The sequence below is a fragment of the Alternaria ethzedia genome (genome assembly GCF_023757985.1).
Source record: "Alternaria ethzedia strain BMP 0044 chromosome Unknown scaffold_47, whole genome shotgun sequence".
Taxonomy (NCBI): domain Eukaryota; kingdom Fungi; phylum Ascomycota; class Dothideomycetes; order Pleosporales; family Pleosporaceae; genus Alternaria; species Alternaria ethzedia.
The window spans coordinates 1-135,177 of NW_026056240.1; the positions used below are offsets into that span (position 1 = coordinate 1).

The following is a 135,177-nucleotide window of genomic DNA, read 5'->3' on the forward strand; positions in this document are numbered from 1 at the left end:
TAGCTAAGTAAAGTTTATAAACTTAAATAAAAAATACTTTATAATTAACTATATTTTACTTAGTATATTCTACTAAGTAAGATATAGTATATTATTCTTATTAATAATATAATAATAGTACTTATTTGCAAAGTATATAGTAGAGAGAAAGTTATATAATATTTATTTATTTTATTTCTAATATATATCTTTTTATACTAAATTAATTCTAAACTATTCTAGAAATAATTTACTTAGAAATAGTACCTAACTACTTACTAGAACTACTACTTTTAGAGAGAGTAGGTATACGCTTAGAAAGAAAGTCTAAGAAGAACTAGTAAGATTTATACTTATTCTCTTTATTCTAGAAGAAGATATAGTCTAAATTTATTAGAAATAATTCTAAATTATTCTAGAAATAATCTAAATAAAACTTACTATAAATAAAGTCTATATCTAGGCTATTAATATTACACGCTTAGTAGAGAAGGTTATCTTTAGCTTAATTATTATAATAGTCTCTAACTATATTAGTTATAGTAGTAAAGTTAAGCTATAAAAGTTAGAAATAATTTAGAAACGTTTAAGAAATAATTTATCTATTCTCTCTCTAAATTATTAATCTAGATAATATTTTAGAAAGAGTATTTCTAGTCTTTCTACTCTTTCTTTTTTTTCTTATTATTTAGTATAGTAGTAAAGTTCTTAAAATTATTATAGTCTAAATTATTTACTAATTAATTTAACTTATAGTCTAAATTACTTAATAAATAATCTAACTTAGACTTATTATTAAATTCTACCTAAGCTAAATTAGTAGAAGAGGTAGAAGAGTTAGTAAAGAGAATAGTAAGAGAGTTAGTAATAGTATTATAAATAGCTATAGTCTAAATATAGAAACCTAAGTTAAATTAATTAAAAATTAATTAAAAAGTAATTTAAATAAACTTACCTATCTTAGCTTAAATTAGAGTATTAGTAGAATTTCTAACTTATCTAGTAAACGCTATTCTTAGCTAGTAAGCTTAGTATAAGTAGTTTCTAAGTATAGCGTAACTAGTATACTTCTACTAAAAGAAATATTAGAAATAATTAAGAAATAATCTAGAAATAGTTTATACTTTATAAAAAATTCTACCTTAAATTTTAATATAGTAGTATAGCTAATCTATATAGATAATTAGCTTATTTTATATATTAGTAGTAAAAAGTAAGTACTTAAATAAGTATTAGTTAAGCTAGAGAAATTACTTATAAGTAGGCTAAATTTATTAAAATTATTTATAAATTAATTTAGAAATAGTTTATATATTTTCTTAGAAAATACTCTAGATTTAGTAAACTATTATAAGTAGCGTAGTTTAGTAAAGAAGTTTAGTAAAGTTATATTATTATTATTTAAGTAAAATTATTTTAGAAATAATTTATAATTAATTTACTAAAGCGCTACTTTAGTGTACGTATTAACTACGTATAGATGCCTTAGCATGCTATGTCTTAGCGCGCTCTTAGTTAGATAGCCTGCATCCTAGCAGACGCGTTAGCGCCACGACCTGACGTCATTGGTTGGAGCGAAGACACCTGCACGAGCTACCTTGGACACGAGCCTGCGCGTCTTTCACCCCCGGCACCACTCATCTCAACCCATCATGGTTCCTCCCTCGCTCATCTTTGAGACTCAAATGCAGGTCTTTAGCATTACAGCAGTAATGTCTTCGACGCTGGCTCGCTCAATCCCGCGTTGATCGCGTCCCAGTGCGGCTTCCACGATTATTAGGCGCGATGGCAGTGCTTGCTCATGCACCCCAGCTCTTGCCCATAGCGATGGCTGAGCTGGCAAGCATGAACGATGCAGAGGCTGTTGCAGCGAGCGTGGATGTCATCTGCAGCCCGGACTTGTTTGTTGACGCATCACGCCGAAACATCCCATCCATCCATCTCACCGCCGCCATCGATAACGCATCAGGATTGTTACAAGACTATCAGCCCGAACCATTCTTCTCCGCGGTATTGTTACTACTGCAACGGTCAACATGAAGGCCGCTCTCCTGCTTCGTGTGCTTTCGGCCACGTCGCTCCTCGTCAATGCGAACGCGAAATCGATCGATCACCAGCAGCCGCGGGAAGATTCGCTTGATGACTTCATCAAAGATCAACAGCAAATCTCGCTGCAGGGGATGCTGAACAACATCGTCGATGGCGTGGTGGTTGCTGGTCGGTCAGATCCAGATTGTACGTGCCTTGAGCCTACCATGATCAACAGACTGCTAACAATCCAGACTGGTTCACGTGGACTAGAACAGCTGCGTTGACTTTCAAAATTCTCATTGAACGCCTCACCCGGTACGACCTTGAACATTACCCCAATGTCTCGGATGACGTAACCGATTATTTGAAATCCCAAGCGAAGCTGCAGTCGGGAGATCTGGGGGAACCCAAGTTCTACGTCAACGGCACTGCTTTCGACGGTCCATGGAACCGACCTCAACAAGACGGTCCGGCGCTTCGTGCTACAGCTCTGACTCTCTACGCCAGATACCTGATCGGGCACGCAGGAGATTCTGTAATGGCCATTGACGTTCATGATCACGTTGTCGATAAGATCTGGCCGATCATCAGTAAAGATCTTGAACACATTATTCGGTGCTGGAATCAGACCAGTTTTGATATATGGGAAGAAACGAACGGCTCCTCCTTCTTCACTCTTTCCGCGTCCCATCGCGCTTTAGTCGAAGGTATGTCACTCGCAAAGGAAATATACCTACGCTGCGACGGCTGTGCCGTTACCGCTCCACAAATACTCTGTTTCATGAATAGCTTCTGGGACGTCGACTTCATGCACGCAAATTTGAACTCCAAAGATCAACGACGTGGTATAGACGCAAGCTCAATTCTATCCTCCATTCACACATACGATCCTAAGGCTGGATGCACAGACAGCAGTTTTCAGCCTTGCTCTCCCAGAGCTCTTGCCAACCACAAGGCAGTAATCGACTCCTTCCGTCAACTATACGCGATCAATCATGGCATTCCGCAAGGTCAAGCAGTTGCCGTTGGAAGATACCCCGAAGACGTTAGTCATGGAGGCAATCCCTGGTATACGACTACACTTGCGGCGGCAGAACAGCTCTATCTAGCAAGATTACAATGGCAGGATCGGAAGGAATTCACGATTGACGAAACTTCGCTACCTTTCTTTCGCGATCTGCTTCCAACGATCCTCCCCGGCACCTATCGCCAGTCTTCCGATCCAGCCTTTTTCGACTTAGTCCTATCTGCTGTACAAAAGTACGCCGATGGCTACATGGCCCTGATACAGAGATATACTCCCACGGATGGAGGGCTTTCAGAACAGTTCGACAGGAACAATGGTGTTCCTGTTTCTGCCTCCAACTTCACATGGTCACACGCTGCCTTTTACACGGCTGCAAACCGTCGCATCGGTATCAAAGGATTCCCCTGGAGCAGCTGGGGTGAGCCGTCAAACAACGCCTTCAAATTGTGGCAATGTCACAGTCATGCTCGTGTAACCTTCCATGTTGGCTCGTAAGCGACACACATGATGTTCGTTGTTGGCGATGTCCCAGAGCTCGGCAATGGAGTCACCTAACCGAGGATATGCTTCTTCGGGGAGCTTTTTTTTGGGTTGGCAGTTGGTATGGCAGCGTTGAGTTCATTCCGTTCTCCATTTCTAGCATGAGCCATTCCTAGTTGCTCAACTCACAATGCATTTTGTTTCCATCAAGATGTTGGTCTAAAGTCCTGTTCATTCTTTTGTCCTTTCAAATCAGCGCGACTGAGCAACTTGCCTCTCTACTGATACACGCACAGTCTCTGGTAAAGGTTCTGCGACACCCTACATCCTATCACATTCATGCTACACCCTTGAGCTGATCGGTTAACATGGCGATACCAGAACGCAGGAGCGTACCAGAGTATCTTGTCTGTACCTTGTGTCAGCCTCGTTCAAAAAGCTACTACGCGGCACAAACGTACCGTGACCTGCTAAACGCAGTCTTGCGGAACCCAAGCCTTGATCCATTCTCCGTACTCAAGGTCAAAGTGCTCGACAAAGTAACCAAATTTACCACCTGGCGAAGGGCCGCGCAATGGAACATACCGCGACACGGAATGAGCTGCAAACATTAGTGGTGCTGTACACACTCTAAATCGGATGTCGCGTCGTTGAGCCAGATACGGTCGCTCGGCTGCATCCTCGAATCGAAGCAAGGAAGCAACGGTTTCTTGACGGCCCATCGACAGTACATGCACGGCGTCAATGGCAATGTCAATCGCTCTGGCTCTTGGTCGCATTTGAGATAAATGCCAACCAGCTTGACGCGCCCAGTTGATTATAGCCGAGCTATTTGGATCCGAAGCTGAACTCTCGGGCCTAGCGGTCACGCAGCTAGATCCTGTCCTGCGCGCCTCCAAAAACCAGGTCAGAAACTCCGAAGCTGCCTCAAGAGGTCCTTGCTTGCGCGCAATGACTTCCAGATCTCCACATAGGACAATGAGTTTAGGGCCCAATCGCGACACCTTGGACGCGTCGCCGGCTGCTAGTATGCTATTGCGCTTCGCCGCAGTGCGCGCAATGATTGGTGTAGCTTCTTCTCGGATGACTTTGGAGATAAGGCGTACAGTGGTAGGATACCAAAGGTTAATGAGCTTGACTTTCGTGGTTTTCGTCTTAAGAAGTCCGCTCTCATTGTCCGTCTCGATGGTGATCTCGTTGTGCGTAAGACATGTCGGCAGGAACTCGTAAACCATGAGCCTGATGTCGGCGGGTAGATCAAGGAAGCGGAAGTCCATTGGTGTGGGCGGTAAAGAATGGCTCATGGCGGGTGTCGTTTTGGTAATTTGGGGGTGATGTCAGTTTCCAGCATTTGAAAAAAACTAGCTAGCGTGGATTTTACGGCTAGATGAAAGACAGTGAAAGTGAAAGACCCTGACGTGATGCATAGGCTCTTCAGGTTTGGCTTGGGACTGTTGTCGATATATCGACGACACTGGAATGACTCGTCTGTACGTGCCTCTGGCGCCATCACCGAGTCAGTGAACCCTGAGCTCAACCCCGCGACTTCCATCCGTCGCACCTCGACACAGCACAACATCACCCTCAAGCATGAGCGGGCCAGACGCATATGAACAGCACCGACAGCTTCGCACGTGATGATGGAGACCGCGATCAAGCCTGCAATGAATGCCGCCGACGGAAAGCGCGATGCGACAAGACGCTCCCGGAATGCGGGCCCTGCAAGAGAAACAGGAGACACTGTCTCTACGAACGGCACAGTAGAACCCCATTGACGCGCAAATATCTCACTCAAGTTGAAGAGCAACTTCGTCGATCACAAGCTCAACTCGCCCGCGCAGAACAACGCGTCCAAGTAGCCGAAGCGCGTGTGCGACAGCTCGAGACCGCCCAGGGCGACGACGCGCCATCTCCCCACGAAGATGCTGCCAACACGAGAGGCACAGCCGACGAACCGCCCATTGAAGTGTCGCTTGAAGGGCCGCCTTCTGGACCAGCCGACTTTAGTTGGGATGAACATACCCAGGAAAGCGGTCCTGCCGAGACAGACGCCGCGAGCACACATACACATACTTCTCCCGGGGGAGACGAGCGCGTCGTCGATGGCATGGCTTCACTCACCGTAGATGAGAGCGAGGCGGGCTATCTAGGCGTTGCGTCAGGTGCTGCCATGTTGCGACTGCTCCTTCCCGACGCTCAGCAGTCTTCGCGGAAAGCGCCACCCACGTCTAGCTTCAGCACAACTGCACCGGACAATGGGCACTGGCTGTACACAGATTTATGGGATAGCTTTGATATAGGAGCCGTCGACCTTGATGCCGCTATCAACGGTTACTTCGGCCTCTACCACATCTCGTATCCTATCGTAGAGGAACACACCTTCCGTGCTCAATACGCCCAGGTCATACCTCGCCCCAACGGCCGTAGCTGGCATGCGCTCGCGTTTATGATCGCTGCAATAGGCCATTTCACAACGGCTACAGGCCCGGCCGACACAGACAGGAGATTGTTTATGGCTGCCAAGTCTAACCTGTCGATTGAGAGCTTGGAAATTGGCAACATCACCCTCGTCCAAACACTCACGCTCATGTCCAACTATCTGCAGAAACGGAACAAGCCAAACAGTGGGTACAACTATCTTGGTCTTGCCCTTCATATGGCCATTGGTTTAGGCCTACACAAGGAGTTCAATCATTGGGACATCACCCCACTCAACATGGAGATCCGCCGGCGCGTATGGTGGTCCATGTTTGTCTTCAACATTGGCGCAGCTGTCACTTTCGGGCGCCCTCTGGCCTGGCCCAACAAGAACGTTGAAGTTCATTTGCCATTGAACATCCCCGACAGGGCTTTGACTAATCTGTCACGCACTGCTCCGAGCGAGGCGGACCATGTCACAACGTTCAGTGCTGTTATCATGCAGTCCAAATTCCACATTCTGACAAATGACATATACACGAAGGTCATATCGATGCCCTTTCCAGCGGCTACGGAGTTGATTCGTCTTGATGATACCGTGATAGACAGATGGCAATCATCAGTGCCCGATTGGTATCGCCGTGGAGCGACCATGCCCGCTCAATTCGCGACTAGCCATGCTATCATGTGGTGGCGGCTGAGTAACTTCAGGATCATCATGTATCGACCGTATGTCATTCGACGTGTACTACAAGCCAGATCGCAAGACATGGACAATGATGTGCCGGCATCAGTGCAAGAGGCGTATGCCAGGTGTCTTCGTGAAGCTGAGATGAGCATTGATGCCATCAGTATGTCTTGGGCTAGCTCTCCGCCCATGCGGATGACTGCATGGTACGCATTGTACTTCTTGTTCCAGGCTTCGCTCATACCCTGCGTGTGCTTGCGTAACGAGCCTACTTCACCTTTCTCGGGAAGTTGGCGTGCGCAAATCCGGCGGACAATGCACACTATGCAGCTACTGTCATCCATCAATCCGAGTGCTCAGGACTGCCTGAATGTACTTCAACGTCTCTGTGGTCCATTCCTGCAATCTGAGATTCCTGGACAGGATGCACATGTGCTTGCGACTCCCGCTGGCGACCTATTGGAACATGCTACCGAGGAGTCCCCACAGACACAGATCAACAATGTCTACAGCATGATGTGGCCGAATGCCAATGATGCCGAGGCTGATGTACTGATGCAGGGGGGACTCTGGTCTGACTTCCTTCCGGACGTCGATGACTCAGGACAGGCACGACCTAGCGGACCCCATGTTTATTCCGACTCACAGTTTGCATGGGGTTGAAGCACGATTTTGTCTTTACCAAGACACCATGCCAAATCTATTGGTTACAACAGACTACGAATCAACATACCCCGGCTACCTCGATGTGCTGCTTGTCGAACTTTTCTTCCTTTTCCACAAGATCTGCATCAGGCGACGCTCCAGGGCCATCAAAGATCTCGGCAATCTCCTCCAAGCTCCGCCCCTTCGTCTCTGGGAAGAAGAAGTACGTGACCCCGAGGAAGACTACCAGCAAACAGCAGAAGACTATATAGTACTTCCAGCCCAGGCTCTCCATGCCGACAGGATTGACAAACGCTTGGATGACCAAAGAAACATAGATGGAGAGCAGTTCGCAGCTGATACCCTTCGATCGGAGACTGTAGGTAAAGATCTCAGTTGGATAGCTCATCAAAAGCGGGGTATATGCGATGTCGTAGTGGAAATAGAAAACGAAGAGGCACACCACCACGACATATCCTGCCGCTTTGTTGTTATCCTCGTTATTGACTGCCGAGCATGCTGTCCAGACAATGTACGAAATTAGCATGCCGATGCCGCTCCAGAGGAAAAGAGTTCGTCGTCCCAATCGGTCGACCAAGAGAGCCGCGCTTACAGCTGCAGCAAAGTTGAAGATTTGCAACAGACCATTGATGAGCGTCTGCATGAATGGATCCGTTATACCGATCGAGTTCAACACCAGGGTGAGATAGTAGGAAACGACACCTATACCGTTCCACTGTGCAAACCCACCGACACACACGGCGAGGAAGAGCCGCTTCCGGTTGCCAGGGGTGGCAACAAGCGCACTCCATTGTACCGATTTGGCTGCACTCTCTTGTCGAATGGCGTAAACGATCTCGCTCATCTCTCGGTCAACTAGCGGGCTATGTTCGTCACCACCAGAATGGTATCGGGCAAGGATTTGTCGAGCTTCATCTTGCCGCTCTTTGGCGACGAGCCATCTGATTACCGTGTTAGTTCTTATGAAGATCTATACAGCGCTCGCAATTCATACCTGGGAGACTCAGGCAAGGTCCAGAAGAATGCAAGCTGCACTAGTGGATATCCAGCCTGCAAGATCGTCGGTATTCTCCAGCTCCAGTTCCCCGAGTGGTTCTGAGTCCCAAACGTTGTCCACGCAGCCAAGATGGCACCAAGGTAGTACATAGTCCAGAAAGCACTTGTGTACTTGCCTCGGTGCGTCGGGTAGGCCAGCTCGGCGATTAACATTGGGGAGGGCTGGACGACGAACATGCCCGCAGCGCCGACGACAGCTCGTGAAACAACAAATTGCGCCAATGTTGTTGCTGTTGCTTGTATGATAGTCGCAATGATCACACCGATGAGACCGCTGAACAACACTATGCGCCGGCCATAGCGATCAGAGAGCACTCCGACGAACGGCAGCACGACTACGGAGCCGGCAGACTGAGCCGCGTTGACCAGACCAAGAAGCGCTCCGGTGGGGTGGCCAAAGTATTCTTGCCATTGGGGGAGCGACTGGAGACCATTCATCAACGAGCCTGTTGAGTGTCAGCGACGTTCATTTGTATCCAACGCCATGGCGAAGCTATACTTACCATCATATCCTGCCACAGCTGAGGATAGTAGAGGTACCAACAAGATCAGGTTCAAGCGTCGCAAGTGCGGGATTTGGAACCAGTACTTGTTCGTCTGAGGCAGTACCTCCGCTATGGCATGCCCAACGATATCTGCGTCTTTCATGGTTGCAACCTCAATAACGGTGGATACAACAGTCGGGAGAAGTCTTATGATCAATCAGCAAGAAGGCTTGAAACACGCGTCAACATCTCGGATATATATACGGTCTTGCATGACCCGGCTACGGGGTATGCCCACAGCCGGCACATGGCTTTGTTACCCCAGGTTCTGAGCGCCGGTTCATGCTAGTGGAATGCGGGTTGCAGCGACGATCGGGATGGAATGGGGTGATGCGCGAGTCATGTCGGGTGGACGGTCGACTGTCACCCCAACGCTAACTGCGTCATATCAGCCTAGCCCGGGGAATCTCGTTACGGGGCACAGTCACCCATCGGGTGCCTGACACTCCAGACTCGTCTTTGCATCCCGCCGCGCCTGCATCTGCTTGATGGACGGCAGTCTGTCCGCCTTTCGGCTCATGGCACTATCACTGTGTGGCCACGCAACATTTGATACCGAAATGCTGCGCAACGATACTCCACGCACCTGAACCTGTTTTCGCTGCACGGGTTTGTGGCCATATGACAGACAAGATTGCTATTCGATACTGGCACATCAGGTTTCCATCATCGTGATACAGGGACATGGCATTCAACATTTCGATTCCACTCAGGTCCACCTTTATTGTACACCCTCTATGATGACCTTGAAAACGCCCTCCTGTGCAGCCTTCACTAGCTCGAAAGCTTTCTCGGCATCCTCGAACTTGAATCTGTTCGTGATGAGCTTCTTCACGTCGACCTTGCCTGAGGCCACCAGGTCTATCGCATTGGGGTAGCAGCCAACTGAGTAGCGGATAGAGCCCTTGATGGTCAACGCACGGATACAAGCTGTCGTGATGGGGAAAACGACATTCTAGCGTTTCTCATTAGCAATTGAATAGCGAGACACGGTGGAGGCGCAGACTTACTTCCTTGCCCATACCCGCCTGGACATACGTGCCGCCCTTCTTCGCCACATTGATGCCGGCCTGTATACACGGTTCAGCACCTGTGCATTCCAGGACGATGTCTGCACCCTCGCCCAGATTGAATTGCTCTTTGATGGCTGCAGCAATACTCTCCGAGTGCGCAACGGGGTCAGCTCCTTCCTTTGCCCTTTGAGGCAAGAACACGCCATCTGCCGCATATGCTTTGGCAAAATCCAGTCTTGCTTGGGAGATGTCGACAGCAATGACTTTTTTCGCGCCTGAAGATTTTGCGACTGCCTGCGAAAGTACTCCAATAGGCCCCGCGCCGAAGACGACCACCGTCTGGTTTGCGCGCAAATCCGCAACCTTGCATATCTGGACTGCGACGGAGACTGGTTCGACCATTGCTGCTTCTTCCATGTTCATATGGTCGGGGATCTTGTAACAGTAATCACTGGCAACAGTGTAGTACTTTGCAAGTGTTCCATCCCAAGGTGGCGTGGCCGCAAAGATGGTATCGTTGCAAAGATTGTATGAGCCAGATCGACAGTAGTCGCATCGCCTGCAAGGCACACCAGGTTCAATGGCAACGCGATCACCCACTTTGAGGTTTTTGACGACTGAGCCGACCTCTACGACTGTCCCGGAACTCTCGTGACCAAGGATGATGGGGCTGTTCAGGACAAAGTCGCCGATGCGGCCGCGCTGCCAGTAGTGCACATCGCTGCCGCATATTCCTGTTTGCGCAACGTGTACGCGGACTTCGTGCTGATCGCGTAGCTGAGGCACTTCGCGGTCCTCGAATGCGACATCCTTGACAGCATGAAGGACGAAGGCTGGGTTCTGAAGAACGGATCAGTTTCAGACTGGGAAAGCGCACTGCAGTGATCTCACCTTCTTAGTGGCGGTTACGGAAGACATGTTGTTTTCGAAATTGACTGCAGCTTCTCATTGAGCTTGAGAGCTCCATCTTGTATGCCCGTGACCAGCACGTCTGAACACAGGTCGGGTGTGACGAAGCGCAAGTGCGGGGATCGTGGGGTCAAGGGCAACCGTCAACCTGCGCGGGGTGTATCCCCAGTCCACTAAACGACACCACCCCACCCACATGATGTAGGTATGTTTTCCGAGCAGGTACACCCACTCCGATAGCCATCGTCCGATAAAATCGAAATCGCCATGGCGCGCCGATTCGGTTGCGAACCTTTTCTCCCATCGCATCCTTCATACTTTCCACCTTGATTACCATCACCCACAATGCCTCTCGCGCAACCCTCCAACCCAGACGAACATGTCACGTCCCAATTCTCACTCAAAGGCAAAACCGCAGCCGTAACAGGCGGCGTCCGCGGAATCGGCCTAGCGGCCTCCAAAGCCCTCGCAGAAGCCGGCGCAAACGTCGCCATCCTGTACTCCAGCACCAAAGACGCCGACGCCATCGCCGCGTCCATCGCCTCCGCAACAGGCGTACGAGTGCAAGCCTACAAAGCGTCCGTCGAGAACAAAGAAGAGATAACCCGCGTCATCAACACCATCGCAAAAGACTTCGGCGGTCTAGACATCGTCGTCGCAAACGCCGGCATCGCAACACACCACCCAGCCGAAGACTACACCGAAGACCAATGGCGCCACATCATGGCCGTAAACCTCGACGGCGCATTCTACACAGCGCAAGCCGCAGGCGTCATCTTCAAGCAGCAAGGCCACGGCAACCTCATCTTCACCGCTAGTGTATCCGCTATCCTCGTCAACGTCCCGCAGAAACAGGCGGCGTACAACGCGTCGAAAGCGGGTGTTGTGCAGCTAGCCCGCTGCTTGAGTGTTGAGTGGGTGGACTTTGCGCGCGTTAATTGTATTTCTCCGGGGTTTATTGCGACGGATATGCTGGATGTGCATCCTAAGGAGTGGAGGGAGAAGTGGATGGGTATGGTGCCTGCAGGGAGGTTGTGTGAGACGGGCGAGTTGAAGGGGGCGTATGTGTTTTTGGCGAGTGGGGCGAGTAGTTATATGAGTAAGTCTTCTCTCTTCTCTTTGCTATATGGATACTAGGTTGCTGACATGCTCGAATAGCCGGGGCGAATTTAGTCATTGATGGGGGGTATACACTACCGTAGCTTTGTCGCGAAGGCAAGCACAAAGAGAGGTTCAATCTATTGTTAAGTCTGTTACTACCAGACGTATTACCAAACATAGCCTGACTATACTTCATCGGCCTCATCCTCGTTATCGCTTACCCATCCTTCCTTCCAAAGCTTATCGATATCATGCCCCTCGATAACCTTTCTCGTGTGAGCATCCACCCAAGACATACGCTCGTCAGCCGGAAGCCTACGGTAAGCAGGCCAACTGATCTCTTCACAAGCGGCGTAGATATAGATACCGAGCTCAAAATCCTTCCTTGAATGAAAGGCTTGCTGTCCTGTGTGAGTCTCATCCTCGTGTGAGGCAACACGCGCAATACCATACGCATGTCTCGCAAGGTAGTCTTCCCTCTGAGCAAACCAATCTGCCGCCTCAAACCCAAACTGTTCTTGCGTAAAGTCAGCATAGTAATGCTCGCGGTTGGCGGTAGTGATTGCGAATACCGAATGGAGAACATCGTCATTGTGGTCTGGGTCGGAACTGACATGGATCTTGGTATGTCGAGATGGGAAGACGATGACCCATTCTGCCGTTGCCCCTAGGGGTCGAAGCGCCTCTTGGATCCATGATAGGAAACAAAATGCACTCCTGTCGCATTGGTCGAGCTTCATAAGGGCTGTTTGCAGATCGTCAGGCACGCTTGATGGGAATGCTGCACGGCCTTTTGCGGTAGTCGGGTCTCCGTTTGGATCTGTTGCGATGTTGACATAGTAGTGGGTGACGTCGCCTTTCTGAGCAGTAAAGAAGTTCTTCACGCAATCGTGTTCAACATTTTCTAGAACAGTCTTCCAAATCTGTCTGAAGGGCTCTATGATCGCTTTGATCTGGTCATGGTCTTGCAGAGTGGTTGGTTTGGTGTTAGTAGTTGTGCTCGCGGGTGTCAGCCCTACAGCTTGGAGTAATTTGTTCAAACCCTTTAGGCCCGACTTCATTGGTAACGATTTGCTGCGAGGGCGTTGAGGCATTTTCCGTTTCAGTTGCGGTTTTGGTGGATATTGGCTGCTTTTCTCGAAAGGGCAAAGATCTCTTGGAAATATGACATGGCCATCACATAATGAAGCTGTGTGTGTAGAACCTACATTGTGCATACACCAAGGTTCAGAAGCCTTGTTCTAAGCTGAATAGGGCTTGTTCAACATTCAACATTCAACCCATTGCTGGAAAAGACAACGCAATATCAGAGCGGCCTGTCCATAAACCGCGATGTGTGTAGGGAGGTGGTTGGGGGACTGGTCGTGACGTATCAGTAGATCCAACATAGTTGAGATGTTGTACTGGGTAGAGGGCGGTGAAACCTGCGTCAAGGAACGATAAATTGTCGGCATGATACATTGGACGAAGTCGACTGGCATTACTGGGTGGGGAAGGTCCGGCCCGTGCGGACTTAGCGCGGGGTTAGCGTGCACCCTGAATCTCCTGCTCCTTGTCCGATGCCCTTCCTTCTTCATCCTCAACACCACACCTCACATTCCTGCCAAGAGCAAACGACGGAAGCCGCGACGCCATCAGCATACAAGCATCCACTCCGCGAACGCAACATCCTCTCCTGCCTGCACAGCCACGATCGCGTCTGCACGGCTTGATTGGCAAACGATGCACGAGACCCACTCGTGATGCACGTTGCGGTCAGGCCACAGCTGTAAAGCCACTCACACACAGCCACGGGGCGCAAATTGGGGCTCGTACATGGCCGTACGCAACCTCCCCTGCCTTGGCGGTTGTCTACGCAGCTGCTCATGATCAGTGTGTAACCCGATGAATTACGTGGTTCGCCCAATTTGGCAATCTCGTGTAAACAGTCACCGCCTCCAAGCCGGCACTCGGCACGGCATTATAGGGAATTCAAGGGCAGATGGTAAGACTCAAGAGTGGCCATGGCTCTCTACCGCCCCCATGGAGTTGCACAAGTGGTGGATCTGGACTACGCAATGCTTGTTGGCTTGGCAGATGGGTCACTGTGACTTCAACCGTCACCGTGGGGCTGCCGGTACTCGGCCGACGATCTTGCATAAAGCCCTCAGCTTTCTCCTCTCACTGTGGAGTTCTCATCAACCTCACTCTTCGTCTCACACACTTGAACACTTTCTAGCCTCATTTGACTCCTTACATCAAGTCAGCTACCGCCCAAACATCATCCAAAATGACTTTCTACCACACTGCTGAGGACATTCGCATCGAGGACAACCACGTGTTGAAAGCTCGTCTCCAGACCGCCGAAGGCGAGTGGAATGACGCCGAGATCGACCTCAACACCTGCATCGGCAACGACAACGGTAGGAATGACATTCATCCTTGACACGGTATTGGTATCGATACTGATCTGGTCAGGCAACTTCCACTGGGATGGCGAGGGCTTTGCCAACTCTGCCGAGAACATCGAGTTCGCACTTGAAGGAGATGGCGACGTCCCCGTCCTCCGTGCCACCCTCTTCGACGCTGATGGCAACCCCGAGACTCGCGACATCAACTTGGGCGAGCGCATCGTCAACAACGACGGCAACTTTCACTACGGTATGCAGCAACCATCAGGCCCGTGAAGCTCATCGCTAACCCGTTCATCAGAGTAAGAAATTTGCCTGGTAAGCCCTGTATAGGTCCCCGGTATCGGCACCCGGTGCTATGAGACACTTCAGAGGAGGACATGGGTTATGGGTACACCGGAAAACTCCCCAATGATATGAAATGACAAACCAACTTCAACTTTACCTATTCTCTCGGCTACCTCGTGATGGCTATGCTTCCAACAATCGATTACTCGGGGACTTTTCTTCCATTTCCCATTCAGTTCTATATACTCACAAGGTAGGCGATGTACGTATTCGGCCATTCACTGGTACTTTCTTCCAACTTCCCCAAGTACCTCTACACATCCCGTGACCTTAAGTGCAATAGTTGCCTAGTAGCTTCGACTCCACTATCAAGGCTGAACAAAGTTCCGAAAGTGATTTCTAGTTCCTGGATCACTAGACAACGAGTCGTTCGCACAAAACATCTGCTGCTCAGCAGCAACTCGTACTCGCATCGCCAAGTAAAGCTCACTATGACCGAATCCACGTCTCTCGCACCATGGAAACTCCACAACAGGTTCGTCGACATCGTTCGCAGCGACGTCAGTCCAATCCTGGACCTCATTCCCTCATACAACACCCTCGAGTTTGACTACAACGCGACCGAAAACACCGTCGCACTGCGTATGGGCGAATATGGCGACAGCGAGATCCTCGCACATTCCAACGGCTCCGTATCCAAGCGCGTAGTCCGCGACTCCAAGATCCGCAAAGCAGGTACCGTCTTGGAAGTCAACAGGCCAATGAGTGGTCAGTTCAAAGCCATCGCGCCGTTTGGCTGGAGCGAGACTATGCAGCAGGGTATTTCCACGCCGATGAGCGCGCCGGTACATGCGCTTGTGCTGATGTATATGCATATCTGGGTTCTTAAGACAAGCAAGGAAGATGTTGAGTTGCCTATACCGAGGTATCAAAGTTTGTATGATGCACTAGTTTTGATTCGAAACGCGTTAGACACGGAGTTGGTGTTGCCGTTTGGGCAGCGCAAGGTTCCCGCGGAGGTGTTGGCCGCCTATCAGAGTGGTGCTGTGGACAGGTCTCAACCAGTCGAGGAAGAGATGGAGCCTGAGAAAGAATAACACTTCATTTGATTTGATGGGCTAATGCCGTTATACTTCAGGACTTCGTTATGTACCTCTTGCTACCATATGCGCAAAAAAGAAACTGACGAGATGGTATCAATCTATCCTCAGCAGATGCTGCGCCGCGTACTCTTATAGTACTTGCGCCCCTCCCAATCCCAGGCATACATATGCGTACAAAAGAAACAAAATGACGGAAAGGAAAGACGTATAGAGAATGTCTAGAGAGAAGCCGTCTTCTTCTCACTTATCGACTTGACCTCAGTCTCAGTGATGGCCTCGTAAGGAACAGTGCGGACTACATCATCCATAGCCGGTGTATCCTTCCAGCGGAGGTCAGGCGAGTCCAAGAGGGCCATCCTGTTCTCAGCCTTCATGCGGTCGGCAGTGATTCTTTGCGGGTAGTTGCGCATGAACATGTTGGTGAAGTGGCTGCCGTAGTGGATGCCCTCAGTAGGCTCTTGGCCGGCCTCGAAGCCAGGAAGCGGCTTCATGACGGCGGAGAAGTTGGGCTCGTGGAAGTAGGCGAAGGCGAAGCGCTCGCGGGTGTTGAGGCCGACCTTGTGGGGTGTTGAGGGGAGGAAGGAGTTGGTGATGTATTGCATCATATCGCCCTGGAATAATGGTTAGTAAGGTTCTGGGTAGGAATGTTTCGGTTGGGGTGACTTACGGGGAAGACGGTGAAGACGTCGGGGGTGGGTGGTACGTAGACCCAACCATCAGTGTTCTCGTGCTTGCCGGCTGCGGTCGTCTTCCAGTTGGCATACTCCTCACCCTCAATCGGGGGGCGGATGAACAGGCCGCCCACGGCATCCTGGGCGGCGATGACAAGCAGACCGTAGTCAGTGTGCGAGCCGATACCGCGACCAGCCTTGCCCTTACCGTTGGTCTTGTCGGTCTGGGGGAAGCGCAGAACACGCATGTGGTGCCAGCCATCTTGCGTGTACCTGGTTAGGGCATTGCCGTCCTCCAATCCAAGACCCCATGCGATGAGTGACAGCATCTTCTCGCCGCTCTCGCCAAGGTAGTCCATGTAAGCTTGCATGATGGTCTTCATCTGAGTGAACGGCCATGGGTTGGGACCGTGGCACGGCCACTTCTGCTGGACACGGGAATCAGTCTGTGCGAGCTCTTTGGTGACGGTAAAGATCTCGCTGTAGTCGGCGATGTTGTCTGTGATCTCCTCTCCGGAAGCGATGTAGCCAGCGAAAGACTGGTCATCCAAGCAAGCTGCTTTTTGCTTGTAGTCGAGGCCGAAGAACTTCTTGCTGCACAGGAACGCCGCATCGGCGAGCTTGCGGTTGATGGGGTCCATGGAGATTTGGAGGATACCGTCTCTCTTCCAGGCGTCAATCATGCTCTTGCCAAGCGCCTTGTCTGCTGCACTGCCACTGAGAGTCTCAGGGAGCTCGAATGTCTGGAGATTGCCGACGACGGCCTTGTGGCCCGGTGGCATAGCGCCCATGGGGTGACTGTATTGGGCAGCTTTGTAGTCGGCCATGGTCGCCAGCCTCCTGACCGAGCTCGCCTGCGAGTTCGATGTCCGGCAAAGAGCGCGGAACTTAGCCGGCCTACTCATGATGGTGCGAGTAGACATCCTCGTGATGTTGTGATGTGTATTGTGACAGGAATGAAAATTTGTAATGACGAGACAGGGTTAAGAGGGGAGATTGTATGAATGGAATGAGCTCGTTGTGACTGATGCTTCGAAAACATATCTTTCCCCCAGGCTTATATACACATGGCGACTGGCATTGCTCTAGCCCCGGAGACCAGCGGCAGCTGTGAGTGAGTTTACTATTCTGCATGAGCGGACGCTTGAGTTGGTCTTCCCAAAGTAACTCCGGACGGTGAAACTGCATTGTAGAATGTGTGCTCGGCTTAGAGACCACCGGAGGGTCTGGACTACGATGCGGATGATTGTCCCGGCTCCCTAAAGTCGCCTACATCGTTCCCCGGGGTCGGATCACGACCTGTTCTTCACCATCCTCTGCTTATTATTCGTTGCAAGGCTACCAGAAGGCCTTTGCGTACCTTGTTTCGCCTGCGTTGGTCGGGCCTTGTTCGAGAGATGTTGGTCCCAGATGAGGCAAGCGCATTGACCAGGTAAGCTGGGATGGGGTTAGAGGCGCCGTTTGAGATGCGGCTGTTGTACGACGAGCGATACGTCGCGACGAATATGAGGCTGGGATGCTTACATTTGGCCGACGTCACCCAGGAAGGACCGGGCTCGTGGGACTTGGTAGCACCATGTTGAGCGAACCTTATCTTGGCGTGCGCCACGCATTCACGTGGCATTCAACGGCCGCGCCCAACCTTCGTTCATGGTCGATCCCAGCCTGAGGTAGCACACATCGCAAACGTTGTTTTCGCAGCTTTCGCATTCGTATTTTCCAGGCAGCGTTTTGCCGTAAACCTTGTGCTTGACATCTTCAAGGCTTTCCAAGATTGAAATGTCCCGACTCGATTCGGAAATAGCGCACGGCCTCGTGTGCACCCTGTGCGGGCCTGACAAGCTTCACTGACAGCACGGCGAGTCCCTACAAATTCCCCTCTCATCTTGCAGGAAATCGATGGTCTGGGGTCGAGAAATTCGATCGTCAATGCGGACGTTATCGCAATTGGTTCGCGTTTACCTGGAGATCGTCGCGGACGTTTCGTATCTACCTAGATAGGTACCTTAAGAAGGTATCAGTGTCATAGATGCTTCGTTTCCGACTGAGAAAAGGCTACCTGCAACAACACGAGATGATGCAACACAGCCCCAAGAGCAAACTCAGGATGAATTGGTCGGGCCGCGTTCGCAGCGTAGCAACTCGGCCTCATGCTCGGATGCTGACAGAACGTCGAAACGCTGGATACTAATCCAATGCCTGCAGCGCCACACGGCCTTGGAAGTGTCTAGATGGTAGAAGCCGGCTTACATAGTATTTCCGGTTGCAACGGCGGTTGTGGTTTCCACCACTCTTCGACGGGTGCAACGGCTCGGAACTGCTGGCTTCCCTACCTACCGCGTCCGGTCTGCTGAAAGTATGCGCAATTCGGCGACACTCGAAACTGATATCGTGGTCTATAGATCGAGGCCCTCGGCGCCAGCTGGAGTCTTGCCGTTGCTCTCTACCGTGAACAAGGTATACGGGAAGGCTTCCGTCCCTCCGCAATCGCGATTCTTAAAATAGGACGGTGCAGATCACCCTGGTCGATCAAAACCCACGTGGTGTCTTCGCGGGGGTCACGAAAGAGTGTGCTCCGGCGTTTGAGCATTCGCGCACGAAGGAAGTGCTGGTGCAGTAGCGACGTCAAAGAGAAAAGAGAATAAGGCAAGAGGACCATAAGGTGAAGAGAATAAGCTGTGGTGCAGGGAAACGTATTTACGCGTCTTTATGAAACATGCACCCTACCACTCGGGTACGAATGTCCACCAGCATTGCCCACAAGATACAAGATAAGGACTGCGAACAATGTATTGCAACAGCTAATAAGAACAAAGAATATCTACAAGAATGTATGGGTTGCCAAAGGGCTGACTACTCGGACTGCACTCACGCTGAGTGTGTGCTTAGTTCTTGCCAGTCTTGGCCTTGAGCCAAGCGACGAACTGGGCGATGGTGAACTCCTCGGGGAGAACAGCGTCAGAGCCAGCGCTGCCAGTGGGCTTAGCGACAGGAGCGGCAGATGAGGTGGAAGAGGCGATAGGAGTCTCAACAGGAGCAGCGCTGGTAGCGGCGGCGGAAGAGGACGCAGCCGGGGTCTTGATTGGGGCAGCACCCGAAGAAGCAGCAGCGGAGGAAGAGACGACGGCGCTCGAGGAAGCAGCAGGAGTCTCAGCGGCGGCGACGGAAGAGCTAGCGGCCGCCTTGGAGGAGGTAGCAGCAGGGGCCGCAGAAGAGACGACCTTGGACATGGTAGTGGGGACCGGCTTCTCGGGAGCCGCACCTGCAGCTCCACCACCAATCTTGGTGGTAAGCTCTCCGTCCTCAATGTATACACCGCTGAAGAACCAATCCTCAGCACCGTCCTTGTCGGCCTGGCCGGGCAGCCTCAGAACACCAAGATGCCAGTCCTTACCGTCGGAAGAGGTGCTAGCATCGAAAGGTCCGGCAGTCTGCTTCAACTCGTCGCTGCCAGTCGAGTGCCAGAAGGCAACGGAGCCGGCATCGAAGTCGATCTCGTACGCAACGTTGTGCCACTCGTCGGCAACGAGCTCAACGTCCCACTTGGAGACACCTCCAACGTGCCATTGAAGGTTGGTGTTGGACGAGCCCGAGGCACCGTACTTAAGCTCAGTGAAATGAGACTCGAAGAAAGCGATCTGGTGTTCGTTGGTGGCCGTTGGTGCGTTCTCGGCGGCAGTCTTGATGGAGAAGTGGTAGTAGACCTTGCCCTTGTTGATGGCCGCCTTGGTTTCGGGGATGAGTTCGGTGCGCAGCATGGTCTGGCCGTTCCATTTCGCGGTCTCGTCAATGGTGATCTTGACGCCCTGCTTGGAAGCAGTGTCGGCGGGGTTCTTGAAGGTGGTGTCAAGGTTGACGTAGTCGGTCACGGCGCCGGAGCCGTGGATGTAGTACTGGTAGGCGCCGACGGGGTTGGAGAAGGACCACTTGGCGATGTCGGCAGAGGAGGCATAGTCGTTGAAGCGACCGTCCCAGATCATCTCTGAATGCACATTTAGTATTTGTCGGACTACTGGAGGATATAGATAACTTACCGGCAGACGCAGCGCTGAGCATCGCGCTCATGAGGGTAGTCTTGGCAAACATCTTGAAGTTATTTGTTCGAAGGTAAAAAACAGAGACCGGCCTGTATGTTGATGGAAAAGCGAATGTAAATGCTACGAGAGCAATGAATGAATGACAGTAGTGAGCGAATGAACAACAGGAACGAACCAGCAGGAAGAGACGCAGCAGACCATATAAGAACGCTGCTTGACTCAACGCATACGCCTGCAAATCATTGCTCGGCATCTAGACGGCGTGAACGCATCGCATGTCAATATTTTGGAAACGCGCGCACCCATATTGAGTATCGCGCGAGCGGTACACGCAGGAATGAACAGTTCTGACAGGACGCCGAGGGCTTGACAGCCGTTTGGTGGTGGAAATTCCGCTATGAAACGTTCGCGTCGGCAACACCAAGCCCGAATCGGCCTTAGTTTGGCTCACACGATGCCTCAACGAGACTAGCGCGAGCGGCTTGGTGATGAAGGATTCATGAAACGCTCCCTGCTCATAGAAGCTTGTTTCATGGTGATACGCGAGGCCGAGATGGAGATTGGGTGATGCCGAGGCGGAGATTAGTTCGTTGTTTGCTTAGAGCTGTATATTGCTGTCAAAATGCCCTCGAGTTGTAAATTAGTTCTGGACGGTCTGAAGCTGCGACGCAAACTAAATGAATACGTAGTGCGGGAGACAGGATGTTAACGAATGTGCCGCTCAATAGAGAACAGTGTTGATTGCGACATGTGATCCACCAATAAGGCAAAAGAAAGACCGTGCGTGATCCTCATGAAATTGTGTGCTGTCGTCCACCAGCTGTTTTTCCTCGCATCTGTTGTGAGTTCATGCTCGCTCGTGAGGACCGTCGTCATTACGTACGCCGTCTAGGCTGTTTCTCTGTACCTCTAGTGCAGCGTTGGCGTCGTCGCCGAAAGGGTCGTGTGCCTGCAGTTCAGCCGGTGGTTGGGGTAACTCATGCACTGGCTTCGAATCAAGCTCGTTCTGAGTCGCCTGGGCATCTAGTTCGTTGTACCATCTACGCTGACTCCTGTCGCAGTCTTGATCTCCCATTTCTGGTATGACAACATCGTTCGCAGCACGTTCCCGACGGCGTCGTAGACACCAGAAGATCATCAAGCTTCCAACGAAAGCAGCAGCAACTGCGACCCCTATGCCAATGCCTACTTGGGCACCGGTACCAAGTCCATTGGGTGATGATGGTGATGATGCGGGTGCGGTCGTTGGCGCCAATCCGTTGATGACTATCGGTGTGGATGTGACGGCTGGCGCGGGTACGCTGTACCTCGCAACCAAAGACTTGACGTACTCGCTCGGAAATGTGCCAACGTCATCTATCTGCCAGTTCACTATGACGGGATCAGCCACGGCTAGACCGGTTGCAAGCGTGGTGATGTCTGATATGACCGATGTCTCACGCACGCGTCCGCTTGGCTCATATGTGGTTGTATAATCGTATACTGGTATGACTTCTTGCCCATCAAACGCAGGCGCTGTTATGATTGCAGCATAAGCACGGAAGGGTGTCGAAAAGCTAGACAAGCAGACATCGGGGTATGCGGAGCCAAAGGTCATACCGCTGATCACTTGTGGTCAGCTAAAAGATCGAGATTGGGGTAGTGGTAGCATCATACCTTCTGCAACAGCTGGCTTGCCAGAAAGTCCGGGTTCCAGTCGGCACACTGCTTTCGTATGCGGTAACCTCCGCGATGGTCTGCCCACTGGGACAGATCCCTGGACTGTATGTGGGTGTCCCATAGAGCTGACATCCGTTGTACGATGCGTCGGAGACGATCAAACGTGTCGGATTTACAGACCAGACGGTTTCACCGGTGCTGCTTCCACCATCACAGCTTTGTGAAGGACGCAGCACCCATCTATCGACACATGACGAGGCTGGGGTGTGTATCGTCGTTAAGTCCGGTACGTTCGGATGTTCCAGAGTTGTCAGTGTTCCAAAGGGAGTTACAAACACCTCACTGTGCGACCAAGACAGCTCTCTTTTGACGAGTTTGCCGACTCCTAATGTCGCTCCGAGTATGGTCGCAGTACAGAGCGCAGGTACAGTTGAAACGTAGGTAGTGTTACCTTGGATTATTGGCATGATTGCCTTTACCCATAAGCCTGGTAATAGTAGCAGTATGTAGTAGAGTTTGAGCGCGAGAAAGTCAAGGCAAAGATGGGACAGCCTCGACGCAAGAAAAGCTAGGAGACTATGGGAAAGCCTAACTTTTGAGCATCTCCACGAACAAGGCCGAAAGACGCCCCAATCTCAAGCTGACATGACGATCATCCAACCGGCCATTGCAGATGCGCGACTATATTTGGCTATCAATATCTGGGCGTGTATATCGCGATTGGCCATAAGCGCGCTGACTCGCAGCAACCTCATCAAGACGATATAACCGGTAAGATCGACTATGGCCTGTTGAGGTAACTGCATCTCTTTCTAGAAAGGATAGTGTAACGAGGAAGATGTTTTCTCCTCGCAAGGCTCATGGTTCATGCTCGAAAACGGCGACGTAGCAATTCATTGATATCATCCCTGACTCGTGGCCTCATCGGGTGCCATGCGGGCGCTGTGGTCGGCATTGCGTCTGGTATCATTTGGTGTATATCGCGATATGAAGGGAGGTCTATGGGATGTTTCCAAGGTTGTGTGAAGCCGAAGATGATGGCATGAGGCTGCCGATGGCAGAGCTAGGTGGCAGCCCACGTGGGACGCGACGTCATCGTACTTGGCGCAGATGATCCACGAATGAATCATGACAGCAACTCTGGAATGATTTCCTCGATAGAAATCACAAAACAACGAACATGTCCGCGATGGAGGAGATGATAGAGAGACGAGATCCATGAGCCTGAAGCGATCTCTAGGTACCTGGGTATCGCACGGGATCGGCGCTATTTTCGGCCAGCGGCATGCGGCTGATCCACAGGACCGGCCTAGGCACTCAGATCGAATTCCACTTTTCCAAGCGCACCCAGAATCCCATGACAGCGTTCCACATGGCTGAGACGAGGGCAACGTTTGTCACGACATCATCTTCAATAGCGGCTGCGCAAGAGGAGGATAGACGGCCACATGCAACGCCAAGAGTCGGCCTATCATGACGGCCTTGCCTGCACGCGAGAAGCGACCCCTCGAACCAACTCAGAATGGCACGTCATCCCTGCGTCGCATCGGCATGCTGGACTTGCTGGACCAAGATCCACGGCCTACATTCGTTATCGATACATCGCCAGGTAGCCCGAAGTCCGGAAATGGAAGCCATTTGGAGTATTGGAATTCGGCCATGGCCGCCACCGACCCTGGAGGGCTACTGCAACTACTAAGCCGAGACGGTGGTGCATACTCTGCTAATGAAGAAGGTTATGCCCCATTTACAAAATTTCGAAGCTGGTCTTTGACACACGACACATCAGATAAGCCGTTCCTTTATCATGGGTTCAACTGGATGAAGATCCATGTGGCTGGCCGCTGGAATGTCATAAGCGGTCTCTTGGCCACCACATGCACCGGCAGTGATGGCTCTGGGATGACCACTCTCACTCGAAAAACTTCCAAATCGAAAGTACCAAACTTCGATTGGACGGATGAACTTCCTCCTCTGCGGTTGTCACGACATGCAGCCTGGGCGCGCAGCATTGACTGGGCCTCCACCCCTCTTGGCCCAATGTCTTCCTGGTCGTCGCAGCTACGCAGTATTGCCAATCTTGTCATGCAAGATCCACGGCCAGCAGTCGTTTTCTACGGTCCGGATCTGATCATGATCTACAACGAAGCAGAGATAGAGCTGTTGGGTGGCTTCCACCCTTGCATGGGAGTCAGCGCTCGCGTCGCGCTTGCTTCAGTCTGGGACCAGTATTTTGAACCCATCATACAAACAAACCTCGCAGGAGAAACCGTGGAAAAGACGAACACCTCGATACACATGGTACGCAGCGGTTTCATGGAAGAGACGTACTTCTCCTTAAAGTTCATACCCATATTAGATGCTGAGGGTATCACAGTTGGGCATTATGAGCCCCTGGTAGAAACGGTATGTTGCAACTTTTCCACTTTCACCGCATGTTTTGGTCCCCTGCTCCTCCAGTGGCGCATCTGACGCTACGACGGATGAGGATGATGTTCTTGGAAGCATGGGCTCTCGCATCAATGTGCTGTTGCAATTCTTGGAAGCCATATTTGAAGCTGCAAAGTCATTTGTGCAACCCGCTGACAGTCGTGTAGACTAGACAGGTCATTGCACAAAGACGCTCGCGCGTTCTTCTAGAGCTAAGCGAAGAGATACCCAGGGCGCGCAATACGGATACTTACTGGGTTCTCGCCACCGAAGTTCTATCCCGCAACGATAAAGATATTCCGTTCGCATTATTGTATTCGGCTGAAGCAGACGGGCATGGGTCTGAATCGAGTAGGACGCGCTTTTCCGATACGAACCAACAACACTGCAAGCTTCGTGGCTCATTCGGTCTTCCGAAAGGGTCGCCCGCAGGTCCCGATCATCTGGACTTCCAACAAGACCATGGCTTTACTCCATACTTTCGCCAAGCTCTTACTGCCCGGAAGCCGATCATAATTCGGTTCGATCAGGATCCTGTGGCGGCAGCGCTGGTCAAGGACGTTGAGTGGCAGGGCTTTGGTGATCCCTGCCGAGCGGCAGCCATCTGTCCTCTGAACCCGACTTCTTCGAAAGACAACATCCTTGGCTTCATGGTCATTGGGCTTAATCCCCGTCGGCCATTTGACGAAGATTATCTCCAGTTCATACTGGTCGCCAGTCGCCTGCTTTCTACCTGCTTAACATCAATTCTACTCCATGAAGAGGACATTGGGCGTCGAGAACGGACTATCGCAAACGCGGAAGCAATGAAATCGCAACTAAAGGAACAGTTGACTCTGTCCCAAGCGGAATCTGAGCGCAACTTTTCCAAGTTCAAACGCTTCGCAGAGCGTGCTGATATTGGCATCTTTCTCATAGGAATGGACGGGGTCTATTCGTATAGGAACGAAGCTTGGTTTGAGATGCTTGGTCCAGTGGATCCTGCAACCGATCTCGCTGACGCGTGGAGTAAGCTTATCGACGATGACTTCGTCGAAATGGGACAAGCAAAGTTTGAGGAACTTGTCGAGACCAAGCAGCACCAGTAAGTGATAGGTACGTCATGACGTACGACAAAGCTTACTATGACCAGATCATTTGAGTTGCGTCTCAAGAAGAGGTGGAATGCGCCTACCCAGCACATGGATGATACATTCCCCGAACAAGAGCCGATGTGGGTCATCACATCCATCTTCCCTGAGCTCGATGAAAATGGAGAAGTAGTAGAGATCATCGGTTGCTGTACCGACATCAGGTACGTCATTCCTTCATCTCGCTATGCTTAACTAAGGGCTTCGAACAGTCAGCAGAAATGGGGAGAGAAACTTCAGGCTACCCAGGCAACGAGGGCCCGAGAATCTAAGCGCAGTCTGGAAAACTTCATCGACACGACATCACACGAGATGCGAAATCCTCTGTCCGCGATCGTCCAGTGTGCAGATAGTATTATCTCGGCTCACAAGAATTTCAGCAAGTCGACAGATTACCAGAAGGTCTACCAGACTATATTGGAGCATACCGTTGACGCTGCCGAAACCATTGTCCAGTGCTCGAAGCACATGAAGACTATTGTGGACGACGTGCTTACCATGTCTAAGCTGGACTCAGGTTTATTTGTAATGACCCCAGTCGATGTCAAATTCGACTCAATCGCGAGAGACGCGGTGAAAATGTTCGAAGGTGAAGCCAAGTCAGCGGGTGTGGATTTGCGATTCCAGCTCGAAGAGTCATGCAAAAAGATCGCGGTTGATCTCGTTTCGCTAGACCCTACAAGGGTCTTACAAATACTCATTGTAAGTACGTGAGACATATTGAAGTGCTTCGGCTGACAGGTAAGAACCTTATCACCAATGCAATCAAATTCACCCGACTAGAAGAGATACGCGAGATCAGGGTCAGTCTGGGCGTCTCCCTGAAGCAGCCGACCCACAGTTTCAGCGTGCCATTCTCCCGTAGTTCGGAAACATCAGAAGCAGCGACTCTACAAGCAGATTGGGAAAAGGGCGAGATAGTAAGCTGTTGCTGAAGGCGATGTCTCAGGTCTTCCACTAACGCGTAAAAGGTCTACATCATCTTCTCCGTGCAGGACACGGGTCGTGGCTTGAGCGACGAAGAACACCAGCTCCTTTTCGCACGCTTTTCGCAAGCGTCTCCACGCACACATATCGACTATGGTGACTATGAACCTCGAAGGCAACTGAACGACTTGCTGACGTAATTTAGGTGGCTCCGGTCTGGGTCTCTTCATCTCACGAAAGCTTACTGAGATGCACGGCGGCGCTATCGGCTTCGCATCTAAAGCCGGCGTCGGAAGTACATTTTCCTTCTACGTGAAGAGTCGTAGAAGCACTATTCGCCCCAACTTTAATCGGTCGGAAAGCGATGCGGCCGTTAGCTTGAGCATACGTGCGCAAAAGACGCTGCTTTCAAGTCGATCGCGCAACGAATCGGACGAACCACCCCAAGCCTCCGCTCCTGCGAACGACATACCCAACAAAGACCTGCACGTCCTCATCGTCGAAGACAACCTCGTAAACCAGCGCGTCCTGGCCAAGCAGCTACGGAACACGGGTATGCAGGTCGCAGTCGCGAATCATGGTGGAGAAGCTCTTGACTATCTGCGCACGACAAAGTACTGCATCTCCGAGGGCTCTGGAAAGCCACTCGCACTCATCCTAATGGACTGGGAGATGCCTGTTATGGATGGGTTGACATGCGTTAGGAATATCAGAGAACTTCAGAAAGAAGGCGTTGTTAGAGCGCACGTGCCGGTCATCGCGGTGACGGCTAATGTGAGGAGCGAGCAAGTAGAAGTGGCGTTGAAGGCGGGAATGGACGACGTTATAAGCAAACCATTTAGGATACCGGAGCTTTGTGCTTGTATACAGAAGACGCTGAGGAATACGGCTAGGTCGTAGTCGTAGTGATTTGGAATAGAAATTACTGCTCCCAAAAGTCGCTCGAAGCCAATGAATGATCAGGCCAGCATGTCGCCAAAGGTCGCACCGCCACCGCGTATTCGCCGCAACTTCGAATTGACGGCATGCTTTTCATCTAGTTTTGCAAGGTATGAAAGAATCGGTGAGGCGATGCTCAATGTTTCCAACGGAAAGGTTATCCGACGGAAACGGCAACCATCATGTCTTGCTAGCGCCCGCGACACTCGCAACCTGACCTCCGCATCACCACTCCGCAAAATTCCTTCGAGTCTGTGCATTCATATGCTCAGCGCATCAACAACAGTCTCGCCATCAATCGCGAATCCACATGTGCCATCGCGAACATTCCAGCTCACGCAACCAAGCTTCGTTGAGCCGCACGCCCTACCAGGATAGGGCGCGGCTGAACTAACGACCAATCCCTCTCTTTCTTCCAGGCACGACGAAATATGGAATTTTGCGCAAACAGCGACTATGACACACGAAATAGCCTTTAGAGGTAACTCGTGTGTCAAAGTCAAGAACGTGATGGTTGTCGCAGTGGGACCCTGCGGTATAAAAAGTCTGTTGAGGCTGAGCCGACGCCAGCCGCCAACGCCTCTCACCACGTTCTCCTGAGAGCCTCGCGGGAGCTAAGCGGTTAACGGAGATCATGCCATGTGCATTAGCTATTTCTAGGTCGATTTTGATCTGAAGAGGTTTAGTCAGGGCACATGCGAAGGGTATTATGATGACGTCTTCCGGTGTGTGTCCTGTGGCTTCTAGACACTCGGTGGTAACCAGCGCGAGGCGATGCTACCTTGCTAGACCCACATGTGCGACCTTTGCGAAAAATCAGTCACGGTGCACGTGGAGTCTGTGTGTGTCCAAGATCTCACGATCGTTTGGCTGGTGGTGGGAAAGAGTGGAAAATTTCTTCGTGGTGCCATGGGGTATATAAGGGGTGGGGAGGTGGGTTGGGTGGAGGAGCATCAGCATCAAGTTATCATCAAGCCTACTATTACACTTCAATCTCCAACTTCAAGATCACCAAACACTCTCATATATCTTCGGTGTCTTCAAACCAGACAAACACCACCCAAAATGAACAACTTCGACTGCCACCCGCGCGTTCTGTCGCTCTCCTCCGCCTCAACCCCATCTTCTTCCATCCCTACAACTCCCTTCTCGCAGTCTCGCCGCCAATCCCACGAGTCAGCACACGACGCGCACCACTTCGTCAACCAAGAAGAGAAGACACAGCACAAGCTCAACCTCAGCATCAAGAAGATGTGGGAAGGCGTCAAGAGGCATGCTGTTGAGCACCACAAGAGCGTTAACGCTGCCTACTTGGCTAGCTATGGATGCGGTACTGCGACTGCAGCAAACACTACTGCCGGGAAGGCGTTGTAGATGGGGAGCAGTAGAGGCTGAGGAAGACGAGATATGGACGAGGACTGAGAAAGAGGAAGAGGAGGATAAAAAGGACGATATGACGACAACCAAAAGTGGATTTCGAGCGACAAAAGTGGATTTTCTGGTGCATTATACCCCGACGAACGATTTGTGGCGCCGAGGAGGAGCTGGCAGTGGCTTAGATACTGTTGTAATATCTAATAACATACCTGAAAGACTTTGTTCAGTGCTGCGTTGCTCTTGCCAATGTTTATGTGATGGCTAGAAAGATTGAAACAAAGTGTAAATTCTGCTGCTCATGCACAAACGTCTGCGCACGCTCAAAATCTGATGAAGGAAACAGTATGTGAGATCGTTTCAGTACTCGTCGTCTGACTCTTCTTCGGCGTCCGTTTCATCCTCTTCCACTTCACCACTCTCCCCTTCAGTTTCGTCTTCATCCCCATCCATTACAACGCCCAATCCTCTTCGCCCCGCCGCGTAGAGTGCCTTATCCTCATCCTTCAACTCCTTCGCAGTTCTACGCATTGTCGGAATGAGAATGTCGATGACAAAGTCTTGGAGCTTTCCTCCGAAAGAGTCGTATTGGGAGATGAGCTCGGGTACAAGCTCTTCCAGTCGTGCGCGTAGATGCGCGTCCTCGTTGGTGATGCGCCGTAATTCCGTTGAATAATACCGAGGATATGGTTTTTCGGTGAAATAAGGACTCTCTTCGTGCCAGAGGCGACCAAGGCGATCAACGTAGCAGCAGGTGTGTCTTATCTCCAAGTATGAGAAAATGAAGAGGCGTATGTAGCTATGTATCAGTCGATCAAGGTCAAGAGTGATTGCCGCTTTCTCAACCCACAGAGTCAGATCGGGGAGTATCCTCGTTAGGACACTCCATTGTAACTCGACGTCGATGTCGTCAAATGCATAGAACCTGTCGCTTTCGAAATTCCTCGCTAGAGTTGCGATCTCGAATCGTTCGCAGATGAGAGGAAACCGCGGACAGTAATAATCATACTCGAACATATCCTTCCAAAAACATGAGAGAAAGTCACACCCAGACCTGCTACATCCACATTCGCATTCGTCAAGTATATCCTCTTTTACAAGAAACTCATAATCTTCGTACGTCCAGGCATCCTTCATGATTAGAAGATCACCGGAACGTGCGTCTATGACTTGGGACCTCAAACATCCAGCAGATTGCCAGGCCAGACAATGTACAGCGGTAGTAGCCGTTCCTGGCCACGTCTCTCTCAGGTTCGCTCCTCTTGAGAGAAACCATCGGACTATCATATTACGTTCAGTCAAACATCCTGATCTTTTACTCGTCATATGTTGCGTGGCCAGATACACGATCGGCGAACAGGACGTGTCCTTAGTACACTTGAAGTTCTCTTGACTAATATCACAGATGCCGGCCAGTTCAAAAGACTCGAAGATTCTGAGTTTATCGGAAGACCACATCTGTGGCATGCAATAAAGGCTTTTTCGTTTTGGCCAATATCGTTGGGGTACGTCAACACCCTCGCTCAATAGTGCAGTGAGAATGCAACCCACATGTGCGTCTGGTAAGCTTGTTCGAGCGCTTTGACAACAATGTTGAATGTCATGCTTTTCCATCAGTAGCTTGACCTCGTGCCTTTGTTCAAGGATATGACTTAACACGAGCTGGATAATATCCACAGTGGGAACAGCTGATGTAGTCCCTCCTTTGAGATCAAGCGCATCCTCGAAGTGGCCGATCAAATTGAGCTGTTGCTTATCGCACATCTTTCTCTGTGACAACCAAAATTGCAACATGTCCAGTCGATTGGTATTCGCCGAGATGTACAGTAGGCTCTGTCCGCGATCCTGCGTATCAGAGCCTGGGGTGTCCCAGTATGCCATCGAATTGGCATTGAGGAGCGCCCTGCAACCACCCATCCAACCAGTAATGGTAGATATGATCAGGGCGTCGACGAACGTGTCGGCGTCTAGAGCGTGTAGGTGCCTGGGTTGATGTAGGAACTCCTGAAGTTGATGATCTGATTTCAGGAAAATCGCCTCTAGTAACTCGGTGTCATCTAGTAATGGGCTCGTAAAATTTTCGTAGCGAATCTCGGCCAAGACTGCCAACCCCGCGTCCCTTCTACGCGCGGCCATTGCCCAGGTATCCCGTGTTATCTGCAGACCATGTTCAAATAGTGATCTTAAGAGAGCTATTTGGTAGTCTCTGGTCTGGATAGGGACGTGATTTTCCATGAGAGTGTCGATGCATGTACTGTCCACGTTTAGCGTTGTCACACTTCGAAGTGGTACGACAGTACCACAAAATGATGATAAGTCTAACATAGAAAAAGGGTCAATGAATGCTTACTCTCCATCATCGTCTGTCTCGAAAGCCTCACTTGGCATTAGTGAGAGTAGATTTTTGAACAAATAAGCAAGGTTCTCGTAGGTGAAGGCGAGGCTTTTATTGCGATCGAGAAGGCCAATTAGGTCACAAACTTGCTATGCTGGTGGTCAGCTTCCATTGCGCATCGATGAGGGCTGCGAACATACATGTAGAAGCGTCCTTCCATTTGCTAGTCGATCGTGTGGTGACGCCTGTCTGAGCTGAAACATCCTGGATAATTTCTCGACCTCGCCCACAAAAGTCTTCATTGGCGTGTTCAGACTAGATCTAACGAGTGTTTTGGCAAACGCGAAAGCAGGAGAATCCCGATCAACAATCCGATAACACTGCAGACTCTGCGTGAATCCAGCGTTGTTGAACCTGGTAAATGAAAGCGAAATCCTCCTCTTTAGAACCAGACTGCACAGGGTAGCCTTGAACTGCAGATCGTTTGACACGTCCGGTAGCGAATAACGAAGACACCGAGGGTCATGAACAAAGCTTTGGGTGTATGCGAGAGTCAGGATTTTTGATATATATCCAAGTGTAGAGGTCTGTGGTCTGCATGTACATGGGATTGCGTCGGATCGTCGTTGCAACTTTTGCGTTCTTCGCTGAACACCCCTAAGCCTCATCACATCGTCGTCCAGTGTTGTGCTTTTCGCTGATACAGCTTCCAAAAGTTGTTCTTGGAAATTCCGAAAATCGGCATGAAGACTCTGAAGACCATGCGACGTGGCCGAGAATCCTGATGCGAGCATGTGTGATTGTCCAGCGAGCTGAAGACTTGTCGCATGAAATGCATCGCGCTGCAGCTGTAAGTTTGAGAAGTGATGTATGCTTTGGTCCATGGATAGCTGGGTGTAGTGCAACCGAGCATTCTCAGACGCCAACCGCTGTTGGTCGATGACAAGGGCGAGCAGCGCAGTCTGTAGACTTTGCTGTATGGTGTTGAGAACATCTTTCCAGTATTTGATGTCCGCCTCCTTGAAAGGAAAAGCCAGCCGCTTGGTCAACCTCTTCAAGCTCGACTTGATCCCGCTGTTCGCTGCTTGGTCACCCGGTTTGAGCTTCTTTCTGATAGTCACGATCGCATTCGCACACGACACGATGCCGGTGCGTGTTGCTGACACCGACTGGGATGGATCCACTTTCCCGATGACGGATTCAAGTCGTTCGAGAAGGTTTGCGAGTTCCTCCGTTTCCGCCGCGATCTGTTCAGCCTTGTTCCTCGCTTCCTTGACGCCACTGAGGTACCATTCGAGGCCTTTGCAAACTTGGATGGCGAGAGAAACGACACCGACGGCGCTGCCGGTGATGGAAAATGGATCTGCCATCGCAGACCTCGTTGCGCTGAGTGCGATTCAGAGTGAGGTCGCAAAGAGAAAGGGAAGCGCGCGAGAAGAGCGGGGCAGATGAGAAGGCTGAGGTTCAGGCGCAGCGCATGCAGGCCAGGCTGGCGATGGGCAGCCAGTTAGAACGATCTCACACTCACCGGTGCAGGATACACATGCAGCCACCTGGTATGATGATAGGTCTGACCTGTGGCGGCATATTGCGTGGGCTGACATTGGCCTGGCTGTGCGGTGTCAACCACTCATGGGTACCGTATTGTGCAGACTAGTATCGACGAATAAAAATAATATACGCATGTATTCCTGTATGCCCTATGCGTCCATGTTAACAAGAAAGAAAAGCGGCTTAATGCTGCGCAGCCAGGGATCTATGCTCCTTGTTCAGACGCGATGAATCCTCATCATCGTCATCTGAGTCAAGACCTTCCAGTTCAAACTCCTCGGCGTCTCTCACTCTACGATCGACCCTTGTGTATCCATTGATGTGTCCGTTCGCGTGACCGTTCGTGAGGGGCGCTTCAGCATCAGCTTTGTCGTCTTGTTCCCAAGTGTATACGGCGTAGAGGTGGATGAGCATGTTGACGACTAGACACGAATTAGCTCAAGATAGTGGTGAGCTAAGTGGGGAGGCTTACAAAGGAATAGCAAGAAAGCGATGCTGTAGAGGATCAGCACGTAAGACACGTGCGTGACGTTCGCTTCGGATAGCAGCTTCATCTGCTCTTCGGTGGCGCCCATAAACATGAACCCGCCAGCCATGAGCAGGAACGGCGTCAGGTACTGGAAGCTGTTCGGGTCCGAGCCATCGGTTGCGACAGAAGCGCGGTCCTTGAGCACGAATGAGATCTCGATGATACGCGCGGCACCTGCAGCCATGAGGGTGTAGCCGAAGATGGTGTGGATCATAGTCGAAATTGGCAGATGTTGTGGGTGCGCAGACATGGCCCATCCGGTCATCAGGATGATGATACCGGGGATGAGGTTGCGCTTTGGTTGACCATTGCGCTTGCGACTGAGCCAGACACCGACTAGGCCCGCAGCCCACCAAACGATGCCCATAGACGTGTGCTGAAGGTCGTTGTGTACCCATGGTCCTCCCCAACGGTGTTCGGTAAAGGTGTTGACGCAACCCCAGGCGGCGATTACGAGCGAATCGAAGAACTCCTGGCTCCTTCCGGTCCTCCGCAGCCACATCTGTCCGACTAGAAGTAGGATAAGGAGAATGATGCCGTATGCGATGAAGGCGCTGCCCATAATGAAGTGCGCCAGGCATTGTCCGGTGTGGTCCGCTCTGCAGAAGCCGAGTGCAGTAATTCCTCCAAAGAGGAACTGCACCCAGGTGACTACTGGCATAGCCTTTCCAACAACATCGTGCGCCTTCACTACCACGCGCCGTATCTTCCCATTGATGCCCTTCTCCAGGTGTAACTTCAGGTAGATACCCATAGCGACTTGGGATACCAACATGAGCATGATGACAGGGACGAACTGGGAGTGGATGTTGTCGGTGAATTGCCTGCCCTTGTGTCTATGGCCGAGGAAGTATCCGATGATTGCGAGGACGGTTCCTAGGGATTGTACCGGGACGTGCCATTTCGATCGTATTATCTGAACCTGCTGTCAGCCCATACTCTTGGTTCTCGATTTGAGGTAACTTACTCCTAATACCATACCCGTGGGGAAGATGATGCCCCATGCCACCGTTTGGATCAAGATGTGCGTCCATAGTATTGAGTCCTACATCGACCATCAGTCTTGCTGCCTCAACCAGGGTGGTCGAAGTGTCAACCCACTATTGGGTCAGGTGATATGGCATCACCATCTGGGATCGCATCCATATCGTGGTCGTGAGCTGTGACTGCTGCGGTGTAAAGCAGCGCCGCAAGGGCCGCTCTTGTAGGGAGGCCCATTTCGCCGTCGGTATTTCTGAATAAGATTCGGGTCGCTGCAGCTGGCGCCACGAGCAGGTGATTATCGTGGAATCTGCAGCGTTGAGAGTTTCACAGTAGCATCAAACGCGTGCTAAGGTGGGACCGAATGGGGAGGCGAGTGTGTTCGTTGTTTCCCTTGCAGGCGTTGTCGCAATCTCGTGCTTACGTGAACAGAAGGCGCCACCGTCATTGGCTCTCGCCACACTCCGACCGGGCGATCAACACCATCATCTCCGACACCATCGTCGGCCTGCAGCTTCAGCCTCGTCATTCACGACATGACTTTCGAGAAGGGCGTCACCGAAATCGCGGACTCGGATGATGATCCGATGATGTCGTCACTTGGTGTTGTTCCGGATGAAGCGGGCGACAAGCATTGCGCAGTGTCCAATGTTCCGTACCAAGAGCGACAAGACGCGTCGCGCGAGGCAGATGGCCTCCAACAAGCATTCGCCGAACGCGATGCCAGCACAACTGAAGTCTTGGGCGCCGATTCCATCAATTCTCCAGTTCATGTCGACGCGTCGAGAATTGATCAGACTGACATGATACCCAATGAGACCACTGCAGCGCAAAACGAGGAAGGAGCGACTGTCGAAGGCGGCAGCCACGGCCTGGGACTCCACACACAAATACATCCACAAAAGCCAGTATCGACGACCAGAGACATGTCAAATGGGCCTCAAGTGATGGTCGTTCCAATTGAAAACGGGGATCCAGTTGCCAAGGATGTCGAATCTGACCCCTCAGCCCGCGGTGACGAACAGCAGCCACTTGTAAGCCATGCCAATCCATCTTCTGCCGAACAGGAAGTAGCTGAGGCTATTCAATCCACAATGGCGGATGCGCCGTTGAAGGTACCAGGTGCTGCTGCTCTCGCTCCATCAGAGTTCAGCGTCGATTCTGAGTTCCCAAACGGGTCAACATGTCAATCGCAAAGTACTGTCACACTCGCCAGTCTGCCTCGTGAGTCGAAAGATGATTCGGGTCGAGCTGTAAAGCATCATCCGGTAGATGGACACATGAGCGACAACGTAGTCTGTCCTAGATCAATACTTTGTAAGTTCACGCGCTCACATACGTTAGGACCGATCTCGGCCGACCTCAGCAGCCGCCAGCATGCAGTCGAATACGACAAGGATTGCATTAGGCTCGTCAGGCGACGCAGGTCCTGCTGCGACCATGCCGGACGACTACACCAGCTCCACGCTCCATAGGGCTCAAGACACTGAAGATACGCCTCCTGATGCGCGAATGCACATCAACACTAGCGAAGCTGCCATGATCGAAAACGGATCTAGCTCTGAGGCCGGCCAGGAACAAACTTCCCGAAGCACATCCGCGGACCAGCAACCATCCGCAGAAGAACTGGCATTGCCGAGAGAGAGCGCAGGCTCAAGTTTTGGTGCTAGTTCACCAATCGCTCGACTATCTACCCATGCCCAACCACACGCTGACGCCCAACGCTTGTCATTACCCATCCCAATACCTCCATCGAGAACACCACAGGAAATCACTCTTGACAATCTGAGAGCCCAAAAAGCTGCACTCTTGGCTTCTCTCGGTGCGCTTCCAGCGATCCAAGTGCTGATGGAAGAGAATGCCCTTTCAGATGCCGAATCAGGCGATGCTAGCGATGAACCTACTGAGACCGATGTCATGGCAGCCGCAAACAAAATCGTGAAAGAGCACATCAAATTACTACACGAATACAACGAGCTGAAAGATGTGGGTCAGGGGTTGATGGGCCTTATTGCGGATCAGCGGGGCGTACGGATAGTCGAAGTTCAAGAGGAGTTCGGCATCGATGCGCAGGACTGATCGCAAGTTTACCAGTGTGCTGTGAACGGCAACGGGAGTGAGGAAGCGATAGACGACGGCGTGAACTAGGTGTGACAGGCGCAGAACGAACACGGCATCTGAGTGTCAAATAAACCTTATACTGTATGTACTTCCTCTTTCGCTCTATATGCAATCTGCCGTTCTCAGGCTACACACCACTGTCCCGTGCCTAGTTCGACTGCCCGCTGATCCGCCACGCCAGGCTCGAGGCTCCAGCTCGCCGACTTTGCTAATACTAGCTGATGCCTGTCTCCATCAACAGACTTGGTGGCGATCCTTGGCCTTGACACATCTTCCGACGGACCCCAAGTACAGGTGGACGCGATGAGATCAATTGCGCAATACGAGCGCATCCTCGGTCCATCTAAGATGCGGCTCATCCTCCAGATCTGGTCCGGGCCTCTCGAAGCCCGCTCTCTGCGGGTAGCGACAGACTTTGCGCACGGACCGCGAGCCGTGTGGCAGGGACGCGTTTGGCCAGATTGCCGGAAACCGGAGAAGCACCGATTGGAAAGGAAGAATTCCAGAAGACTGGATCTCAAGAGACAACGCCACATAGGTTTTCTTTTGCGACCTGCAGAACGTGGATGTATTTTCACAAGAGTTGGGTTGCAGATTATGGTCAGCTGAGCCAGAATCCTCATACGATGTTCCATGACTCTGCACATTGCCATTCGGTCAATGTCGGCCACCAACACCTCAGCATCACCTTGGACGGGAATAATTGCAACCATCGTCTTGAATAATTGCGGGTCTTCCTCGGTCATACTCACACATGTAATCAGGGGAAGCGACGGAAGCTACGATCGTACCCCGAATACACCAGCAGAGTCGACCCCATGTATCGATGTGGTCTCATGCGGGTATCAGCATTGTACGTGTACCAACTCCGTCTCAACCACCGGTGAATATCAAATGCAGACCTTGAGCCGCAGCGCCCAGCTTTCTGCAGTGATTGCAGGGAAGTGGGAGTGCAGGGGCGCTGTCCATCCGTCTGAGAGGTCGACTGATGAAGTGGCGGTGCAGATTCTGCGTCTTGGTGTGGAGTCAGATGTCGCGCATTCATGCATTCGCGTTGACGAGTTCCATGAGCGTTGAAGATCCGCGGCCCCACGCAGGAAGGCAACCTTGGGAAAATCTTGAGTATCCTAGCCTTCGGAAGTATTATCGCGACATCTATGTTTATCATCACTTACATGTCATGAAGTCGGCGACCGTCCACTACCCGATGAGAATAGTAATCGTCTTCAACACTAACAAAACCCGATATTCTTGTTACGTTCCACGATACACGTCAGCCGTGTAATTTAAGGTTTAAGATGACACTTACTTTCGGGTAGGAGACAGATCTAACTTACATGTGGCGCTCTGAACGTCGGAGCCCAGAGTGCGCAGTGTCCCGCTGGTTGATACCAAGCTAGGAAACCGGTCCACTCCGTAATGCACGTCTACTCGCAAACGCAAGCGAGGGTCCTTCGGAACACTTGGAATTACTAGCGGGTAACATCTCCATGTGGTGATTGGCAGCTAGAGCATGGCAGGACAACCCAAGCCGCTTGCTAAGTTGACAGCTCCACGGTGCATGCCGTCCCGTCCACTAATACCATCCTGCTGCTAGTCAGTTACCCATGATGAACTTATCGGTAGTTTGCAACGTGCTTTCTGGAGCGGGCGTGCCTCCTTTCCGGGATCAGTGGGATATATGGGTGTTTTGGAGACCCTGAGCCCTTCTACTCTAGGATCTTTCTGACCGACTTCTCCTTCCCCAACTTCGGCGTTACCTACACCACACAATGTCGGCTACCGTCCAGGACTTTCAGCTTGCTGCTTTGGCTGCCGGCTTCACGATTGGGTTTGGGTTCTTGACAGTATGGGAGGCCGTCAAGCAGACACGGCGAAATCACAGCCCCCTCCGATCAGCCTACATTTACATGATATGGGGTGAGATTCTGGTCAATGTCATCATCGGTATCATCGGATGGCTGTTCTTGAACGATGTACTTGGGCCGACGTGAGTTCCCTGGCACTGCAGTACACGACAAAGAGTCGACGCTGACAAAGACTACAGTGTCCCCGTTCTATTCTTCATCCTATTCTTCTGGGTATGGGAGATCCAACTGCTCATGCAAATCATCATCAACCGCATTGCCCTCATCGCAGAACACCGAAGTACCATCCGCAACCTCAAATGGGGAACAGTAGTCTTGATCACCAGCATCAACATCGCCGTCTTCTGTATTTGGATCCCATCGCACACCGTCCCACCAATCAGCGAAACCTTCGTCAAGATCAACAACGTCTGGGACAAGGTCAGCAAGGTGCTCATCCTCATCGTCGACGCAGGCCTGAACTGGTACTTCCTGCGAACTGTCAAGATCCGTCTCGTCGAACAACACGGCCTGACCAAATACGCGCCGCTGGTAGGCTTCAACGGCAAGCTAATGGTTGTTTCCATTGCCATGGACGCCCTCCTCATCGGTCTCATGTTCCTCCAGAACCAAGTCGTATACGTCCAATTCCACCCCGTCGTCTACATGGTCAAGCTCAACATCGAAATGTCCATGGCCTCCCTCGTCGTCCGCCTCGCGCAAGGCAAGCCGCAAAACGACATGAACCCCGAAGAATTCCACAGCTCCTCCGGTCCCGACTCGCACTCCCGCTCCAACGCGCGCTCGCACCAACCGCACTCGGTCCAGCTGACCAACCGATCGAAACGCAACACGACAAAGATGCGCAGCGCGGGGCTGAGCAAGATTGATAGTGATGAGAGTCTGGAGCTGGGTGGTATCCAGTGTACGACGGATCTACACATTACGCATGAGGACAGGAAAGATTATATTGACAGGAAAGATTTCATAGAGGGCAGCTCGAGGAGTAGCAATGATGCGCCGGCACCGAGTGTGTTTGGAGATGAGACGCCTTTGAAGCAAGGGGCGAGGATACGAGAGAGGTCGATGTGAAGAGTTCTTTCATTGGTTTTGTTTGAGCGGTTGTAATTAATGATACCCGTGGATATGTAATCACAATTGGTCACTACAAGGCCGTCTCCATGCACCAAGTGATGGGGCTCATCATGAGCTTGCACTAACCAGCCTACTCACTGACAAGTCGGACGTCTAGCCCGCTTTTCCAGTGCCAGTACCAGTTCGAGCTCTTCTGTCCACTGCGGCGGCTTTCTGGCCCGTGCTCAGCTCTTCAGCGCACGCGCTCCGTCTTCACTCTCACTTCAGCTCAGACACAACAATAGGACTGCCGCCTATTCTTCTGTCTCGCTTATCTCGCTGCCGGGAGTTGATCCGGAGGCCGAGCCCACGTATATCAATATCGCTCCACCTCCGCAATCCAACGCTTCTACTCCCCACCCGTTCGCAGATAAATCCCACCACAACGACTGCCACCACTACCACTACTTCCACACGACACCCCTAGCTACATGGTAAGGTTTCTCCTGCGTTTCTTTTGCTTTTTCAGTCATTTCTACTGTCAACCGTTTCTTTCCTTGTGTCTTAACTCATTTCCACTGTCTACTTTTCTTGTTTCTTTTGTCGCCAGCTATTTACAACGCCATATATACTGTTCACACTTACTAATTTACGCACCCCCAACTCATTTCTGCTGTCATTTCTACTGTCTAACCCTTACTTAGGAATTGAGTTACTCTCTTTGAGACACTGGCATCACACACCACGGTAGTGTTGCTTTCGACTTCGCCATCCTTAACCGCGATCGGTTTCGCCCTCGTTTGCTGTAGAGATAATCGTGAGTTCAACAAAGGATAGTACTAGAGCAGGAGTGTAGGACTGAGCTTGAACTCGCGGTCTGGGTCTGGATCTGGATCTGACGCCTCTGTTGTTTTGCTCTCGATTAGAAGCATCGTCGCGTATATGATCAAACCTCGTTGCACATGTAGGATAATCAACAAAATTCCAATTGTAACCAAGCAAATTCTTCTCATGTGTTCTCCTTCATCGTGATGTTGCTGGTTGCCTAATCCTCCACATGACGTCAGTCCTGCCTCCGTACGCGGCGCGACTATCTTTGACGCGTCGCGAATCATTCTCGCCACACTACCATGTCTTCCTCACCGAACACTGCTCTCAAAACGCTGATATCACGTTGCGACAACAGTAGTCTCTATGAAAACACGTCGCGCTTCGTTCCAGAGCTGGCTCTCTTAGGCTACACAGATGTAGCAGCGCGCCTGATAGGCAGACTCAACAACTATGATTTCTACCACGATCGACTCGGAAGCCTTCGGCCCCTTTGGTTCCTCTGGGATCTGCGTGCGAAGGAAGATGGTGTGCCATGGCCTGAAGGAGAAGAAGATAAGGTGCGCCGGGCTGTGAGGGACAGACGAGCCAAGATCAGCAGCGACGATGCTCGAACGAGGAACGACGGAACAATAACACCAGACGATGTACAGGAAGAGCTGGAACTTATGGCGAAAGAGTTTGCGTCGAAATGTTATGATCTGCCTGGGATGCTAGGTCTGGCAAAAGCACTCCACACCTTTCCGCTTGATGACCCACGCCTTACTCCTCGAATGCTTCGAAAGGCGATAAATTCTATCCATAACTCTCAGACTGGGCTTCTGACATCTAATATGCGAGATGTGAGAAGCGGGCTGGTGAACATGCTGGACCTGGTCTTATGGGCTGAAGCGAACCATGACCAGCACGAGATGGACGAAACACTACGTCAGTCGGGCGCCCCGCCATCCCATGAGTTACTACGCTGGCTAGCGCACAGTTTGAGAGAACGCTCGTACGAGACTCAGCCAGCGATGGAGTCCAGGCAGGCATGGAAGTTGTACAAAAGCGAAACGCTGAGACAGCAGCTCAACATTGATGAAGCAGCGCTTGCGGCCTTCGCAAAGGACTTCGAGAACGCTTTGACCGATCGACTCACGAACGGTCGAACTAGACCAACAGCAAATACCTCCATGCAAGAACTCTTGAAGGCAGCAGAATACAACACGAAATACAACGCCGAGGCCAGAAAAGTTAATCCCGAGCCCCCCGAAACCTCCCTCTTCCACTCCCCAGCCGCGGACTCGCAAATTGAAGAAGCCGAAGCCCGGCTCAACATCACCCTGCCAGCCGACTACAAGACCTTTCTCCGCCTCAGCAACGGTTTCGGTTCTTCATGGGGCCACCCGCTAGGCGACCTTCAAACACCTCTCCATACCGTCGATGAACTACGCTGGCTCGACTCAGCAGAAGAAGACTACTTCACCGACCTCACGCTTGACCTACCCACTCGATGGGATAAATGGCCTTTTGCACCCCCTCCAACGAAGAAGGCCTATGCTTGCGACGAAGTCACAGAGCATTTCCTCATCGGCCGTGCATTAGAGATAGGTACGCAGGAGATTGACAATATGTGGCTTCTCCCGCCTTCTACCATTACGCCGATAAAGCAGACTGTGAAGAAGATGTTGGAAGATGAGACACTGGGTGAACGCGAAAAGAACAGTGTAAGAGTTGCGATAAGAGATTTTGCGGGTAGCGAAGAGAAGTGGGAGGAGATGGAATGGGCGTGTGTCACGTGGGCTAGTGGAGGGGTGGCGGCTATGTATGTTTATCCGAGTTTTAGGGCGTGGCTCGAAGATGTTGTTGAGAAGGGTAGGGTTGGGTTGGATGGTGAGGAGGGCGGAGAGGAAGGGAACATGTTGAAGCGTGGTATGTGGTTGGGGAGGGTGTTTCAGGATAAAGAGAGCGGGGATAAGTCGGACGCCGAGGATTTTCCGGGGTGGTTGAAAGACGCGATCAAGGCGGCGATGCCAAAAAGAAGATGCTGAGCCCTAGGAGATGCAGCTGTCGAATCTGTAGTCCATGTCACGGAAACGCAGCCCGGGCTAGGGTAGAAACTGGAGCTTCTGGACTTTGGGCTTGGAACCAGCTCTCTTTGTGCACGGTCCTTGCTCTCATGTGACGAGAAATGGTGGGTATAAAAGCCTTCGTTCCTCCTGCTTCTTTCCTTCTCTCATCATACAATTCCACTTCTGAAATATCAAAAAGAAACTCGCCTATCTCTATGGCTGTCTGTCCTGCGCTTTTCGGTTCCAATACTCGAGAGGCGTGATGCATGATCGATCTATCGCCCGAAAAAGTCCGCTGCCCCCAACTATGTGCAAAGGTCTCCGTCAAATATCACGAGTTGGAACTGATGCTTCTGCCTTTGGCATCTTTGAACAAATACTCGTCAAGACTCCGAACCCAGGAAGCACGAAGAGACTTTCTTGAGCCGCCACTGTCTTCCAAACTCAGTGGCCGTCAAGATGATGGGTTGTTTACAACGGTCTTCTAACAAAAAAGCCGGCAGCAAGCTCATATGGTCCACCAAAAACATCAAGCGCTCATACAATGGTTTTGGGGCGCTGGCTAAGTATATATACCGCTCTTCTTGGGTCTTTCTCACACTATATCACCATCCTGATCAAAATCGAAAAGAGGAAGGGAACGGTCTCATGTCCTGGGCGCCTCCTTCTTCTCTCGAAACGTAATCGCTACTATGCCATGGCTGGAAGAAAAAAGACTAAAATCGTATGCATCAGTTGCTACGGGCACTCCAGATCTACAGTTGCAAACACTCCCCCTTTTTTGAGAACAGAGAAAAGTCATGGCTATGAATACATGGACGAGAAATTGTGCCATTACGTTGCCGAGAGCGACGTAAAAAAAAGGGGCTTGATTACATTGATGATCTTCTTTGCTGCACCCGACTACAGGAAGTGTGTGTATAAAAACGCCTTTCACACCTCACTGTTCTTCTCTCCTATACCTCACGGGCTTTTGCTTGTTTTGTAAAACGATATAGCAGCATCGTGATGTCTGCGTCTCCTCCTCTCTTTCAAAATCATGTGGAAGTCGTGGCATGTCTCTGGCCTGTTCTTCGAAGACCGCGTACCGCCGAATCATATCTTCATTCGCTGGAACAACAAGTTACATCGAGTGGCTTCCATAAAAGCGCGTCCAAAATCCCAGTTCGAAGGCAAGATTCTCCCTACTGCACTCCAAAATTTACACACTTTCTCCAAATCAAGATTTCACACAACGATGTCTGCTTCTCCGCCCTTTCTCTAAAAGCCTTCAACGCTCGCTTATGCTTGTGGAGATGTCGCCGCTAGTCTACCACTTTTTGAAAGCATAAAAGGTTCATTATTCACGAGATACGTTCCTGCATCCTAGGCATACGACCTCTTCTTTCCTTCGAAAACTACAACACATGAAGATATGTCTGCGGCTGACGCGTCCTTTTCAAAAACCCATTTGGCACCGGCATATTCCTGGAGGATTTGGCGGAAAAATCGAGAAATGGGCAACGATGTTGATAATCACCACTGGTTCAACTTGATGTGCCTGTCCTTCTTTGGACTTGCAGCTATCCAAATGATCGAAGTACAGTTGCATGGAGAAGAGATTGTATCCACCATGCTTGCGCGAAATGAAAAGTGGAGAGCCTAAATCAATACCTCAAAAGGGACATGTGCGTCCTGCCTTCTTCGAGCTATGCTAGAGACGTATTTAAAACTGGCGTTTCTCTCCCTCACTTCATTCTCTCAACTCAGCTCTGCCTTGATGTGAAGAGCGAAAACATGTCTAGCAAGATCCTATGAGGATTGGCGAGAACCAAAACCACCGATGAAACCCTCCATGTCTGGCCTGCTTCGACTGTTCCCAACCTATATTAGGATACCGCTGTTTTACAACTCCTTCTACGCTTTCTCCATCACCCATTTCTGCGTGCAAAAGATCAAAAGGCATACAAAGCAAGCTGATGAGAAGTGAAAGGGCAATGTCCGCTCTGCGCCGAGCCCAAGCTACAAAACCGGGTTCACTTAGACATATGCTCTTCTTTCCTCTGCTTTCCTTCAATCTATACCCGAGATACCTACCAAAAAAGATCGGCCACCAGTATATGAGAAGCAGACGACCAAAAGACTCACTCTTACTACTACTACTTGTCGCGCTGGGCTATAAAACACTCTGTTTTCTGGCTATGCTCTTCTCTTCTCCTCTCATACATCTATATTTGAACTTGATGCAAAAAATGGAATAGTTTGGTCGGATGAGAGGCTGAGAGCTCAAAAAGCCATGTTCTTCATCTGTCATGTCGGAGTTTCTCGGAACAGGTTACGAAGCATAAAAATACACCCTCCTCTGCTTCTACTCCATTCTTCATCAACAACACTTCCTTTTGCAGATACCAAAAGGGGTGTTCAAAGAGGCGATGAGAAGACTGAGTCCGAAATGCTAACTCGAACGCTTGATGTCCTTGCTTCCTGTACGAAGCAGACATATAACAAGCCTTCTTCCTGGTTCTTCTCCCTCTTCTCCACCAACCTTTTCCGATATCTCTTCTCAAAACAGAATCAAGCTATCGCTATGTCCTGAGTTCGTTCGGACCAGAAAACTGGTACAGGTCCTCCCATGTTCTGACTTTTGCGCGTCTGGACGCAAAAGGTTGCAAACCGCGACATGTGTTGCGCTCTTCCCGTCTGCAAGTCGATCATGTATATATCTGGAGTATGTAACAGTATATGTTACAGACTGTCTAAAAAGTAGTCTGTGCCAACGAATGTTTGGCTTGCTTGTCGCAAGCGTGCACATTTAAATTTAGACATGCGTGTTAGCGTAGTCGCGTAGTAGCGACGGAAAGAGCATTACTGTAAGATGTATGGAAGACCAGTCTCCTCCGCTTTCACACTCTTGTCTTCTAAACATCTTCTACATTTTCTAAAAGACCAAAAGCTTGTAGATGTCCGGTCATGAGAAGCAGACGACAAAAAGTCAGTCATCAACAAGGCTATGTCTGACTTGCTTCAATTTCTAAAAACCTTACCTCGAGGTACCATGTTCTCTTTCTTGCCTTTCGCTGCAATTCTACAACCTAATTTTGAAAATATCATCCAAATGATCAAGAAGAAAGGACATGAGAAGAGATTCCTCCCGAAATAACATATCATGCTCATCATGGGCAACTCGCTCCGAATTGGCCTACCGAAGGTCGAATGCCTGCATTATATGTTCTTCCCACTGTTCAAAAGAATGGCTACTGAAAAAATGATATCGAAGGAAGAGGTCAAATTGCCATGAGAAGCAGACGACCAGAAACATAGTCCTTAAGGCGGTATGACTGCGGTGCTCGCGGCGGGGTGCGAAGGGTATAAAAGACCTTTTTTCTGCGATACTACTTGCTTTCTTCATAGCCCAGGCTCTGGGAACATTACCAAAATTACAGAAATCTCCAGCCATGAGAGCAGAGACTGGGGGATCAAAAACAAGATTCGAGGGAGACGATGTTCTGAGCTTGTCTGGAGAGAGGTTTCCAACGTCGATTGGCAGGGCAAAGTGCGGAGAGTTAATGACATGTCCAAAGACGTGGACTGTGTCCGCGATGCGAACCGCCTTCTCCGTTGGACGAAAACGATGTCTACCTCATGTTTGTTCATATTATGCATTACTTCGTATCAAGTCTCCCATCGCTACTCAGCCAGGCCGTCTGACTTTCTTCAACCTATTCCTCCAACCTCTATCCTTCCCACTTTTCACTTCTCTTGTATCTTTCGATGTGTCCGCAGCCTCGGCTTCTTTCTCCCTCGGATATCCGTCGTCTGAAGCACTTGGCCCATCATCTCGACTCCGTCCCTCGACTCCGAGATTTCGTTCCCACATCCCGTTCCCCACAAGCGTCGCCTCCCGACTCAGCGGCTTGCGACTCAGCCTCGCCTCCTCCACACCTCTCAAGTACCTCTTCCTCAGTTCTTCGTCGCTGAGGACGTGGACAGAGAGATCTGTATCCGACCTAGCCAGTGGTCTAATCTCCGTGTCGTCCTCAGTCGGGGGAGCCATCCACGCTTTTTCCTTGCCCGCGGACGCGAAAGCAGTAGATGGCGTTGACAACAACGGTGTAGGTGACATCGGCGTAATGGGCGACTTGACACCACCATCTGTATCCGTATCCTCAATGTCCTGCAAAAAGAGTCCATGTTCCACAACCGTCCCTCTCGTCCCCTTCTTCCCGTATAACTGCCTGCCCAACGCCCTGTTCTTCGCACTAATAAGATCCTTCCCGCTCAACCCCGTGCGCCTCCTCGCCGCCACCGCCATCGCAAACGCCGCGCGCAACGGCGTAAGTCTGTATCCCTCCTTGACTAGCGTAGAATTGAACTGTGCGTCCTGCCACAGCACATACATACTAAGCACCCAGGCACTCGTGACAAACATGAACAAACCAGCCATGAGTGTCGAGAAACCCCATTGATAGGTCGGATTGGCAGTGTCGGGGAGGCAGCGGCTTTTCCCGATGAGCGAGTAGTACTGATACCCTATGCTATTGTAGCAGTACCCGTAGTCCCCGACGAGGTCGTCGGCGTTGTACGTTTTGCCACCGACAGGGACGGAGACGCTGGTGTTGCAGAGATGGGTGACGGAGTCTTGATTGTAAACCTTTTGTTCCGTCCAGGTTTGTGTGTTGTTGGGGAAATCGTAGGTGCAGTTGAACAAAAGATCGTCGTATTGATTAAACGAGGTGTGTTGCCAGAGGTCTCTTTGTTCGGCGGCGGTTACAGTGGTGCCGTTGGCGAATTTGCAGTCACCTATTTTGTTGATGTTAGTATGTCGAAAGATTCTCGGAGCAGCGGTTGGATGATGGGTGTGGGTATGTGAGGGGCAAGGTGGAGGACGACGACGTACAACTTTGCCGTCTCTTATCCGTAATATAGCCATAATCACTTTGCAGCTCATAGTCCGCACAGCCCGGTTGCTTCCACGTCTCGTTCTTGGTGCCCAAGATAACCCACGCACTTGATAATTGGGAAGCGGGAATGATGTTGTTCGACCCGTCGATGTCGAGCCACGCGATAGAAGTGCTGTCGTAACCTGTCATGGCGCCGAGGACAATGGGTACAAGAAGCACGTAACCCGTCGACCAAAACATATAGAAGAACAAAATTCGCGTCCGTATACTCTTCGCCGTCCATAGCTCTTTCGTCAACGCCCATAGACAGTGCAACCCGGGCCCTTCCATAGCAATCCTCTGGAAAATGCTGAAGCTCGCCGGATGTCGTTCGATCGCGCGTAGTAACGCGTCACAGAAGACATTGTACGTGGCCCACCACGCCAATGCCTGTGCGCCTTTCCCGATAAGCAAGTCCCAGAGGATGTCTATCGTCTTGGCCTGTGAGAAGGTGAATTGGCCCCACGTAGCGTCCAGCGTAAAGAGTTTCTCTATTCCCGTCACCGTTGCATTCTGAGGGTCTCCGCCGATCGTGTTTCCGCATGACAAAGTCTTGTCTGCGAAAATGTATCTTATCGGTGTTACCGTGCCCGCTGCAAATATGGGCAGGATGACCCAGCTGAGCAAGAGGAGAAAGGCGTAGAACTGCTTCTTCGACCACCGGAAGTGTTTCCATAGCGGTGCATTCTTGATCGTCCGCGCGGTCCATTTAGTCGCGTGCCAGATACTCAGACAGGCGTCGTGCAACATCCAGGTCCAGCGTACCTTCCATCGCGGTTCCGACAGCCAACCTCGCGGTGTGCATGTTGCCTCCTGCACGCTGTCATTACCCCAGGTTTTGACGCGTTCATGCTGTATTGCAGGCTTTCCTTCCGAGAACGATTCTTGCGTTGAGTTGACAGATGTACACGCAACTTTGATATCCTCCTCTTTCGCGGTCAAAGCCTTCTTATCATTGTATCTCAACTCCGCCATCTCGTATCAATGCCAGCAAAGGCGACGCGAGATCGCGGTTAGTGCATTCGTATGCGCAACTCGGTGTCGAAGAAGCGAGGACGGTGGTGGCGGAGGGGGCCAGGGAGGTAGTTAGGCAGCCCACACGTACGCAGTTCGCATTCGTCTCGAGGGAATAGAGAACCGTCGAACAGAAGTAATTCGGCGAGACCTACGCGTCGCGGGATGCCTGAGCGGAATTACCCCGGGCTAGACCCGTTCCTTGGTCGGTTCAGTGCTTCGCTGCATGGATGCCTGTGCTATGTCTGCAGGTGTCGTCCCGGAGAGTTAACACCTGCGCACGAGCACGGAAAGAACTCCTACTCTTCCCCATCATCCTGCAAACCATTCTTCCGCAGTAAGCTACAGTGATCTGTAGGACCCAGTGGCAAACTTCGTTCATTCGATGGCGTGCGGTTGCACACCAGAATCGTGTGCTGTCGTGCGACCAAGTTGGGGGACGCACGCCGGTCGTAGGAAGAATTGGGTTCCCCAGCACGATGTGAGGCTGTGTACTTGCTCACTAGTCCCAGAACAGCTAGCTCCAGGGACATTTCCTCGGCTAGTCAGGAAATGCCCTGCATTTTTCAAGGCAGACACGAAGTGAGATGGAGCCCAGCTGCATTTAGCGGACCGGCGTAACATGGTAAAAGCTTAAAGATCGACAAACATGAAAATGCTATGAGCCCCTAGACTCTGCCCACGATGTCACCGTCACCAACGCTATCCATGCTCAATCAAGGAAATCCACGATGCATCAACGACATCAACGATGGATCGAGGACATCAACGTCACCAACGCTATCAACTATCAACCAACGACATAGTGCTCGTTCCTTCTCCATCGCGTAGCTTCCGCTTCCGTCCGACAAAGCATTGACTATGAGCTTTCCAGGACAGCCGCGATACCAACGAGAGGGCCGTCGCGTAAAATCATGCAGCATATGACAGCTCATGCGATGATGAATGAAAGGCTTCTCACGACATCCTCACTTCACAACCTCAATCCAACAATTCCATTCCATCAAATATCAGTATCAATAATTTCGAGCACCAGGCCCATCCCCTCAAGGAGAAAACAAATGGAGAACCCTTTATGTATACATCCAAAACGCCCATTGAGACACGCACATGCCCCACAAGTACACTCGTCATCTCTCTCCCTCACAACTCACACTGAAATATCTTGCTCAACTCCCCACAGGCGTCCCACTCCGACTCAGCACACTAGCCGAACTATTAGTCCGCAGTACTGGCGTCGCACTCCTACTGCGCTCTCTCTCGCGATCCCTCTCCTCGGTTTTGACCCGCTCCCTCGCTTCCTCGACAAGACGCTTAGCCTCGCGTACATTGCGCATAGTCCTACTAAGCTTGCCCTCCTTGCCATCTTGGATCTTCTGCAGTTCACCTCTCGCTTCGATATCTTCTTTAGTCTTGGTAACGAAAGACTTAAGGCTGACTTTGATGTTCTGACGTAGGTCCTGGCCTTCATCGAAGATGGCGTCGCTGTCGCGGATGGATTTCACGTTTTCAACGCGGCGCGTTAGGTACAAGGTAGGACGGCGAGCGGCGGCGGAGGCGGCAGCGGCGAACTGTTCGCGGCGTTGGGCGATGATGCGTTGGACTTCTTCTTCGTAAGCGGTCTCGTAGACGTTGATGTCGACGTTGGAGGGGGATTCGGAGACGATGCAGCCGTCTTCGGGTTCGGGGAGGAAGTCTTCGCCTGTGCCGATGTTGAGGAAGAGTGTGTCTTCTAGTGGGTTGTGTGCGTGGCCTTTGCCGAGAGGTGTGGTTGGCGCTGATGATGAGGGGGCGAGGCCACCGGGAGTTGAGATGGAATGTATGGGCGCTGGCCGTATTGACATGTTCTCGTGTATGATCTTCGCTTCACTGAGACCTGGAGCCGTCGGCGTCGTCGGACTGTTAGAAGTAGATCCCTTGCTGGCTGAACGCTTCCCTGCCACCTCAGGTCGGAGACCAGGTTTGGTGTATGCCACGTCGTCCATGTTATGGGGAAGTCTCTGGCTCTTTTCGTCGATTTTGATCTGGTGGTGTACACCCTCGGAGGAGAGTGCGCTTTCAACTGGTCGGCGGTCGTGTGTGTCTTGTGATTTTGATTTGCGTAGTGCTGATGGTCGCATGGACATGGGCGGCTGAACAATTCGCGAGGCACTGCCCAGTATACTTTCTATGCGGTCTGGTCGCCGTCTGAAGAGCAGCTGCTTGAACCGCTTCACTGCCCGTACCTATGCAGCTGTTAGGACGAGAATTTCCACGATAATATGATACCAATGCTTTCGCATGCGATAGGGAAGACGTGCACCTACCACTGTTACCAAGTGACCCATGTTGCCTGTGATGGCAGCATTGACTTCCTCATCCGTAGGCGGATCGATGATGATGGCGACGTTCTCCGACTTTGCTAATAAAGGGTCCGTCCCTTGTCGCGTGACCCACGGGTGTTCCTGGAAAGTCAGTCTTGCGCGACGAAGTTGAGCAGTCAACTCACTCTGATCTCTTCCATGGTTATCCTCTTTTTGGGGTCCTTGTCCATGAGCCTGACCAGAAGATCCTTCAGCTCGGGATTGCATTCAGTCTCAAATTCCAATGGGTCCATCCGTATTGATTGGTAAAGCTCGATCATACCGTGCTTCTCGAATGGTATACGTCCGAAAAGAAGACAGTACAATGTGCAGCCCATGGACCATATGTCGGCAGCTCTTCCAGAAACATGACCATGTTTCGCAACGCACAGCTCCGGCGGCATGAAAGCTGGCGAGCCCGCTGACTTGGCCGTCTTCATCTCGCCTTCCTTGTCGAACATTTCGGATACGCCAAAATCGACAATCTTCAGCACATCCTCCTCGGTGATCAGGCAATTGTCGGGCTTGATGTCTCGATGGATAATACCCTGAGCGTGAACTGGCACGTGTTAGCATTGTCTCGCGAATGACCTAGCCTCACGTACGGTACTCGAGACCCAGTATCATGTCTCGGAACCAACACCGACACTGCTCTTCGCTGTAAGGGTCGGCGCGCTCCTCGAGACCAACTTGCATGACGACGCCCTTCTTGCACATCTCCATGACCATGTACAGCGAGTCCTCCTCTGGGTCGTCCAACACCTCGATCAACGTGACCAGGTTCGGGTGGTGTAGCTTCTTCATGATGGCAATCTCTTCCTTGATCAGCTCGAAAGCATTGTTCTCTTCGGTCACCGAATGCCGGTGCAGCGGTGAGTTGAAGCCTATGCCAGCAGGGAGCGCGCGCATTCGTTTCGCAGCGGTCGGTCGGCGCAGGAGGTTGGACTGAGCGCGTTTCCGCAGTCGGGATTTGGAGAATTCCTTAACAGCCTGCGCGTTGATGCGTCAGCGAGAGCCAATGCCTGTACCTCGAGGGAACCCGCATCGTCTTATTGGGGGCATGCGCCCGGGTGGTGCCTTCTCTTTCCGGTGGTAATCATGTCGAGAGAGCTGGTATCCTCACATATTCTTGGCCATACTGGTCGACAGCGAGATGGACGGCGCCAAAGGAGCCGCGGCCAATCTCCTGCTTGACTAGGTACTGGTTGATGCGGTGTTGGGCGCTGCCGTCATCTTCGCTGTTGCTGTACTCGGAGCGCGCATTGAATGTTTCCTGTGCTGTTAGAGGTGGCTCAGGGTCGCAGCTTCTTCATTCAGTGGGTCGCACCTTCACACGTCTCGTCGAGGAAGCGGCGCGCTTGTGGTGTCGTAACGGGCTCTGGTATGCGGGTGTTGACCTTGTCTAGCATCAGCTCCGGCCAGGACCAGCACCTCCGCGGGGTAGCCATGGCATATCCCCGGGCAACACGCACATAAACTTGACGGGGGGCGGTCGTCCGGCCTCGCTGACAGCTGGGACTTCTAGGGAGGGTTGCGATGTGTAGATGCGCAGGTCGGATTCGGATGGGCGCTTGGGGGGAGGTGTGGACGAGGGCGTGGGCGGGTGTGACATAACTACCTCGCAGTCGAGGGCACGGCAGATGCTAAGTACGTAGTTGATAAGATGGACACGGGCCTAGGAGACGGCTAGGGAGAAATAATATGGGGAAGTTCGGGGCGCTGGACTACGACGTTCCGACAGCCCAGGATGTCTTTTGCTCTGGGGCCCGACTAGGAGGGGAGCGATGCAGCAGAGAGGGGGCCTTTCCTGACATTTCTTTCAGCCTCACCCGTCGACGGGCAATCACATCACCCCCATCCACCCACCGCACTTGGCGCAAGCCGTCCCCACCGTCTAGGCTCGCCGTTACCCACTTGGCTAGTGAATTGCGTATACACAGCTACGGACGCTCCTCACAATCCACGCTCCTACCTTGGCGCCATATCGCGACGCTCAATTGGCATCGGCGACCACACCCGCTTCCCTATCTCCAACACCACAAGTAGAACGCCTCGCATACAACAACCTCGCCCCATTGTCGCATCCCTCCACGACGTCATACTCCCGCAATGGTTCTCTACAGCTTCTACATCTTCGATCGGCACAGTAAGTCGTCATGTGAAGTTGCGATCACCGCTTTGTACACGCGCTGACCGCACGTGCAGCCGAGTGCATCTACTCGCGCCGCTGGACGCCCGCCCGCCCAACCTCGTCCTCGTCCAAAGCCGCCGCCCGCCCGCCGTCTGGCGCCTCCATCGCGAGCAATGGCGACGTGGTTGCTGCCGTCCGCAAAGGCATGTCGCATTCCGACGACGAGAAGCTCGTCTTTGGCCTTGTCTTCTCCCTCCGCAACCTCGTCACCAAGCTAGGTGGCGCCGACGACACGTTCCTTTCGTATCGCACCGGCGAGTACAAGCTGCATTACTACGAGACGCCCACGCGCATGAAGTTTGTCATGCTCACGGATACAAAGGTTATCAACCTAAGACAGTATTTGCACCAGATCTGGGCCAATCTGTATGTGGAATACGTGGTCAAGAATCCGCTTGCGCCGACGGAGCACCCCGGCGGCATAGGCGTTGCGAATGAGCTGTTCGAGCGAGGGTTGGAGGCCTTCATCACAGCGGTACTGCCAGTATGAACACGATACCTTGATTGGACTAACAATAGCAAGAGCAAGCTCGGGTAGAAAGTGATGGCACACGGCGCATCAAGGGTCTAGGAAGGCCGCCAAGTGTGTTGAGATAATATAGCTATAGCACCCTGAACCACGGCCACCCCTCACGCGCACTCACGAGAACGTCTTCACGCAAGCAACCCACAAAAAAGCTCTGCGGTCTTCACATGGCAACCGGCCGAACAAATGAACGAAGGACCGACATACACACAAGCTTCGAGCACACCGGGAGCAGCCGAGCTACCATGCATCCCCGATGCTCCTCGCCCCACATTCATGTACACAGCCTCACTCCAAGGCCAAACTACATTGCGCTATCTACGCAGCTCCATGAGCTTAGCTTGAGTAGGCGTATCCTCCGGCGCGAGCTCGCAGCGGGGTGCAGACACATGGCATATCAAGATAGCAAAAGAAAATAATACTTTACATGTACTCAGAACTTCACTTCATGAGATCTTGGTCCTGTGTGCTTGAAGCTGACGTGGGACCCGGTAGTGTAAATGCTGAGAGTCTTTTTGAATACCAGGCTGGCACTATTAGTGGATAGTTGAGTAGAGCGGCGAATAGCCGTAGTGGACTTGGGAAAAACGTCGGGTTTGACTGATCGGGAGAAGGACATGTCGTGCAGAGCTATGGTTTTTTACAGTCGCTCGCCGCATGGCTGTAGAGCTCATGGTTTTGAACCTGGAAGGTGGAAATTGGGAAGAACTTGCATTTGGCGAAGGTGTGAACACTTGGATGCTGGCCATGGTTTGAACATCCAAGAATTTCAAAACAAGAGGAGACAGCCACTTTTCCAATTTGACCCGGTTATGGCCTTTTGCGGAGAGGAGCGGACAGGAGAAACAAACATGCCTGCTTTCTGAACGAGGTTTATAGTCGTTGAGGACTATAGCCTATGGAAGAGCGTTGATCTTTTGGAGATGGGAGGCGAGAAGACGACCACAACTCTCCATGCCGGCCTTGCAACCCGAATTCGAAGCTCGATCATTTCCTGGACTGGCGGTGTTTTGGAAAGAGAGGAGGAAACGGTCATACCCAGGTCAGCTTCGCTTTTTGAGTATCATCAGAAGATGCGCGGAGGGGGGACGGGCATGTTGCAACGACATGGTGATCTATGGTCGGTTTAAGTAAGGGTGGAGAAGACGTGTATTCCTTGAAGGTGGGGAGTGCGAGAAGAGGACCAGTTCTCCTCATCAACTGTGTGAATGAGGGTTTTGGAGCAAATCATGCGCGGATAGATTTGGGTTTTGGAAGACGAAGGAAGTCATCTTAGTGGTAGTGAGAGTTTTTGGATGTCGGTAGGAGGAACTTGGAGGAGGAACGATCATCCTAGAAAGAGATGGCGCTTTTATGGTGGTAGTCGAGTAAAGTCGGGAAGAAGACACATGGTCGCGTTCGCGTTGTTATTGCGAGAGAGACAGCGGCGCTCTCATGATCTTGAAAGCGCAGTGTTTTCGAGGGCGGCCCAGGTCGTCATGAGAAGACACCAATAGTCTTTTAAGAGAAAGGGGGAAACAGAGACAGCCATCAATTCGAAGCTCGGCCGCTTTTGGAGTCCCGAAGGAAGAAGTGTGGAATGAAATACGAGAAGAGAGGTAGTAGGTGGTGTTTTTATACACCCGCCAAGAGCCCCCGCGATGCTCATAGCCTTTCGAAGTTTTCTTTTCGTGCCCACATGTGGTCATAGTATATGCATTTTTGGTTTGGTAGGAGCAAGAAGCCGGTCTTTCTCATATCGATCTCGATGCCCAGTTTCGGATGCTGATCATCCAAGAGTCCGTCTACATTTTCGGAAGAGGGGAAAGAGGCACACAGTCATGCGTTCATTATCTCTTGTTTTAGAGGTACAGAGATAGAATTGTGGAAGATGCGAGAAGAAGACGAGCGATGGAAGTTATTTATATACATCCGCTGAGGCCCCACATCGCCCCATAAGAATGAATCAAACAAGTTTTGAGTCCACATGTGTTTTAGGAGTTGAGAGTCTTGGAAGATAGACGTGAGAGGGAGGTCTTTCTCATTTCACTGTCGCAGTTACTTTTCTGGTGCCGATCATGCATAAGTCATGACCGTGTTTTGAAAGACGGGCCCAGCCATCGATGTTGTCAGTTCCCTCTTTTTGGTGAATTTCAGAAAGAAGTGTAGACAAGTGTGGTAAGGAAGCAGTGCCGCAGATCAGACTTTATGTGCATACTCAGCGCAGATCCGCTCGTTGGTTATGTAGATGCGAGTGACAGGCTTTTATTCCGCATGGCAACGGACGTGGGCGTCTGGAGATGATGAGAAGGAGAAATCGACCTCACTCATCCGGACGGTCAACTTGAGTTTCGAGTGCCGATCATGATATCCGCGGGTGACTGTTTTGAGAGCCGGGCGCAGCCATGGTACATTGAAGTCTCGGTTTTGGTGGATCGCAGGAAGAAGTACGAAGAAGTTTGGAGAAGAAGACAAGCCGTGCAGCCATGTTTATATACGCAGCCGGCGCGTCACTGCTCAGTGCTCAGGGCGGAGTCTTCTTGTTCTTTTCGGTCACATATTGATCAATTGGTCCTTGATTTCGATAGTTTAGAACCAGTGGTCCACCTCATGCATTCGGCTCTCATGGTTATGTTTCGGATGCTGGCCATAAATCTCAATCGCGGTTATTTTGGATAAGGAAGAGAAGCGCAGAGCCATGACATTTAGCTCCATGCATTTTGGGGATCTGGCGGGGGAAGTGCAGAGAGTTGTAGAAAGAGGAGGATAAGTCCCAGAACCGGAAATTTATACGTAGAGCTGGCGGACTTCCCAGTGCTCATTTCTGATCTTGTACATGGTTTCAAGACATCGTGAGCAGTGTTTGGCTTTTCGAAATCGCGATTGTTATTGACCGGATCCATGATCTCGCTCATAAATCGAATGTCTCTCGACTTCAGTCATCGGTGATTGCGTTGTCTTTCTGGTAGAGAAGGGCACACCCATGAGGTTGGCGGCTATCAACTTTGGAACTTCGCGGTATGAGTGCGAATGACAGTGAGAAGAACAAGAAGAGCCGTCGATCTTGTATTTTATAAGAGGACGGCACCGTATCCATCGCGACAAACACCGTCGACTTCCGCACATGAAAGCCTAAACTGCAGCTTTTTGTATTTGCATACGACAGTGTGATTTTGCTCGTGTGATAACTTCTTTCATGCTTTGACGATCGTTATATGATGGGGGCTGTGCTGCTTTGGAGAGAAGAGAAACCCATGAGACGGATTCTGGGCATTTTGGAAGCCGAACAGGATGATTGTGGTGGAGAAGAGAGGCCAGGAGTTATCGTTTTATACACAAAATGCGTGACACCATGGCCGAGCGCAACGCCAGCTTCTAGACATCGGCGCTGTCGTTTCTTTCTTCCAGGATTCCAGGCGGAAGGACGTTCCTACTCATAAATTTGTTTTCCGTCTTGTTTTGGCGTTTGTCGTGACAATCCCAACCGGTGCCTTTCGGCGAGGAGAAAAGGACAGACATAACAGCGTAGACTGCTGTTTTTGGTGTTTGAGAAAGAATAGTACGGAGGGGAAGAAGAGCCAGAAGCTGTAATTGATATGCACAAGATGAGTGGAGCCATCCCGAACTTTAGGACCTTTTTCTGCACATCACGATGCAGGCATCGGTTTTAAGAATTCGAGCAAGACGTCAATCTCACTCATAAGTGGTTCGTATTATGCTTTTAATAACTGCCATAATACCGGTAACTGATAGGCTGGCAGGGAGAAAGCAGCCATGTACGGGAGCTTCTCAATCTTTGGTTTTCGGTATTTCGTGAGAAGGAATGTAGAGAGGAAGTGATAAGATCGTAAAGAGGTGTTTATATGCGCGTACAGCGAAGACTCTCACCGTGCTCATCCCATTCTTCAGCTTTATATTCTTGTACATTGTCGTCAGGTCGCAGCTTTCGAGCTGAGAGGCCACTGCTCGGTCTGCTCATACGTACGGCAGACGCAGCTTTCCGGTTCTCGTTATGAGGAGGCGCCAAGGTATTTTTGGAAAGCAGAAAGCAGACATATGAGTGAGCTCGCCATCTTTGAGAGTATCTGGGGAAGCGTACGGAAGTAGGAGTCTTGCAGCTCGCGCATCATATAAGTCGGCAGGAGAAAGACGACGATTGGGTGCTTACTACCAGATCTCGGGAGGTAGGTTCTCTGCACATATCTAGCTTTTCCGAGTGTTTCGCATGTACCAGCGGAAAGTCTTTCTTTCTCATGAAATAGAGTTCTCCTCTTTTCGAATTCTTGACATCTCAAACGATGGTTGCAGTTTCGAGAGAGCAGAGAACAGCCATAGCAAGATCTTCAGACGCTTTGGAGACCTGTCAAGGAAAGTGTGGAGTGAGGATGTACAGCTGCAGGGTGTGATTTATATACACCGGCGAGGACGGGAAGAACACCACGTGCTCATGTAAGCCAAGTAACACGACTTCAGCATGTCGTAGACTCTAGGTAGCTTTTAGGAGTTTCCAGCGACATCAGGGCGCAGTATGTCTCGTTTAGACCAGGAACTTCCAGGTTCTCGTCATCCCGGTCTCAAGAAACTGTTTCGAAGAACAGAAGACAGCCATTGAGGAAGTGCATGTGTATTTCAGGTATGCCTGGCGGATGATAGAGCGCAGGAAAGAGGAAGGTTTGGTAGCAGAAGGCCGTGGTGATATACGCCAGCAGCGACGAAGGCACGAGTACTCATGGCAAAGTCTACTTTGGGTTTCGTTCATGCGTCGCTCACCCAGCTATTCCATATGTTCCAGGGAAAGGTCGGACTTTTTCATGACGTCGTTTTCGTTCGGCTTTTTGGACGCGCATAACATCCTGACATATACTTTTCAAAAATAAACCACAGCCATCCCTTGAGAAGCCGACGTTTTGGACAAAACTGAAGGAAGTGGGTAATTAGAGGAGAAGGATAAGGTCGGCGGTCGTGGTTTATATACGCTGATGAGGCCGCCTCAACGACCATGGCAAGTAGATATGAATCTTTTTACTCGTGTTTGCTGAGTACTTCGCTAAGTTTTATGGAAGTGTCGGTGCCAGGCTGGCCTTTCTCATGATGATCTGTCCTGTCCTTTTGGGATTATTTCATGGCAAGGTACCACTGGGCAATTCAAAAGACGAGAAACAGCTATGGCAATATCATCAGTGTTCTTTTGGAATGTCTTAAAGGGTAAGTAGAATGTAGGATATTGGTGGATGAAGTGAGGACGTGGCTAGTGTATATGCATTAAAGAACCTGAACCGAGCGCTTCTCCATCACACGTAAATCTCTCCTTTTTGAAACCAACAGAAGCTCTTTCAAACTAGGCTTTCAACTCTGGGAGAAGCGTTCATGCATAGGTTGCATGATGTTTTTTGCGAGCCCGAGCACATAAGCACAATAGTTGTGGTTTCCAACTTCGAGAAAGAAGCATAAGTCTGATAACTGCAGCTTTCTACGAGCAAAAACATCAATAGAATAAGTTCCAAAATCTGGGTAATTATGATATCGAGGACGTAGCATTATCAGGTAAAGTTGGAGAAAGATACAAAGAACTTTTCGGGTTCATCGGCGTGTTTGTGAAAGCACAAACATGGGTGCGTAGTTCTTAGGTTTTGGTGTGTAAGAACAACCATGTGGGTGATAATATCTCAGAAGAGGAACAGGAGAGTGGTGTCTTTATAGCCTTGCCCCGAGCAGGCGCATCGGCGTCACGTATCTTGTTTTGTAAGTCGAACATGTAGTAGAGACATAGTGGCCAAAGAAGGAGAGGACAGCATGGCACGTAGAGTTCCGTTTTTTTCGGAGCGCGCGCATGAATTCTTTTGCGCTGTCTTTTTTGACGAATGCAAAGCCGTGAGACCAACGGCCAAGAGGACGGCGGGGACACATGTTGTTTCCCTACCTCTTTTGGAAGAAGCAGAGATCATAGCGGCGACGAAGCTCGTTTTGAAAGAACAGGGAAGGGTGTGGCTGGATGAGAGACAAGAAACACCGCAAGAAAGGTCGGTGTTCGTGAAAGCAATCGCCAAGCGCATCCGGAGTCTGCGCATCAGGCGCCGGTCGGACAACTACTTGTGGACGAAGCCGGATAATGAAAGGTTGAGTACTCCAGGAGGAAACAGAAACATAAAGGTGGCGGCATGATCTTCGCAAAGGCACACACATGTGCATAAGAGGAGTCATTTTTGGTAAGTGAAGATTCATTGTCGTAACAGCAAACTCAGGAAGCCGCAGCACATGGGCCCAATCGAGGTTCTTGCTGTGAAGACGGCGACATGGTGAACTCGAGTGTGACTTTTCATATGACAAGACGGGCTTGCATCAACCAGCCCGCGGAGAAAGCAGAAACATCGGTAGTACATATATTCATCTTGGACGGCGCAAACATTCGTGCGTTCTCGCTGTTGTTTTTGAACTATGAGTATGTCGCAGTGATACGAAAGTTCTAGAAAGAAGCCGAGGACATGAAGTGTGCGTACGCAATTTTGTAACTGGACAGACATGCCACATAACTGCTGAAATTTTGGTACGTAGAGGTGGAATTGTTGGGGGAGGAGGTCATTTACACGTTCCAGATCGTTTTATATCTTGAAATCAGGAAAGCTGCATGAAAAGATGAGCTTTGACGTTTTGCCAGCTGAAGGAAGGAAGATATGAAGACGGGGTCTTTCGGGAGCGCGAACATAGCGACTTCACCGAGAAGTTTTGGCAAAGCAAGTGGTGCCGGTAATCAAGTAAGCAGTGTGCCAGGAGCGCGCTGGATATTTATTGCGAGACTAGAGACGCCTTGTGCATAAAGGTCCGCACTGGTGGTTTTCGAAAGAGAGAGAAGAACATGGCCTTAGTCTTGAAAGGTTTTAGAAGCGCAGACATAGGCCTCGTAATCTGTGTTTTTGGCCGATAAAGACACAGTTGTTGGATAAGGAAGCAACGTTGAAGGTGGTGGCTTTATATGGTTCCCAAGGGCAGCGGCGCCTTGGACATACCTAGGTAGGAGTGTTCGTCTATGCTTCTCGGAGAAAGGAACACATGACGTGGTGATTGGTCATTTTGAGCAGTGCAAGCATCGCCATTTCGAACCTATGTTTTGGTAATCGACGAAACCGCCGTTGATGAATACGACAAGAAGCTGGACGGTAACTCTGTATCGACAGTGGAGCCCGAAGAATACTGCATAGGTGGCTGTACATATTCTTTGGAAGGAAGAAAGGCATGACATCGATGCCAATTTTGGAAACACAGACATGAGCACAGCGAAACTGCGTTTTGGTAAATGGTGTATGCTTTGTTGGAAAAGAAAGCAACTATAGATGTCGTAGCTTTATATGGAAAGCACAGCCAGAGGAGCACCACATTGGCGGTTGCTTTACTCTTTTAGAAAACAAGAACATGTCGGACACAGCGACCAAGTTTGGAGAAGCAGACATGCAACGGTTTGTCTCTGTATTTGGTCAGAAGAGCATCGATCGTTGAAGAATGAAGGAAGGTTCGCGACCGTTGCTTTATATCGACAGCAAAGCCAGGAGACCGCCGCCATGGTATTGGCGGCTGCTATTTTGGAAAAGAGGAACATCCCATAAGAGTGAGACAATTTTGGAAAACACAGACATAACCTCTATCCGTAATAATTTTGGTAATGCGCAAAGAGGTGTGTTGAAGAAGAAAGTATCGTGCGAGGCCGTGGCTTTATATGGAGGTCCAGCATGGCCAGGAGAGCTCCGCATCGAGGGTTGTCATAGGGATTTGGAGAAGAGATTCATCCTACAAAAGTGCCGAATCTTTAGCGACACAGACATAGTCTGGTGATGTCTGTGTTTTGATAACCGAGAACGATAGGTGTTGGCGTAGCAAGGAACCGACCGACCGACGCATTGTATGCACCTGCGGCGATTTCGGAAAAGCGAAGAACATGACCATATTGAGTGGGGATTTTGAAATGCTGCAGGCATGCAGAGAAACGCCGTCCATTTTGATAAGACACGGCGTGTGCGTTAATGAAGAAAGCAGGTTGCTGAGACCGCAGCTTTATAAGGATTGTGGAACTAGACCAGCAGTCCATGATAATGGGCGCTGCCCTTTTTCAGAAGAGCGGAGGACATGGTCGAGAATGACGCGTGTTTCAGCAACTGCAGACATGTTCCGACGTCTCACGGCTTTTGAAGAAAGACGCAATGTGTGTTGAGGCAGGAAGAAGAGTACTGGAGAAGTGGTTTTATAGCGTTCGCCATGCCGAGGAGAAGTTCATGACCCCCAAGCCCGAATTTTTTGGAAAAGCGGAAAACATGTCACGTTTCTCTGACCGTTTTGTAAAGGCACAGACATGTCGGGGCTCGCCGTATGTTTTAGTAGGACTGTAAGAACGAGTGGTGATAAGCAGAAGTGATCCGCAAGCCCCGGCGTGTTTATATGCGTTAGAAAAGCGGAAAGGCGACCCATGGATTTCTGACTTGATATGTTTTGGAAAGAGAGAAGGACATCGCTAGGATCGTACATATTTTCTGCGGGCACCAACATATGGCGAAAGGATCTGACTTTTGGTAGAGAGTCAAGTGTGTGATGATAAGAAGTAATGCTTTCCGACGCAGTGTATCGACGTATGTCGCGGGATGTTGCGAGCCACCTATGTATGTAGAGAATAGCTCTTTTGGAAGTGGAAGCGACATTTGCTTTGCTTCGAAGTCGTTTAGAAGCACAGACATTGGTCGTTTTGGGGATCATTTCTCGAGAAGACAGACATCATGAACTCGGATGTCTGTTTTGGTGAATGCCGGAGAAGTGAGTATCGATGAGGAATACGAGCCCAAGCGGCAGGTTTATATATGTCGCAAGACGAGCGAGAGCGGGTCATGTTTTCGATTTGGCGAAATTTTCAGACGGCCATGGATAGCGGCCAACATCTTTTGTTTTGAAGCCAGGGCTGCGGAAGTGCAACCAGGGAAAGACATATAGCGCCCAATATGCGAATCTAGTTTGGAGGATACAGGGCTATTCAATGATAGAAAATGAGTCTCAAAATACTCGAAATTGCCCATGGCCAGTGGACTTTTCAATTTTTCGAAACAAACAAGACATCGGGCGAACCCGGTAAACTTTTGGAAAAAGTGGAAATTTTTGAGGCGCTCAGCCAGGGAAAGACATGTTTCATCTCTGTTGATTTTTGGAATTCTCGACGGCTGAGAGAAGTATATGGAAGATGTGAAGTGGAAGACGCCAGATTCATAACTACGAGATTCTACGCTAACCTCGAAGCTGTGCAAGCGCCAGGATCGTCGTTCATAACTGATACATGTATGTAACCATGTGTAGAATATCACTGTGGTAGATGACGGGGGAAAGGAAGTAGCTGCACATGGTGCTTTCATCAGCTCTTTTGAGGTTGAAGAACTTGACCGATGCGAACGGAGTAATCATTTGCTATCATGAGGTCATATTCCATAGAATCTGAATGGGGGTACTTTTGTAATATCATCTCTAGGTATGGGTTGATCATATAACACGTCGTACTACATTGCCTCGTCCCGGTGTTTGTTTATGGTGCTCGTCAGACTGGAATAGCATGAAAGGTCACTACCAAACTACGCACCGGCCTGTGTTGAAGGCTGCAATCGAATCGCGAAAGACGATGAGAATATGCTAGAAGCGGTGTTGTTTGCTTCTTCACCGATCTCCTTGATTGTCGATCGCTTTCTTCCAAACGTGGTCGTTGTCTCTACCACCAGCCACGGCACGTGGAGCAATCCATTCCTCTCGAGGTACCGGCCCTATGTCAGGGCACTACCCGCACAGCCGGATCCGAAATTCGCGTAAGTCGCGGTCAGTGTGATGAACCAGCATCTAACGAACGTGCGGGTACTTGCGTCGCGTGTGAGCAGTCTATCCCTAGAGCCAGATCAACCAATCACCGCGAGTTCAGCCGCCACGGGCAGCAGATGTTGTTTCGAGTCGCGCAGCAAGTCAGGAACGCGGTCGCAAATCGCCCGCTTACCCGGGCCGAGTCTATCCACATAAGAGCCTGGTCGTGTGTTACCTGACGGCAGCGGGTGAAGTGCCAACTGGTGGTTGCTGACCGTTGAGCGCTCAGCATGGGGCGAAGATCTTGGCCCGATCATTGCCACGAAGGTCGATTTGAGCGCATTATTGTTCCGAGCAGTGTGCCTGAGACTGCAGGGCGAAGGAACAACAAGACACGTTACGAAGTCGATCACGCGCATGCCAACCGCAGCCCAAGATTACGGCAGACAAATGACGAGTGCGCGGTAATCCGCGTAGCGTGGCCTCTAGGAAGGGCAGTTGAGACGACTCCAGAGTATACGCCGCGACCAATCAGAAGGGTTCTGGCTAGATGCAACCTTGTATTGTGTAGATCCGAGTGAATGGTTCCTTCCGTCGTAGAGGGCAATAAGAGGTCAGTGCGAGGATGGAGCAGCTGTAGCCGTTGGTGCATAATGGCTTGCAGGATGCAGCGAGGTTGCTGCACGACAGCTCGCCCTTTGACTTGGAGCGGCAGCTGCGGTATTTGTTAGTGGTCGGGAGAGGGTACCAGGAGTGTTGTAATGCATGGGGCTGGTGTAGCGAGTTGCGGTGTGCATGGTGAAGTGGATTGGGAGTGGTGGGGAGGAGACGATGAGGGGCGCCATCTCAGGTTGCTGCATGGCTGCAATGCGGGGCACAAGGTTTGAGGAAGTGCCCCTCTCCTTGTGTATCGCGGAACGTAAATAATAGTTGGTGAGATGTAAACAAAGGTTTTCAGGCTCTGTAATTCGTGCGGTCCTTGGAAATTGCTGCATGAGAGAACCTCCCCTCATTGACCGGTGTCGAGAGTGGCTGACCAAGCATTTGTGAAGCTGTGCGGGACAGGACCGAGGTGCAGCAGCGCTTGATGGAATTAGCTTGGGCTCGACGATAGTATTTGCCGGCGCATGTTTCGGCGGACCTCGGGAATGGAGAAATGGTGACAAACGGGATCATGGAAGGGGCCCTGATGGTGCGTCACAGTGCTTGGTGGAAGCAGAAACCAGTCAGATGGTAGTGGGAAGATGTCATGCTCCGGATTGGGAACATGTCTCAGGACGAATTTAATGGTAGCCCTACGTCAGCGAGTGGAAGCAGGAAGGCAAGCTGGCAACGCTCCACTGTATAGCTCTGTATGAGCTTATCTATTCAGCGATGGGATGGATTTTATTGTTGAAGCAATTATTAAATCCAGTATCGTTTAGTAGAGACAATAAAGACAGCTAAGCATGTGCCGTTTCTTGTCATTGCTAGGACAAGGCTTCTTCGCCGATGGCCCGCACACTTGTGAGATTGCAGCGGTCAACTGCGACGACTGGCGTACATGAAGAAGATGAAAATCGCGCAAGCCAGGCCTGTTGCGTCAAGACGTACACGGCTTCGAGGCAGTGCACACTGACCCATGGGTTACCCCTCGCACACCTGAATATTAGTTGAATATTAGACGTCAGGCCTCGTGAAGAGATTCCGAGATTCCCAGTCCCCAAGCCCGCCGCGCTCGCTGTCGTGCTGCCCATCGCGGATACCGGCCACGCAGCCCTCGCCCAGCCCAGCCCACGACATCATCTGCCGCTGATCCGCATTTGCTCGGCACGCGTGCACAGCCACTCTGCTGTGGCTCCGGATCCCGTGGTGGACGCAATTTGAAGCCGCCCCAGACCTCACCGCGACGGCGTTTGTCAGCCCGCCCACGCCTTTCACACTGCGCGCGCCTGCCCGACCTGCCCGCTCGCGCCTGGCGACGACTCCTTCACAGTCACCGTGTTTTTGCACTACAAATCGCCCCACGCGCGCCTTCCGAACCTCATCTCCACCACCACCCGCCGACGCAGATACGCCGTTTTGACCGCCGTACAATAACAGCACCTGGGCTTTTTGCCCGCGAGACACCTGCGTCTCCAAACCCATATTCCCCATAGAAAAGACCCACACCACTTCCTAGCCGCGCCGGCCAGCGAGAGACGAAAAGCAGGGAACATGGCGGCTCCCACGACCAACAACCCACCCAGCACGGCGCTCAAATCTGCGGGCTCGCCGTCCGCCTCTGCCTCGACGGCCTCTTCAGTCCACTCGCAGCCCGACACCACCGTCGTCCTCCCCCAGCCCGTCGTCCACCAGTCTGGCGCCAGCAGCGTGCAAGCCGCCGCCGAAGCGCTGCTCAAGCCCAAGAAGCCCACCATGACGTCGCGCCTCAGCAGCATGATGGGTATCAAGACCGCCCACATGGACAAGAACGGCGACGTCAAGGCCACCAACGGCACCTCGCCCAACGGCCGCCCCCAGCCTGTGCGCCAGGGCTCCGTCACGCGGAAGGAGGGGCCCGGCGCGCCCTACAAGCGCTTCTGGCTCAACGACGACGGCTCCCACGAGCACGTCCTCAAGGTCGCCAAGCGCCAGGAGAAGCTGTCCGACATGTTCCAGAGCCTGATGCTCGGCAAGAAGAAGGGCGACAATGCCGAGGACCAGCCGCTCAGTCTCATGTCAAATTGGGTCGACGTCATGCGCAACGAGAAGGAGAAGCTCGCCGAGCAGAAGAACGCCGTCAACGCCCTCCCGCAGACGCTGGTCCAGAAGTACGGCAAGTGCCAGGAGGTCGTTGGGCGCGGTGCCTTTGGTATCGTCCGCGTCGCGCACAAGCAGGACCCCAAGGACTCGAAACGAGAGCAGCTCTACGCCGTCAAGGAGTTCAAGCAAAGACCCGGCGAGTCGGCCAAGCGGTACCAGAAGCGCCTCACATCCGAATTCTGCATATCCTCTTCGATGCAACATCCCAACGTCATCACCACGCTCGACCTGCTCCAGGACGAAAAGGGCACATACTGCGAGGTTATGGAATACTGCTCTGGGGGTGATCTGTACACACTCGTCCTCGCAGCTGGCCAGCTCGAGGTGGCCGAGGCAGACTGCTTCTTCAAGCAGCTGATGCGCGGTGTAGAGTACATGCACGAGATGGGAGTCGCACATCGGGACCTGAAGCCCGAGAACCTGCTCCTCACCACCCACGGGTCGATCAAAATCACAGACTTTGGCAACGGCGAGTGCTTCCGCATGGCCTGGGAGAAGGAGGCACACATGACGGCTGGTCTCTGTGGCTCAGCTCCCTACATTGCACCCGAGGAGTACGTGGACAAGGAGTTCGACCCTCGTGCCGTTGATGTGTGGGCTTGCGGCATCATCTACATGGCCATGAGGACCGGGCGCCACCTCTGGCGTGTGGCTCAAAAAGGCGAAGACGAGTTCTTCGACCGCTACCTCGAGGACCGGAAAGAGGAGGAGGGTTATCGACCCATTGAGGTTTTGCGAAGAGTGAGTATTGACCTGTACTATTCATGGAATTCTTCTAACAACACCCAGCGACAATGTCGTAATGTCATCTACTCAATCCTCGATCCTATACCTGCCCGCCGACTGACTGCGCACCAAGTGCTCGCTTCTGAATGGGTCTCCGAGGCCAAGGTCTGCCGTGCAGGCAACGAAGGCTTCTAGGCCCCTTGATTACGGCTGGACCTCCATATTCTTAGCCTTCGTCCTCGCTCACACGACACGGATCTTGAGCCATTTGTCTGGATGTTTGCGTTCGTTTCTTGACTTGGATTTCTTATTTTGGACATACCCCCTTTACGCCCGATGCCATAGCATAGCGAGATTTTGGGCATCGGCAGCTTGTTGCACTCTCGTATGGCGTTTTCTCCTCTCGGCATCAACGGATCACCATAACGATACACACGAGTACTAGATGATGGCGTATGACGTTGCAGAGCGATGGTGGCGGACTGTACGGTTTGGGTGTAGACCTTCGCTCGCTTGTTAATGGGTACTGCGGCTGCATAGGGTAGAGCAGCTTCATGAAATTCTATACGAAAAGCACGCATCTTGTATATGAGCGTGCCGCGTGCCACGCTATCAGTCATGACCCTGCATATGTCTACCATGCATTTACACATCTGAGCAACCTTATTTCATGACGTGCAGAGTGACATGCAGATGCAAACATTCCAGATGGCATGTGATGGACGTGAGTCGAGTATGGCGGATATGTCTATCTCTTGGCAACGTCATCGCTTAAACATTCCAAGGTTGGAGGCGCCGCAGCCATTCACTAGGCAAGCGGTGAAACAATCAAACGTGTCTTGAGGAACGCGAACGCCTGTTCACGCCGCGCCTGCAACCCCAGCTCCTCCTGGCCTACCCCATGTTCCTCCTCGACTTCACTGGGCGGCTCGAAGAAATGCAACCAAGCAATGCTCACGACTGGCACTCCGCTCCGTAATTGGGCTCTCTTCCTGCTGCTATGCAGCGCACCCGCGTCCACCCTCGCTGAGGCAGCGAATGAGGCGCCTACTGTCGAATCGAGCGCTACTGCACACTCAGGTGCCACGACGCAGCATACTTCTGCCCCCGCGCCTTCGCCCACGTCCTCGTCGTCGCCTTCACCGTCGTCCGTCCGGAGATATACCTCGAGTCACAGCACGTGTCCGTATCGCACTATAAACTACATCACGCATACGCTCCCGCAGCAATGCGCAAAGACGAGCTGGTCAGCGCCCGCCGAGGCAGGAGCGACCAATGACACGGGCGCTGAGGAAGGAGCTCTAGCTGGTCTACAGACTCCAATACCTGGTTTAGATGGAGGAATAGAGGGCATTGCAGGAGACAAAGGCGCAACCCCAGTACCCACCAAGGCCGATGAGACTGGCGCAACCTCAACTGCATCCAGCAGCGACACAGCAAGCGCAGAGCCGGAGCTTGACTTGGAGGCAGACTCGCCATTCGATAATGCCAACTTCCTCTCTTTTGACGAGTGGAAGAAGAGGAACTTGGCCAAGGTCGGTCAATCGCCAGAAAACGTCGGACAAGGACGGGCAGCAGGCACAGACCAAGCCGCACGGCGACGACCCGTAAACGTCAACGCCCTAGACTCGCTCGGCGACGAGGGCGAGATATCTATCGACTTCAGTGGCTTTGGGTCACCGGACGACGAGAACATAGCGAACAACTTCCAGCACGGCAAACAGAGCGCTGATACCTCAAAAGCTACTGGTGGAGAGGGCAAAGTCGCACCAAACTCATTCGCCCTCAGCAAAGATGCGGGCAAGACGTGCAAGGAGCGCTTCAACTACGCTTCGTTCGACTGCGCTGCTACAGTGTTGAAGACCAACAAGCAGGCGAAGAGCTCGTCTTCCATCCTAGTCGAGAACAAGGACAGCTACATGCTGAACATATGTTCCGCAGACAACAAGTTCCTCATAGTAGAGCTTTGTGATGACATTCTCGTGGACACCATCGTTCTCGCTAACTACGAGTTCTTCTCTTCCATGTTCCGTCATTTCAGGGTGAGCGTCTCAGACCGCTATCCTGTGAAGATGGAGAAGTGGCGCACGCTGGGCACGTTCGAGGCGCGGAATTCGAGAGACATTCAGCCTTTTCTCATCACTGAGCCGCAGATCTGGGCACGATACTTGCGCGTGGAGTTCTTGACTCAGTTTGGGAATGAGTACTATTGCCCACTTAGCGTTTTGCGCGTCCATGGTACGACGATGATGGAGCAGTTTAGGCAAGAAGAGGAGGAGGCAAGAGGTATTGAGGATGACGAGAATCTAGAGGCGGAGGGCGTTGAGGTCAAGAAGGCGGCTGAGGATAGTGGGCCCTTACCGCCAGAGGAGATACCGATCGAAGCGGTGAAGGAGCTCAGCACCAATTCGGAGGCCTCAGCGGCGAGCGATGTTACTCAGCGAGATGTTTCTCCGGACGTCAAGTCTGACTCGCCTCCTAATGATGTGCCATACGGAAGTCCTCCGTCGCCTACAGCCATAGTGGAGCCAGTCGATAACCCCCAGCATCAGTCCGTGTCGGACTTGACGTCCATCTCATCACCGTCGGCGACAGGCAATTACGAAACCACCAGTGACAACAGTACAGCTAGTGGGGACACGAAGTCACTGGATGTCCCCTCGCCAAGCCCGACAGATTCCGCCCCACAGGCTCAGAGCCCTGCTTCCGAAGCTTCTACGATCAACGCTTCAAGTTCTTCGTCTCGAGTTGACAGCGCTGCAACACAGACCACGAACGCTGCAGGCTCCTCTTCAAGCAGTCCTGCAGCCAAAGCATCGAACAACAGCACTATCGCAAGCCCGCCATCACAAGGACGAGGGTCGTCTACACAGCCAAACGCGCCTGCACCCTCAACGCAAGAATCGTTCTTCAAGTCGATACACAAACGTCTCCAGTACCTCGAAGCTAACAGCACGCTCTCACTACAATACATCGAAGAGCAGTCTCGCGCCCTCCGAGATGCATTTGTGAAAGTGGAAAAGAGGCAACTGGCGAAGACGGAGAAGTTCTTAGACCATCTCAACAGTACGGTCATGCTGGAGCTGAAGAGCTTCCGCAATATGTACGACCAGCTATGGCAGAGCACAGTCATCGAGATCGAGAGTATGAAGGAACGCCAGCAGTCTGAAATCGGCGAGATAGGCACTCGTCTGAGTCTAATGGCGGACGAACTTGTCTGGCAGAAGAGAATGGCTGTCGTGCAATCTACCCTTCTACTCCTCTGCCTGGGTCTGGTCCTCTTCGTCAGATCGGGAACTCTAGGATCCACGGCTGATGTACCAATCGTACAGCAGCTAGGCAACAGGTACACCAGTTTCTTCGAGTCTTCGCCTCCGCGTAGCCCACCAGATACGTCAGGCATGGCGAGACAACGCCGCACTTTCCGCAACATGTGGAAGAGCGATGTGTCAGCCCACCTCAGCGACCACCACCACAATGACAGTGACGGCGGCGGTCAACACAATCTGTCCGATGCCGAAACCGATGGTCTGCGAAGTCCAGTACAGATCGAATACAGTCCGCCTACGCCTACAACACCTACCATCCATTCTTCCATACACAGAAACGGCGACCATCGGGACGAAGACATATCAAGTCCACCTATCCGCGTAAACGGCGTCCACAACCACCAAGAAGACAACCCAGAACACGACGATAGAAAAGAAAATATCCCTCCAACGCCTACGTCTGCAGTATCAACAGCAGAAGACCAAGCCGCGAGAATCCAAGTCCTAGAAACGCAATCCGGGCCTGCGACACCGAACGGAACGAGGGATAGTAGACCGAGTTGGGAAGAAGTAGATCGTGCGATGGATTTGTTGAAGGCTGAGGAAGCCGGGCAGCAGGATAATGCACAAGGACGCGGGAAGGTGGAGGAGATGGTGTCGCGGGGTTCGCTTGATTCGCCACGCTCGCCGGGTTCACCGGGGAGTATAGGGAGTCCGGGGAAGAAGAGGAAGAAGAAGGGTGGTGGTGGAGGAAATGGACATGGGGGTGGCCTTGCAAATGGAGGTGCGAACGGAGGACAGGGGAAGAAGAAGAGGAGTCCTCTTAGAAGGAGTCATAGTAACTTTGATGGGGCAGGTGGGAGTGGGGAGTGATGTCTGGAACCTGACGGGCGCACGATATTCTTTGGTATTCAAGAAGAGCGAATTGGTTTTGCATCGTTGGCGCATAGGGATGATAGCGTTTGTATTAGCATTGCGATACCTCACTCGAAGCAGAGATTGAGATGGTGTATATAGTGGTGATTGGATATACATGTCGTCACACACTCATCCCCTCGCACATGTTCATGATACTCCACACCTTTGTCACATCTTCACGCCTTAACAACATTTTCCATCCCATCTCACATCAAACTCCTTCCTAATCAAGTAACTTGTCAACAACCGTGGATCGCGGTTTCACTCTCCCACACTCCAACCACTCCGTACGCCTTCTCCTACTTACTTTCCAACGCAGATGCGCATGTCTATACTTCTGGTATATGTACATCGGCTACTCCAAATTCATTGACAATTCACGACATCCAGAACTTGGAACTCTATATAGATTGGATTGCTATAGCGTCGAGCGGTTTGAATAGTAGATAAAAGGGAGTTGGTGGTCGTGGTGTAGGTTTGGGTGTTGCCTAATCGGGCAAGTAGTAGAAAAGTGTGGATGATGGTGATCTCCCATGGGCGCACTGGGCGCGCTGGGAGTGAGATGGGAGCGACCTGGGCGAGCCGGGCGAGCCGGGCGTACTGGGCGGGTGGTGCGAACGGTGCGAATCTCGCGAACGCCGCGTCTTGAGCGAACCGCGCGAACATGGCAGACCTCGCGAACTGTGCAGACTGCGCGAATCTGGCGGCCTGCGCGACCACGGCGACGACAGCTACCCCAGCGAGCAGCGCAGCCAGGGCGGACATGGCAAGCCTCGCGTCGGCGACGACAAGGTCGAGCAGGGCGACCATGGCGCGCAGGAGCACGAAGACACCTCGCTAGAATCTACACCTGCTGGAAACCTTCCTAATCGGGTAATTTGAATGAGGTTTGCAGGGGATGGGAGGTTTGTTGTGCTGGAGGGTTGGGGTGAAATTCTTGGATCTAGTGTTCTGTATCTTTGAACGGATAGCCAACGTAATTGTAGAGGTAGTCGGAAGCTAGATTAGGTAGGTGTGGATAGTAGGTGTATATTGTCTACCAAGATGTCGCCGCGCCTACGACCTCCAGATACATCACCATCTACAGTCCTGATCAGGCAGGTTCTCTGTAGAGTGTGGATCACAGCAACTTTCACAACCCTCCTACCACCAGCACCGTTGTCGTCTGAGCCTGGTTCTCAGAGGGTTTAGATGTTGGTGTTGCGCGTTGTCTGACGTACAGGCCGAATTGGGTAGGTTATCAAAAGCCGTCGATTGCGCCGTCTGCAGAGTTACCACAGGCCCTCGTCGTCTGGACTTGCCAAGACAGCAAAAGGTCGCCCGCGCTAGAAATTGCAGTGCAGTCAAAATTCTTTCCTATAATGACCAACAACGTGGCCATAGCCCAGACTCTGCAAGCAGCCGCTTTCGTACGCACATCTGCCTTCCTGTCTGCTATCGCACGACAAGGCTGAGAGGCAGCCTCGTCGTTCTGACTGCTCGCCTGCGCTAGAGATTGCAGTGCACTACCAAAAAGGGTCGACAGCAACAATGCCGCCCTATCATCAGATTATGCAGACATCTGCCTTGCTGCCGAACAGAGCTAAGGACCAGCCTTGTTGTTCCACTTACTCTCCCATGCCAAAGATTGCAGTGCAGTCGGAAGTGCACCACATCTGCCGCTGGCCGCTCAGGGCACCCACTCGCTTACTCCTCTTCTACGCTAGAGATTGCAGTGCAGCAACCGGTTAACGAAAACAGGCTTGCATTAAACACAGCCTGCGCCGTCCTGCTACACGCCATCCTTCCAACCGCGTAAGCCCGGTCTCCAGCTTGAGCTTTACCTGTTCTCCAATGCGAAATATTACAATGCATCCGTAGGTAGGCGGCGTAAGGACATAGGTACCCACAACGTCGTCTATACACTCCATTCGTTTGCTTACTTCCTCTTCTAAGCTTGAGATTGCAGTGCACCGGCACTAGATCGAGCTGCATCCTCAATGACCTCAATATCTTTACTCCAATCGTTCAGTCACTGGCTCTTCTACGCCAATAATTGCAGTGCAGTTCTCGATTGAGACCATTTCCAAGGTTCCTTTGAACGGATAGCGCGATCGTGTGCTCACGTAAGGCTGGTCTTCAGCCTTGCAAGGTTCCCTCTAGCTACTCTTCTGCGCTAGAGATTGCAGTGCAGTGAGGCGGCGACGATAGAGTCGCGCGTCTTCCATACAGGTCACCCTTTCGCTTACCTCGTCTTTTTAGCTAGAAATTGCAGTGCACTCCGCAACGTGCATGGTCGGATACGATGTAGACTTGAGTTAAGCATAGGCTGCGCACCCTTCCACGTACGCACATCTTCCGTCCCATCGCGCAAGGCTCGTCTTCAGCCTTACTTCTACCTGCGCTTCTACGCTAGAGATTTCAGTGCAGCCGTAGCGGCGAATGTGCCCGAACATGGTCCAGACACCCTTCCCAGTCGCTGACTTCCTCTCCTACGCTAAGAGTTGCAGTACAGTGGGTAGGATGTTTCCTCACGCCGGGATCTAGACGACAACACAGCCAATAGCATATGCATCATCAGCAGCCTGCGTCCCTAGTTGCGAGTTCTGGACTGCGCACCCTTACTCCTACTTATCTCGTCTAGTTCCCTCACAAGGCTGAGATCCAGCCTCGCACGTTTCGTTCAATTGTTCTTCCGTGCTAAAGATTGCAGTGCAAACAGGATGGGGCCAAAACTGTCCAAGCGAAGGATCACATAAAATCTGCCGAGATTTCTCGTTGCTGACCAGCCACTAGGATGAGCATCGCCATACGGATAGTACAAAGTGTCGAACATCGTAACAAACTTCCAAGGACGCTGCCGAAAAAGCACTTCTACAACCAGGATAAACATATCAACGCATTCTCCAATATATATAAGTTAGAGATATAGCGGGCGCCGAACAAGTGTGCGTCGATGTTATACCTGGAGAGTAGAGCTGGCTTGGTCGATCACTCTTTGTCTACATCTTCAGCCTCATCATACCAGCTTTGTCATCTTACAGCGCGTTGGCGCTCGGAATTGCGGTGCACCCTCGCCTCTCCGGTTTTATCTTTCCTAGTATACACAGGCACGAGGCTCGCATGCACACAGCCACATAACTCTGCTCGTCCACGCTAAACATTGCAGTGCAATGGCCTTACACCCCCTGCGTTCAGGGGTATCTTTATACAGTGCCCCTCGAGACGCCGCTTTACTTTAAGACCGCTTACCCTTTCACATCAAACATTGCAGTGCATTTACCCGTCCGAGCTCCATCTTCATCTGTCACTCACAAGCCATGCACTGCACTCTCCGAAACAACGAGATCTGTAGTAGGCACACTCAACGCACAAGTTCTTCATGCAGTTCTTATTCTACCGTTAGAAATAGCCTGTCCCAGCTACACTGTTCATAGAGAATCATTGGACACATTAACTTTTACAACGCTACAACATATCCTATAATGTTCTCAAGGACAGTTTGCCAACGGTGACAAATGCAGTGCGGCTGTCAAACCTTCAGCCTTATCCTTTCAGCCTCGCCCTTCAGCTGCTCTTCAGCGCTAGAGATTGCAGTGCAGACGACGTAATTATCGAAGACATGTCCCCATTCTGTCGATGATGAAGCATCTGCTATTGGTCGTACCCCTGCTGTCCCTCATCCATTCAGCCTAGCGTGGAATCCGTAAGACTGCTCGTCCGCGCTAGGAATTGCAGTGCAGTTTAAGCTGAGGCCAGGCTGACCGCGAAAGCGCGGTATCCAACCACGTACAAGATCAGCCTTGTGTAAACCGCTCTTGGGCGCTAGAGATTGCAGTGCAAAGCGCTCGTTGATGAGCATCTTGGCAATGAAGTTTTCCGGTGAACAAACTTCAGGAGGACTCTTACTACTGGCCACATACCTACATGTCCTCGTGCGCACAGCCAATGATAGTCATACATCAGCTCGTCCGCGCTAGAGATTGCAGTGCAACTTTGGCTTGCAGCAGCTCGTCGCTACTGCTAGCCGTGGAGTGGACTCATATCCTCCCGTGCATACATCCTAGTCACATACCCTCTCGTCCAAGCTAAGGATTGCAGTGCACATGTATGCTTTGCGTCGACAAATTATGCCTTTGTCTTCTTCCTACACATTTTATGTCTACTCAACTTCCTATTCGCGCTAGAGATCGCAGTGCATGCTTAAGTGTCGTGTGTCGTCCAAGGTTGCCCATTCGATATCCATCCGTATACCACCACCAACACCACTAATAAAGTCTTCAGCTCATCAGCTCGTTCAGCTCAACCTCTCAGACCTTGTTCACCAGGAAAAATGGCAAGAAGATATTCATACTGACGTCAAAACGTAATCCATTATCACTACTAGTAGCCCTCCCTCCCATCATCACCTCTCCCTTCCCCCATCCACCTCACCATCTCTCCTCCCCTCCTCAGCCCTCAAATCCTCCCGACTCCCCTGTCCCCTAATCCCCCTCCAAAGCCCACTCAGCGTACTAAGCGCACTCAAACTCCTCCCTCTGCCAACCCTCCTCCCACCACCCGGCGTCCTCTGTCCAGCATTACCACCACCAGCACCATCCTCACCATTCGCACTATCCCTCGTCCGTCTTCTACTCAACGGCTCACCAACAACTAGACCCGCATCTCCACCTCCACCTCCACCCATCATACCATCTTCCCCCTGTCCCAATCCATCTCTATCTCTATCCCTCGCAGCCAACGCAAGCAAACTCTCCTTCCTCCTAACACTACCCCCCCGTTTCAAATCCTGAACCATAGTACTCAGACTCGTACTCAGCGGACTCGCCAGTAACGGACCCCCCGCAATACTATTCCTCGCACTTTGAACCCTATCACTGGTTCTCAATCTCCTGAGCCCCATACCCGATCCCGGCGTCGTGGGGACTTCATTCGACGATTTGCCCCGCGTAGGCGTGCTAGGTGGGGGGAGATGGGTGTCGGAGACTGAGACTAAGGGTGCGGGTGCGGCTTCAGAGGGGAGGACGGGGGTGGATGTGTGCCGGTTTAGGGGTGGGGTGCGGTGGGTGGGTTCGTTGGGGTGGGACCAGGGGTTTGCGACGAGGGAGGAGATTATGTCGGCGGTGGCGGGGCGGGTGGGGTTTGGTGGGGTGGAGGGGTCGGTGGGGGTGAATGTTATGTTTGGGGTTGAGGGGCGTGTGTCTTCTTCGGTTTCGTCGTGGTAGCGGCGTTGGACGGATGCGGGTGGGGAGAGTGCCCGTGTGGTTGAGGAACGGCGTGTACTTCCAGCGACCTCTTCGCTGGGCTCGTTGATGGCGTCTGTGTAGGTTTCGCCGGCGAGGTGGATGGCGTCTTCGGGCTCTGGGTCGTGGTCGGAATCTGAGTCCTCATGGTTTGATGGACGGCCGCTGGTGATGAGCCAGACGCCGAAGAAAGTCAAGGCGCATCCGCCGACGAATTTCCCAGCGTCTTCTCCTGAGGTTCGTTCGAAGTCGCGGTAGAGGACTGCAGATCCGCCGATGACGGCAAGTGTGAAGAGGACGAACTGGACGGGGATGACCTGCGTCGCGTCGAAGCGCTGGAGAGCTCGGTTGACGTATTTGATCTGCATTACTGCTGTGCCGACGAGGATGGCTACCAGGAGATAGAAAACGGGGAAGGTGATGGCGCGCCAAAGCGTGTATGAAAGTAGCGAAGCAACGCCTTTGGTAGACAACGCTGTGTATCCGCCTAGAAATCGTTAGTATTCATCTTCAGGCAAGATCATGCCAATGTCTGATACATACCAAACAACCCCACAAGTCCCAAATCAATCAAGATATTCTTCTCCCCATACCGATTACTCGCCACCATCAAGCACGCAATAACCCCCACCGTAATCCCTAGATACGTCTCAAATTCCCACCTTCTGATCAAATCCCAGATCTCTCCCGGGCCCAACTTGGGATTATTGTCATTCGCCGAAAGCACAACAGTAACCGCGCCCCCAACAGCAATAACAACACCCAGGGCGTCTCTCTTGCGAAAAGGCTCCTTGAGCATAAACGGCGCGATGATACAATTCGAGATAAGCGCAACGACACCAAGGGGCGAAACGATAGACGCAGGCGCGAATCCATATGCGAGGAAATTCCCCGCCTCGCCGATTGTCATGAGGATGATGCCGAACCACCAATACGGCGATTTGAGATACGACGTCTGCTTGAACACCTCCTGCTTGGCCGACTCAGCACTGTCTTCTCTTCCCACAGCCGGTCTCGTATCCCGTGGTATCAACGGATCGTTCTCGGACGCCTCGAAGATATCGTCTTCCTCGCCATTACTTCTCCGTCTCCGCTGCTCAACCATGCCCTCACTCCTCCTATGACTCAACCCCATCTTCTGCACCTCCTCTGCCAATCTCCCCGCATCGTCCATGCCCGCCTTCCGCCTCTTCCTCTGCCGTTCTTTCTCGTGGAATTCGCGGTCTAGCCGTATGTGCGCGTATCGCTGCATGTTTAGTGCGAACGAGATGAGCACGTTGCCTATTATGGCGGTGATGATGCCGATTAGACTGCTCCAGTTCTCTGTGTATCCGCCGCCGCCTCCTCCGCCTCCGTGGGCGTCTTTCGATATCCATGATAGCGCGGCGTAGGGTACGGACGTGGATGTGGGTATTAAGCTTTGTAGTGCTGTCGCTGGGCCTGCAGCGACGGGGTGGCTGGGTGGTATATGCATCGTTATCGCCGTGGGATAGGAATTCTCGAGGGAGCTCGTCGTCTAAGCGATAGCTGCGTCTGCGCGTCGTCACGTATCGCCGCTCGTCCTCGTGGAAGCTCGTTCGTCGGGGGGTGCTTCTTCTCCGTTCCCTCGGTTCTATTCGTTTCGTATCGTAGATTGCGACAAAGAAGCTATGTACAACGAAGGGCGTCCAACGAAGGCAGTAGTACAACGAAGGCACAAGAAATGGAGCAACAATAATTATATGCGACCAAGGATACAGGGCGGTGACAACATGTTGTTTTTGCCCAGAAGTTTCGGCGGTGCTACAGAGTCGCGGCCCGTCCGTGGCTGCAAAGTTGGGCTTGCTTGCTTGGGTGGTCGGCTTGGAGCTGGTGCCGTATGCCGCGCGACATTTTGCAGGGTTCACTGACGCTGGCCTGCGCTAGCCGTCACCGTGCATGGTGGATCCGTCGACTCCGGACGACGCACGAATATCACGGGGATGGATCTCATCAACATACTTGGGAAGTAGAGGTGTTCTTATTTGAACGCTCCTATCAGCTGCAGTACTTTCACCCCTGACACCACGAGGCAAACATGCGACAACCCTTCTTCTCGCGCTTCTGCAGCGCGATAAGCAAAAAGCGCCTCTGCTCCCTACACTGGTCAAACTGTAATCACCAACACTCGTCATAGAACGACCTCGAAACCGCAACACAAAAGTATCATGGAATTTTCATGAAAATACTCATTTTGAGATATAATGTACAATATCACACGAACTAGATGTCCATCTGGAATTAAGAACCCTCGTGCAGATACCATCTCGCCAGCCGAGGTGCGAATTGATACCCATTGACACTTGGCCTGATACGCCACCGATGAATGCAAACGCTATCCTTATGCTTTTTTAGAATCCGATATCGTGTCCTTCAGTCTGGTATGCTTCAAGCAAGAGACATCTGCGCCTCTCCGTTGGTGGCCTCTGCAACGCCATCGGCATCCTGCTCCATGCTCTCAGCGACCTCGTCAGGCTCAGCGGCAAGAAGTCTGATACGAGCTTCGACCGCCTCTTCGCCGACGACAGACTCTTCGACCTGCGCCTTGCGGATGAAGACAGTCTGCCAGCGCTTACCCCACGCCTTGATGAGCTCGACTTCCTCTTCGGTGAGCGAGCCATTGGAGGACTTCTCAATCAGAGTGTCAGCGGAACCCTCTGCGACACCACGCATCGAGTCTTCAATGTACTTGAACAGCTCGCGAGCGTTGTCACGGTCCTTGGCGAGGGTGGCTTCAACCATCTCGATCTGTTCTTGAGGAAGGCCCTTCTGGAGGCGGGCAGACGCGATCTGACGGTTGCGGTTGGTAACCTTGGCGACTGTGTTGCTAACCATCTCAAAGACCCAGCTCTCGGTCAGAGCTTCACCAGCTCCCATGTGGCTACCGAAAACCCACTGAACGACAGTCATCGGCGCAAGAATAGTATAGTTGAGCAGAATATCGATGATGCGGACCGCAACACCAGGCTGGTCTTTCCAGTACTCGACGACGCTTGCAACGATCTGGCGACGTGCGACCTCGTTCTGCGAGAGCTCCAGTAGCCTGTCCTTGCCGCGTTCAATGCAAGACAGAACGTGGGACAATGATTTCGCTCCCAGTCGGCAGATGGCGGTGACGAAGGCGTCAGTCGAAGGGACGAGGACTTCGGTAATGCCCTGTTCAAGAGCCTTCTCGTGAATGCTGTCGATAGTGACTTGGATCTCTTCGGCGGTAGCCTTCTTTCTGAGTTGGCTCAGGAGCATCTGACCTTCAGCAGCGTAGGGGGTTTCTGGGGTATTGTTAGCGGGATGGATTTTACATGCGGAGTATACATACGTTGGTTGTCGTATTTGAAGTCAGGGCTGTTGTCTGCATCTAGACGCTCAGGAATCATGGTGTGCATCGGCTCCGGCAGCGTTGATCGGATGCGCTTGGCAAAGGACAACCTTATCTCCTTGTCCAAAGTCGCAAGAATGAAAGCCTTCTTCGGGTGCAGGTTAGACAGCTCGAGATCCTCAAGCCTGAAGTTACGTTAGCGCGGATCCACAAGCAAAGAGAGATGAACATACCACTCAGTCCACCTCCATCGGAACTCGAAGTTGCTGAGATGGTGGGAGAACCAGTCGAGGAATCGGTAGCCTAGCTCGAGATCCATCATGGGCAGGTTCTTGTAGATGGTACGGATGGCACGTCCGAGAGACGGGGCAATAGCAGCAGGCGCGACCTTGCAGCACTGTGTGATGAGCGCATGGTAGTAGACGAGCTTGTGTTCCGCGCTAGGCAGCTTGAACAGTTGCGAGAAGATGGCATCGATGATCATATCTTCTGACTTGTACTGAATCTTGTCGCCAACCAGCTCACGGAACTTGTCGAAAGGTGAACCGCGCTTAGCGAAGATGTCGACGGACCAGTAGCAATCAACATCGACAAGGAACTTGGCCACCATTTCACGGTTGAAGTCGAGCTGGTTGATGGTGTCGACAATGGCATCCCGGACAAGGGATGAAGCAATGTCGGTGGTCTTGGGGACGGTGTCAACTTCCTGATCAGCGAACAGGGAGAAGTACGCCTCCGGGAAGACTGGTCGTGGGCCAGGGTTGACTGGTGACGGGATGGTGAAAGTCGGGAAGGCGTGAGTCTGAGGAGCCGTGGGCAGGGCGTCTTCTTCCTTGGCATCCGCCCTACGCAAAGCCTCGAGGTCGATGCGTGGAAGGCATCTCAGCTCGAAACCAGACTCGGCTTCAGCTGACAATTGTGCTTGAAGAAGGCCAATGACGCTGTGGTGGTCTACCGGCTTCGACTCGAAATCGCCGACGTAGGAGTGGATAAGGCTTTCAATTGGAACCGCATTGCTTGCCACGATACCGGTGTTCTTCAACAGTTGTTGCGCTTGTTCGTGGAAACGCTCTCCCCCAGCGACGATGGCGTAGGGAATGGTAAGAAGGATGATCTTGACGAGTTCTATACCGACAACCTAGCACTGTTAGTAAATATCCTACATCACTGCCTGAAGATCTCACATCGTTCTCGTTTGCACTCTGAAGGTCAACGACTGTATCGAAGAGTTGTCCCAGGAAGGTGAAGACGCCATCATCCTCATAGAGCGACTGCAGGCACGCGAAGAACCTCAGAAGCAACTTGAACTCTTTCCACTCGCCCGCATTCAGCGCCTCCTGTGCCCGGTCTCCGACGCGCTTCATGGCCTCGATGGTGATTTGTGGCTTGACATCGTTGGCGTAGTAGGCGACGGCTGCGACGAACGGGATCTTGAAGGGCTGCTCGATGATCCTAAGACAGTTAGTGAAAGTTGAATTGATGGGGGGATTGTCTCTGCTTACAGCTGTACCAAGACATCGAAGAAGTCGGAGCGGAGACGCTCATCGTCAAAGTGTTCTCCAAAGTATTTCGCGATCTCGATAGCCTCGTCCTGTGGGAGCTTGGTGGAGCTGGCAATGTTCAAAAGCAGTCGGCGCAGCTTGGGGAACGGCGGCTCTTCGTATCGGCGACGTGGGCCTCCATCATCGTTACGGCGGCGCTGGGGTCCGCGACGGTCATCACCGCGGTAATGGTTATCGTCATCTGCGCGACGCTGTTAGTACAGTGGAAATGCTAGATGCACAAGCCTGTCCATGGGGTAGGGAGGATATTCTCGGCCTCGATTTGATGCCCATCACAGCCACCGAATCAAAGAAGCTATCCAGCCCACCCATGCAGCTTACGCAATCGGTTGTAATAGGACATGTGCAGACTCACCATCACGGCGGCGCTTGTTGTTTCCTCGATAGTTTCCGCGATCGCGCCTGTCATCACGTCGGTCCTCGCGCCTATCGTCGCGTTCTTCTCTGACGTCTGCGTCCGCCATGGTTGCGACCAAGACTGCGCGTGCCTTCTCTTCTAACGTCTCCGGAGAATCTTCCCTCAGTTGCGACGGGATTCGTGTAGAGTTGGCGCCGAGGTCGTCGTGATCGTAATATACGGGCTGACGCGGGGGGTAAAAGTCGCCGTGTCGATGATTATACACACGGTTGTGGAATGGGGCGGTTCGGGTGCGATGTTGGCGGATGGTTCGCGATAGTGAATCGTCGAGTTGGCGCGGAAGTCGCACTGGAGCTTGCGCATCGAAAGGGTTAGCGGCATTTGCTCCCGTTCCAGGCGTATCTTGGCGCTCGGTCCATGCACTCTCGACGTCAACGTCCATTGCCAAATCATTGAGTGGTGAATTATCCCGAACGAGGTATTGCTGCGCTTCCTCATCAGTCAACTTTAGTAGGGCCATGCGATCTGCCGACATGAATGTGCAATCCATGTCTAGGTTATTGATATTGCTGCTTTGACCGTGATGTTGTTAACTGTTGGTTTGCACCTGACTACCTCTTGGATCAAAGATGGGACTGTAAAAGAGACAGACGTAAACGACAAGATGAAGACTCTATATACAGAACCAGCACGCATACTGAAGCTAGCAAGGTGAGTTTGTCAGTGAAGGTAGGCCATGTTCACCTGAAAACCCTACGATTATCTCCCGGTGAAGGCAAATGGTGATTGATACGGATCCAGATCGATCATCCCGACGTCTCAAACGAAGGTTTCAATGCACTGGCCGAAGTCTGGATGTTACGAACTCTGAAAAGAACCTGGAAAATCTCACAAAATATTTCACATCTCACAAGACCGAGAAACTGTAAACTGTGAAAGGAATCTCCGTTATAGAAAGTATGCTGAGAGGTGGGCGAATAGCAGGATAGTCATTGTCCATTGGACATTCGTTCCGCTGCAAATGCGCAGTGCCTCGCTCTAGTACTTGTCCGGAGCTAGCCATCCATTGACCAGCCCGTATGATCCCATCCTAGGGATAGCATTCCCAAGTTCATAAAAGCCTCATCGCCCGATGCGCAGCCCGCCGAACTCATCTTAACAGAAAGAAAACTCCCGCATGCAACCCAGGTGACGCATAGTAACCATTGTTGAAGCATCGGAATCGGATGAGCGAGACCCTTCCTTCGTATCCCATACTCAATACATCCCGAATTTTGCCCGTTCCTCATTTCCTTCATAGTTGCAACCTGCTGCACCCATTCGTCATCTCAAAGGGGATCGAAGGAACATCATTTGCCGTGCCGGTCCATTGATCATTTCGCGTAAACGGGGATGCCAACAGTCCCCAAAGAAAAGCAAGCCAGGTCATTCTTTGTAAAGGTGAATGTCGGTATCATTTCAGACGCGCTCATATAAAGCAGGAAAGGGTGTGCTCCTCGTAGTATACACCTGATAAAACCGACGCCCAATTGAGACTCCATTTTGCATCTCTCCGGACGGAAAAGCTTTGTGCTCCGGTCCAGAGAGGATCAGAAGCCGCCGCATGAATGAATGGTATCGTGTCGTGTGATAGCAGAGGGCTTAATCCAGCCTGGCTATCATCTGATCCCGCGTTAATGGCTTGAAGTTCGGCGATTCGAAGTCGAGGCCACGGGCGGCTAGTGTCGCGCGGATGTGCTGCGGTACCAGCTGGTTGTTGAGGTGAGGAGCGATGGACAATTCTGGAAACATTAGACTTTGCATCTCGTAGGGCTCGAAACAAACTTACCGTGGTGAGTGAAGTTGTACAGCTCAGGCATATCACGAGTGGCTCCGTTGGGGTGACGCGAGTCTGGGAGACGCGTGTTCGGGTCCCTCAGCTCGTCAAAGAAGGGGTGTACCATGGCATCGATGGCCGAAAGACGCTGAGTTGGCGTGTACTCGAGGAGTTTGGAGATCAAATCGATCGCGTTGGGATCAGCCTTCCGGAACACCTAGTCCATGTAAGTAAAAATCACGCGGCTACCGGGACGCATCGCTAAACATACCTTACTGAACGGGTGAGGCTTAATCTGGGGGAACTTGTGCTCCATGTAGTTCGGGTTCATGGTGCGGATCTGGTCGCGGGTGGGCGTTCCTAGAACCTTGATGATCTCCACCAGCTGGTCGATACCTGACTCTCCCGGGAACAATGGCTGTCCAAGCATGAGCTCCGCCATGACGCAACCCGTAGACCAGACATCTGCACAATATTAGCACGGGCTCCCGCTCATTACAGCACAACACATACCGATCTTGGTAGTGTAGTTTGTCGCTCCGAAAATCAGCTCAGGCGCACGGTAGTACCTGGAGCAGATGTACGAAACGTTGGGCTCGTTCTCGACCAAGATCTTGGCGCTTCCGAAATCGCACAGCTTCAGAACACCGGTTGAGGGGTCTAGCAGGAGGTTCTGGGGCTTGATGTCCCTGTGGCAGATACCCTGCGAGTGAATGTAGGCGAGCGAGCGGAAAAGCTGGTAGATGTACAGCTTGACTTCGAGGATGGGCATAACCGACTTCATCTTGTTGAAGTAGCGCGAAGCACGGTACACGGTCTCGGGAACGAACTCAAGCACGAGATTCAGGTACACCTCGTCTTTCTGTGGCTGAAACGGTTAGCTACACGAAATGCACGCACGCGCTTGCTTGCAGACACGTACCCGCTCGCCGTTGTTGTAGAAGAAGGCCTTGAGCTCGACAATGTTGGGATGTCGGACAATGCGCATAATCTGGAGTTCGCGGTTCTGCGGGGGTCAGCTGGGGCTGCATGTCATGATGGCGCGCAGACGCACCTTGAAGCGCTTGTCTTGCAGGACACGCTTGATGGCCGCATCTTCACCACTAGGCGACAGTTTGGTCTGGAAGACGACGCCGAAAGAGCCGTTGCCGACAATCTTGCACTGCGTGTATGCGAGGTCCTTGTAGTCGCCGGTCAGGCCGTCCTGGACCTTTTCGCGGATAACTTCTGCGGGCGGGTGAGCATGAGGCCAATTACGCGGCGGGATCACGGGGGGCACTTACCACCCATTCTTAGCGATGAGAAGGCCGATGGCCGGTTCTGGCTCATTGTTTGGTGTTATGCGTGTGGGAGGGGGTCCGGCAGCGCTGCGCGGATTGCTGGGGAACTGGAGGGCGGGCGGCAGGGGAGTTGAGTGTGGGCGAGGAGTGGTGTCGGGCGGGCTGAGGCGGAGCAGATAGGGTTGTAGGCGCGAGGTCGAGTGTCAAGAGGGCGTGGTCCCGCGTGCCGTCTGTGCAGTACCAGGTGACGCTTGTTGTGGCTGACGGAGCTAAGGAACAAGGAAGGCGCAGGTCGACCCCTCAGCAACGATGCTCGGGCGGCAGTCACAGCAGGGCGTGGGAAGGGGGTGAAGGAGAATTGAGGGCGGAGATGGAGAGCTTGTGAAGGTGCGAGGAAAGGCGACGATGGGGTTGAGTGACGGCAGTGCTGGGGATTAAGGGCGGGGCACTGCTAGTGCGAAATTGGGTGCCAACGTGATCAGAAGGCCTGCAATTCACCTACTTGTCAGCGCAGACCAGCCCAGCGGCGTCTAAGCTGCTCGAGGGAGCAGCGTACAGTAATCGCCCGGTGCAGGAATCACGGACCTGCAGGAAACGGGGGGATGGGATAGGATGCAGATGATAGCTTCTCGTGGAGCCTTATAGTAATACACATACACAGGGCTGCTCTGGCGGCGGCAGGAGCATGCGAGCGCGCCTGCTTGAAACAGACGTCAGCACACGACAGTGAGTGTGCTCTGCCAGCCGTCGCCAGCGGCCTCACATACGACATCGCCAACATTCAACATGACCATTGCGTCTGCAGCTGCGGACGCCGGCCTGCACGTGAGGCATCAGATTTCTTCCCAGCACGCCGTCATGCCGCCTGAAATGAGCTGCACCCACTTGCTCGCTGGCGCGTGGCTGAGACGCACTCCAATCATGGCCGGGCCTTGCTGTGCTTATACTAACCTGGCCGTACGAGCTGTGAATACCTGCCCGGCGATAGGCTGCGCGGCTCTAGCAGGCAGTGAGTAGCTGCTATGCTGCGTTTGACATGCGACGACCGTTCCCATTGAGACGTTACCAGGCCATCGCCGCCGTTACCAGGCCATCGCCGCCGTTACCAGGCCATCGCCGCCGTTACCATGGCCTGAGCAAGACCCTCTTTCCTCTCCAGGGCCCACGACGCCTCTGCCTTTAGCGAGCGTCGCTCAACACTGTGCGAATGCTCGACTCCGTCAGCCAATTCCATGCTGCGGACGCCTGAGCGCCCGCGGCAGCAATTTCATGCACCGCGCTGTTCGAGCAACCACAACCTTGTCTTTGTTTGCACCACCGCCCGTCAATCAAAGCCGCCGCCGCCGCACTTTCGTGTCGACGACGTACCAGGACACTCGCGAGAGTACAGGGGTCGGTAGCCGCAGAAAAGTCTTCCGACTGGCGTTGAAGAAGCTGATATCCGACTCAACAATATGGCTTTTTCCAAACTCTGACCGCACCCTTGCGGCCTGCTGCAAAACCAAGTCCCCCTGCACGCCGCCCTGTCGCCTCGTCCTGCTGCATCGTCATTCTGCTCGAGGCCCCGGCCACGCCCTCGTGGCCTGCAGCTCCACTTGGAGGGCAGCTGATGTTCTCTCGCGCCCTGGTCCTGGCGCCCCCCTCTTCGTCTACAGCCGAATGCCCGGGCGACCCAGAGGCGTGGCGTGTTATTGTGGTGCATATCCTTTCACAGCCGCCCAGCCCAGCGACTCACTATGCCCTTCTGGTCTCGTGAAATGCCACTCCACCGTTTGTGCACGCTTCCATCTTGACCGGCAGCCAGCTGCACCAAGCGGATGCGCATCAAGTCAACGACACCGCTGCTCTCGGATGTCCAGGGCCCACTGGCCGGTGTGAACCACTGCTCGGTGCGGGTTACACACGCGCACCTTTAAACCCGAATCGGCCGCACTTGCAGCAACCGACATCGTTGCAAACTATTCATGACGCTTGTGTTCCCCTCTTCGCCTTTCCCGCACTTGGTGCTGCAAGGCACGTGCAAATCGCGCGCGCAACATGTTCCAGGCGCCGCCAACAGCCATGCCTCGAACGACGATGGACATCACGTACAAGTCCATCTGCAGGCTACTGAGATAGATCGGGCTGAAACAATTCCTACAGATTTTGCATTTGGCGCTTGCTGTGTGGGTAGGCTAGTCGAGCTACACTATCGATGCCCGACTGCCGCTCATACGTCAACATGCAGTGAGCATGCCGTTCGGAAATCCGACCCACCCTATTGGCTTTGATCATGTGACTTGAGGGCTCTTGACGGCGATATTCCCAGCCGCTGCAGACGACCGCTCGACCGTGAGAATGGCCAAAACCAGTGTGATGAGCCCCACTATTGCCGTCATTACTACCCATCCTCACCCGTTCCACTCACCAACAGTCTGGGTTCTCTTCGAGCCCGAGCTGGGCGCAAGCACACTCTCTCTGAATCCGTCACTTGACGTTTGCTCAAGCTCACTACGACACGAACCGTTCCTAACATGAAAATAGACTACGGGTCCCGAGGAATCGTAGATCAAGCCCGTGAAGCACCACATCGCTCCACAGCGACACTGTGTGACGAAGCCTCCCGCTCTGTCTCAGATCTGGTGGCGGGAGTCTATATGTAAAGCGACGAACAAGAACACGCAGGCCTAGACATCTGGACTTTATCAGCCTGTCGAACTTGGATGCGATACGATCTGCGCGACCACGATATGTACCCCCAATCCACTTCAAGTAGAGCACGCATATGGACTTCAGCCTTACGGAGTACCCGGCCGACTTGTCATACCCGACGATCGGACTATGCCGGTCCACCTATATGGTTGAATATTCGGAGATTTTCATCGCTGATAGCGCGCAACCATGCGGTACAGGATGAGCATCTATTTTAAATGAAGACAATGAAGTATGCACGATGGTTGTACCACGAGCTGTATTCGGCTACCGACATCGGCCGGAGACCTCGCCACGCTCGTCTGCAGCTGTCATGTCGGATCCGTAGCAGCCCACTCAACATCGTGGTTACATTGTCACGGTTGAGCGCACACATCTCATGCATTCATCCGGTTCTGCACCAGAATAGCGACACGCAGCTGCCCGGGCGGATGATACCATTCTGTCAGTCAACTTGTACGCCCAATACTATTATTGGCTCTGTCTGGTGTCTGTGTACGCCACAAGCAGGCGAGACGACCTTCTCAGACACCTTTTGGTCGTTGTAGGAAGCATTCCGCGGGTACACATCCGCGCTCACCGACAAAAGTGTAACCCTCATCTTCCAAATTTTAACAATATTTTACCAGGCTACTGGCACTGCTATTGCATCAATTGACCCACGGTCTGGTGTCTTGGCACTAAGAACAGTTACACAATACGTTTTACTCGTTTCCTACAACATACCCGTTTGATCCGGTCTGCGACAAGCAACCCTTCCGGAATTGAAGCCCAGCAACGAGGATCGAGCGACGTTATAGCCTTGCGGTTTATGTCACCGTTACAGGTCTATCCTCATCACAAGCTGTACGAGGTAGCACCCTTCACATTTCACTACTACGTTGCTATGAGATTTATACAACGTATACCCGACTTCAGCTACGTCTCAAAACTGCGTTGTAGAATCATAATAGAGTCGCTCACGTATCTTCCAACCCAATGACTAGTCACTGCTGACTATCAAAATTCGTTGGGTCAGGTTACACTTCAAGCCGTGATCTTCTGAGGATTTTCGAGAGAATGTCAGCATTCACTCAAACCTCGATCAAAGTACATCGTGACATAGATAACAAAGCATATGAAGAACTGCAAAGAACTCCGGAACTCCTTCACTACCGGTATGGAAACCATTCATTGGCTGGTTTTGAAAGCCAGAACGTGTCTGGATCCAGCTTCTCGGCTCTCAAACGCCCCTCAAGCACCTCATCACTGACAGTCCTTCTTCCCTCCATAACCTGCAGTAGGCTCTTATAATACAACTCCCAATAGTCCTCCAACTGAGCATCACGGTATCCAAACCATATATCCGTCTGCCGTTCCTCAATCATCTCTTCATAAACACGCATGCGTCCTACATCCCCTACGTCCCACGTCTCCCAACCAGGGATTTGAAACACCATGCTCTCCTCGTCTTCAAGCATATGGAACTCGCTGGAAAGAGCCAAACCAAGGTTCTCCCCGCCTTGATGAATGAACCGTGAAAAGTCAAAGGGACGTTTGGAGGAATACGCTTTGTAGCAGCGACCCTCAGTATGTTGTTCGCGATAACGACGTCGACAGTATTCTTCATCCCACAAGAGAGGATACTTATACTTCCGATAAGCCGCCAACACACCCCTCCGCTGCCAGTGAAAGTGTTTACGCAAGTAATGGTATATAGCTGCCATCTCCACCCTCGGCTCTACATCCCCTCCCAAAGTAGGTACAAACCATCCAAGAAGCCCGTCCCGGAATGTCCGCATCACCATTTCCTCGGTAAAGAGCCTGGTGAAGAGTTCTTTCCAGGCGAAAGAAAATTCCCACGGCGAGGCATCGGTGTTGATGGATAGATTGGGGATGATGACATCGCTCCTTATACCGCCTTTTGAGTAGCCTTTGTTCAACGTGCCGTTGCCGAAGTGCACGATGATGTTGGAATCGAATTGCTCCCACGGATGTCTTTTGATGTTTCCTGTGGCGTGTTCGTGCCAGCGGTTGGGCATGTTGGTGAGACGGAGACCGGTACGTTCAGTAAATACCACGATGTCTGCGCTGTTGTTCCTTGGGTCACCTTTCTGGAGGGTGCGAGGTGGTGTAGGGGCTGTGAATTTCACGAGTGGGCATGAGCCATAGTCATGTGGGATTTCGAATGATAGTTTGGGGACCCAGTGGGCGAGGAAATGTTGCTCGAGGTGGGCTTTGTGGTGGCGGGTTATGTGGCGCAGGTGCGTCCATTGGTAGGCTGGGTCGTGGGAATGGAGGGTGATGAGGGTGGTGATGATTTGGTCGATGAGCTCGCGGGGGAGGGCTGGCTGCGATGTCATTGCTGGTAATCATGGATTGGAGATGTGGCTGCTGGGCGGAGCTGTGTCTGAATGTTCGACTAGTAGGCTTGTAGCTGCTGAAGCACGATGAGTCAACTAGTCGATGCATACTCGTGTTATGATCATGGAGTTAAAGACCCCTCTGATTGGATTCAATGAATTCTATAACGACAATTACATGGGTGCTGAGATGGCCCGTATGAATTCCAATAACCACGTTGATGTACACATGCAATTCCATAGCCTCTTGCGGAGGTTGGACTGTGCGCCACGCGTAACGGTGGCGTCGCGTCCATTGCAGCTATCGCCAACTACAACCGCAGCATCTACAACGACATGACTATCATCAATGCCTCGGCCAACGATACCCTTCTCTAAGATACGTTTGCCATCGGACACCTTGGCATCACGTTTGCGTGGTGTGAGACAGCCAAGTTACGAGGTCCAAAGCGGAGGTGGTGCATGGCGTACCTCGGCAACTCTTAGCTCCCAACATCAATGACCGAAGCAGTAGCCACGGACGAGTCGTCTCTCCGCATCTTTTGTTAAACTACCCCGGATTTCCTCACTGAACCGTCCTTCCCTACCTCATCCTCTCTCCACAGTACGCAATCATGTCTGTACCGTACGACCGCGCCTACGATCTGCTTAGCAACAGCAAGGATGGCCATATCTCCGCCTCTCAGCGCATTCCCGTCATCGCGCGGCCTTTTGTCAGCGAGAGGGCGGCGAAGACGCTCGACCTTGTAGGCGACTTGGCAAGCTCTGGATGGTTACATGCTAACATATTCATAGGTAGAGAAGTTCGTTGAAGAAGAGTGCATCCCCGCCGACGCCGTATACGTTCGCCAGATCGGCCAGACCGTCCAAGAGCGCTTCTCGTCACATCCGTCCATCATCGAGGACCTGAAGAAGAGGGCACAAGAGCTTGGACTATGGAACATGTTCCTGCCCAAGGCACACTTCAAAGAGGGTGCTGGCTTCAGCAACCTGGAGTACGGCCTCATGGCTGAGTACCTGGGCAAGAGCCGGACAGCTTCCGAGGCTGTCAACTGCGCTGCTCCAGATACTGGCAACATGGAGGTCATTGCCAAGTATGGTACCGAGGCGCAGAAGAGGCAGTGGCTGGATCCGCTGCTGAAGGGCGAGATTCGCTCTGCGTTCTTGATGACGGAGCCTCAGGTTGCGTCGAGTGATGCTACCAACATCGAGATGACTATTAAGAAGGATGGTGACCACTACGTTCTGAACGGCCAGGTCAGTCAACCTTCTTCCCTCCCTCACATACCACGATACTAACAACCCTCAGAAATGGTGGTCATCAGGCATCGGTGACCCTCGCTGCAAGATCTTCATCGTCCTCGGAAAGACCGACCCCAACAACTCCGACAAGTACAAGCAACAATCCGTCATCCTCGTCCCGAACACCACCCCCGGCGTAACCGTGCACCGCATGCTATCAGTCATGGGTTTCGACGACGCACCCCACGGCCACGGCCACGTGACCTTTGAGAACGTCCGCGTCCCCGCCAGCAACATGGTGCTCGGCGAAGGCCGCGGCTTCGAAATCATCCAGGGCCGTCTCGGACCCGGACGTATCCACCACGCCATGCGCAGCATCGGCTCCGCCGAGAAGGCACTAGAATGGTTCCTCGCCCGCATCAACGACGAGCGTAAGAAGCCGTTCGGCGAGCTCCTCAACAAACACGGCATCATGCTCGAGCGCGTCGCGCGCTCCCGAATCGAAATCGACGCCGCCCGCCTCTCCGTCCTCAACGCCGCCATCAAGATCGACGAGACAAACGCCAAGGGCGCGCTTAAGGAAATCGCCGAAGTCAAGGTGCTCGTCCCCGAGGTCAACCTCAAGGTTATCGACTGGGCCATGCAGGCCTACGGTGGTGCGGGTGTGAGTCAAGATACTCCGCTTGCGCAGATGTGGTCGAGTGGCCGCACGATGAGGATTGTAGATGGGCCGGATGAGGTGCATCTGCTGCAGCTGGGTAAGAATGAGAATAAGAGGGGTCTTGCGCATAAGGCTAGGATTGAGGCGCAGCAGAAGAAGGGTGAAGAGCTGTGTAGGCAGTATGGGATTGAGCCGAGGGATCCTTTGTACCTTAACAGGACGAGTGGGGAGGCTAGTAAGCTGTAGATGGCTGTCTTGGTTATAGAGATACTGTCTTAGCAATGATGATGAACTTGCATTGAATCTGCTGAGCCTCGTGGAAAATCATCTGTGATGTATTTGTTGGGTGCTGGGTGTCTAAAGACACCTTGCGTTATGCGGTTTCGAGCTCTTCAGCTGAGAAGGCTCCGCACATTGATCGCATCAGAGCTATGTCGTTGCTGTCAAGACAGCAATCGAGATCGCGGAGATACGAGCGATGTACAGCCCTGTGGATATCCGGACTTCAGATGCTGGCAAGAGGAGTACTTGAGACTTTTGCCAGAGATTGTATTTTTGTTTCTGAAAGTACCGTTTTCTTCCGAGAAGTTTGAGTATTGACTGTCTGTCTTTGGTGTCGTAAGAAGGCTTAATGAGTCCGCGGTTATTGTTCGGATCTATCGCTGGGGCATAGCTTAGGGTTGTTGCTCGGATTATTAACAAGGTTTGTAGACACGGAGATGTTAGATTGATTATTTCTTGGTCAGGGCTGTTGCTACATGTTCTTTGGGAGTGTTATCAACGATGTCTAAAAGTTATTGATGACGTTGCTTGGAGGTGTCTCGGTATGACTTTTGAATTCTGGCGTCACAAAGATACATGCACAGCGAAGTGACTCAACAGTGGGTATATGATACGATTACTACTCAGTGCAAAGAAACGTACTCAGAAATAGTGTCAGAAGGACTGAAGAAAGTGCTCCGAACGCCCGCGAGACAGCATTGTGAATGGCGTACCAGCTAGTTTGGTGTGGCACCATCGAAAAATAATGCAACGTGCGAACAAAAAGGAAAGACGTAATTGTATTCATCGATCTGGTGTTGCAAGCAACAGTATATAGGTATATAAGGATAAGTATGGTGTGCAGGGCCCCCGCAGCCTGCTCGTAAAAAGGAAAGACGTGCAACGAGAATCTCCCTGTTTATGGAAAGAGGGTCCCAAAGTCTGGCATCTCAGCCTCAGCCCACGGCTCACCCATGTCAATGAAGCTCGGTCCTTGGCTAGCGAGAGCCTTTGTGTACAGCTCGTCTGCGACTGCCTTCGCAGCGTACTGCAAATTGTTTTCCGCGAACGCAACAGCACGTCTATATTGCGCGTTGCCATCTGCAAGGAGATCGGCGCCTTGACCAACGAGGAAGATCATCATCTCAATACGGCCATGTTCCGTGGCGCCTTCGAACGCCGTTCTGCCATCAAAAAATGCTGGTGGCGCATTGACGTTGGCTTCTGCCTTGAGCAAGATTGTTGCGATATTGATATTCCCTGTGATCGCCGCTAGCTGGAGAGCCGTTGCTCCTGCTCGGATCGCTGGAGACTCGTTTGGACTGACTCCCTGGTCTAGCAGATACTCTACGATTTCCTTGCTTTCCGCTTGTGCTGCCGCCTGCAGTGGTGTTCGAGTAACCGTCACTTCGGCTGGTAAGGATATGTTGGCGCCTGCTTGTTGTAACCTCTGAACGATGTCCAAAGAGCCCAAAGAGATTGCGTGGAGTAGGCTAGTCATGTTACCAAGTTTGAAGTCTTGATGTACAATAGTGTTGTGGTCTTTAACCAGAGGCAGGAGAACGTCAATAACTTCGCCAGTGTCATCACCTTCGGAGAAAAGACGGAATGCTTCGCCAAGTGGACTCGTAAAATATGCACTTGGTCGAAACCGCCCATGGCCGTCAGGCGTGGTTCTCCAATTCTCTTCAACGGGCCCTGTGATATCGGTATTCATTGCGAGAAGCCTAAGAAGTCGCATGTTCTTGCGTCTTATGGCTTGATAGAGTGCATCTGAGCCAAAATAATGTACCCCGTCTGGGTATCGTGCCCTAAAAGCGGAGAGTATCACCGCCATGGCATCTTCGAAGTCGCGCATGATGCATACGAAAAGAGCGCTATTATCGAAGGGGTCCGCTCTCAGGCGCAGGAACTCTTCCAGTAAAGGGAGATCGTTTGTGAATACAGCGGCAGCAAGCGGTGTTAGATTCCACCCATCGTCCACGAAATATGAATACCGTGACGCAATGGGGGTAGATTGGTGCGATGTGTATTGTGAGTTGAACTGATGTGGTAGCAGAAGTCGTGCACCGTATGCAATCAATGCTTTTACTGCTGCTGAGTTCCGCTTCACGATAGCGGCGCTAAGGGGGGTTATGTTCCAATAGTCAGCACGCCCAGGTGGTCGCAAGTCTAATTTCCAGTCGTGAAACTCATTGAACTTTGGCCGGATGGACACGTTGACAGGGTGTCCACTTCGAAGTACGCAATCAATTGCGATTTGATTACCCCAGCTCAACACTTCAAAGAGTATGACGTTGTCGTACTCCGGGTAAAAACGACCTTCAGCATCCCGAACGGGATCATACTTTCTGTAAAACCCGTCGTTTTCTCTCAAGATGCCGTATATGTCCATACAACTCGTCAACAGCTTGACAGGTTCTAGTCGCCTGCTTTGAATCGCTTTGTATAGGCACCTCAGGGACGGCCTGATGCCCAGAGACAGGAGCTGTTCGATAATGTGGTGTTGATTCTCTCCCATGGCAGCTTCAAGAGCGTTCTCTATGTTCTTAAGCCTGCTAGGAAAGCTTTGCAATTGCAGCAGCAGACTCATAAGCCTGCTGTCCCCAACCTGACACGCTGCTACGAAGGCGTGAACAAAGCCAGCCGATTGATGGGCCAGTTCAGAGACATATCTCCGCGCTTGAAGTATCTCGAACGCTCCCTTGGATCGATTCGTAATGGCTTCGCCTAACGCCGTACAAATCTCGGGCTGTAATGGGCGCGTAGTTGGTTCCTCGCAGTAGGGTATAGTAACTTCGGCGTTGGGGTCTAGACCACGATCCAGAAACTCTACAAGGATTTTCAAATCGTTGCCTCTGACAGCACCGGTCAAGCAAATATCATCTGGCATCGCGCCCTTTGCAAGCAAAAGATCGAAGGCCGAAACATAGTTGCGTAGAACTGTACAATACAGGGAAGTAGATAACACCTCGTTCCAAAGATCTCGGTGACCGCTGCTAGCTGATGAAGCTCGGTCCAGGATTGTTTCCAGTATCTCGAAGAAGGAATCGTCCAAGTCTGTTCGCCACAATATACACGGCAAAGCGCGTTTCTGAAAGAAGATTTGAAAGCTCATGTCCCGGCAGTGAGTGGCTAATAGTGGTAAATACTGTTGGTCGCACCGTGACAAGAGTATCGCGATGGACCTAGACTCTGATGATTCGAACTCTAGACCATGGTCAAACAACAGTCGCAAGATTTGAAGTCCAACTGCATAGCCTGGGTGTTCGGCTGGTAAAGTCCCCGCTAAGATCAGCATGTGATCCGCGAACATCTGCTGATTAGGATCAGCGCCGAATTCGAGGAGGACTTGTGTTGCTTGCAGGTATCCTTTGAGACTTGTATACTCCAATGGGTAATATTGAGCATATCCTATGGTGACGGGGCGATCCACAAATCTTTCTCTATCCATTCTCATGATCATACTCAAGACGGGTCCATTCCCCAGAATCAGCGCTGCACAGAAGATGTTCTGTATTAATGCCAGATCGTAGGGAGAGGGAGTGGCATTGATGATGTTCATGAGAACTTCGTTTCCAAGTGAGAGGCAATAAGTTATCCCTTCTCTGAGGAATCGGTCGAGCTTAGTCTCGGGGCTAATGAGCGCCTGGATAGCATTACCGTCGTTGACTAATCGATGAAAGATCATGTACATGATTTGACGATCGATGCTTTGTTGGCGTACAAGTTGAAAGGAGCCTTCGTGCAAGATATTCCTGAAGATAGCCTCAAAGGCACTGCTGTCTTCAAACGAGATCATAGTGCCGAGTGATCCGAACTTTGGTAAGCGCAAGATAACCGGCATGATCAGTGTTGCGAAACTTGATGCGAGGGGGTTTCCCGAATGCCTGGGGGCAGCGTTCCAGTTCGTATAAGGTAGCCATGCCGAGTCGAACACATCATCTGCGCCTGGACTCGCGCCTGAAGCTGACATGTGGTCACGAGAAAAGAACAAGTCAACTCCGGTATGGCGAGACGACGTAGTCAAGCTTATGTCACCAGGCGCGGAATCTGATGATATTTCAAGCAGTTCTTCGAGTGAAGCCGACCAGGCATGTACGAGCGACCCAGGACCGAGCGGAGCACACCGTGGAGCAGAGCGGTATGGTGAGAGACTATTGGTTGCAAGGTTCCGTCGGATCGGGTAGGCTACAAGTTTTAGTCGGCAAAAATTTAATAACAGAGGCGAATCGAAGCTCTTACCTTCAACGGTCAGAGTCCTACCATGATGTCTGGTATGGGATCCCGTCTGCTGGCCTTCAGCCCTTCCTTCCTGGGCTATTGACACTCTACTACGCCGATTGGATGAGGGTCCATATTTGGAGAAGCCCCATTTCTTCACCCTATTCTCGTATTGTGCTTTTCTGCGCGGAAGTCAATACCCAATAGTTGGCTTACGCGACGATGAAGCGCTTTGTCGTGCACTTACGTTGCTGAGAAATGGTACTCAGTGGACATAATGTCTCTGACCCCACCTAAAGCTGTAAGAGGCAAGTCTTCCAAGACATACAGGCGGTGAATAGTAGATTTGTGCAGGTTCCACTCGCACTTCGGTATGCGTTGCGTGTAGGGTTTGTCGGGCATAGTTGCGTTTGAAACAGAGATGCATTCACCAAGAGAGTAGCTAGAGATGTGAAAAACAGATTCTCTAATGACCAGGCTGAACGCGGGGCACTTGCCTGCATTATGAGAGACCGCATCACGTGAATGGCGCCTGCCAGCCCTCCAGCTATTTGCGAAATCTGAATTCAGCCACATCCTGCATGCATGCTAAACCAATGGTATCTGCAGTACTTACCGATTTATGCAATTCGTATAGTAGAATCTAGTTCGAGGCTTACGCCCATCGCTGATTCGTCCTGAATGCAATGACTGCGCCTGCCCATTTCACATTTCGGCACGCTCAGCCTCCTCCCACTCAGATTTCGGCACGTCCGGCCTTGTCTAATTGTTATTTGAACGCGTGTGGCATCATACGCTTGGAATACCAACGCGTATGACCTTGTACATGTGAGATTCCGATATGCTGAGCCTCGTCCCATTCGGATTCTTTTACGTCTAGCCTGATGCGGTCAAAATGCGAGGCTGAAACCTTAAACACCAGCTAGATTTGCCAAATTTGAATCTGAGGACTGTGGCAGAAATCTGCTTTTCCAGCATATATGATGGGCGGGCAAGGACGTTGATCCGCTCAGTAACGCGTATGTCTGATGATGGCCTGGTCAAAAGACAACACGATCTCTGTTCTCGCTCTTCTTGCAACATGTATACCAATGTTCATCCTGATGGCTACATGTCTGTTGCGTCAGAGAAGACGTCGCGCTAGGCAGCGATGTGAGTGACTGGACGAGGAAGCCGCGATAGCAGCGATGCTGACAAAGACAGCCCGAACAGACATTGAAGCACCATCGGTATTACCTCGCTTGAAGCCCCTCCATTATGGGCCAGTTCGCAGGGAGTCTGCGCTCATGGCATTGATTGTCGTCCAGAGGGAGGTGCAGGTTGCGGATCGTGGGTCTTATCAGTCGACCGGAGTATGTTGAGGGAAGCAAGTGTCACGTGCCCTTAGTTTCATTAGCTGGGGAGTCCTTGGTGAAGCCGTTGTTGGGGATTTTGGAGCCATCTGTGTAGTTGATGTTAGACTGGAGATGAGATGGTTTTGTTACACGGGGTTGATAGCTGCCAAACCTCCAGGGCAGGGCAGGTGCGGGATGGTTCCGCTAGCGCGAACGCGTAATTGAGAGGCTCAAGCACGCGATCAATGCATGAGGTTCACATCGCGCCAAACCACACGTCAACGACATGCCACCCCACAGTAGAGGGGAGTCCCTTCCTTCAGGGTTCTACTCAAAATCTACGCCTAATCTCCCTGCCTTGACGTCATTCGATGGGCAGAGTCGCGAGGACAGCACGGTAACATCCCCTCCACGCTCCGCGACTCGTCCAGGAGCAACTCCTCTATCGCCAATATCGAATAGCGCTCTCTCCGAGGCGGCGTCTGTAGAGGACAACCAAGATGAAGACGAGGACCCTTTCATGGTGGAGGACGTAGTCAGCGAAGATGAAGAGGACGAAGAGGAGCCAGCGCCTACGTCTCGACCATTACAAACCTCTAAATCGTATAGTCACCTCCCGCGACATACTGCGACTGCGCTTTTCCCGCCCTTCTACAACAGGCCTCCGACTCCGCTACCGCCGTCTCCATCATTGACCTCGCTACTTCGCCCCGCCTTCAGCCGCCCAACGTCGAGACCTACAACACCAGACTCGTCGGATGTAGAAGGATATACCAGAGCTGGCTCGCATACCACAGGCACAAGCACACCCACGAACCTCGCGAGCTCGGCACGGCATGCGCCGACGGTACCCCGGGCCTCGCCGAAAGTACCTACATACGAATACTACGGCTTTGCACTGTACCTGGGGAGCTCCGCTGCGTTCCTGATGTACATCCTCTGGGCTTACGTACCAGCTCCGATGCTGCATCAGATGGGCATCCACTACTACCCGAACCGGTGGTGGGCGCTCGCGGTGCCATGCTGGTTGGTGGTGCTAGTCATATACATCTACGTTGCCCTTGCAAGCTACAACACGCGCTACCTAACACTACCGCTGAGCAGCTGCGAGAACCTCGTCGATGAATGCGCACAGATAGCCGTTGTCGATCGCATGACTGGGCAGATAGTACGCGACCCGGTGCTAGTCACAGACAAGCTACACGACAAGGACAAGGAAAAAGGCACTAGAGCCAGTGCATCTCCCAGCCGACGAAGCTCTTTCTCGGCATATCAATTTAGCGCACAAGATGAAGTGGACTGGAAAGGTTTCTGGAGCACGGGAACAGATGCCGTGATGGATGTGCCAATTGGCGGCGTCTGCGAGATACTCTATGGCCGCGACAGATGAATGATATCGTCATCCTGACTACTACTTATTCAGCGCGACTGTCATTCTCGGCCAAAGATACCTTGTGCGCGGAAAAAGCTTGTCGCGGGCAGTGGGTCGCTCTAACCCCCACTTACACCTGCCCCTCCCGAACTGCGAGATTCGGAAAGAACCATGCTCGTCAGGCAAGCGCCCCGCTACATTATGAGCTGTTTGTTCTTCGGATTGGGCGGATGGCTCCTGCTATCTAGCTGCTGTAGCTTAATCCCGAGCCTGGTTTACTTACTCAGCGGGGCATGCAGCGAGATAGCTGGTATAAGTCCTTCCTGATGTCCGCCTTTACTCTTTTCCCATCCCACCTCTGCTCGTGAGATTCGCCGCTTTGCCCTGGGTTCAATTGCTTCACTCGCTTCTTGAACAGCTTCCTTCGTTGACAAGCGTTCAATTGCCCATCATGAAGTCTGTCGTCGCGCTTTCCGCTCTCTCCATGCTCGCCGGTGCCGAGGCAGCTGAGACCGTCCTGGGAGCTTACATCTTCCACCGCCATGGCGACCGTACACCAAAGGCTCTTGCTCCTACCAACTTGACTGCTCTTGGTTACGAACAGGTCTACACATCCGGCCAGTACTACCGCTCACGTTATCTGTCCGGCGAATCGAAGATCCACGGCATCAACGAGGATGAAGTCAAGCTGTCCCAGCTTCAGGTTCAAGCACCGGTCGACAATGTCCTCCAGAACTCGGCCATGGGTTTCCTCCAGGGACTTTACCCTCCTGTCCAGACGGTTCAGACTCTTGCCAATGGCCAGAGCGTACAAGCGCCAATGGATGGCTACCAGCTCATCCCAGTCAACACCATCGAGACCGGCTCCGGCTCTGAGGACAATGGCTGGCTGCAGGATGCTTCGAGCTGCCAAAACGCAAAGACCAGCTCAAACTCCTACTTCGACAGTGAAGCGTACAAGAGCCTTGCGTCCAGCTCCAAGGACTTCTACTCTTCCATTGTTCCCTCAATGAACGGCGTGGTCAGCGATGAGCAGGTGTCTTTCAAGAACGCCTACGTCGGTATGTCTCGTCCCAATCCTCATGTATAAGCCAAACTAACATGAACAGTCTACGACACCATCCACGTAGCCGAAATCCACAACTCCAGCATCCCCAACTCCGAAGCCCTGACCAACACCACCCTTACCCAACTCCGCACTCTCGCCGATGCCCACGAGTGGGGTCTCGCCTACAACGCCAGCGACAACATGCGCGCAGTAGCCGGCATGCAACTCGCAGGAGAAATCCTCGAATACATGAACAACATCATCAGCACCTCCGGCTCCAAGAAGTTCGGCATCCAATTCGGCGCCTACGCAACCTTCATGTCCTTCTTCGGTCTTGCCGACCTGCAGAAGGTCAGCGACGACTTCACCGGCGTAGTCGACTACGCTAGCTCCATGGTCTTCGAGCTTTTCACCAACGCGGACGTTGATTCGGGTTTCCCCAACGGAGACGACCTGCAAGTCCGCTTCCTGTTCCACAACGGCACGGCTAGCAACACCAGTGAACCCTCTGTCTTCCCTCTCTTCGGCGGTAGCGAGAACGCTGTCTCGTGGACCACTTTCCAGGATAAGCTGAATGAGTTTGCGATTACTACTACGGAGCAATGGTGCACTAAGTGTGGTAACACTGCTGGTTCTTGCGCTGCGTTTGTTAAGGACAACGGGGCTACTACTGCTCAGCAGAGTGGAAACGGTAGCAGCGATATGTCGCCTGCGGTTGGTGGCGTCATTGGTGCTTTTGTTACGCTGGCTGTTGTTCTGGGCTCGCTCGCGGTGCTTATGCTGGTCGGTGGATTCAGGCTTGTTAGCAAGAAGGCGCTGCAGAGGGGTGTGCCGCAGAGCAGTGTTGAGCCTAAGGCTTAGGGTCTGCTTGGGGGAGACGGCGTGTTGTATGGTAGTGAAGCGAAGGATGGAGAATTTCACATCAGTTACTGGACGTGGTATGGTATGAAAAGGAAACGAACAAGAGGTGTCACGATTTGTACGAGATTAACGAATGAATGAGAACGCTGAAGGGTATATTGCCAAAGTCTTAGTCTAGGTCCTTGAGGATGTATATGGTCGGCATTGACTGTCTGTCTACATCCTGAAGAACCTAGGCTAAGCATTTGGCAATGTATTTTCTGTTCATCTCTTCATTCCACTGTATACTTGCAATTCGGGTATAACATGTCCCAGCCTATGACCCAGATCCCTTTTACCCACTCTCCCAAACGCCAGCAAATGCATGAAGTCATCTATATCATAACGCGAAGTGAAAAGAAGATTCCTCCTCCCTAGACCTTCAACACACTAAACCTATCCTGCGGCTTGACCTTCGGCGCACCCAAACCCTTCCTAACCTCATCCAACTGCTCCATGCCACTTTGCTGCTTCCCCTTCTTAACCCTCCTCCCACTCTTTCCGGCAGTATGATGGCTTCCTAGGAAATCATCCATAATGCTGTCGAAATCGCCACGCAGCGGCGGCGCCTCACTACTCGACCACCCACTCATACCACTCATCTTGCTCATGCCGCTCATCTTTGACATACCACTGACCATGGAAGCAGAGTCGTCGTAGCCGTAGTCATCTTCGGGGAAACCGTCGTCGTCAGCGTATTCTTCCTCGATCTTGTCGAAGCGCTGGTCGAGCAGTGTGAGGCCTTCTGTGCGGTGGAGCGCGGATGAAGACATGGAGTATCCGGATGTGGATGTTTTGGCGCCTTTGCGCTTCTTTCTGCGGCCGCCGGCTGTTAGGGCTGAGGCGCCTGTTATGAAGGATTGGTTGTCTGTTGCGGCTGCGGCGCCGTTTCTAGGGTTGCCAGGTGTGGGTTTAGCGGCTTTGACATCTTGTTTGAACTTCTTGAATTCGTCGAGGTACGCCATGTCTGCTGCGTCGGCGGGGGCGGGCGCTTCATCTGGAGCGGGCAGGGAGGATGGGTGTGTGGGGTCGTTGTTGGAAGGTTTCTGAGCGCGCAGCTTGGGTGATGAGGCTTTGATTGTGTCGTCGGTTTCCCAACCTGGGTCTTCTTCTGCGAGGAAGCGGTCCATGGGGTCTCTATCGTCGGTCTCGTCGTCGAAGAGGTCGGCGCTGTCCCATTCTCGTTGGTCGACTTCGAAGCCGTCTTGGGCGAGTTCGTTGAAGATGTCCTCGTCGTCCTCGACGTAGGCTTCGTCTTCGAGCGCTTCGAGCACTTCGCGTAGGCGCGGGTCCATGTCTGGTTGGAAGCCCTTGAGGGCGTCGGGGATGTTCTGCTGGTCTTGGTAGGTTGTCTTGCGCACGAACTCTGAGGGCGCCATGTCTTCTCCGAATAGTTCGCTCGCGCTGCTGATGTTGCTGCTCACGCTGAGATCGGCCTGGCTTCTGCTGTCGTTCAGCGATGCGTCGCGCAGCATGTCTGCCAAATCCATCTTTTGCTTTCCCTTCTTCTCCGCCTTGGGCTCAATGAAGTAGGAATCGCCGCTGCCAGAGCCCAGGTCGCGCATGTGCTGCATGTAATCGTACTCGGTGTCGTCGTAATAGATGCCGTAGTTGGCGGCTTCACCCTCGTTCTTCCGTACTTGGGCGCCATATTCGCTTTCTAGTTCGCGTCTCGACTTGATCTTGCTGCGTCCCGTCGCGGCGGAGTATTGCGACGCACGCGAACTTCCTGCGGGCTCGTCGGTTTCGCGTTGGTTGGGTGCGGCCCTCTCGGCAAAGACCATCTGCGGGGCATCTTCGTCGTGGATTCGGGGGTCATTTTGGGCGCGGTGGACGAGACGGAAGTTGGTCGCGTTCTTCTTATCGCTGTCGCGGGGTTAGCGGGGTACTTTGAACGCGCATCCAGATTTCTCTTCTCACATGAACTTTCGGCGAGGCATCTTGGTGGCTTATGTGAGAGTTGAGGTTAGGTCGTATGGCAGTGGCGAGTGTGTTGTTGTGGAAGTCTGGGGAAGGCGCGCTTACAAAAGGGTCTTCGAAAAATAATTTAGGCGAGGCAATCGGTGAATGACGTGGTGGGGCAACTTCCGTCGCAACTTTCTCTTTCCACTCACCCCTCTATTTGGGCCAAAAACACCACAACCACACGATACAGCACCTTCAACCGCAAACATGGTGCTCGCGAAATCCAAGAAGAGCGTCGGGCTGGGCAACAGCCTGATGAACGACAGGTTCAGCAAGGGAAAGGGCGACAACCTGCGAAAGGGCAACTTCAACGCCGGTATCGAGCGAACCGGTCAAAATGGCGAGAAGGTACGTTATATTGACGAGGAGTATGCTTATGATATCGGCGCACGCGCAGGAACATTGCGCAATGGGTGGCATCCGGTAGACCACGCGACTGGCCTCATACTAACACCCTCCAGTACATCACCAACGAGAAGAAGGAGGCTTCGTACATGAAGATGCGCTCCGTCACCGAACAAGGCGCCCTCGACGACTTCCTTTCCACTGCCGAGTTGGCCGGTACCGACTTCACCGCCGAGAAGATGAACAACGTCAAGATTATCCACAAGGACCAGAAGAACCCATACCTCCTCTCGCCGCTTGAGGAGCGCAACGTCACCAAGAAGCACAAGGAAAACAGGAACCGACTGACTGTACCGAGGCGACCTCACTGGGATAAGGACACTACACCACAAGAGTTGGACGAGAAAGAGAGGGCATCGTTACTGCAGTGGCGAAGAGGCTTGGCGGAGCTGCAAGAGAACAATGACCTTCTCCTCACACCGTTCGAGCGCAATCTCGAAGTCTGGAGGCAATTGTGGCGTGTTATTGAACGGTCAGATTTGGTTGTGCAGATTGTGGACGCCCGTAACCCGCTCATGTTCCGATCAGAGGATTTGGAGGACTACGTCAAGGAGGTGGACCCGAAGAAGAACAATCTGTTGCTGGTCAACAAGGCGGATATGATGACGCTGGAGCAACGGAAAGCATGGGCCGACTACTTCACCGAAGCGGGCATCAACTACAAGTTCTTCTCGGCTGAACTCGCCAAAGAGATGAACGAGGCTCGTGCTGAGTTGGAGGCAAGCGACGACGAGTCGGACGATGCCGGCGACTCTGACGAGCTTGTGACTGATGAAGGCGAAGACTTTGAGGAAGAAGACGACAAACTCGCAAAAGAAGCCAAGAAGATTGACCTGCAAGACAAGCAGGAAGAGAAGGAAAAGTGGGTGGACGAAGAGACAGTCGACGTACCGGGCGCGAGCCAAGCAGAGGCGGACGGCGACGAGCGCACGCGGATACTAACAACAGAGGACCTTGAAGCCCTGTTCCTCCAACATGCGCCTGATGTTGATACCGGACCAAACGGCGAGCCGCGAAAGACGTCGATTGGTCTTGTCGGTTATCCCAACGTCGGAAAGTCGTCCACAATCAACGCATTGATTGGTGCAAAGAAGGTGTCGGTTTCTGCAACACCTGGAAAGACCAAGCACTTCCAGACTATCCATCTCAGCGACAAGGTCATGCTCTGCGATTGTCCTGGTCTGGTGTTCCCCAACTTTGCCACAACCAAAGCTGAGCTCGTATGTGCTGGTGTACTGCCAATCGACCAACTTCGCGAGTACACTGGGCCCGCAGGCCTTGTCGCACGTCGCATCCCGCAACCCTTCCTTGAGGCGCTATACGGAATGAAGATTCACCCTCGACCGATGGAAGAAGGCGGAACTGGTATTCTGACATCTGAGGAAATCCTACGCGCTTATGCCATCGCCAGAGGCTTCTCCACCCAAGGTCTTGGTCAGCCAGACGAGTCTCGAGCGGCGCGATACATCCTCAAGGACTACGTCAAGGGCAAGATTCTCTTCTGTCACCCTCCACCCACCGACCCACCGCTAGACCCCAAGCACTTCAACCGCGAACTCTACGACGTCGACCATCTTCCCGCCAAGCGCCGACACCACCCTCTCGCCTCTCTTCCCGGCAATACCTCCCTCGCTGGTGCACTAGACGATGACATGTCGCTGATGGACGACGAGCTCGACGCCGGCGTACCCGTCCAAGGAGAGAAGACACAACGCATGGACAAGCGCTTCTTCGGTCCCGGACAAGGCATGGGTAGAGTGAACCAACCCTTCCACTACAAGTACAGTGAGCAGGGCAAGGAGCTCAGCGGCAGGAAAGCTAAAATGGTCGCTGCGCTCGAGGCAGATGTTGACCCCACTGAGATGAAGATGAACAGCAAGAAACACTTCAAGGCCAACAAGAGGAGGGCGAAGAAGGTGCGATCTGAGTATGTTGATTAGATATCGATGCGTAAGGAGGGAACAGGGAAAAAGGAATGGGAGGTTATGAATGCATGATTGGCGTTTGGATCTGTTTCTTGGGATGATATACCGGGAATTCAATGCATAGAATATAAAAGTCATCTTATCAACAATGTTCCATGCTTCAGTGTTTCGTACGGCTTATGTGATCCTTTTCATTCGAGATAGTTCGCTGGAGTATGTCTGTTCAGGTGGTGGCTGTGTCACAGAGCAGGCGCTGGGTCGCAACTTCACGCAGGTCCACCAAGTCATTGGTGCTATTTGCTGGAATCCACGCCAAGCCAAAACTTGCCTAATCGGGACTGTTGTCACGTTTTCTTCGAGACTTGGTACAAAAGTCGCCCGAACACGTGGGATTTATGTGATGCATTGTAATGTTTGGATGTCACTGCGATCGATGGTTCAGGGGGATATTGCCAGATTCGGACAGGGTCTGGGGGAGTGAATGTGTCCACTGTTGTTCAAAGCTTTTCCCTTCATTCCATCGTCTCACAACACCAAGCACTCATCTCCCGCTAGTATATTATTTTTGCACTTGATCTTTTCTCGGGGGAAGGCTAGCCATTACTGTCAAGGTGGTCAGATCGCGACAATATCAGGGCATTGTTCAGTTTACGGATGCACGTCGAGAGATAGGCTGAGTGTGCAGACTATATATCTGTACAATTGTCTTACGTGTGGGTTTGCAAGTTAGAGAGAGTTAGTGCACGGCACTGCACTGCAATTTCTAGCGCGGACGAGAGGGTCGAAGAGCAAGGCTGAGAAGCGGCTTGAGATACTGATTCGACAATGACCCATGTGACATCAGTGGCCCGATACCTGCACTGCAATCTTTGGCGTGGAGAAGCCGTTGCTGACCTTGCGAGTGCAAGAGCAGGCTGTGTGTATGATAGCCAATGGTAAGTGCACGTAGGTTAAGCGAGTATCACCTTGCATGTTGCACTGCAATCTCTAGCACGGACGAATAGGTAGAGTAAGAAGGCAGAGATGACAAGGCTGTGGTCCTTCACTGCAATGTTGAGCGTAAAAGAGCAGACACTACACTTCCGAATGGAGCATCGAGCTCTTGAGCAGTGGAACAGATTTGTGGTTTGATCATGAATCGCATTTTTTACTAAACACCAAAACATCTAGCCCATGTCTAAAATTGAACGCCCAAGAGTTGAGACACCACTTCATAAAGCGGTCCTCCAAAGAAAGAGAAGAAATCATCGGAAGACCCAGAATGAGCGAAGTAGGAATCCAAAGAAGCCCCTGCGAACAGTCCTCCTGTAGCTCCCATCCCCGTCCCCTGAAAAATTGTTGCATGCCTCGAAATGTGTGACCGATCTGTTTATGCGACGCTGGCGCAGTTGAGGGCGTTGACGTTGACGATACCCTGTTGGTGTTGCAGATTAGTATGAGGTGATGGGGCGAGCATGAAAGGGCATGACTTACATCCTTTTGGTCACCGATGTCGCAGCAGCGGATGCTGCCATCGCAGCCGGGCTGCTGGACGCTGATGGGGAGAGTGACGCACTCAAGGGCGCCGACGAGCGCATCCTTGGAAGCGCAGCAGACTGCCCTCTCGTTTCCACCCTTGCAGATGGTGTTTCCGTTGCCGTTGCCTTGGGGAACAGCGGAGACGGCGACAGCCAGGGAGAGGATGGTGATGAAGAACTGCATTTTGAAGTTGTTGTTGGGATCGAAAGAACGATTGGAAGTTGTAAGAGTGAGTGGTGTTGTGGAAGTGAAGATGCTTGTTGTAGTGATTGTTGTGATGAGCTGATGATTAGACTTGGAGTCGAGGATGTGAGGTCTTATATACACATCTTCGACGTGCTGAACATCGTGTCTCTTCTGCTCTGAGGTCTTCTTTGTTGCTTCTTTTTCGCGCTGGTCTCATACAGTCCGGTGAGGATACAGGAGATCGTCCAATGGAACGTGCAAGAATGCCAGACCGACAGTTGCTGAGAGCATGTTGAGTGCCAAGCGCAAGCTTTCACGAGACCACTTTGTCTTTTGCATAGTGTCAGAAGCGTTGGGGTAGTAGGGTGAGGTACGACACACTGTAGCGAACCGTGCTTCGATGTTTCGGACGTTCGGTACCTGATTCTCCTAAGGGTGCACTGGCTCCTCTAGCCTCATCAGGGAAAAGAAGTACAGCGGATATGGTGATAATCCGTAACCAGAGAGCGGTCAATATGCTGCATTCTGAAGCGATCTGTGTTAGTCGCTGCTGTAAGTAACGGATCTACCCTGGGGTGGTGTGGTGGGGGTAAGTGTCACGGCGGAGTGCAGCCGTTGTTGCCGCCTCCCGCATGCCACTCGGCTTCTGGACTAAGCTCGATGAGGAATCGCCTTTCCATCTGGGTACACCACCCGTGGACGTACCTACCTACCTAGGTAAGCAGCGTCAATCTCATCGACCGCCCGAAAGAAGCAATCTTTGAAGTTTCTTGAGTGGCACGGGAGGCACTCAGCGAAACGACAGCCTCGTCGACCAGCCTCACCGACAGGTATCCCGATCGCCTTGGCGCCTCCCCGACCGCCTGAAAGAAGCAAAAGTCATCCAGTACAAGCGCATGTTTTCACAGTTGGCAAATGAACTTTGTATAGCTCTGGCACGACGTGCTATTGAGCTTTGAACGTATCTTGGAGCTATTGACGAGCATCGCAATTAAATTTACAATAGATGGCATTGTCTACCAGAGCCATCTGAAGTAGACGTGCTCCTTCTAGATTAGCCTCTACCCCTGCACGACTAGCTAATCGACTTTCGGCTATCTCTGGTTGTCGATCAGACATGGGGAATTCGTGGGGCCGCAAATTCCCAGATTGAGATGTTAAACACAAGGGTGACCAGTGAATGATAGATGTCTGGGCAGATAGATGGCACTCCTCTAACAAAATGCACTATTTCGGGACTTCAACACAGATGGGAAATAAATCCAAGGCGTACTCTGTTCTCCATTGAAAAGAAGCAAAGTTCCACGCTCGCTCACTGGACGCCACCAAACGGATGCGTTCTTCCGACGACAATCCGTTGTGCGCGTCGTTGAGAAAAGGACTGTAAGCGACGCTCACCTGGACTTGGTTCCGGTGAGTTCATCTTTGCGGTGTGTTCATCTTTGCGGTGAGTGTCGTACTATTCTTCCACGTCACGCTCGACCTGATCTATCCACACTGTTTACTGCTAAAGCGTTCCTAACGCATACCTAGTACTCTGATAACGCATACCGACTGTCTAACGATTGAAGATCTGTCTTCGCACCGGCCCCAATGTCTTCCAAACGCCGATCTGAATCTGGCCGACCAATTCTCTCAGCACATCCACCTTGCCATTCCAGTAGCAAAACATCATAAGCGCCCTTCGGATCATTCCGCTTCGATAGTGACTGTTCGTCATATTGGGCTACCGGATGGAGTGTGGGCCGTAATCTGATACTCTGCGGTACAATGGCTCTTGGATCTTGCACACCATCCGTCGGAAGAGCAACAATTGCGGAAGGCCTTTTCGCTACTTTGCAGCCATTCGGGCTAAGTACGGAGCGTCAAGTTCGCTCTACCTTGATCGATCGACAAATCTCTTCTCCTTCTGAACATGGTCCGCTTCAATTTGGCTGCTTGAGAACCAGAAATTGGACGTGAATCCGACGAGGAACAAGATATCTGGGTCTTCGGCATCCTTCCGTTTCGGTCCAAATGCCGCATCGAACCAAAGACATGCGCCCTCGGACCCCGACAGAGCGCGACCCTCGCATTCGAAAATCGTCTCTCGCAACCTTTGAGCGTATCGGGAGACCTTGACGATGAACTGCTCGATAGTGATGGCGTTCCCATCGGAATTCTCGATGAGCAGAGGCGGTGGGGGTGGATTGTCATCGTACCTCTCCCAGCACTCCCAAGCTTCGACCATGTCGAATGCTACACACATTCGTGAACGCGGTACTTCGGTAACAGCTTCATCAGCTAGGGGGTGTTTTGGATCCACCAGCATTGGTCGCCAGCTCGGCTCGCCCTCTTCATTGGAGTCGATGATTAGAACGGTAGATGGTGGGGCGAGTAGGTTCCATCGTAGGCGGTCTAGAGCACTCGTGTGCAAGAGGCCCTCCTCCTCACGAGGAACCTCTTCAGGAAAGAGGCGGAAGTTCCTACTTGCCTCGGCGAAATCTATCGACCCTGGCGCGATGTGGATACCATTTGTAGGGTGGCAAGACATATGTTCTTTGAACAGCCTTTCTCTTTTCATCCATTCTCTCCTGAACTCTTCCGCTGAATATGACCGGCTAGACATGAAGTGAAGAGGAAAGACATCTTCCATGCCACCACTATCCAGGCTCTCCAATCCATCAGCTGAATCATAGTAAAGACAACGGCTCTCCTTTTCCGCCGCCGAACTCACATCCTCAATCTCGTCAATCAACTCTCGCAAGCTTTTCGCATATGCTGAAACTTCTGTGACAAATTGCTCAACAGTGATAGCTCGTCTGTCTGTGTTGTGAATGAGTAAAGGTGGTGGACTCTCATCGATCATACCCAAGCATTCCCAGTGATCGATCATGGCTAGCATGATATGGATGCGGGAAGTTGGTGGTGAGGTTACTGGGTCTTCGGCTAGAGGATGCTTGGGGTCTGCTAACAGGAGGCTCCAGCATAGCTCATTTGCTTCGTTGAGCTCGCTTGCTTCGTTGAGGTCGATGACCTCGACTGTCGATGGTGAGGCGAGGACGTTCCATCTCAGACGGTCTAAAGCTTCTGTCCTCAGACTAACATCGTCGTCTTTGGGTATCCTTTGCAAAGGCGATGCATCAGCAGAGCTTCCGCTCGCATCAGCTGCATCGTGGTAGCCTTGCGATACTACCTGGCCTGGATCAAAGGTTCCCTCGCCGGAAGTGACTGGTGAATGCATCCCGAACTCGCAGCGTCTGACTAGTGGTATTCGGACAGAAGTATATGTCGAGAGGGGTGTTGAGCGAAGAAGCATGGGACATGCGAGTGCTTCCACGAGATTGCATCCCTTAATCTAAATTTCGGCAGAATATGGTCCTTCGCCAAGGTGGCGTGGTCGGAAGAATGCCGTCCGCGCAATACCTACGACATGTGACCTTCGTTGGTACCATCGACAAGACTGTTCAAAGGCTGGAGTAAACAGTGACATGGTGCAAGAATAATGTTCGCTTATTTTGCTGCTTGTAACATAGCCATGGCTATGCAAAGGTAGATGGTAGCGCAAAGGGTATCATCGAAATCAACATCAAGAACGCCGGAGGGGCTAAGATGCGTGGCTTTCGACCCGAGTATCAACGGTGACACAGCAAACAAGCTGCTGCGCGGTACATATGCGACTTCGGAAACGCAACCAGTAGGAGGAACACGAGGACATCTTGATAGATGAAAATGCAATCTTAAGAATGGGATAAATTCTCCAAGTCAGTAGGGCGCGTATGGTGCGACTGATGCTATTCGCAATAGCTTGCTCACGACCTGAATGGCTTCCACACCATCAGCGGCTGTTCAAGAACGGGCCCATTAAAGCTGGTGAAATCCAGTCGGAAGATCTCGACGTCTTCAAAACCGTGTTTCTGGTAAAAGCGATGGCCAACGGGAGTGGACGCCAGATAGATCGAAAGACCAAGGTCTTTGGCACGCTGCTTTCCCCAATCTAGGAGGAGACTTCCTGCACCTCTGCCCTGGAAATCTGGATGTGTATATAGCAATTGAAGGTCTGAGATTTATTAGTATGGAGACGGTGTGAGTTCACGTTGCGACACAACTAGCACGCAAACCTACAGAGATACGGCTTCTCTCCCATGATTGCTTTCCTCCGCTCTGCCATTCCCTCAAAGAAAATCTTGCAGGCTTCCACATTCATCCCGGGACCAGGACGTAAAGGTTGAAATGAAGTGAGTGCAGCCTCGGTAGTTTCGAAGACGTGCCATTTCGCCCATGCTACCATCTGATCAGTGTTTTCATCGAAAGCCTGCATCAAATGGACAGTAGAGTCTTTCTTCCTCATGTCGATGATCTGCTGGATTCTTTGTTGCGATGCTGCCGGAGGAAACGGGCCCGGGTTGAGGATGGGACCGAGAGAGTTATCTTTGAAAGCTAGAGACTCGATCTCACAGCCTCGCGCGATGTCGGTGTCGGAGACTTCCCGCAGAATAATTGCCATGCTGATGATATTGGTGGAAAAGGAAGATGTCGTTGCAGGTGATGTGAAGAATGGATGCTATGGTCGCGCGGCTAACTCAGCGCCTCAATGGGGCAGGTGCATCTTGAGTGTTGCCCTTGCGCCCTTCTCGTGTCACGTTGCGGAGCGAGCGATACGCCAGCTCAAGTTTGCTGCACCGGGTCTGACTCGAGTGGTACACCGCGGAGGAAAGCAGGATGCATTGATGCGCTCCACACGAAGAAGACCTTGTTTGTGTCTTTCTACGGAAGACACGTTCGTCGACGCTACTCCATGTCATATTAACTTGTAGGTCTACCCAATCATGAATAGGGCTCTTATTCATAAAGGGCTTCTTCCGCGGCTTGATCTCTTTCATCTCTACACCGGATGAGCGCGACGCGAGTATACTGGCTTGATCTTTGTCCTTCCACCTCTTTTGTCCGTTCGTCAAAATGGTCTTCAAGCATCTTCATCCGCTGGCACATACCCCTCAGCCAACCAACTCCAGATATTGAGCCCAATCTTGACGCCCTTCGTAACTGGCAACCCCGCATGCCAACTCTCCGCATATCCAGTCCCATCACTCCGCATATTCTCCCAAAACACCGCATTCCCCGCAATCGGCTTGAAAATGATGCCTTTGCTAAGATCCTCCTTGGGCCCTCCCTCTTGCCGAACACCATCCGCGGAGACAGTCGCGGCCCCATCTTCACCACACTCGATAAACCGACACCAACTCTTATCCTCAGGCCTCTCCAAGCGCGGGAAATGCGTGCCTCCGCCCGTACAATTTGCTTCCAGATACACCATGAAGGAACTCACGCGCCCGCTTTTCTTGGTCGCAGTGCTCCAGTCGTAGTGGTATGTGTAGTGTCCTCCTACGCCATATCTCTGGCTCCAGAGTTTCTCGATGAAAGTGTAGGGCCGCCAGCCTTGGAACACGCGGGCGCGCTCTTCGATGCATTTGACTGTTTGACTGCGGGGTAAGGGTGCTTTCTCTGAGTTGCGGATCGCGGGTTTGAAGGATTCGGTGCCGGAGGTCCATACTGTTGAGGGGGTGAAGTGGGGGTTACTGTGGTTGTACTGTTAGTTGTGTTCGCTTCATCTACAAGTTTGCAGCATGACTATTACATGGCAAGTCCCATAGAAAACAGGGTCCCTTTCTGTACCCTGGGATATCTCGAAGCAGTAGCGACCAAGAACAGACGTACCTCAAAGCAACAACCTCCTTCCCTTCCTCCTCACCAACAAACCCCTCAATATACACCACCAACGGCTCCCGACTCAGGACATAGACACCCTTGTATGTATGCGCTGCGCAACTCAAATTCCGCTCCGGAATCACCAAATTCTCTAAGTTGGCTTTTACATCACCACCACCTCTCGCACCAACGCTGCTGGACGACACCGTATCGCCACCCGCATTCGAAGTAAGCAACGACGACAAAGGCGCACCGGCGAGTATATACGCTAGCGCAGCGAGGAATCCATATTGTACGAATGACGTTATCGATAGCGAGGACGAATACGAGGTACCGGACGACGACGATGCAGGCGCGGAAGAGGAACGAAGCATCGCAAAACCACGTACGAAATGACAAATGCGCAGGCCCCAACGAAACAAAGAATAACGACAAGCAACAACCCAGATGCTCGACAGCCGCAAAACACAAAAGAAGAGACCGAAAGATTTGTAAAAGAGTGACGATGGGAAAGTTCACAAACTCACAAACCCACGCCCGTTCAAAAGGAAACAAACCAAGCACCGCCCGCCGCACAGCGCACTTCCGCCCAAATGATTTCATCTGCAATTACCGCCTTACCGCTATCAAGGGTCCTTTTCCGCGGGCGCGCGCGCCTAGTCTCATCTCAGGTCTCACGTGTCATGTGTGCTTTATCGCGCGGAGTGGACTCTGTGCGTCAGATTATGCTCGGGACACACGACACGACCTACTTCTCCCTAGGCGCGCTAAGTGGTACGTGCATGACCTAGGTATTTTACCTGAGCAAAGTGGCACCGTGGGTATATTTTGTTCCGAGAGTCTGAGTGTTACCCCTGGGTTAGGTAACTTACGGGTGGAATGTGGTTGGCGCGAGGGATCAGGGATTGGAGTGTTCGGGGGTAATTTGGATTCTGCGTGTGGTGGTGGTGGCATGATTCATGGATAAGCTTGGCTTTGCGGCGGCGGCGATTTGGCATTGGCATCCAGGGGGGCGGGACGGAGGGGTCTGTCGCTCTTGTTTTTTTGGTAGGTGAGACTGGCATCCTGGTTGAAGGTAGGAATCTAGAATGGAGGGGCGGGCTAAGCTACCCCTCATGCGTGTGTACCATTGGCACTTATTCCGTGGTTCGCGAGAATGTTTTGTTGTTCGAGTCGCTGCTGCGACCAGGACCCAGATCACCACATGCAGCAATCTCAAAGTTTACCAATGCATAAAATATCGAAACAATGTCCTCGAATTGCACCTCTATAAACGCCACCCTAATGGTGCACAAAAAGGTATCAAAACAAAGAATACAAAAGGGGCAGAGCATGAAAACGAAGCTCAGATGAATGAGACTTTGTCGTAATGTCATCAATCTCTCTTGAAAATAAAAGACAGGCAGTTGGTATCCCAGAATCTACGCACACACACACCCAAGGAAGAAGAACATTCGCTCGCATGCTGGGACCAAAGTCGTCACCTCGTGGGTTTCGGCATCATGTCTGCCTTTCTCAAATTATTCCAGAATACAAAGATTCTGGATGTCAAACATATGCCGTGGCATATGGTTTGCGCAATAGTGGTATCCTCAGCTCCAACTGGACGTGAAGGATCCTCCCGTTTGTTCGGTGTTGATCCGCAGTCCTTTCTCTGTTCAATTCTGCTATGCTGGCTTCGCTCATTCGAACTAACCGTAGCAGATACGCTGTGTGGATCGATCGTGAAATTACTGTTTTCCACTATTCTCTCGTTCATGCTGCTCGGCAACTTCACGCGCGTAGAACTCGACCAACATCGTTCCATACGCCTCCATCTCTTCTAAAGGTACAGCGAGGCGGAAGTCGTTTAATAGCAGAAATTGCAACTCCAGGTGGTTCAATTCAACCAAGGGTAGACCGCCGACCTTGAACCTGTTAGCATATATTTTCAATGTGTGTATCGGCTGACACTAACCTTTGCGTATCTCGAGTTTGTGTAGAAGACGTCGGAGAAGAATTTGCTGGCGCATGTAACGCCTGCTATGACGAGACGATGTATGTTGAAGCTGTCAACAACAAAGAAGTGAGATAGATTCAACGCATCCGCGCCAAGATCTTGTTGCGGTGGGGAAGGCGGCTGGGGATTGTCGCCTGGCGTTTGCGATGGCTTGCCCAGGGAGCCTGACGGAGGAGGGGTTGCCGCCTGAGCGGAAGCTGATGCAGGTCGTGCGTTTTCTGCCGGGGCCGGAGTTGCTGACATTGTAGACTTTGAGTGTTCCACAGACTGCTCATTAGCCTTGCGAAGACCAGATATAGGGCCAGCATTTACCCTCTCTGTCATTCTGTCGAAGTAGACGAGTAAACTCAAGAAGACCTCGTATGTGGTCGGGCAGTATTTGTGAATTCTACTCAGGTAGCTGAGGATTGAGATGCTGGGGACGTTCTTGCCGTGGAAGGCCAGGACGCTGGTGGTCTGTTGACTCAAGCCCGCTGTGCCGTCTGATGGGGGAATTTGGCGGTGTAGATGGTCATGCTGCCGATCGTTGGTTGTTGTGATCTTGGTTAAGAGTCCGGCAACCATTTCGATTATATCTGAGACAGGCATCTCGCTGATTTCATATTGAGGCCCAACCTCTGCGGGGTCTCGTCGCTGCCGCCGTGCGAGCGAGCGCGACTGAGAGAAGGGACTGGACTCATCGATGGCAAAACTCTGGATGTGTGACAGGCTCTTAACTTTGATGCGCGTAGGAGAAGCTTCCGGCGATCGTAGGGACTGTGCTGGGGAAGGCTGGGGAACGGTTCGTGTGTTTGCGACGGCGGGGTCTGTGCCCGAAGGCGTCGGCTGCTGCGAGCGGGGGCGGAAAGTAGGACTGGGCGGTGTCGGTACTGCTTGGTCAGCAGCGGGTGCGGTGGAGTTTGGCTCTGAGCTGTTGTGCTGCTGCGATCGCTGGCTTGGTGTTGAGCTCGACTGCGGGGCTCCCGAATCCGCCATGGGAACATCAGCAGACGAAGCTACTGGCCGCGGCGCATTGGCGCTCGAAGACGGCGACGGGCGTACGGGCGTGTGATGGCCGGCAGGAGACTCTTGCGCCTGGTGCGTACTGCCGCCGCCAAACATGTTGGTGTGAAAGTGGTTCCCACCGAAGTCGCTCACCAGAAGCGAAGTCATTCCGCGCGAAGCCAGGCGGTGCAGGTGTCTGGGGTCACGATAGTCTTGGAATGGAGGTAGGCGCGACACAAGGGCTGTGCTGGGTGCACCAAGGAGCGTGGTTCGCGGGCGCAGTGGATCGGTGAGAGGCGTCGGTCGTGTTGTTGAGCCTTATCGTAGAGAGCCCGAACTTGGACGCAGCTTAAAGGGGCGCAGATACCGCGTGCGAGCCTGCTCTACTCTGCCGTACCCAAAGCAAATTGGACGGCACGCGTCGTGTCAAGGTGAAGGGCAAGATGCGCGCCGAGTCGGGGCCCAGCGTGGTGAGTGATGAGGTGTTGTTGGAGAAAGGCGTGGGGACCGGACGTCACAGACCAACGACTGGCGAGATCAACGAGACCCTGGCCGCAATTCACCTGCACAGTCCCAGACGCATGTGACGACACTGTGCAGCCACCAAGAGTTGTTTCAGCACTCGTTCCATCCAACTAAATAATCACAAGATGGTAATTCTGCCACCTCGGCACGTCGCGCCACGTAAAATGCTGCACAGAACCAGAGGGAGAGGAGCCAAGAAAAGGCCAGTGACGAATGGGGCAATGCTGACAGTTGATTGGCCAGTGGCTGCGGTCCCATCCCACGCCCGTGGCCCAAGTTCCTGTGTAGATTGCTAGCTAACTTGCTTTCTTTTATTTCATACAGGTCGTTCAGGTATCATATCATGACGAGTCCTACTGCTTGCCTGGCCCCTCGTAGTTCTGGTCTGGCAGGTATAGATGCCTCTGCGCACCCTTGCCTGTGAGCACCACCATGCGAATCACACCGCCCGAGCTGCCGTCCCACTTGATGGCTTCTGAGAGTGCGCCCTTGACGAACTTGATGCCTTCCTCCTCGCTCATGTTCTCCTTCCAGTTCGCGTCGCAGTATCCGTAGATGTACGTCGAACCCGAGCCACCAATCGCGTATGATTGCTTGTGCAGGGAGCCGCCGAGAGGGATCGAGTATACTTGGCCGCCGTGTCGGTGGTCCCATCCGGCAATGATGAGTCCAGCGCTGCATGTACGTCAGTGACTGATGGTCGCGCGGCCACGGCTTACTCACGAGAGTTGGTCCTTGTTGGAGTAGCACAGTTCTTGGAAGATGGCTGCCGCCGTCTGCGTCGTGGGTGGCTCGTCGTTGGTGGTACCGTACATGCCGAGGTGGTATTGAACAATGTCCGCGACGGCCTGTGTGTCTGCTGCGGATCCAGATCTGCAACACCAGATGGTGTCGTGGACTTGTGTGAGCTTGTCGGTGACTCGGTTCGCGATGTAGGCTCCGGTCGTTGTTCTGCTGTCGGCGGCTAGTATGACACCGTCCTTGAAGTTGATGGCCATGCTGAGTACTGTTAGAGACTGAGAGGAGGCGGTCGAGGAAAGACAAACATGGATGTTCCGAGGCTACAATGGTTGTCAGTAATCTTGCAGCACTCTGATAAGTATTGTATCTTACTTGACCTCTCCCTTCTTGAGGTGGTTCATGTCGACGTGAATGCCATCTGCGCGGTGTGAGCTTCCGTAGGTGACCTGTTTGCAGCGGCGAATGTACCTTCTCCCAACATGCCCGTTGACATCATCATTGCGAGGTGAGCTGGTTGGTGAGGCAGAAAGCAGTTCCGGGGAGACGATGTGTGAGAGCGGCGTATGGGGCGGGCGAGAGAAGCTGTGGGGTGGGTTGTTGCTATAGTGGTGGTGCAGGCAGCTCGACTCTACGCGGCTGATATTCCTTGGCATTACGCTACTGGTCTTAGTGGCCGGCTGCACCATGCGACACCCTCGAGGGCTCGCGTTCAGGCGGTTGCGCGCTGGAACCTCAACTGCCTTGTCGCGACTGTCGCTCCGAATGGTCGAGTCTTCTATTCCTTCTCGCTCTCCCTCACCTAGGCAGCTGTTCCCACGAAGTCGCTCGGCCCCTGAACCCAGATCAATCCTACGCCCCACCGATCCCGAAGTGCGACCAGGGAGCATGGCTTCGGCTCTCGACACCTTCATCTCCTACCTGAAAGTGCCGATTCTAGCGTCCTCTGGTGTCGCCGCGCTGCTCAGTGGTCTCCTCTACTTCAAACAAAAGTACGTCATCCTTGCAATCCCCATCTTGGGTTTGGCTAACTCTGGCAGTGAAATCATATACCCCCGAGCCTTCCCTCCTGACGCCCGCACCAACGTTCCCAGACCTTCCCAGTTCGCCATAACCGACTATGAGGAGCTGTTTATCCCCACACCCGATGGCGAATCTCTGAGCGCCTTCTTCATCCGAGCCAACAAGCAGCATGCGCGCAACGTAACGGTCCTCATGTTCCACGGCAACGCTGGCAACATTGGCTACCGACTGCCCATCGCAAAGATACTCGAGAACGAACTCCGGTGTAATGTGTTGATGTTGCAATACCGCGGCTACGGTCTATCCTCTGGCAATCCCAACGAAAAGGGGCTCATGATCGATGCGCAGACTGGCTTGGATTACATCCGGCAGCGACACGAACTCCGGGATACCAAGATTGTTGTCTACGGTCAAAGTATTGGCGGTGCAGTTGCCGTCGGATTGGCTGCTCGTAACCAGAGAGAAGGTGACATCTCAGGCATCATCCTGGAGAACACCTTTACTTCGATCAAGAAACTCATACCGACGTGGGTACCTTCAATCGGCTGTACATACCATCACTAACATGGAGTAGTGCCTTCCCTCCCGCCCGATTCCTAACTCCGCTCTGCCACCAGATCTGGCCGACTGAAGAGACACTTCCCAAGATTTCCAAGATACCTATCCTGTTTCTCAGCGGTCTCAAGGATGAAATCATCCCGTAAGCCGCGCATTCCCACAAAAACGGTGTTCCGGTGGGGTTTTGTTTGCTAACTGTTCGACAGACCTTCGCACATGACCAAGTTGTTCGACGTCTGCAAAGCGCCTAAAGTCTGGAAGGAGCTACCAAACGGAAGCCACAACGACACCGTCGCAGAGCCGCGCTACTTTCAATACATCGAAGAGTTCCTCAGCGAATTTGTAGCCCGTTGAAGCTTTTGCTGGATACCCATTAGTTGTTGGAGGGTTGACAAATATGCTGAACCAGCCCCACGCTACTGCTTCACTTGAATAGCGCGAACCACAGCCTGTGCGCAGACAGGGGAATGGCCAAGTGCAAGCGTTCGATATGTCACTGGGAGTTTGCTATTGGAGGGACATCCGATTGGGTTCCGTGGTTTATACCCTCATTGGCTTTTGTTCCGAGTCGTGCATTAGAGGTGTGTGGTTTATGTCGACTGCGCGGGCAGCACACCTACGCGCTGTGAGCATGAACATGAGCATCTCGGGGCAGCCGATGTGTACTTTGCATCTTCCAGCGTTCTGAAACGCAGGTGCATGTGCGCATATCCCCTGAAGCTGACCTTTTTGCGCCGACACTGGTTACGAAAATGTACTTTGGGTGGCAAAATGGCACCACATAGTTTCGAGATTGCGTCGCCGTGCAGGCCGCGCGAATATAGAGATCGCGATCGTATGCATGACCCTGCAGTAACGTGTGCATCTCCGTAAGCTAGTTGTGATTTGTGTACACAAGCCGTGTCAGCTGTTGTTAGACTATTCATGACGGAGCAATTGATTTTTGCGTCGCAAGGGTCTACGCTTACCGACCACGTGCAAGACCCGAGATGTGGGGTGAAGACGGATCGCCAGGGGCGAGGTACATGTGCCCTAGGCAGTTTATCGGTACAAGATTTCTTGACACAGGAGACACATTATCGAAAGATCATCCTTCACAGCCTCAGTCGCTTCGTTGCTGCATGCTGCGCGATGCAACGCGTAACGAGTGGCCACGGGGACGACGTTATTCGGACCTACCGCCTGCATCCGACGTGTACTCGCGACAGAGCTGCTATGCACCACGCACTTGGGCCCCGCAAGGTTCCAGCCGGGTTCTTGAATACGAAGAGGCTCCATGTACGGTAGTGCCAACGTGCGCGTTCGCGACCGGCCGCTGATTCGATGGTGATGGATCTGTGCTGGACCCTGCAACGGATGCTACCAGCGCCACTGCGGTAATGTGGGCAGTATCGCGAAGGCTTAATATTTCCCATGCTGCTTGCGACCGGAAATGCATGTATCGGCTGCACGGAACATGGCAATCTTAGCATGGCAATCTTGCATTAGGCCGAAGTTCTGTCCCATCTCAGCTCTCGTAGCTACCAGCTGAGCAAGACAACAACTCCCCAAGTGAGCAGACGTCAGTCGAGATGAATCGAATAAGCTCATGATCTGCGGATCTATTCTTGTAGCGACACCGTCATTGTTGCACCCCGGCGGACGGGACAGACGTTTGATTCATTGCTCGCCCGGGTGTCGATCATGACCAGGCGGGAACAAGTGTGGTGGCTGTGCTGTGGCGGGAGATCACTAGTAGGGCTGTCATGGAGCGGTCACTCCGACTGTGGCGAACCGGCCTCACTCGCAGGCCAGAACCACTTTGCATGTTTGAGCAAACGGTTTTCGGGCCATTCATTTCAGCCGTCTGCCGAGCAGCGTGCCGAACCAAACCAAGTGCAGACTTGTCAAGCTTTGGCTGCGCCGGCGTGTTCGCGCTCATGGAAGCGAACGCTGTCATGTCGAGGCCCACTGTCGCGCTGTGGCGCTAGGCCTGTATAGGTCCCACAGCCATCGCTGCCCGCTCCATCTTTCTTCCATCCTCGTTTCGACGCACTCCCGCCGCAGGGTCACCAGGGGAGTACCACCGCCGAGCCAGCCTGCCACGAAGGCACTCAACAACGCCGCGAAATGCTTTTACCGGGTCCCCTGTCAGCTTCCTGGGCTGGCTCCATGCCTGGTCATTATCGTGACGCCCTAATCACGTCCACGCGGCATCCATGGCTTTACCCTGCTTCCTAGAGGGCCGGAGTCTTCTGGGCGGCTCAGTTCGTGCATGTCGCGCCTGCTCCACTATCCATACAGCCTCCTCGATTGGTCCGCCAACTCGCATGCATGTTGGGCCCGTTCCTATGGACGGCGTCGAATTACTTCATGATTCTGATCTAGGCGATGCTGTCACTATACAAGCCGGTGCTAGCAGACACCCCGGTACCATGGTCTTCCAGCACTTCCGTAGTCCAATACTTTCTTCTACTGCAGGTTTTCACTCGACAAATTGACGCCAGCACCAGCTTGCGTTTCGGTATACAGAACAAACACTAAATTTCCGCCTACCGGAGATTGCTAGGAAGGGCCCGCTAAGCTTTCGTAAGATAGTCTAGGATCAGCGCCATCGGCCCATGGCATTCTAGAAACGGTATCACTCGCCACGTCCGATGATATACCTCGTCCGCAACACTTGTTTTCTACATCCCCTTGACTCAGGCACCCAATCCTCTCCTTGCTGGGCTTTTGGTGATCATTTCGCCTCCAAAGCATCGGTTCAGACCCTGTAACTCCACATCGAATCCTGTCAGCCACGGGCAGCCTACCGACAGCCAATCAGGCTGCTGCTAGTTGCTGCGGCCAGCGGCGAGTGAAGCAGAAAGCTCGCGAGAACCCTTTGGCGGCCTTCCCGTTTCTACTAAGCTAGTCAATGAGCCCATCTCTGCGACCCTAGCTCCTACTATCTGCCGCACGTACGCTTGCCCATTGCGGACCCTGCCGTTGCGCCGTCCCCAACCTCATAAGGCTTTGAGAGCTCGCTTCTGCCGTCTGAGTGGTCGTGTAATTCTGACCATCATCTTCGTTCCGCCTTAAGCGAGCTCCTTCTCCAGGTAGTACATCAACCGAAGCCGTTCATCTTCCCTCAAACGGTTTCTCCTACTGCCGGCATCTTTTTTTACACGCGATCACCTCATAGCCTCCCTTACCCATTGGCAAACCTTGATCGTCGTCTCTCCTGCGAAGCGACTTACTTTCGGGTATCGTCCTTTCCGGCTTGCCACATCCCTTCAAGGATACGTTGATATAGAATTAGGTACGTTGTATTCTCCTATGTTCGGACAATTTGGTTGAGTCGGGCCTTTACACATTCGTTTTTCTAGCACTCGTTGTATTAGTTGTAACATGGACTAACATGTCTTTCGTTTGGGTCCAACAGTGGGTGCCACTTCCTGTCGTTTACGAGCCACACATGGGCGACCTACCTCCTGGTCCACGGTCTCATACCATGGACAACACGACAGCCAGTCTCGCGCGTGACGGAAACAATTCGAATTCGTTTCCCACGTCTCTCAAATCTCCCGACAGCAACGATCCGTTCTACTCTCAACTTAGCAGTCTACCCCAAGGTCAATTGCGACCCGACCATCGCTCATCAACGCACGCGAACGGAACCTATCAGTCCTCAGAACACGGCACTTCACCACTTAATATGGGCTCAATGACAGGTGCATTGCCCAACTACGGCGCAAACGACAACACTCCGATGAACCCGCAAGTACCACGCTCTCTGTCAGGCGCATCCACCTCAGCTGTGGCATACCAGCTTGGGCAGAACCTGCAAATGCCCGGTCATATGTCCGCTCATGCTTCCTATGGACCTGGATTCGCTACAGGTCTCCCCCAACAACACTTTATGTCTCAGCAAGGTTCACAGTACAACGCCTATCCTTCTTACCCGACAAACCAGCCTCGTCTAGCAGGCGTGGCGCCGATGCAGTCGCCCTACCAAAACTACCAGCAGGCTTCGCAGTACATGTATTATCCGGCACCATACGGACAACAGGGGCAATTCAATCCTGGGTTTGGTGCTCAGGGCCAAATGTACGAAAGGAAAGCCGGCTCGACGAACACGGGTATGCAAGGCCACGTTGCGGATTATTCGCATGGTGATGGTGGCTTTCCCGGTGTTCGAATGGCCACTGGAAACTACATGGGCGACTCAAGCTCAATCATGTCTCCATACGGCGTACAGTTTGCGCAGTCTTCTGGTAAGCAAAGTCCGCGACCTGCCATTGCGCAGGTCTGACGTCGCAAAATGGTGCACACAGTTACTGATGACCCTCCAGGCATGCCTCGCCCTGGGCCAGTGAGCTCAATACCTCGTGGACCGCCTCGCAAACCCAAACAATCTGGGCACGCACTTTGGGTTGGTAACCTCCCACCTGGGACTACGATAGTCGCCCTGAAGGATCACTTCTCCCGCGACGCTACCAAGGACATTGAAAGTCTGTTCTTGATCTCCAAGAGCAACTGTGCGTTCGTCAACTACCGCACAGAAGCATCTTGCACAGCCGCAATGCACAGGTTCCACGACTCACGCTTCAGCGGCGTACGTTTAGTCTGCCGCCTTCGACGCAGCTCTGCTCCAGCATCAGGTGTACCCACGGCGCCTTCGGCCATGATAGGCCAGCAGAAGAATGCTTCTCGAGCAACGACTCCGACACCAGACAATGCGACCGATGCTCCCACCGAAGACGCAGTTGACTCGCCATCGCACAAAAGTGTTGAAGATCTTAAATCATCTGTGGACACTGCCACAAAATACTTCATCGTGAAAAGCCTCACGCTACAAGACCTAGAGCTCAGTGTACGCAACGGTATTTGGGCCACACAGTCTCATAACGAAGATGTCCTGAACAAGGCTTTCCAGGTGAGCGCACAATACTCTCCGCATTCAAGACCGTTGACTGACAGAATCTAGTCTGCTGAAAATGTCTACCTTATCTTCTCCGCGAACAAGTCGGGCGAGTACTTCGGCTACGCACGCATGGCGTCACAAATTCTTGAAGATGGGTCACCCACCATAGGCTCGGCACCCAAGCCCGAGGCCATCGTAGACGCGACGGATGTGCCAAAGGCGATCGCTACTCCGGCAACGGAATGGGCGCCGCGAGGAAGGATCATTGACGACTCTGCGCGCGGCACAATCTTCTGGGAGGCAGAGCTACCCGAAACAGACGGCGAAGAAGAAGCACAGAACAATGACGACAAGACTGAGAGAGACGATGCGCCGCAACAAATTGAAGCCGACACCTCAGCCGTTCCGCAGAGCTGGGGCAAGCCTTTCAAGATCGAGTGGGAATCGACGAACCGCCTACCATTCTACCGCACCCGTGGCCTCCGCAACCCATGGAATGCGAATCGCGAAGTCAAGATTGCGAGAGATGGCACAGAACTCGAACCCAGTGTTGGAGAGCGCCTGGTCCAGATGTTCCATCGAATGGGTCCGTCGGCTGCCGGTGCACCGGTAATGCCGCCCGGTGTAGCCACCGGCATGATGCCCCAGATGCGAACATTCTAGGCACTTGTCAGGTCTCAATCGGCCTCATTGCATTGCACTTGATGTACCAGACGCTTGTTTACCGTTGAACTCGGCTAGAACGACTTGGGGCTTGAGACAAAACGATGTGCCTCTTTGTTGCAACTGGAAGAATTTTGTCGGGCCCTCCACTGCCGGGCAGTGGGCGCTAGACTGAGCTCTTCTGCATTCATTCGCTTCTGCCATCTTTTATCACCGAGGAACGAAAACTTGACGATGACATGATCTTTTAATAGGCAAGATGAGATCAAGAAACACGTAGGAAACGAAGCTGGTGCTTGGATTCGTGTGGGTAATTGAGTATGCTCTCCTTCCCACATCGTTCTCTTGTCACCGTAGTTTCATTGGAGTTATCCATTTCTGTATTCTTATTACTCTCATTCGTTAATGTAACATACTCTCCTGCATCATCCCGCTCGGACTTGTCCTGTGTTTTGCGCGCAAACCCCGGTTGCACTTCAACCGCAGCCCCCTGCTCATGGTCTTTTCAATTTGTCGATATTTTTTACATGCAGAACTTGACTTTATCTTGATCGGCCCGTTCAGGGCTGGCAGGGTCGCAGGGAGGTTCTCGACCTCTTCGTTCTTGTTCTGGCCCTTACTTGCGTCTAGTGCCTCCGGGTAGGGATCTCCACCCTCCTCGCGGGTTACCTGGCCGCGACCTATGAAAAGGCTCCTGGGCAGACACACCGTGGAGGAGCATCATGATCAGCCCACTGGTCTGTCGGCAAAACAACACCCTGGCCACAATGAATGCTCAGGTAGGAAAGTCGCCATCTCGACTACAAGGTTCAATGTCCGTACAAAACGACCGGCGCGAGACATCTGCAATATGCTTCCCAGAATCGTCATGATGCAACGTAAACTTTACGCTACCTCCACGTGTCCTTGCACATGCTCAAGTGAGCAACAACACGCGCTCCCTCGGTAGTTCTATCACACTTTGCAGAGCACCCAGGTACGTAGAACAAGGATCACATCCCAAGCCAAGCCCAGCAACCCGCGCATCTCCGGACGAAACTCTGAAAAGCCTCATCCCCATCCATCGCTTCCGAGCTTGCCATAGTAGCCCCAACGCTTTCCGCACACCCACACCCACATACATGGACCCAATGCTGGCAAACGCCGTTATACCCGAGAGCAACAGCCAGCTAAACAAGCGGAAACGCAGATTGCAGAATGCAGAAGAACAGTGCGAAAAAGGCACACAAACTTTCCCACACCCCAATAGCCACATATGCATATCCCTCACTATAACCAATCCAAACCAAAAAAAACCCCACAACCCATGCCCCATCGCGCAATTCTAGAACCCAGCCTGTTTCGCACACACACCACACATAAGCCTCGAAGTTACACAGCAAAGCATCGCGAATCTAGATCAGCGCATCCTCGATGCCGCGTTATCCGCTGCCATGCCATTTCACACTTTTGCCCATGAGCGTCTGTGCGTTAGTTTGTCGCTGCTGAAAACGCCGGTGTGCCGGTTCCCTCCCACATCTCACGTCTGTTCCAAGGTTTCGACTTTTTAAGTGGGGAGGAAAGAGGGAGAGAAGAGGGTCCGCGGAAGGCTGAGCTCGGGCCTCGCGCTAGTACCCGTGGTGCCAGGCTGATGAGTAATGGCGGTTATGCTGGATCGCGATTGCTTTGGTGCTGTTGGTGCTGTTGAGGGGTGGGATTTGACACGCTCCGGCGTTTTGGTCAAGTGGTGGGTTGTTTCTTTTTGGTGTTCGGTCTTTCCGATTTCGGCGGTGTGTAGGATGTGTGCATGTTTTGGTACCTAGGTACCTCTTGGTAGTAGTGGTGATGGCTACATACACCTGATGAGGGAGGTGGGAAAGAAGAAAGGGGGAACAGGGGGTTCGTGATGTTGCTTCTTTTGCTGGAGTTACTTGCTTTCTCGGTCTGTTTGTACCGAGACTGCTTTTAGTGGGACGCACATGTACGTCTTTTTCTCTTAAGGCTTTATCAAAAATGTATCTTGGGTAAATCGTGAAGAGCTTTGTCATCGGTTTTCGACGCTCAGCTTTCCTCGTTTGCCGGTTTCTTCTCACTCGCGGTTGATGTACCCGGTGTGCACGACTCGCTCACGGCATTTCCCGCTCTATGGGTAGTCATATGGTGGTATGGCCTTTTGCATCTTGGAATGGCTTCTATTCTGTCTAGTATTCAACGCGTTACCTAGTAGGAACGCTTATAATTATCTTTTCTGGTTACTAGGCCGGAGCCATGCTATGATTACCATCACGTGACCTCAGTTGGCTCGCGCAGTACCTAGGTACCTAGGTAGGGAAGACAATTTATTCCGATTCCGACGGTCTATATGCGATTGAACAACTGGACTACAAGATTAGAAGGTATGCGCGAAGTAGCGTTTGTCCTCATTTGAGACTTGAAGGCAAGCTGTGAGCCGCCAAAGACACTGAGCCGCGACGCCCTGTGGAGGGTCAAGAGTATACAAGAGACAGGTAAAAGGAAAGATTCGTATGCATACAAGTACCCAAATCACGGGAAAACTGGCGTGTTATCGCTGGAAGAAGACAGTTGCATCAGTTGCCAGCTGAATATGTATTGATGCGTTGAACATGTTAGGTACGTTACATGCCCAAAGTGCAGGCTTCATGGCACCGGTCTGGTCGATACACTCGCATTCCTCGAAACGGCAGAGCAACAAAACAAAACAAAGCCTATCTATAACTTCAACTCCCTCACCCCCTCAACATCCACCGTCACAACGCCCTCAATCTCGCCCGCGCTGTGTCCAAACAAGAACTCATACTGCCCCGGATCCACCGCCCACCTCCCCCTCCCCTCATCAAAGTAAGCAAAGTCCTTATTCTTGACATCCAACCGCACAGTCTCCTGCGCACCAGCCTCAAGAGCCACTTTCCGGAAAGCCACAAGAGTCTTCACCGGATGCTCCGCGGCCTTCTCCTTCCTACCCACATACAACTGTACCACCGTGGCCCCAGCAACACTTCCCGTGTTCTTGACCACAACGCTCGTAGAAAAGTGTCCAGGTGACGACTGCTCAACGCTCGCCTCCGTAAAAGAGAAGGTCGTATACGACAAACCGAAACCAAAGGGGAAATGAACCTTATCCGCAGCGATACGATCGTAGTGTCTATAACCCACAAAAACGCCTTCTTCATACTTGACAGTAAGCTGCCCCGTTTCGTCCCGCGTACCAGGGAAATGACCATGCGCAGGCGCGTCTTCTATGCGTTTAGGCCATGAAATGGGTAAATGACCAGAAGGGTTCACGGCGCCGGATATGATATCAGCAATGGCGTTTCCAGCTTCTTGACCCGGGAACCAGGCTTGAATGAGCGCGGAGACGTTGTCGAGCCAGGGCAGGGCGACGGCTACACCGGTCGAGTTTACGACGACGGTTCGCGGGTTCACGGATGCGACTGTTTCGACGAGCTTGTCTTGGGAGCCTTCGCGGGGCAGGTGGAAGCCGACTTGGTCTTGGCCTTCGGTTTCCCAGACGGGGGTATGGCCTGTGAAGACGATGGCTATGTCGCATTCTTCTGCGAGGGCTTTGGCTTCGGCGGCCATGTCGAGATCGTGCTCGGAGGCGTACATGAAGCCTAGTCTGAATCCGGGGAGTCCGGCGAGAATGTCTCCTTTTGAGTCGCCCGCGGGCGGCTTGGAGTGGACCTGGATTTCGCAGGGCTTGCCTGCGGTGAATGGGACGCGGAACTCTTCTTCGGGGTTGCCGCCGAAGAGGAAGCCCATGGCATCTGGTGAGTTGTGCTTTTGCTCGTAGACGAGCTCGCCGTTTACGTGGACGACTGTGGGGCCAATGCCAGAGCATCCCAGGTAATGTGAGCCAGACTCGCTGGGAGTAAAGACGGTGGTAAACCTGACTTCGCTATCCTTGGCACTCTGTTCGAGCAGTGGAGAAAATGCCGCTTCTTTGTAGCCATGCTTTGTCTTGATGGGCTTGCTGGTGTTGCCCTGGTTGAAGAGTTCCATTTTCCAACCGTCTTTTCCCTCAAGATCTTTACAGCCTTTTGATAGGGGTGGGATGAGTCGATACGTGGCTGCTCCCTTGGCGAACTTGAATTCCACGTCGTTTCCGTACGCAGCTTTGAGACCTTCTTCGGGGGTGATGCGGTAGTGGGCGTTCAACGAAGCGCTTCCGCCACCGTGAATAAGAGCCTCCTTAGCCAGACCGAACAGCCCGATCGTCTTACCCTTGACGTCTTCTTTCCTGAGCGGCAAGACACCATCATTCTTTAGTAGAGTAATGCCCTGTCCAGCAACATCCCGAATAAGTTTGCTATGCTTAGGGTCGACGATAGACTGCTCAGGCGGAATCTCTGGGTTCTCGAACGCGCCAACCTTCTCGATAAGATTCAGAACATTTCTCGCTCGCTCAGTGATGGTGTCTTCGGTGACCTGGCGCTTCTTGACAGCCTCGAGGACAGCATCGGTACTGCGCCACCTCGTCGGACCAGGCATTTCTAGATCCAATCCAGCGTTCAGGGAGTCAGCTGTAGAGTTGGTACCACCCCAGTCGCTCATGACAAGCCCTTCCCACCCCCATTCACCACGCAATACTTGCTTGAGAAGGAATTCGTTCGAATCTGCATGTGTTCCGTTGACTTTGTTGTAGGATGTCATAACAGCGAGGGGATTCGCTTCCTTGATGGTGATCTCGAAAGGCTTCATGTAGATCTCCCTCAGTGCACGCTCAGACACAATCTCGTTGACCTTCAAGCGATCCGTCTCCTGCTCGTTGGCAACAAAGTGCTTGATGGTCGCTGCGATGCCTTTCTCTTGTAGCCCGCTGACGACATTGGCGGCCATCTTGCCAGCAAGATACGGGTCTTCGGAGAAGGATTCAAAGTTGCGACCTCCGAGGGGATGCCGGTGGTTGCACATGGTGGGCGCCAGACTGAAGTGTTGTCAGCATTTGTTGCGCGTGTCATATATCAGCAGACATACAGCACTCGCGCACTCTTCGTCTTAGTCTCTTCAGCCAACGCATGGCCTATATGCTTTGCATTCTCAGGATTCCACGTCGCGGCTGAACATACTGCAGCCGGAAAACATGCAGCTCGTGTTCCTCCTGTGAACACTTCGCCACGTGCACCGTTCGGTCCATCGCTAGTCTACTGTGCGTCAGTCACTTTAAAGTAAGTCCAAAGTTGTAGAGTAAAGTCCTACCTTGATAGCAGGGACGCCCTTATCCGGTACAGGGACAGTTTCCCAAAAGTCCTTCCCAGCAAGCAGCGATATCTTCTCTTCCAGCGTCAGAGACTGGAGGACAGTCTCAACTTTTGAACCCATCTTCTCGGCAATGTCGTAGAGGAGCAGTTGTTCAGAAAAACTCAACAATGGTGTAAAATGAACCACGCGCTACTGTCTATTCGCCCGTAGTGACAGATATACTCAACAAAAAGCACTTTGCAACAAAAAGGGTATCACCACTCTACACCTCCCCCCCTCCACCGCGCACGACCCTCGATATAAGTACCTCCAACGCCGCTCCCGCGCTCGCCTCCAATCCCACACGGGAATCCTGACCGTCTCTCCGGGAAAGCACACCATTGACGACCGCATCGGTGCATCTCGAGACGCTTTCGGGTGGAGAATTGGGGGAACACATTCGCGCATCATTGGCCCGTCTCGAGATCTACCGTAGTGGCACTCGTAAGCGTGCCGAGGTTTTGCCATGGCGGACGGCCTGATCGTGCTCTGATTCGTACCTTTCCCGTTGGCGAGCCGTCGGCAGCGCTTTCGCCGAAGTTTAGCCGTGAGGGTAGGCTCGGAGTTTACCCACAAGACGTCAGATGATACGTGGGATGTCGTTTAGATACGAATGGGTCTGTGTTGCAGGAGTGATGAGTAAACGTCTGAGGTCGATGAATACACTGGACATTCGATCGCAGACTGCTGATGGTTGTTGCTGGTTGCTGGTTGCGCTGCTTGCTGAGTCAGATCTCGATGCGGCAAACTTCCGAGGCTCAAACGGCAGTCGCAGGGGGACCCACGTTGGCTTGGCTGGCGCCGCTGTGGTGCCAGGTGAAGCTTTTTGAGAAAACTATACGTCATGTTGTGTTTCTGATGGCATTGCATTTCTCTACAGCCTCAAAACTTCTCTGCAAGACGACCGTCTGATATCCCATATATTTCAGCATTTCCAGGTGTTTATCTCTTGTACATTATCCCGCTTTTGAGGCGCACAACATGGCCGCTTCGTCGAAGAAATCTGGGGAAGTCGAGCCCACGGCGAGCCGGCGGCATCCGCTTCAGCGATTTGACTCTCCATCCAAGGGGTTTTCGGGCGCATTGCACGTAAGTCACAGGGAAAGAGATATCGAGAACGCATTGGCAAGGCCAAATGTTGACGAGTATTTGTATTACAGGTTGCTGGTCTGATTAGCTTCTACAGTTCCTTCAAGTTGTATGTCTGCATCCCGCCAACTTTGCATCTAGCTAACATGAGTCCAGCTTAATTGATAACCCAAATGTCTTTGTATGTACAGATCCTTTGCCCATTCCAGATCACTTTCAAGGGCATATCTTCACATGCCATAACAATTGTTGCACACAAACCCCCCAACCTCACCACTTTCCACCCAACCCAATCCAACCCAACCCACGCTCTAACCCCCAATCCCAGAACTCCTCCTTCGGCTGGCACCTCCAATTCCTAACCATAATCGGCCTCTCCCTTTCAACCCTAACCTTCCTCTTCGGCCTCATCGCCGACCTGACCTCCACCGCCCTCTCCGCCTCTTCCACGCTCCCCTCAAACCCGCCAGCCGTCGCCCTTTCAGACCACCTGTTTCGGCTAAAAAACTACCTCGCGCTCGTAGCAGCGCCGATTGAAGCCACCATCAGCATTCTGTACTGGACGTTGAAGGCTATTGATGGGAAGCTTTTGGTGCAGCCGTATGTTGTCTTTTTCTTACTCTTTATGTTTGAGGCTTGATGTTGTTCCCGTGAAGTACGTTGTTTTTGCTAACGGGAGAATGATAGGGATATACCGCTACCCCCAGCAATCTACGACATAGGATTCCATCTCGTCCCTGCTGTAGTCCTGGCCCTGGATTACATCCTGCTCTCTCCACCATGGCCTACCACGCCGATGAATGAGTCTGCGCCTATGATCACACTCGCTCTCTCCACCATCACTGCGTTTACATATTGGATCTGGATTGTAAGATTATCCCCATTCTCAAAACGCTCAAGTACAACTCAGCTAATCACGCACACCATCTTCTAGGAAATCTGCTTTTTGCAGAATGGCTTCTACCCTTATCCCATCTTCGCGATGCTCACGACGAATCAGCGGATTGGGTTGTTCGTTGTGAGTGGCGTGATTATGTGGGTGGTAGGTGGGTTGTTGAGGGTGCTTTATGCGAGGGTTAATGGCTATGAGAGTGTGGAGCATCTGGAGAAGGTGCGACGGAATAAGGTCATGGGCGGTAGTGGGAAGTGGGAGTAAGAAGGGGAAGGTACGGAGATTGGTATACGACTAGATGATGTTATGATGCGTGGAAGCTATGGACGCGTGGAATGGAGGTGTATGGCGTAGACAGGAACATTGCAGGTGGGTATTAGAGAGGCAGTGGAAGTCATGTATCAGATCTAGAGGTCATGATTTTACGTGATCGGAAGACAACGAACTCTCTGTATTAAACATGTAAGGGAGAAAACAGCGATACTATACATGCCCACCAGCTTCTAACCAGCAGTCCCATGCTTGCGAGCAAAGTGTACAGTAGGGTGAGGCATAGAAATAAGAAGAACATGCCTGAGTATCTGTCCAGCGATCCCCATAGCGCGCCTCTCTGAAAATACCGTATTAAATTATGTCGCATGTCGCTACTCGTTGCAGCGTATATCATAATTCACCGTGTAGAAGATATGGATCAGAAAGAAACGCAGGAAAGTAAGTCGCATGCATAAGTCGGTAGATGGAACGAGCGTGAACAGTCGGGTATCTGCTACAGCACGGTGAAGCCGAGAGCCGGTGTCGCGTTGGGAATGGAATGAGAGCACAAGGTCCAAGCGCTTAGCTTGTAGACGGTGAAGGTGGAGCTGTGATGGTACGTTGGTCGTCGTCATCTTGGTCCTGTTGCTGATAGGCGCTTGCGGTGTTGTAGAGATGGCTGGTATACTGAAAGGCCTGTTGATCAGGTCCAATGCCGTAGGAGTAGGTGGGATACTGGTAGGCATTGTTCTGATGGCCATGAAAGTTACCATAAGCCGTTTGGTGGAACGAAGGTAGGACATTCTCCTTGTTATCATACTGGAATGGGTCGTTGAAGGGTTTATAAGAGTTGAATGCAGGTGCAGGAGATGGAGATGCTTGGTGAGTGAAGCCAGATGTAAGATAGTTCATGCCATTGGGCTGCGAGAATGGAACGTCATCCTCGTCTTGGTAAACGTCAAACTGCTTCCGCTTCGTAGCACGGTTGTTGCGGCTATGGTCGTAGCCAGGACGGCCGCGATCATCATCGTATTGGTTGCGGCTGAGGACAGGAAATACGGGCCGCTTGGACTGTCTAGTAGAGCGGCGAGTAGTGTTTGCATCAAGACTGGCGAGTGCAGGTCGCCGACGTACGGGCTGGGGGCTCTCAGTCTTGATCTCGACCTCGTCCTCTTCGTCAGACTCCGAGCACGAGATCCTGCGCTGGCGTTTGAAAGATCCCAACGGTGTGAAGATGAGCTCAGTTGCTTCGACTACTTGGGAGTTGAGCTCCAGCTGTTCGACGACAGAGCTGTCCTTCTTTTGGTTCCTCTTGCGCCGCATCTCTGGGGTAGCAGAGTCGAAAATGTCCATGCCAGGCCAGTAGACACCTTTAAGTTTGGTCGACTCGCTGACAGCCATCGGATCTGCAACCTCAGCAGGTTCATCTTCAATGGCACACGAAGCCGCAGCGTTGTACCGGTATGACCTCCGACGCTGCTCGTTCGGATCGGAGTATTCACTGGAAGTATCATAGTCTGGGTTGGTATAGCTGCGAGAGCTGGCGCGAGACTCTGTAGGCCAGTACTGCATATGAGGTGCGAGGGTATTGCGATTGCGGAGGACCGGGCCGAGAGGTTGCGGCGTCGGAGAAGGCGACTGCTCTAGCTTGATCATCGTGTGCTGCTGCTCCGACAGGCGTGGATCGAGGAGAGCGCTTGCGGCGGCGCGACGTACAGGACGTGGCGCGGGGGCCTCGATCTTGAGCGGAGGCGCCGGCCGGGCTGCTTCAGGTGTAGTCAGTATCAGTCTCAAGTACAATCGGATGCAGGAGGTAGCTGTACCAGCGGGTCTCGCGCGGGTACGGCGTTTGTCCTTCTGATTCATCCGGTCCGACATGAGCTCTTCGACAGCCCATTCGGCATACCACTGGTCGTACGTCTCAATGAGCCGGCGGGATGCATCCTCGTTGGTGGAGCGGACCTTGACCTTGTAGTAGTTGGATAAGTGGCCTTTGCTGGCGATGTGGGTGAGTAGATGCGAGACATCGCTGAAGTTTGGCTTCTTGGGGCAAATGTTGCAGTGAAGCGGAATGTTGGCCATGCCGAACGCCTGACGAGGCTGCACTATATCAAGGTGAAAGCTGCAGTGCGGATGCAGTGTTTGTAAGGAGCGTAAGTGAAACAAGCACAAGAGCAGCGCAGTAGTGAAAGCAAAGAGCGTTGCGAAAGGAGCGGGCTGAAGGTGGAGAAGGCGAAGTGACGGTGGGAGAGGTGCTCATGAGAGACCTAGTACAGAGATGGCTGCCGGTCACCGCGGTAGCTCCTAGCCCATTTCCTGAGCGAATAATTGGGAAGCAGGAGAGGCGCCAGCACTTGTAAGGAGAAGAAAGGAAGGTGCGGTATCGCAGTGGAGGAATTGCAGCAAGAAGAGGTCTGTTGGTGGTGTTCTAGCAGGCAGAGCACGTGGGGGCTCGGCACTGACAAAAGAGGCAGCCACCCTCACTTTCCTCCCGCTTTGTGTCTCGACGCCTATGAGAGAGACGAGAGTTATTAGATAGCGGGAAGACAGGCTTTGAACGGATACACGGACACGACTGCAAGTGAATAATCATGAAATCTACAGGCGCGAGAAGATACAACTAGCATTTGTTGTTGGCATTCTCGCTTACTTACCTAAGCATCTACGGGTGACTGAGCGAGGCATGCAGCTGCGCGTTGGTTAGTATACGCGTTGAAATGCGAGAGCAGTGGTCACATACTACACGGGGTCTACCTCTTCCAGGCCGGGATACTTCAGCAGACTGAGACCAGCAATTCCAAAGACGGTGTGGAAGACGTCGACCATGTCGCCAGGTCGGTCTGCGAGACCACCCAGATCCGGGTCCTATCGTTCATGGTCAGATGGCGATGATGCTGAAGAGAAGACACTACCCACCTGGCACTGCAGGATGAAGCTCGTCAATTTCTGACCGTCTATCCAGTGCAGCTTGTCTAGCATGGCCATGCTGCTCATGACCCACCAGCTGTAGCAGACGTCTTCCTTCTTCTCTGGCCGGCCGTTGAGGCCTCCGTTCTTGAGTTGTCGTTCGCTTAGCCAGGCGCCCAACTTTTCTTGGTTGACAAGGTCGAGTCTCCCCGCGATGGTCAGTGCGCCAACACACGTGAACACCTGACCAGAGTGCGACTCGGCTCCAGGGCTGGTACCGTATCCACCGTCAAAGTTGGCGCACGAGTTGACGTATTGAGCGGCCTTGTCGACATCTACGAGTTCAAGCAGGCCCATGAGAGACAGGGCATTTAGGGCGCCGTAGAGAAAGCGGGTATCCTGCTCGCCCCACTCATCGCCTGCAAAGGTGCCCGTCTCGCGATCTTGCAAATCGGCGATGACTACCTTTATGAGTAGACTATCACGGCGAAGCTGCAGATGACTTACATTTTGCAATTTTCAGGCGGGCGCCGGGGCTGCGCTCTTCAAGCTCACCGAAAGCGTCAAGCGTCGCGAGTATCTGCACGCCACTAACGGTATAGAGCATATGGGCATCATGGCCCGGCGCAGCACCGAGGCCGCCATTATCATGCAGACACGAGATGACAAAGTCGAGGATGGGAGCGCGTGGAAGGGCGTCTGGGCGGCCCAGGAGATGCAGGGCCGTCAGTCCCCAGTAGAGGCCGTTGAGGCGCAGATGTTCGGTGAGCCAGTACTCGAGCTCATCTTTGCGCTGCAGCGGGTCAGCGCGGGATTGGATGGCCGGGAGCTTGCGCGGCCGCTGGGACTGGGGACGGGCTACGCACAGTGTCGAGGCTCTGGATGTAGGCGACGTGCCTGTCGACGAAGAGGTGCATCTCGCTGGGCAGGCTGGCCATCCCAGCAGCGCGCCCGGGCCCGGAAACGAGAGACATGTTAGACGGGTGTCAGATGTGAGAGGAGTTGGTGGGAGCTGGCGGCGCGGGAGGGTCTAGTCGAGGCAGCATGGATGGCGCCGACAGGGTCTCATAATTTCTGAAACGAGACTTGGCACATGAAGCATTTCGGTCTGGCAGCCGCGACAGCCTCGCACTCGCAACAATGACGATGCAGAGGGTGCTCTTGTGCAGCGTCGATAGTCTGCCGTCGATATTCCGTCGCCTGGCGGTGAGCACACATGCATGTTACTTAGGTAGATCGCACTACGCCCGCCGTGGACAGCCGTTTGCGATAGCGCTGGTGGGCCGAATTGGGGGGTGCAGGTGGTGGCAGCGTCGCGCCCTCGTACTGTACCTGGGGCCGTGCACCGTGCTGAAGTCGTTGCCGCCATCCTCTCGCAGCCCTTGGTGCCCTTTGCTCTTGATTGCAGCAGAGCCTGTCTGTGCCTTGGGCCCC

General features: G+C 52.3%; 41 protein-coding genes across 41 annotated transcripts; 18 read left to right on the forward strand and 23 right to left on the reverse strand.

Annotated features, from left to right (window-relative positions):
• Positions 1 to 2,015: 2,015 nt before the first annotated feature.
• Positions 2,016 to 3,532, forward strand: J4E87_010346 (uncharacterized protein; the record flags this gene model as incomplete). The annotated part of the gene is made up of 2 exons (XM_049381920.1): positions 2,016 to 2,214; positions 2,262 to 3,532. 2 exons carry the CDS (start codon positions 2,016 to 2,018, stop codon positions 3,530 to 3,532), a joined length of 1,470 nt encoding a protein of 489 aa, XP_049228291.1.
• Positions 3,533 to 3,987: 455 nt separating this feature from the next.
• Positions 3,988 to 4,794, reverse strand: J4E87_010347 (uncharacterized protein; the record flags this gene model as incomplete). Its single annotated transcript, XM_049381921.1, has 1 exon — positions 3,988 to 4,794. One exon carries the CDS (start codon positions 4,792 to 4,794, stop codon positions 3,988 to 3,990), a length of 807 nt encoding a protein of 268 aa, XP_049228292.1.
• Positions 4,795 to 5,157: 363 nt separating this feature from the next.
• Positions 5,158 to 7,286, forward strand: J4E87_010348 (uncharacterized protein; the record flags this gene model as incomplete). Its single annotated transcript, XM_049381922.1, has 2 exons — positions 5,158 to 5,277; positions 5,322 to 7,286. 2 exons carry the CDS (start codon positions 5,158 to 5,160, stop codon positions 7,284 to 7,286), a joined length of 2,085 nt encoding a protein of 694 aa, XP_049228293.1.
• Positions 7,287 to 7,347: 61 nt separating this feature from the next.
• On the reverse strand, positions 7,348 to 8,993 carry J4E87_010349 (uncharacterized protein; the record flags this gene model as incomplete). Its single annotated transcript, XM_049381923.1, has 3 exons — positions 7,348 to 8,230; positions 8,284 to 8,791; positions 8,849 to 8,993. The coding sequence occupies 3 exons, from the start codon at positions 8,991 to 8,993 to the stop codon at positions 7,348 to 7,350; spliced, it is 1,536 nt and encodes a 511-aa protein (XP_049228294.1).
• A 618-nt stretch (positions 8,994 to 9,611) lies between these two features.
• Positions 9,612 to 10,821, reverse strand: J4E87_010350 (uncharacterized protein; the record flags this gene model as incomplete). Its single annotated transcript, XM_049381924.1, has 3 exons — positions 9,612 to 9,845; positions 9,901 to 10,743; positions 10,795 to 10,821. 3 exons carry the CDS (start codon positions 10,819 to 10,821, stop codon positions 9,612 to 9,614), a joined length of 1,104 nt encoding a protein of 367 aa, XP_049228295.1.
• A 336-nt stretch (positions 10,822 to 11,157) lies between these two features.
• J4E87_010351 (uncharacterized protein) lies at positions 11,158 to 12,014 on the forward strand (the record flags this gene model as incomplete). Its single annotated transcript, XM_049381925.1, has 2 exons — positions 11,158 to 11,911; positions 11,971 to 12,014. 2 exons carry the CDS (start codon positions 11,158 to 11,160, stop codon positions 12,012 to 12,014), a joined length of 798 nt encoding a protein of 265 aa, XP_049228296.1.
• Positions 12,015 to 12,098: 84 nt separating this feature from the next.
• On the reverse strand, positions 12,099 to 12,974 carry J4E87_010352 (uncharacterized protein; the record flags this gene model as incomplete). Its single annotated transcript, XM_049381926.1, has 1 exon — positions 12,099 to 12,974. One exon carries the CDS (start codon positions 12,972 to 12,974, stop codon positions 12,099 to 12,101), a length of 876 nt encoding a protein of 291 aa, XP_049228297.1.
• A 1,208-nt stretch (positions 12,975 to 14,182) lies between these two features.
• J4E87_010353 (uncharacterized protein) lies at positions 14,183 to 15,688 on the forward strand (the record flags this gene model as incomplete). Its single annotated transcript, XM_049381927.1, has 4 exons — positions 14,183 to 14,315; positions 14,371 to 14,553; positions 14,849 to 14,875; positions 15,072 to 15,688. 4 exons carry the CDS (start codon positions 14,183 to 14,185, stop codon positions 15,686 to 15,688), a joined length of 960 nt encoding a protein of 319 aa, XP_049228298.1.
• Positions 15,689 to 15,912: 224 nt separating this feature from the next.
• On the reverse strand, positions 15,913 to 17,288 carry J4E87_010354 (uncharacterized protein; the record flags this gene model as incomplete). The annotated part of the gene is made up of 2 exons (XM_049381928.1): positions 15,913 to 16,305; positions 16,362 to 17,288. 2 exons carry the CDS (start codon positions 17,286 to 17,288, stop codon positions 15,913 to 15,915), a joined length of 1,320 nt encoding a protein of 439 aa, XP_049228299.1.
• Positions 17,289 to 19,250: 1,962 nt separating this feature from the next.
• J4E87_010355 (uncharacterized protein) lies at positions 19,251 to 20,451 on the reverse strand (the record flags this gene model as incomplete). The annotated part of the gene is made up of 2 exons (XM_049381929.1): positions 19,251 to 20,347; positions 20,400 to 20,451. 2 exons carry the CDS (start codon positions 20,449 to 20,451, stop codon positions 19,251 to 19,253), a joined length of 1,149 nt encoding a protein of 382 aa, XP_049228300.1.
• Positions 20,452 to 21,249: 798 nt separating this feature from the next.
• On the reverse strand, positions 21,250 to 21,999 carry J4E87_010356 (uncharacterized protein; the record flags this gene model as incomplete). The annotated part of the gene is made up of 1 exon (XM_049381930.1): positions 21,250 to 21,999. The coding sequence occupies one exon, from the start codon at positions 21,997 to 21,999 to the stop codon at positions 21,250 to 21,252; it is 750 nt and encodes a 249-aa protein (XP_049228301.1).
• Positions 22,000 to 24,101: 2,102 nt separating this feature from the next.
• On the forward strand, positions 24,102 to 27,448 carry J4E87_010357 (uncharacterized protein; the record flags this gene model as incomplete). Its single annotated transcript, XM_049381931.1, has 7 exons — positions 24,102 to 24,467; positions 24,659 to 25,575; positions 25,624 to 25,785; positions 25,834 to 26,323; positions 26,368 to 26,541; positions 26,593 to 26,704; positions 26,754 to 27,448. The coding sequence occupies 7 exons, from the start codon at positions 24,102 to 24,104 to the stop codon at positions 27,446 to 27,448; spliced, it is 2,916 nt and encodes a 971-aa protein (XP_049228302.1).
• A 1,104-nt stretch (positions 27,449 to 28,552) lies between these two features.
• Positions 28,553 to 28,861, forward strand: J4E87_010358 (uncharacterized protein; the record flags this gene model as incomplete). Its single annotated transcript, XM_049381932.1, has 1 exon — positions 28,553 to 28,861. One exon carries the CDS (start codon positions 28,553 to 28,555, stop codon positions 28,859 to 28,861), a length of 309 nt encoding a protein of 102 aa, XP_049228303.1.
• Positions 28,862 to 29,221: 360 nt separating this feature from the next.
• Positions 29,222 to 29,750, reverse strand: J4E87_010359 (uncharacterized protein; the record flags this gene model as incomplete). Its single annotated transcript, XM_049381933.1, has 2 exons — positions 29,222 to 29,660; positions 29,746 to 29,750. The coding sequence occupies 2 exons, from the start codon at positions 29,748 to 29,750 to the stop codon at positions 29,222 to 29,224; spliced, it is 444 nt and encodes a 147-aa protein (XP_049228304.1).
• A 3,180-nt stretch (positions 29,751 to 32,930) lies between these two features.
• Positions 32,931 to 34,494, reverse strand: J4E87_010360 (uncharacterized protein; the record flags this gene model as incomplete). Its single annotated transcript, XM_049381934.1, has 4 exons — positions 32,931 to 33,169; positions 33,220 to 34,192; positions 34,244 to 34,321; positions 34,378 to 34,494. The coding sequence occupies 4 exons, from the start codon at positions 34,492 to 34,494 to the stop codon at positions 32,931 to 32,933; spliced, it is 1,407 nt and encodes a 468-aa protein (XP_049228305.1).
• A 299-nt stretch (positions 34,495 to 34,793) lies between these two features.
• On the forward strand, positions 34,794 to 36,336 carry J4E87_010361 (uncharacterized protein; the record flags this gene model as incomplete). Its single annotated transcript, XM_049381935.1, has 2 exons — positions 34,794 to 35,552; positions 35,602 to 36,336. 2 exons carry the CDS (start codon positions 34,794 to 34,796, stop codon positions 36,334 to 36,336), a joined length of 1,494 nt encoding a protein of 497 aa, XP_049228306.1.
• A 1,814-nt stretch (positions 36,337 to 38,150) lies between these two features.
• J4E87_010362 (uncharacterized protein) lies at positions 38,151 to 39,317 on the forward strand (the record flags this gene model as incomplete). The annotated part of the gene is made up of 2 exons (XM_049381936.1): positions 38,151 to 38,368; positions 38,426 to 39,317. The coding sequence occupies 2 exons, from the start codon at positions 38,151 to 38,153 to the stop codon at positions 39,315 to 39,317; spliced, it is 1,110 nt and encodes a 369-aa protein (XP_049228307.1).
• A 1,039-nt stretch (positions 39,318 to 40,356) lies between these two features.
• On the forward strand, positions 40,357 to 42,157 carry J4E87_010363 (uncharacterized protein; the record flags this gene model as incomplete). The annotated part of the gene is made up of 2 exons (XM_049381937.1): positions 40,357 to 40,361; positions 40,486 to 42,157. The coding sequence occupies 2 exons, from the start codon at positions 40,357 to 40,359 to the stop codon at positions 42,155 to 42,157; spliced, it is 1,677 nt and encodes a 558-aa protein (XP_049228308.1).
• Positions 42,158 to 45,848: 3,691 nt separating this feature from the next.
• On the reverse strand, positions 45,849 to 47,869 carry J4E87_010364 (uncharacterized protein; the record flags this gene model as incomplete). Its single annotated transcript, XM_049381938.1, has 4 exons — positions 45,849 to 46,957; positions 47,055 to 47,240; positions 47,328 to 47,690; positions 47,863 to 47,869. The coding sequence occupies 4 exons, from the start codon at positions 47,867 to 47,869 to the stop codon at positions 45,849 to 45,851; spliced, it is 1,665 nt and encodes a 554-aa protein (XP_049228309.1).
• Positions 47,870 to 49,280: 1,411 nt separating this feature from the next.
• On the reverse strand, positions 49,281 to 52,065 carry J4E87_010365 (uncharacterized protein; the record flags this gene model as incomplete). Its single annotated transcript, XM_049381939.1, has 7 exons — positions 49,281 to 50,336; positions 50,418 to 50,555; positions 50,600 to 51,012; positions 51,059 to 51,443; positions 51,577 to 51,726; positions 51,781 to 51,850; positions 51,926 to 52,065. The coding sequence occupies 7 exons, from the start codon at positions 52,063 to 52,065 to the stop codon at positions 49,281 to 49,283; spliced, it is 2,352 nt and encodes a 783-aa protein (XP_049228310.1).
• A 497-nt stretch (positions 52,066 to 52,562) lies between these two features.
• Positions 52,563 to 53,134, forward strand: J4E87_010366 (uncharacterized protein; the record flags this gene model as incomplete). The annotated part of the gene is made up of 2 exons (XM_049381940.1): positions 52,563 to 52,599; positions 52,659 to 53,134. 2 exons carry the CDS (start codon positions 52,563 to 52,565, stop codon positions 53,132 to 53,134), a joined length of 513 nt encoding a protein of 170 aa, XP_049228311.1.
• Positions 53,135 to 65,155: 12,021 nt separating this feature from the next.
• J4E87_010367 (uncharacterized protein) lies at positions 65,156 to 66,664 on the forward strand (the record flags this gene model as incomplete). Its single annotated transcript, XM_049381941.1, has 2 exons — positions 65,156 to 66,484; positions 66,533 to 66,664. 2 exons carry the CDS (start codon positions 65,156 to 65,158, stop codon positions 66,662 to 66,664), a joined length of 1,461 nt encoding a protein of 486 aa, XP_049228312.1.
• A 755-nt stretch (positions 66,665 to 67,419) lies between these two features.
• On the forward strand, positions 67,420 to 70,611 carry J4E87_010368 (uncharacterized protein; the record flags this gene model as incomplete). Its single annotated transcript, XM_049381942.1, has 1 exon — positions 67,420 to 70,611. One exon carries the CDS (start codon positions 67,420 to 67,422, stop codon positions 70,609 to 70,611), a length of 3,192 nt encoding a protein of 1,063 aa, XP_049228313.1.
• A 4,793-nt stretch (positions 70,612 to 75,404) lies between these two features.
• On the reverse strand, positions 75,405 to 77,352 carry J4E87_010369 (uncharacterized protein; the record flags this gene model as incomplete). Its single annotated transcript, XM_049381943.1, has 3 exons — positions 75,405 to 75,424; positions 75,541 to 76,365; positions 76,422 to 77,352. 3 exons carry the CDS (start codon positions 77,350 to 77,352, stop codon positions 75,405 to 75,407), a joined length of 1,776 nt encoding a protein of 591 aa, XP_049228314.1.
• A 932-nt stretch (positions 77,353 to 78,284) lies between these two features.
• J4E87_010370 (uncharacterized protein) lies at positions 78,285 to 81,682 on the reverse strand (the record flags this gene model as incomplete). The annotated part of the gene is made up of 6 exons (XM_049381944.1): positions 78,285 to 79,165; positions 79,213 to 79,397; positions 79,446 to 80,350; positions 80,397 to 80,664; positions 80,715 to 80,955; positions 81,130 to 81,682. The coding sequence occupies 6 exons, from the start codon at positions 81,680 to 81,682 to the stop codon at positions 78,285 to 78,287; spliced, it is 3,033 nt and encodes a 1,010-aa protein (XP_049228315.1).
• Positions 81,683 to 82,773: 1,091 nt separating this feature from the next.
• GSK1 (Glycogen synthase kinase 1) lies at positions 82,774 to 84,277 on the reverse strand (the record flags this gene model as incomplete). The annotated part of the gene is made up of 7 exons (XM_049381945.1): positions 82,774 to 82,913; positions 82,961 to 83,165; positions 83,220 to 83,413; positions 83,462 to 83,816; positions 83,871 to 83,954; positions 84,003 to 84,175; positions 84,232 to 84,277. The coding sequence occupies 7 exons, from the start codon at positions 84,275 to 84,277 to the stop codon at positions 82,774 to 82,776; spliced, it is 1,197 nt and encodes a 398-aa protein (XP_049228316.1).
• An 8,067-nt stretch (positions 84,278 to 92,344) lies between these two features.
• J4E87_010372 (uncharacterized protein) lies at positions 92,345 to 95,401 on the reverse strand (the record flags this gene model as incomplete). The annotated part of the gene is made up of 1 exon (XM_049381946.1): positions 92,345 to 95,401. One exon carries the CDS (start codon positions 95,399 to 95,401, stop codon positions 92,345 to 92,347), a length of 3,057 nt encoding a protein of 1,018 aa, XP_049228317.1.
• A 1,868-nt stretch (positions 95,402 to 97,269) lies between these two features.
• Positions 97,270 to 98,373, forward strand: J4E87_010373 (uncharacterized protein; the record flags this gene model as incomplete). The annotated part of the gene is made up of 1 exon (XM_049381947.1): positions 97,270 to 98,373. The coding sequence occupies one exon, from the start codon at positions 97,270 to 97,272 to the stop codon at positions 98,371 to 98,373; it is 1,104 nt and encodes a 367-aa protein (XP_049228318.1).
• Positions 98,374 to 98,806: 433 nt separating this feature from the next.
• Positions 98,807 to 100,264, forward strand: J4E87_010374 (uncharacterized protein; the record flags this gene model as incomplete). Its single annotated transcript, XM_049381948.1, has 2 exons — positions 98,807 to 99,416; positions 99,465 to 100,264. 2 exons carry the CDS (start codon positions 98,807 to 98,809, stop codon positions 100,262 to 100,264), a joined length of 1,410 nt encoding a protein of 469 aa, XP_049228319.1.
• A 413-nt stretch (positions 100,265 to 100,677) lies between these two features.
• Positions 100,678 to 102,243, reverse strand: J4E87_010375 (uncharacterized protein; the record flags this gene model as incomplete). The annotated part of the gene is made up of 2 exons (XM_049381949.1): positions 100,678 to 102,169; positions 102,224 to 102,243. 2 exons carry the CDS (start codon positions 102,241 to 102,243, stop codon positions 100,678 to 100,680), a joined length of 1,512 nt encoding a protein of 503 aa, XP_049228320.1.
• A 232-nt stretch (positions 102,244 to 102,475) lies between these two features.
• Positions 102,476 to 104,613, forward strand: J4E87_010376 (uncharacterized protein; the record flags this gene model as incomplete). Its single annotated transcript, XM_049381950.1, has 2 exons — positions 102,476 to 102,616; positions 102,730 to 104,613. The coding sequence occupies 2 exons, from the start codon at positions 102,476 to 102,478 to the stop codon at positions 104,611 to 104,613; spliced, it is 2,025 nt and encodes a 674-aa protein (XP_049228321.1).
• Positions 104,614 to 105,967: 1,354 nt separating this feature from the next.
• On the reverse strand, positions 105,968 to 106,299 carry J4E87_010377 (uncharacterized protein; the record flags this gene model as incomplete). Its single annotated transcript, XM_049381951.1, has 2 exons — positions 105,968 to 106,012; positions 106,072 to 106,299. 2 exons carry the CDS (start codon positions 106,297 to 106,299, stop codon positions 105,968 to 105,970), a joined length of 273 nt encoding a protein of 90 aa, XP_049228322.1.
• Positions 106,300 to 108,178: 1,879 nt separating this feature from the next.
• J4E87_010378 (uncharacterized protein) lies at positions 108,179 to 109,716 on the reverse strand (the record flags this gene model as incomplete). Its single annotated transcript, XM_049381952.1, has 2 exons — positions 108,179 to 109,541; positions 109,712 to 109,716. 2 exons carry the CDS (start codon positions 109,714 to 109,716, stop codon positions 108,179 to 108,181), a joined length of 1,368 nt encoding a protein of 455 aa, XP_049228323.1.
• Positions 109,717 to 111,247: 1,531 nt separating this feature from the next.
• On the reverse strand, positions 111,248 to 112,364 carry J4E87_010379 (uncharacterized protein; the record flags this gene model as incomplete). The annotated part of the gene is made up of 2 exons (XM_049381953.1): positions 111,248 to 111,860; positions 112,000 to 112,364. The coding sequence occupies 2 exons, from the start codon at positions 112,362 to 112,364 to the stop codon at positions 111,248 to 111,250; spliced, it is 978 nt and encodes a 325-aa protein (XP_049228324.1).
• Positions 112,365 to 113,720: 1,356 nt separating this feature from the next.
• Positions 113,721 to 115,141, reverse strand: J4E87_010380 (uncharacterized protein; the record flags this gene model as incomplete). Its single annotated transcript, XM_049381954.1, has 2 exons — positions 113,721 to 113,897; positions 113,948 to 115,141. 2 exons carry the CDS (start codon positions 115,139 to 115,141, stop codon positions 113,721 to 113,723), a joined length of 1,371 nt encoding a protein of 456 aa, XP_049228325.1.
• Positions 115,142 to 115,851: 710 nt separating this feature from the next.
• On the reverse strand, positions 115,852 to 116,738 carry PRE3 (Proteasome subunit beta type-1; the record flags this gene model as incomplete). Its single annotated transcript, XM_049381955.1, has 4 exons — positions 115,852 to 116,173; positions 116,222 to 116,497; positions 116,612 to 116,657; positions 116,708 to 116,738. 4 exons carry the CDS (start codon positions 116,736 to 116,738, stop codon positions 115,852 to 115,854), a joined length of 675 nt encoding a protein of 224 aa, XP_049228326.1.
• A 386-nt stretch (positions 116,739 to 117,124) lies between these two features.
• On the forward strand, positions 117,125 to 118,171 carry J4E87_010382 (uncharacterized protein; the record flags this gene model as incomplete). The annotated part of the gene is made up of 4 exons (XM_049381956.1): positions 117,125 to 117,228; positions 117,277 to 117,786; positions 117,834 to 117,959; positions 118,024 to 118,171. The coding sequence occupies 4 exons, from the start codon at positions 117,125 to 117,127 to the stop codon at positions 118,169 to 118,171; spliced, it is 888 nt and encodes a 295-aa protein (XP_049228327.1).
• A 3,082-nt stretch (positions 118,172 to 121,253) lies between these two features.
• Positions 121,254 to 123,365, forward strand: J4E87_010383 (uncharacterized protein; the record flags this gene model as incomplete). Its single annotated transcript, XM_049381957.1, has 3 exons — positions 121,254 to 122,052; positions 122,131 to 122,714; positions 122,766 to 123,365. The coding sequence occupies 3 exons, from the start codon at positions 121,254 to 121,256 to the stop codon at positions 123,363 to 123,365; spliced, it is 1,983 nt and encodes a 660-aa protein (XP_049228328.1).
• Positions 123,366 to 126,074: 2,709 nt separating this feature from the next.
• J4E87_010384 (uncharacterized protein) lies at positions 126,075 to 128,684 on the reverse strand (the record flags this gene model as incomplete). Its single annotated transcript, XM_049381958.1, has 3 exons — positions 126,075 to 128,289; positions 128,340 to 128,506; positions 128,562 to 128,684. The coding sequence occupies 3 exons, from the start codon at positions 128,682 to 128,684 to the stop codon at positions 126,075 to 126,077; spliced, it is 2,505 nt and encodes an 834-aa protein (XP_049228329.1).
• Positions 128,685 to 129,584: 900 nt separating this feature from the next.
• Positions 129,585 to 130,848, forward strand: J4E87_010385 (uncharacterized protein; the record flags this gene model as incomplete). The annotated part of the gene is made up of 6 exons (XM_049381959.1): positions 129,585 to 129,692; positions 129,764 to 129,801; positions 129,849 to 129,873; positions 130,021 to 130,292; positions 130,380 to 130,560; positions 130,627 to 130,848. 6 exons carry the CDS (start codon positions 129,585 to 129,587, stop codon positions 130,846 to 130,848), a joined length of 846 nt encoding a protein of 281 aa, XP_049228330.1.
• Positions 130,849 to 131,418: 570 nt separating this feature from the next.
• Positions 131,419 to 134,717, reverse strand: J4E87_010386 (uncharacterized protein; the record flags this gene model as incomplete). The annotated part of the gene is made up of 7 exons (XM_049381960.1): positions 131,419 to 132,599; positions 132,660 to 132,941; positions 133,491 to 133,525; positions 133,577 to 133,701; positions 133,753 to 134,204; positions 134,251 to 134,536; positions 134,610 to 134,717. The coding sequence occupies 7 exons, from the start codon at positions 134,715 to 134,717 to the stop codon at positions 131,419 to 131,421; spliced, it is 2,469 nt and encodes an 822-aa protein (XP_049228331.1).
• Between the last annotated feature and the right edge of the window lie 460 nt (positions 134,718 to 135,177).